This window comes from Mesoplodon bidens, assembly GCF_964165515.1.
Source record: "Mesoplodon bidens genome assembly, chromosome: 4".
NCBI lineage: Eukaryota > Metazoa > Chordata > Mammalia > Artiodactyla > Ziphiidae > Mesoplodon > Mesoplodon bidens.
The window spans coordinates 173,879,789-174,012,881 of record NC_138160.1 but is presented as its reverse complement, the minus strand read 5'-3'; the positions used below and the strand labels follow the sequence as shown (position 1 = coordinate 174,012,881).

Sequence of the window (133,093 nt, the reverse complement as noted above, 5' to 3'; positions counted from 1 at the left end):
TTCTTCTCTTTCCAGGCTCATAAGATTTCATTCCTGGTGTCAACTGGGAAAAAAAAAAACCCACCATACAAAAACAGTGAGTTTCAGTTTTATTTAGGGACCCTTACTGAGGACTATAGCCTGGGAGATAGCCTCTCAGACAGCTCTGAGGAACTTCTCAGAAGAGGTAGGGGAGGAACTAGTATATATGTGAAATTTTTGACTGGGAAATATAGTCACGCATACATCTTTTTTAAAAAAACTTATTTATTTATTTATTTGGCTGCACCAGGTCTTAGTTGTGGCATGCGGGATATTTAGTTTCATCATGTGGGCTCTTAGCTGTGGCATTTGAACTCTTAGTTGCGGCATGCATGTGGGATCTAGTTCCTTGACCAGGGATTGAACCCGGGCCCCCTGCATTGGGAGTGGGGGAGTCTTAACTACTGGACAACCAGGGAAGTTCTCAAGTTAAAAATTTTAGTGCTTTTCTATGTATGGGAAGATACAAGAATCCGGGGTCATTGAAATTCTTCCTTAGATCTGCATCTTAACTGTCTAGGAGCCATATATCCAAGACACAGAATTCTTCACCCTGTTTTTCTCCATACTGAATTCTCCTCAGTGCACACTGTTGGTGGGCGACTGCAGTGGGTTGTGACTTAACCCTTTTTTTTATAAGTGGATGTTGGGCAAGACTCTTTGTTCTTTTATGTTTACATTGGCCTCCTGAGGAAAGGTTTGTCCATGTGACTTATTTGGTTAATGAACTGTTGGTAGAAGTATACGTGTCATTTCTGGGCAGAAGACTCTAAGGGCCAGAGTGGTGGTTCTGGATGGTGGAGGATCCCTCAGCCTAAGTCCTTGAAAGAGGCAAAATGGAGCAGACCCCCGATCTAAGATGGACATGTAGTATGAGCAATGAGAAATCAACTTTTCTGTGTTGAGCCACTGATATTTTGGGTTGTTATTGCAGGATAACCTAGCACACCTTGACTAATGCATTCTAAATCCTTTCTGAAACAAAACAGTACAAACTAGAAAGCCAGGAGATTATTTCCCTTGAGATTGTGAGCCCTGAGAATACAGAATTTATTCTTGAACAATGGATGGCAGGTCAAAGTATCCTCAAATCCAAGCACATCTTTTTCTGAGCCCCATTCCTACTAAAGGGAAGCCGAGCAAACTTGCTCTTTAATGGTGACAGTCTTTCTGGATTTAATTTAGTCTTCGGGGTAATTCCTCAGTCTTTCAATTTTTCTTCCTTTCCCCCTTCTTATCCTGTAGCAGACACTGGGTTGCCTGCAGCATTATCTCTATTCCCTGCTTCTTTGCCTACAGAATTGTGACGGTTTGGGTTCCACCCTTGGAGAAGGTACCTGTTATCGTGGTTCAGGGATAAATCCTGACTTGTCTAAGCCAATTATGGCAGAGCCATCTTCCCGCCCTTGGTGGGTTGGGGCTGAGAATGTGACCAAGTTCTGACTATGGAGAGAGACAGGGGAGGTATTTGCCTTGGGGCTTGTTTTTGTTTTGTTTTGTTTTGTTTTTTGCGGTATGCGGGCCTCTCACTGCCGTGGCCTCAGGCTCCGGACGCGCAGGCTCATCGGCCATGGCTCACTGGGCCCAGCCACTCCGTGGCACGTGGGATCCTCCTGGACCGGGGCACGAACCCACGTCCCCTGCATCGGCAGGCGGACTCCCAACCACTGCGCCACCACTGGGCTTGTTTTTAAAAAGAGACACAGGTTAAGAAACTGATTTTGTTATCCAAACATTCTCCCAAAGGAAAATCCAGGCTCAGATGATTTCACTGGTCAATTTTATTAAAGTAGAAATAAACCCCAATCTCATACAAACACTTGCAGAAAATAGAGTAGTGAGGAACACTGAAGAAACTCTTTTTCTGAGGCCAGCATTACCTAGGACAGAAACCTATGAAGTCATTACAAAAAGAAAATTGCAGACCAATAGCCCTCATGAATACAGACTTAAATATCCTTATAAAATATTAGCAAATCAAATCCAACATTATATAAAAATATAACACATTATGACCAAGTAGGATTTATCTCAGGGATGCAGGGTTGTTTTAATATTTGAAAATCAGTCAGTGCATGCTTCTCTCACTCTGCATCCTTGCCAGCCCTGGAGATTACAGATCTATAAGCTCTTATTCAAAATCCTCACATATGTTTCAGAATGCAGAATTTTTTGGATTTTAGGAAATTCTATGACACTCCCAGCAGGCTCTGAATCAGTATTTCCTAATCAAACTCATTAATGGTTTTGTAGCAGAATATAAGAAATATTCTCACCAAGCAAGATGAGTCAATGCTGCAAAGAGCCTCACATTAGCTCAGGTTAAGTCTTGCTGCTAAATGAACTGGCCTCAAACTTACCATCTTTCTGGTTTCCAGGACTTTATGAATTTTGGATTGGGGATAAGGGATTGTGGACACAAATCGTTCTTTAATTTTAGCCCATCCTGCTGCTGCTTTACTTTGCATTTATCTGACCATTTGTTAGGTTGAACCCCTATTCGTAAGCTTTAGACCATTTACATATCCTGTTTTCTTATTGGTCTGTTAGAAATTGTAGGTACTTTTGACTTAGGGCTTTTGAATTTTTGTCTTTCATGTATTTTATAAATATTTCCTCGGCCTATCATTTGTTTATATATTTTATCTTCTACTAGGAAAACTAAAAATTTGCGTGCAGTCAAATGTATCTTTTTTTTTTTTTTTTTTGGCTTTTTGGTTTCCAGACTTAGGGAGGATTTTCCACGCCCAAGTATTATAAATATGCTTGTTTTTTTCTTCTGCTATCTGGTTTTATATTTAAATATTTAGTATGAAATCTTTAACACGTCAGAAAAGTATTTTGGTGTTTTGTGTTATTTCAGAGCAAGGTTTCTAAACCATGGCACTACTGACATTTGGAGTCAGTTCTTTGGTGTGGGGGACTATTCTGTGCATTGTAGGATGCTTAGCAGCATCTCTGGCCTCTACTCACTACATGCAATAGCACCCCCCAGTTGTGACAACCAAAATGTCACCAGACATTGCCAAATGTCTGTTGGAGGTAAAGTCCCCCCTAGTTGAGAAAGACTGGGTTGGAGCCCAGCTTTTGTTTCTTTTCCCCATAATCATGGCCAACAATGTCAGCACCAGTCATCAAATTAATCACCTCTTTTTCCATCCAACATATATCTGCAGCTATTTCTGAATTCTTCTTGTCCTTTTCTTGGCCAGTTCCACTCCACTACCATTCTTCTATTCACAGTATTCTGGGATCTACTCAGGCATTTGTTCTTCCAATTGAACTTTAAAATTATTTAAACCAGCTCTAATCGCACGGTACAGCTAGACTCTCTTAACACAGTCTTAAGAAGTAGTGGGCATACTTGTCTTGATCTGGATTTTAGTGGAAACGACTTTGATATTTCCTTTTAGTTTGCTTTATATTTTTGGTTTTTGATAAATAGTATTTTCATATTTAAGTATTTTACTTCTATTCCTATTTGACTTATGATTTTATTAGGGATAGAGATCTATCCATCAATTCTATCTAGTGAGTGTTTATGGATTTTGGTAATCATATGATTTTTCTTCTTAATTTGCAAGAAAATGAACGATCCTTTTTATTTCCTGGACTAAACCCTGTATTAGTTTCCTGATACTGCTATAAAAAATGACCACAAATTTAGTGGCTTAAATCAACACACGGTTATTATATTAGTTTCTAAGAAGTGTAGGCTGGTATTGCATTTGCCCTCAATCTTCTCTGCATTTCTAGTCTTGCTTCCACCCTTTCTGCTCAGCCTAAACTGCTCTTGCTTAAAGGCACCAGAGACCTAAATTCCGGGGCCTCCGTTCCTCTATCTTCTGAGTCCTCTCACCATAATTTGATGCTGTTGACCACACTGTTTCACCTGAAACCCTGTCCTTTTTTTCCTTTGTTACCCTAATGATTCCCAGGTTTGCCCATCTTTCTGGCCACCCCCTTTCAGCCTCCTTTGTTGTTTTCTCCCATTCATTCACTCATTCTTTCATTGCCACAAACTCCCAATCTGTCATGTGTGTGATACCTTGTGTTGGAATCTCTAAGATCCTCTTCTCAAAGGTCAGCCCCTTTATTCATTCCTAAGGTTTTCAATATCATCTGTATCCTGTGACATCCAGATTTTACATCCAGCTTAGATTACTCTTTTTAGCTTTAAACTCATAAAACGCCAGCTGCTTATATGACATCTCCACTTGGATATCTTGGAGGCATTTCAAATTTAACATGTTTAAAACGGATCTGACATGCCCCTTCCTTTCTGCCTGCCTGCAGCTCTCCCCATCCTCACCCACTCCAGTGCACTGACCTTCACATGTCCTTCTGCCTCCTCTCCCTAACCCATCTCTCATCCAACACTTACTTGTTCATGCCTACTACACGCCAGGCACTCCATCCAGTGTTAGCAATATAACCAACATTCTAGTGTGGGGAACAGGCAACAAAAAGTAATTACATAGGGCTTCCCTGGTGGCGCAGTGGTTGGGAGTCCGCCTGCCGGTGCAGGGGAGGTGGGTTCGTGCCGCGGTCCGGGAGAATCCCGCGTGCCGCGGAGCGGCTGGGTCCATGAGCCATGGCCGCTGGGCCTGCGCGTCCGGAGCCTGTGCTCCGCAACTGGAGAGGCCACAACAGTGAGAGGCCCACGTACCGCAAAAAAACCACCCCCAAAACCCAAGTAATTACATAAATAAATAAGTTAATCACAGAGTGCAGAAACACTGTGAAGGAAATGAATAGAGGAATTTGATAGAGAAAGACCTGAAGAAGGAGCTAGTGAGGATGAGCATTTGGGGAGAGAGCTCCAGGCAGAGGAGACACCATCTGCAAAGGCCTACAGGTGGAAAAGAGCAGAAAGGAGGTCAGTGTGGCTGGGGAGTAAAAAAGGGGGAGGAAAAGTAATGAGGTGCTGGAGAGGTACACAGCATCACATCATGCAGGACCCTGAAGACCACAGCAAAGAAAGGACTTAACTTGAAGTGCAGTGAGAGCCACCGAGGATTTAAAGCAGGGGAGTTACATGATATGATTTGCAGTTTTGAAAGATGACTCTGGATAATGGTTATGGGGTTTCTTTATGGGGTGATGAAAATGTTCTAAACTTAGAATGTGATGGTTGGACAACTCTGTGAATATACTAAAAAAAAATTGTATGGTATGTGAATTATATCTCAGAAAAGCTGTTGGCAGGAAAAAAAATCATTCTGACTGTGGTGAGGGTGACCAGACAAATGCCAAGAGTATAGCCAGGGAGATCAAATGCATTCATCAGATGACAGAGGGATGATGGCCATGGGTACAAGGCAGGGTGTGGTGAATGTCATATGGGGTGGGGGGAGGAAGGAGGATTCCTTATGAAACTATTCCCAGCACAGAAGCAAGAATAATCTTTGAAGGATATAAATTGGATCGTGCCACTGTGCACCTTGACCATTCAGTGGTTTCCTTCTGCAGGTAGAAGCAACCCCTCCCTGCCCATCTGGCCTTGGGGCTGCCACTCCTGCCTTGGAGTCTCCCAGCCTCAAAGCCTCCCCTCTGCCAAATCATTCTCTTCTAACCAGGCCCTGTCACCTGTCAAATCCCAGTTTAAGTGCCACTTTCCAGAAACTTTCTCATCCCCCAAATTACATTAGGGGCTCCTGCACAGCACTTGCCAAAATCTGTAGTCATGGACTGAATTGCATATTTCTTAATTTTTTGTTCATCTCCCCCTCTAGATTGGAAGTTCCTAGGGTAGGGATATTTTCTCCTGTGATCATGCCTCTAGGTCTCATCCCAGAGCATGGCGTAGGAATTGTACTGGAACATTTGTTGGGTGAGTGAATTCATGAATAGAATGCATATGTGAAAGCTAGTAAGCAGTGGGTGAAGGAAGCTTCCGAAAGGAGAATGAAATTAAAAAGACTCAAAAATGTAAGGGGCAACCCACAGAGTGAGAAAAAATATTTGTAAATCATATATCTGATAGGGGATTAATATCCAGAGTATATAAAGAACCCCTAAAACTCAACAACAAAAAAACAAACAACCCAATTCAAATATAGACAAAGGACATGAATAGACATTCTCCAAATGAGATATGCAAATGGCCAATAAGCACATGAAAAAAAATGCTCAGTGTCTCTAATCATTAGGGAAATGCAAATCAAAACTACAGTGAGATACTGTTTCACACTTTTTAGGACAGCTACTGTCAAAAAACAAAAACAAAGCCAGAAAATAGCAAGTGTTGGTGAGGATGAGGAAAGACTTGGAAGCAGCGTGAATTGCTGGGAGGAATGTAAAATAGTTAAGGTACATATCTAGGAATGGAATTGCTGAATCATATGGTAATTCTATGTTTAACTTTTTGAAGAACTGCCAAAATGTTTTCCTTACAGGCTGAAAGAATGGAAAGCAGGAAATCAAACAGATAGTTGCACACCAAAGTTCAAAGCAGCACTATTTACAATAGCTAAAAGGTGGAACCAACCCATTAATGAATTAATGGGTAAGCAAAATGTATTATATACATACAACAGAATGTTATTCAGCTTTAAAAGGAAGGAAACTGAGGACATGGATAGACCTTGAAAACATTATGTTACGTTACACATTATGTTATGTTACACAAAAGGATAATTATTGTATGATTCCACTTATATCAGGTACTAGAATAGGCAAATTCCTAGAGACAGATAGTAGAATAGAGGTTACCAGGGTCTGGGGGAGCAGGACTGGGGAGTTAAGTGTTTAAATGGTACAGAGTTTCAGTTGGAGAAGATGAAAAAGTTCTAGAGATGGAGAGTGGAAATATTCGCGCAACATTGTAAATGTACTTAATACCACTGAACTGTACGCTTAAAAATGGTTAAAATGGGGCTTCCCTGGTGGCGCAGTGGTTAAGAATCTGCCTGCCAGTGCAGGGGACACGGGTTCGATCCCTGCTCTGGGAAGATCCCACATGCCGCGGAGCAACTAAGCCCGTGTGCCACAACTACTGAGGCCCACGCACCTAGAGCCCATGCTCCTCAACAAGAAAAGCCACTGCAATGAGAAGCCCGCGCACCTCAACAGAGTAGCCCCTGCTCAACGCAACTAGAGAAAGCCCACGCACAGCAACGAAGACCCAACAGATCCAAAAATAAATAAAACATTTTAAAAGGTAAGTAATGACACTAGTCATCAGTACATTTTGAACACATGGTCGAAGGATTCAACCACAGTGAGTGTCCCAGCTGAAGCTTTGGGAAATCAGGGCCAATACCCTGAAGGTTGAAAACCAATGGTTGTCACATTCTGCCTAAAGGAGATGTGCTGAGAGAACCGAAGAGGGTGTGTTAGGATCCCCTTTCCAGGTCACCCCAGCAGCTGACCTCACTCCATCAGGAGCGCCAGCCCCTCCCCTCAGCCGCGTCGCCAGGCTGGCTGTTGGGACGCCTTTGTTTTTCTATCTCACTTCGGAAAAGTACGTATCAGAATTCACACTGAGCGGTTTAAATGGTTTCGGAGCCCTCACCAGGTGTCAGAGGAGCTCTTATTTAAGACAACCATGATTATGCAGCTGAAAGGGCCGAGCCATGCTGCACCGGGTTGGGATGGGCTTGGGACTCTGTACCCAGGTTCTAACCACTGAGCCACCGTCGCTGTGCTTCCAGTCTCCAGCTTCAAAGTGGGGTTCCTCGGTCCTCAGCACGATCTGGAGGCAGCTGATGCCGCAGTGCTAGGAGGTTGGGAGGAAACGCACATTCAAACGTTCTCAATCCTTACTACTCGGAAAATTTTAAAGTTTTATAGCTACAAGTAATGTGTTCAGCATTAAAACAATTTAAAATACAGAGGAGAGTGAGTTCCCTGGCAGTCCAGGGCTTAAGAACCCACACTTCCACTGCAGGGCACAGGGGCCCAATCCCTGGATGGGGAACTAAGATCCCGAGAGTGGTGTGTGGCCAAAAAAAAAAAAAAAAAGAAAGAAAGAAAAAGAAGAGAAAATAGAGAAGAAAAAAATTTTTTTTATATATGTATAAGATTATACATATATCTTTTCCATATATGTATAATTTTTCTTTATGTATGTGTGTAATTATATTATATTTCCAGGAGGTTGAACCATACCGTATTATTACTTCATAATAATGCATAATAATTATTGTTTCATTTTTTTTTTTTTTTTCTTTTTGCAGTATGCGGGCCTCTCACTGTTGTGGCCTCTCCCGTTGCGGAGCACAGGCTCCGGATGCGCAGGCCCAGCGGCCATGGCTCACGGGCCCAGCCGCTCCGCGGCATATGGGATCCTCCCAGACCGGGGCACGAACCCGTATCCCCTGCATCGGCAGGCGGACTCTCAACCACTGCGCCACCAGGGAGGCCCTTGTTTCCTATTTTTCTCAATGAATATTGTAAACATCTTTCCAAAAATATAATTCTAGTCACCATTTTTAAAAGCTGCAAAGTATTGTATTATATAGATCAGTTTTTCTCAACTTTTTTTTCCTATGATTGTCACCCAAAGGAACCTTTTTAGACAATTTGTTTCCTAATTCCCACGTGAAATGTTAATAGCATAGATATACTGTATATCTTTTTAGGTACCATGGCCAAAAACCAATGTAATAGCCTAGATGTATTCATTCTTCTCCCCACAATCAAGAACCAATTTTGCCCCCTTGGGAGGCTATATTGACCCCAGTGACAATGTATGATAAAGTTGTACTATAATTTATTCAATACACCATTAGACATTTAAGTTGCTTTTAAAATTTACCTATTTCACGCTGTGATGAACATTCTTACAAATTTAAATCTGTGCAAAAGTAGATGTGGAATGTATGGGTCCAAGGTAATGCATATTTTTAAGACCTTGAATATACATTGCTAGTAGCCCTCTAGTGTACCGATTTACAGTCCAATGGGCATGGCACTTCCCTGCATTCTTTCCAGCTCTATTATGACTCTTTTTAGTGGTCATTACTTTTTTTGTGTCAGAGCCACGTGGCTTGTTGGATCTTTGTTCCCTAGTTGTGGTGTGCAGGCTTAGCTGCCCCGTGGCTTGGGGGATCTTAGTTCCCTGACCAGGGATCAAACCCGCGTCCCCTGCATTGGAAGGTGGATTCTTTACCACTGGACCACGAGGGATGTCCCGAGGTCATCAATTTTAAGACACCCCATGTTTTCTGTACCACTTATAAAAAAATTCCGCCAATTAAACTAGGACGCGCCACTGGTTCTTAAGGCACATCTCTATTTTGAGAGGTTAAACTGAAAAAAATGTGCTTCAGAATTGGTGAAAAAGATAATGAATAAATGTGCTTCATCTCTGTATAGGAAAGGGCTTGCTAAGCTTAAAGACAAACTCAAAGTATCCATGGCTTTGACTTCACCAAAATGAAATCCTCTGTATGTCTAAACATTAAAAACAACAACAATTAAAAGGTAATCAAACAGAAAAATGTTTGGGGCAATTATGGCCAAGGCAATAGTCTTAATAAAGACCAAAAGAGCACTGGAGAAAGAAGATGAACTGACAATTTATATGAGGGAATCAGCATTAATTGTATATAATTTATTCTATTTTACTAATAATCAAACATGCAAATTAGAGATATGGTTTTTCTCAGTATTAAATTAGCAAAGATTAGAGGAAAGGAAAATTTCAACGCCAGCAAAACAAAGGGATACGGAACCCTCACGTGCTGCTGAGAGTGTTGTCAAGTGCGATAACCTTTTACTCTAAGTAGCCCTAAAAATATTCAGATTCTTTCGTTGAATAATTTTACTCCTAGAAATCTATCCTGAGGAAATTATCTAATATTTCTATGATGATTATACATTACATCTACTTATTATGGAAGAAAATCCTAGAAAACCTTAGGAAAAATAAACATCTTAGGGACTTCCCTGGCGGTCCGGTGGTTAGGACTCTGCGCTTTCACTGCTGAGGGCACGGGTTTGATCCCTGGTCAGGGAACTAAGATCCCGCAAGCCAGGCTGCCAAAAAACAAACGAACAAACAAACAAATCTTAGAAGTGTAGCCGTGTTGTTAAAGGGCGAAAACATGATATACTGTGTATCTTTTTAGGGTTTTTTTGGCCATGCAGCTTGCGGGATCTCAGTTCCAGGACCAGGGATTCAACTCAGGCCACGGCAGCGAAAGCGCCAAGTCCTAACCACTGGACCACAAGGGAATTCCCGAAAACATGATTTTATAATGCACTACCAAGGGGATCAGGGTTTTTCCCTCATCTAATCAGAAACTAGTGTTCTTAGGTCATTTATTTTTTTTTGCCCTCGCCCTGCAGTTTCCGGAATCCTAGTTCCCTGAACAGGGATGGAACTCAGGCCCTCGGCGTGGTGTCCCAACCACTGGACCTCCAGGGAACTCCCTTCTTAGGTCATTTAATTAGACCAGAGCTCTCAAATGCTGTAACCTATTAAGAAACCTTGAGAGATATCTTTGTGATGTCCTGGAGAGATAGCACCCAAGAGCAAAAACTGTTTTTGCTTTTGAATCACTCAGAGATAGACCTTCAATCTGGAAGACTTGGGAATTCCCACATCTTGGTGACTTCAGCCAAAATGCCCTCTATTTCCTCTAGCTCTTTTTGCAATTGAGGGCAAGGAGCATCATTCACCATGCTTGTCCCGTCTGAGTCCCCTTCACACCCAGCAACAGAGTTTTCCTTTTCAAGCAGGTCCTATTGCGCCCTGCTGAAGACCTGCCAAAGCCTTCTCGTGTGCTTTGAGTTATCACACTTGCCAAGGCCTAAATGGCCTTTCAGGATCGGGCCTGGCCTACCTCTGGGACCTTATCTTGGATCATCTTCTCCCTGTTCCATTGATGTCCTCTCCAGTTTTCTCAAACCTGTTAAAACCGGATACAACTTCCAAACAATTGTAGGGGCGAAAACGTGCTTTACTTGCATCTTCCCGTGGTGGCACTCAGAGAGGCCTTCGCTGTGGTACCCCTGTGTTTATTGCATGTGTCCACCAGGCCGAGGTGGGGAGGACAGCCGGCATCAGACAAGGGGAGGACTGGAAGGCTATGGGAATGGTCCCAGTTTCCGCAGTGCTGCCGGAAATCACGAACATCACTAGTCTCGGGCCATATGCACACGTGGGGTGACCCTGGAGTCTTGCCGAACTGAACGCCTCCACCTGGGGAATGGACATAACGGTATCTACTTAGCTTTGGGAGAATTAAGGGGGCACCTGCTTGGGAGAGCGAAGTCCGGCGTGCACCGGCGGCTCACCCTGCGCTCACGAGGCGCGACGGGACGCGCATCCGGCGCCCACGTCTCGTGCGAGCGCCCAGCCGGCCGACCCCGGGGCGAGGCAGCGGGGGTCGCAGGGTGGGAGTTCGTTAGGGCAAAAGCGGGGTGCGGGACTGGGGTCCGGGCCCCAGGCCCAACGGCGTTAGGTAAGGGGCAGTGGCGGCACGAAGGACTTGGACATGCTCACGGCGCCGCGGGGGTGGCTTCGGGTGCAGGAAGTATGCAGTCCCGCAGCCCCCAGTTTGTCACGGGATGGCTCTAGGGAGAAAAGGAGTATAGGCGGCGCGAGGGAGGGGAGCGCTTGTACTTTCAGGTCTGCTAGGACTGCGGATAATAGGCTAGGGACACCTCATCACAACCCAGAGCCCGGTACGGTTCCCGTATGGAACTAATTGCCGCCATACCCTTCCCCCTTCTGGCGGGTAAGTCGAGCGAACGGTTTGAAGGAAGACGCATGCGCGTGAAACTCAAACCGCTAAGGCTCGCATAATCGCGGTAAGGCGCAGGCGCAAAAAAGCCCGGCGGGTTTAAGGAGGGGGCGGGACTGACCCAAATACGCATGCGTATAATAATTTACTGGCGGGAGGTGGGCCGGCTCATGATATCACGCATGCGCCCGAGCTCCGTGTGACGCAAGGGGGCGGTGCGGGAACCTAGCTGCGCGTGCGCAGAGCTTGTTCAAAGGGCCTTATTTAGGTTGCGCAGGCGCCCGCTAGCCATTTCTTCTCAGCCGCGCCGAAGTTGTGTGTGCTGGTGAGTGTTTGGTGTTCCGTATTTACCACCTAGCGGCCCCCGACGATGCCAGTTTTGCGAGGATTGCTTGTCCCAAGGTCTCTGTAGAGGCTGCGGGGGCTTTAGCAAGGTGCGGGCTGCCGTTAGACACCAGGAGTGGTTCGCCGAGTCGTGGCAGGGCCGCTGAGGCCTGCAGGCCGCGCCGACTCTATTGTGTGAGATGTCGGAGGAGGCGGAGCGGAAGCGGTCGCCGCCATTTCCTTGCCTCCACGCTGGCGCTAGGCCGGATGCCCCCTCGGCTTGGGGCACTGGTACCTGGTGCGCAGAGCGGCTTCGGGGACCCGGCCGGTGGCCAACTGGGCGTTCGGTGTTGGAGTCGCCTGGGTCGGAACGTCCGCACGGGCTCGACCTTTACGGAGGCGCCGCCGGCCGGCAGGGCGTTTCGAGATCGGAGGGCTGTTTAATTTTTAACATTTCTCCGTTCTGATCTTCATCCCCGTCTTGCAGGCTGTTTCGACGCCAGGACCCCCTAAGACGATGATGTTGGGCACCGAAGGCGGCGAGGGATTCGTGGTGAAGGTCCGGGGCTTGCCTTGGTCTTGCTCGGCCGACGAAGTGCAGCGGTTTTTTTCTGGTGAGTCTGAAGCGGAGGCGGGAGTTCAGCCCGGGCTGCAGGGCGGGCGGGGAGGCGGCGGCGGCTGGGTGGGGGGTGGGGGGTGGGGGTGGGCCGAGCCCAGGGCGCCCCCTGGTGGGGCGCGGGCGGCAGCGGTTCCCGCTGTCCCGCTCGCGCCCGGCCGGCCGCTGTTACGCAATGGAAATTGCGAAAGCCCCGCCCGCCCGGCCCTCTTCGGGGAATGCGGCCTCTCTGGCGGATTTTTTTTTCTTTACTTTAAGTACTAGTCATTCTGTGGATGTCTTTTAGAAAGGATAAATGGGGTTAGATGGGATTTCCCCTTCAATCTTGAGAACTTTGCCCAGCAGCTGAACAAATACAACACCTTTCCAGTTTTGGCGTTTATTTGAAAAGTGGCATTCTGCTTTGGAAAGATAAAATGTCATTTCTTAATTTCAGAGAATTTTCCTAATCAAGATTTTGTAACTGAAGAGCTCTTTCTCATAGTTCTTGATCTGGCTCACTTTACAGTTGAGGACACTGAAGCCCAGGAAAGTTTTCTTGCCTGTGTAGTTTTTTACCCAGTGTGTAGGTTTCCTGAATGACGTCTGCCAAATGTCGTTGTTCTCATTATTAGTGTAAGATTAGATTGAAAGACATATTTGGGAGAAATTTACAGGTTTTGGAAGGATATTTGTAGTATTGACTTACTATCTGAATTTAGCGTGTGTAACGGAAAACGACCTGTAAAACAAGAACCAAGTACACTGGAAGCCACCTTGCAGTGGGCAAGACTGGGTTTGGCTTCAGCTGTGCAACTTGGAGCATTTTAGCTTGGTAACATTGATCCCCTTTCAGGTGAGTATTGGCCCTGCAATTCGGATTCGAGCAAGAAATTGTAATGTTGCTGCTAGTAAGGTAAAACTGTCAAATACCCCAAATCAAAACTCCAAACCACGTTTATTCAGGAAATGTCATAAAATCACAAGGTCCAGACTTAAAAGTTTACTGAGGAGTTATAAAAAGGGTGTTTAATGGACACTTGAGTAGTGAGGACTTGGAGATAACTTCATTAAGAAAGTGCTTTGAATATTGGATTTTCTTGATGGATTGGGAATATATTTAGGGAATAAGAAAGTTTGGTCATGAGAAGAAAACTGCTTAATTACTGAAAGAGACACCCTAGGAGTTAGTAATACCTTGCTTATTTTAGGCTTTGCAAATGCTCTGCTTTGTAGTGGGGGTGTGTATAGGCATTTCATCACCCAGAGGTGGTTTTTAGTTTTAAATTCTGTATTAACGGTTGTTTTCTTTCCAGACTGCAAAATTCAAAATGGGGCTCAAGGTATTCGTTTCATCTACACCAGAGAAGGCAGACCGAGTGGCGAGGCTTTTGTTGAACTTGAATCAGAAGATGAAGTCAAATTGGCCCTGAAAAAAGACAGAGAAACTATGGGACACAGATATGTTGAAGGTTTGATTTACATTGCCCTAGTAACAGTAAATAAAACATTAAACAAATAGAAATCTATCTTACCCCTTCTGAATTTTAGGTATTTGACCGCATGGAAATGGTCATCTAAGAGTTTATGGCAGCTCTACCTAGATTATCTAAAGACCCAGGAAGTCTGAACTTGGTTTTCTAACTTTCCAAAGTTGACTAATTCTAAGCACCTCTTTCAGTATTCAAGTCAAACAACGTTGAAATGGATTGGGTGTTGAAGCATACTGGTCCAAATAGTCCTGACACGGCCAATGATGGCTTTGTGCGGCTTAGAGGACTCCCCTTTGGATGTAGCAAGGAAGAAATTGTTCAGTTCTTCTCAGGTATGTAGTCCTGTTTGTTGCTGAGCAGTGAGTTCTGGCTAGCCTCTGGCAACGTGATTGAATAGACCTTAAGTTGAGTAGCTTAGATATTTAAACAGGTTGTGAGTATATGAAGATGAATTAATATTTTCTTTTTCCTGGAGACCTTCAAATAATTTAAGCCCATCTTAAAGGTGGATTGATCAAGTACTTCCAAAATGCTAACTGCCTATATTTAGTATTGTAGTTCAGAGTAGATCTTTGAGGATTGTCCTCAACAACTTAACTACTTTTCTCACATTGCTGTACAGCTAAGTACTTCAAGTTAAAGGTAAGATCCCTTAACATTAGATTAGTATGTTAGGTTGTTGTAATTTATGGCAAGTGTCTATATTGTAAGAGACACTGGGTCATGGGACCAGAAATTCTCTAATGATCTCATTCTGTTTATACAAAAAAAGCTTACGGAAACAATTGGTTTAGCTAGGGAATTAAACTTACTGAAAGTCAATCTAATACAAGTGTAGGTTGAATGTAGTCTTAGTATCTGAAGTACAGAAAGTGTTTTGAAATTGTTTTGGGCCTAAAGTATTTGAATGTTTAGCAGAATGTTAGAGCATATGTTTTAAATATTGTTGCTTAATATTCATGTTGTGATAAACTGGAATTAAGAACAAGAAATCCTTTCATGGTTTAGTGTAGTATGTGTTAAAATCTTGACTTAACTAGATACATATCAAGTCCTAATATTTTGCCAGAATTTTTGCAATCAAGTCTGTTTTTATTGTTTTTGTCTAAATTGGTGAGAATTGAATGCTATCTGTCAACATCGTTAAATATGAACATAATTTCATATCTTCTAGGAAAGTGCTTTAAGTCCTTTTTGTAAGCTTGGGAATGTTTCCACGGAAAGGATTTTTCATAGACGGAATTTCCAGAAGTGAATCTTACTACTGTTAGAGCATAAGAGTGCATGATTGTGCTGTGTTAGATCAGTTGTTTGTTGAAAGCTTAGATTGTATGTTTGTCAATTATATGACTAAACTATGTTTCAATTTGTATATTAAATGTTTAAATATGTAATTTCTTAAAACTGAAGTTCCACTAACTTTAAAACATTGCAATATGAAATGAGGTAAAAGGTGTATCTTGAATTTAGTAAAACTGTTGTCTTTAATGCTTGAAAATTTGTTAAATTCTTGTATAATTTTCAACATTAAGTTGCATAGATAAATAAGTGTTCTTAATTGTTGAATTCTTAATGCATCCTGTGTTCAGCAAGTTTTTTCTTACATACCATGTCATGGGGTGTGTTAAGAATTGAGTTAATAGTTATAATGGAACTTCATATTACTGCAATGAATTTTTAAAGAGTACTTGTTGAAAGCATACCGTTCACCTAAAGTTAAAATTCTGGTGTATTTAAAGCTATAAGAAGAATCATTTCTGGGCTTGTGATGTTAATATTGCCCCCCTACTGGGGTTATTTGTCCTTGGGTTGAAGGGTTGGAAATCGTGCCAAATGGGATAACATTGCCGGTGGACTTCCAGGGGAGGAGTACGGGGGAGGCCTTCGTGCAGTTTGCTTCACAGGAAATAGCTGAAAAGGCTCTAAAGAAACACAAGGAAAGAATAGGGCACAGGTGGGGATGGATGGTTGGTTGGATTTGTCACTTTTCTTATGGTAAACAATTAAATCCATATTCTCTCTGCTTAGAATCAAGGAAGAAAATCTGATTCCTAGTCCCAATTACGTGATATTTTGCTACAATTTTCAAAGTTCTCCTATGTCACAGTCCCATAGTGCTTTCAGATTAAATTATAGGTTTGAAATTGTCCCCAGTTAATTTGGTCTACTTTACAATTTTGTAGGATTCCTAATTAACCCCAGTCACTGGAGTTGAGAGACTATGGTTTTAAAAATGTTAATGCAAACCTGGCTTTAGCTGTAATAACTCCACCTAGTAAATTAATATTACCATAAGAAAATGTGATACTTTCTGATCTTGTTTTTAAAGTTGAAATGCAACAAACTTTCTTGCTGTATAAATGTTTTCTGCATATGTATTAATAAGCATAGCTTTCAAGAAATTGTCACAAAAGGTTTTATTCTCTTTGCTTGTGACTATTTTTCATTGAAGCATGCGCTTACCTATGCTGATTCCTACTAAAAGCATAGGCTGGGGTATTTATTGGCAGAAGGAAATGTGCAGTGTGGGCTAGACTGTTGGTGGAGGCTGGCTTTTTAGCTCACTTGCTATACATGATGCCAATGGATTTAAGACATGAAATGTTGAAAGTTGAGTGGAATTCTTTCCCTCCTAAGACATTTATTTACAGTACTCCTCTCTACCCCTAAGGTTGGGCTTTCTGCCTCAGAGGAGTGAATTTTTTTTTTCTATAAAGTTTACATTAAATCTTAAAATTGAGTGAATTTCTGGTCATTGCCTATACAAATATAAGAAATCTGGCTTTAAATATTAGTCAGTTTCATGGCTATGACTACATTGTTTTCTTGTGTAACTGAATACCTGTATGAAATGAACTAATGTTTTCTCTCCCTTCCCCACTCCCTTTCCTCTTGAACAATGCTTTAGGTATATCGAAATCTTTAAGAGCAGTCGAGCTGAAGTTAGAACTCACTATGATCCACCACGAAAACTTATGGCCATGCAGCGGCCAGGTCCCTATGACAGACCTGGGGCTGGCAGAGGGTATAACAGCATTGGAAGAGGAGCTGGCTTTGAAAGGATGAGGCGTGGTGCTTATGGTGGAGGTATGTGTACTGCGCAGGTGTCACGAGGTCTGTTCTTTATGTGACTTATCATTTAGTGATTGTACTTCTTGCCTTTCAGGTTATGGAGGCTATGATGATTATAATGGCTATAATGATGGCTATGGATTTGGGTCAGATAGATTTGGAAGAGGTAAGGTAAGAATTGAATTTCTCATCTGAGGGATACTTAACTCTTGTTCATCTAGACCTCAATTATTGTTTTTCAGGAATGTCAGATCACAGATACGGGGATGGTGGCTCTACTTTCCAGAGCACAACAGGACACTGTGTACACATGCGGGGATTACCTTACAGAGCTACTGAGAACGACATTTATAATGTAAGTGTAGGATAAATTCATAAGTTGTATGTCTCAGTATAACAGTAAAAACATGGTTCTTATTCTACTTAAGTGAAGCAGCATGTTAAAGTTTTGCTTCCTGTAACAGTATTTGACTTGATTCATTCTCTGAAATACCTTATATTTAGTTTTTTTCACCACTCAACCCTGTGAGAGTACATATTGAAATTGGTCCCGATGGCAGAGTAACTGGTGAAGCAGATGTCGAGTTTGCAACTCATGAAGATGCTGTGGCAGCTATGTCAAAAGACAAAGCAAATATGCGTAAGTGTGATTTAAGGATCTTCAGGTCTCTTACAGGTAGTTGTGTGACTAATGATTATGATAAAGGAATAGTAAGGATGAGAAAAATTTGTAATCCAATAATAGGGTTCTATGGGATGTTTAAAAAGTGCGTGGGTTTTTAAAGTTAGTATGATTAAAAATTTTGTGATAACACTAAGGTATATGCTTAATTGACAAACTTAAAGCAATTTAGGTGAATGTTTAAGACTGCTTTTTGAAACTTGCATAAAGTAAATCACCTGAGAGAAGCAGCTAGAATTTTTTTTTTTTTTACTAAAAGTATTTATAGTTCACAGATCTACTTAAAAGAACTAAAAGTGCTTATCTTTTTCTTTCACCAACAAACATTTTCAACTTTTTTTTTCTCATTTCAGAACACAGATATGTAGAACTCTTCTTGAATTCTACAGCAGGAGCAAGCGGTGGTGCTTACGGTAGCCAAATGCTAGGAGGCATGGGTTTGTGTAAATATCACTTTAGTGTCTTTTTTTTAAGCTAACCTTGTATGCCTTTTCTCTCATTTCAGAACACAGATATGTAGAACTCTTCTTGAATTCTACAGCAGGAGCAAGCGGTGGTGCTTATGGTAGCCAAATGATGGGAGGCATGGGCTTGTGTAAATATCGTTAGTTTTTTTAAAAACCAAAACATTTATATCTGTATAAGTTAATTATATACGTTAAGTTAATTTATATATAAGGAGTTTAGCATAATTTAGGCAAAGAAAAGTTTTGATTTGAATAGTATGTGTGCCTTAAATCGTTGTTACATAAAACTGTTAGATAACAAATTAGTTTGAAGTACTTTGGGGGAGGGAACTACAGAAAGAAACTAGTTGAATTGTCTATAAGTATGAAGTATAAATCTAAAAGTAATATTTAGCAAAAAGCACAGGATCAAAATTTTGGGGCATAATCAGGTGTTCAGTGATACCTGTGTATTGACCTACCCTTAATATATCGAATTATGGGGGAAATCCCACTAAATCCAATTAAGCATTTTCATAAGGTCTTGTCAAAATGCCTCTGCTTACGGAAACGTGGATTCAGTCCTGCTGATGTGTATTCTGTTGGCCTTGTGTTTTATAAGTGTTTGACTAGCTCAAATGATGGATAGAGAGGTGTAGTCTGGTCATAGACAATAGGCAGAAGGAGGGCACAGAGGGTTATATATAGTGATGTAAGATCAAGGCTGGAAAATAATAGATTTAGAATTACAAGCCCGGTACCACCAGGTACCACATTACACAAGGAACAAGGTTCTAATGTTCTCTTAACTTAACAGCAAACCAGTCCAGTTATGGCGGCCCAGCCAGCCAGCAGCTGAGTGGTGGTTATGGAGGCGGCTATGGTGGCCAGAGCAGCATGAGTGGATATGGTAAGTGTGTTTTTTCATATACTTGAATAAGTTTCAGGCAGGTTTCTTTAGTTGGGAATATTCAGGCTCCTTTTTGGAGAAATGGGGTTATTAAATGTATGCTCTTGATCCTAATTGTTCAAATAGCTTAACTTTCAGAATCATTGGGAGGGGGAAGTATTCTATGAATGCAAAATAGTCATTAGTGCAACTTTGTGTCGAGCCAGAAAACATCTGCCTCCATTTGTTAAAACATTAAGTAAAATTGTTCACTTTTTCTATCTTTTTGTTAGCAATAAATCCATTTTAGATGGAGGGAGAATTTTAAATAATAGAATGGTGGTTGGGTTTAGGACCGTATTTACTAGTCAGTTAACCTAGGATTGGTTTTATTAACTAATTTTTTCAATTGGTCTAAAGAATGGTGATTTTGGTATTATAGTCTTACCCTACAAAATCCTTTTGCAGACCAAGTTTTACAGGAAAACTCCAGTGATTTTCAATCAAACATTGCATAGGTAAATATTTTCTCAAAAAGTATAATTTAAATTCCCAATAGCAAATACTGATATGTTGTAGTAACACTTTCTATAGCAGTCAATGGCTCTGATTTAACTACATGGAGGCTGCCATTTTGGGCACAGTGAGTTGCCTTTAGTCCAACTTCCGTCGTCTCACTTCCTGCCCGCCATGAATAGGAAAAGCAAGAGATTGCCCCTGTGCTCCCTATTCATATATGCCATTCGATGGACACATTGTGAATGTTTATGGTAAATTTTTTTTAAATGCTTTGTTTAGCTTTAAAAACAACACGAAGTAATTTTGCAATTTTTGAAAAACACTAGTTTTCCTTTAAACTTAATTTTCCACGTTGATCCTGAAGCATCCAATTAAATGGTAGCACAAGAGTCTGGCAAGTTGGTACTGCAGAGAAAAGGGGTTAATTGAGATTTGTTTGGAGTCGGGAGTCCCTTTTCCCAAACATGCTTCTCGCCACTTGGACAGCAGCCATTTGTACTCGTATACTTTTTAAACTTTTTCTTGGAATGCTATATTTTAGTTGACTGATAATCTGATACTTATCCTGACTTGTCAAATTGATCTCTTTGCAGGCAGCCAAGGAGCAGTGAACAGCAGCTACTACAGTAGTGGAAGCCGAGCATCTATGGGAGTGAACGGAATGGGAGGGATGTCTAGCATGTCCAGTATGAGTGGTGGATGGGGAATGTAATTGATCCTGATCACTGACTCTTGGTCAACATTTTTTAAAAGAAAAACAAAACTTTTAACAGTTTTGCAATACAAACTTGTGATTTATGCTTACTCTAAGTGGAAACCAGGATTGTTTTAAAGACTTAAGGTTCAGTATTTTTGAACACAAACATTCATTTAGGATGTAACTAGGTTGAGTAATCTGTTACTGTTAATTTTCAGCTTTTCTCAAGTTAGTTATATTGTAGGATGTACTTAAGCAGTAGGTGTATTTAGGTTAAAGCAGTTGAATTACGTTAAATGTTGCTTACACCACATTACATTGAACACTGCTTGGATGCGTTGTTGAAAGACATGCTTTTTTGTAAAACTATAGGAGCTGTGTCTACAATTAAAAGTGAAACATTTGGCATGTTTGTTAATTCTAGTTTCATTTAATAACCTCTATGGCACGTAAGTTTAAGCTTTTTTTTAAGTTAATGGGGAAAATTTGAGACGCAATACCAATACTTTAGGATTTTGGTCTTGGTGTTTGTATGAAATTCTGAGGCCTTGATTTAAATCTTTTCATTGTATTGTGATTTTCCTTTTAGGTGTATTGCGCTAAGTGAAACTTGTTGAATAAATCTTCCTTTTAAAAACTGCACTTTGTCTTATCTGTGCTTCAGTGTCATGTGGACTGTTTCTTGGTGATCTATTCCTGCCTGGGGCGTAGGTGAACAGTGGCCCACGTCTCTGGCTGTGGCAGACAGGCTCGGCAGTTGTGGCCGTTTTGTAGATGTCTTCAGACCTCTCTTCCCTCCAGTGCAACTGAAGGTAAACGTAGCTCTGGGGCCCTGTGGAAGAGCTTGTATGTCTGGCCTGGCTGCACAGGATCTGATCTGAATTGCCTTTGACTTGCTAAGCACTTGCACAAAGCCAAGGGGGAGGCAGAAGTCTCCTCACTGCATGCGATGCATGTCCATGGAAGCCTTTGAGCATGGCTGAGGGAAGTGCCGGAGGCAGGGGGTGGCTGACTAGAGCCGCCCCTTCCTAGTCTGATGGCACCTTTTGAATTTTGCTTAGATGTGGTATCTTCTAGAAGGAGCTAGCTCATAGAGAACTTCCACATTGAGGTTTCAACCTTTATTTTTGCCTCATTCCTCAAGATCAAAACTAAAGTGTGACATTATTCCATTTATTTACAAAGCTTCTGAAGTAGAATACAAAGTTGTACTTTAGGAGAACAAATGATTCGTTTGTATCAGTAATTGAAACTATTATTGTAGGTAAGAACTCAATGACATTTGCTAGGAAAGTAGTAAGCAGTTCTTAAAAGTGTAGTTTTAGGATTCCCTTCAGATACATAACACTGGTTTGGGAATTGCCACTCATTCATCATCCCTCTAACAGAAGAAGTTCGCTGTATTGAGGTTAGAATTAAGAATCGGAGCTGTGAATGTAGGCTTGTGCTGTTTGAAGCCACGTGTGTACATTTTTACTTGCTGTGACTGCTGAAGGTTTCCTCTTGGATGAGGTGAGTATGGTGAGTGTACTCTGAAAAATTGCTTGGAATGATAGTCGTTATTTACAGACTGTAGATGGCAGCACTGCGCGAAGGTATGCGTGAAGGGCCCTGCAGTGTGCCCTGCCACAGGCTCTTGGAAGGCTGGGTGCATACCTTCAGTTGGGTTGGGGATACAGGAGTGTTGTACTTGATAATGTTCTGGGGAGGCACTGTTGAGCATTGGTGTTCAGCTACTGCCCCTGAGATCTTTACTGAGTTACTCCATGTCTGGGGAATTGGACACAGGAGGGTTCCTTCCCCTGGTCCTCTAGTTTTTCGCAAGGAACATCTTTGTTGAAAAACATGCCTTATTGGAGGAGGAAAAGGGACTAGAATTAGAAACTTGAAAGAACCTAGAAACATTGTGGTTCTTTGGAACCTTGTGAAAATCTGTAGTTTGAAATGAATGCAGCTTTGGAGCTGGGCACACAGTTTTGGAGGCTGGCCATACAGATCCGTGTTTTTCTGTAAGATGTTACGAAAAACTCGAGCAAACTTTTTGGCCAGCCCAAATATATAAGGGAACAGCTTTTGGGCTTTGGTGACAGGTACTTTCTCTGTGCTTGTTGGACTTAATGGCCCAACTTGTCCTTGGCTCAACTGGGCAGAGCAGCCTGCACCCCAGAACACAACAGGCTCAGGTCTTCACCTCGAATGCAGCCGCCCTCACCAAGGGCCTCTAGTCCTGAAATGGGGGTTGCTCTGGGCATCCTGTGAAGCTGACACAGCTCCTTCATTTTCTGCACCAGCATGAAAAATAAACGATTTTATTGCAGGGCTAATGATGGGTATTCACGAGTGTGAAACAGCCAATTTCTTGACTCTATGAAAAATGATTTTACTACAGGGCTAATGATGGATATTCATTCACAAGAGTGTGAAACAGCAAATTTCTTGACTATGAAAAATAAATGATTTTATTGCAGGGCTAATGATGGATATTTACAAGGGTGTGAAATCGATTTCTTGACTCTGAACCAGGGAAGGCATGCTGGGGCAGCGGGAGGGAAAGGAATTGATTACTCACTACACTAGTGGGTCTGCTGCAAAATAGGTTAATTCTTTGGAAACTGAAAAATGACAATAGCAAAATCATGAAGTTATATCTGAACCAAAGCCAGTGGTGTCAAAGGAGAAGAATTTCAATCCAGAGGAGCTGAATCCATACAATTTGGAAAGCAGAGGCGTGCAGCTTCTGGTCCCGCGTGTTGTGTTCCAGAGTGCCCGCAGCCCAGGCGAGGATCTTGTTCTCTTGGGAAACTAACCTCCCAAGCCCCTGGCCACCTCGAGACCCAGAGAGTTCGGCACTGCTCTGAGGCTGCCCATGCCCATGAAGACAGGCTGGCAACTGGTCCAGAAAGGAGGCCCTGCTGATGCCCCCACCTTAGGAGCCGGTGGAGGAGGAGCAGCGCTGAAGGAGCAGCGTGTGGCAGCTGTCGCACACACGTACTGGCTTAGGGTAGGAGGGCAGGGCCAGCTCATTACTGGAGCATGTGTTGCAGAAGATGTGGCCACAGTTTCGGCAGTGGTGCTAGAGGATGGAAAAGAACTCACGCTCAGAACATGCTGAGCTGCCTGGGTCTGCCCACCCGCTCTAGTTCATCGACCTTTAAAAAAGTTTGATGCTTTAAAACCCCTCCCTCATGTATCAGTGAGGCTTGTACCAATTCGGAATGGGTTCTTGCAGACCTCTTGTTTCTACATTTATGTTCCTGTAAAATCCACGGAGTTCTGGAGGGGTGAGTTAAGGTTCTTTTCCTTTGTGTTTTATTGGACTTGACACCTCTTAACTCACTGAGTTGGTAGTCCGTGGTACTTAAAGAGCCCGGGTTCACTCTCTGCAATTGCTACATTCCATGGTGGTGACCCAAGGTTTCTTTAGCCAGCCCCTCATGAGAAGGGCATCTTGCTTTTGTAAACAGGGCTGCTATTTGAACCTTGGGCACATGGCAGACGCCAAGACAAGGACCTGTGTGTCGTTCTATAGATCACTTCTGCCAACTGCCCCCCACTCCCCCAGTCAGGCTAGACAATGGACCTTGAACTGGGCCATTCAGTGTGGGGAGCCTTAGTAAAGGCTCTATTTTGTGTGAGATCTATATCCTACCCCTGTCCTGCCCAACTGGTCAGTAAAGGCCCTGTCAACCCTGGACCAAAGACTGGGCCCAAAAGGCCTAGACCTTCTGTTCCCGGAACCTGAAGGCAGGCTACACAGGCATTCACTGGGGGCAAGTGCCCTGCCCAGATTGCCAGTTACCTTTTGGTGCCACCTGGATGCCTGTCCTGAGACTTAAATTGCCCATAGGTTCCCCAGAGATTCTGTTTTTGCCTAACTTAGATTTTGGTCCTATTGCTTCCAGAGAATTTTCAGTTGATATACACACGTAGACCATTTCTGCAAACAAGCAGCCCCAACTCCCAAATGATTGAGAGGACTGTGATGGAGACAAGGCCTGTAACTTACCGGCTGGGGTCCCTGAAAGGGGGCAGGCTGGAAGGTCGTCTGCATGGGCCAGCAGACCAGTGAGCATGAACACAATGCAGTGGGCCTAGTCCCACAGGCCAGAACCAGAGGAAGGAGAGCCCAGGCAGGGCACGAACTCAGCCCCTGGGTGAGTGAGTGGAGGGCTACCCCACATACCTTTCTCCGGGAAATGGAAAACTCCTTTTCACACTGCTTACAGTGCGTGGCTTCGTCGTCTTTCAGCCAAGTATGGCCCTGAGGAGGAAAGAACACCACAGAATCCCACTTCACGGCCTGGTTCCTGATGAACCTTTAGCCGTGTTCATCCTTCAGCCCAGCATCTGTTGTCCCTTCCTAAGAGCACCTGGTCTGCTTTTGCGGGACTGCCTCTTCTCCACTAGAAGGGGCCTCACAGGACCGTCCCCCCACCCTGACCACAGCTGGAGCTCATGTGCTGCAGCCTGCCTGCCCTCTGGCTTCCTCGTCTCCACAGGTTGCCCCCAGTCCTCAAGCCAGATTCTCCAGCTTTCCGTTAACCTGAGGCTCGCCCACCCCCTTTCCATAAATGCCCTGTGGCTGAGGTAACCAGAATCAGGATCTGGTTAGCTCCAACCCTGGCTGAGGCATTATCCACGGTGCCTCCTGAACTGGCAGGAGGAGGAAGGGCCAACCCTGTCAGCCAGACTAGAAAATCTGTGACAACGGTCCCCACCGTGAGACAGGAGGCAACGTGCTGTGGAGACAGGAAGCCCTTCTCCACACACACTGACCCCCAGTCCTCAGGGCATCGTGGGAGGCAGATGCCTGCATTCTGCCCAGGAGCCAACTGAGGCTTAGAGAGATGCCTTTTTGGAGGTCTTCTAAGGGAAAGCTAGGATATGCGATTTATTCCGCCTCAGGGACTGAGGCGGCCAGGGGTCAAGGGCCCTGTGTACTTTCATGGCTCCTTGGCTTTTGTTGGCCATCACTTTCCTGATGACACAGATCTTATGGTTGGGAGCTGCAGCACCGCACCCAGGGCTTTCAGCCTTGCGTTCACTAGTCCATGCAGCTCGAGTCCCATTTTATGATTTTTATCCTCCCTCTGGCACTGTCAGCTGACGTTTTGTGCACACTTTCGTGCAGTGCAGGGGATACAAAGATAAAGAGCTCACAGCAATGACATCCAAGGAACTTTCAGTCTACAAGGGAGGGTGCAGTAAACCGATGTGAACTGCAAGTCCAGGCTGCTGTCAGTTGCTGTGACAATTTGCTGCTTCTGACCCGAGGTGCCCTGGTAGAGACATTAGGATCTCGGCTCTAGCATCCGCTGGAGGGTGCCTTGTGAAGAGGGTGTTTGTGCTCTGCCGCCACAGCAGAGCTGAGGCTGAAGGCTAGGAGCTCCTGCACCCTCCTCTCCACTCTCTCAGCCCCAGCAGGCCAGCTTGGTACTGCACGGGGTCACCGGGACCACATGTTCCTGCTCTCCTTAAGCTGTGTGTGCCACTCTGCCCTCCCCAAAACGGTCCAGAAACTTGGCCCAGCTCAGGGCTTAGGTGGTTCCCAGAAATGGCACAGGGCACCTTAGTGGGCCAGTGTGGCCTCTGGCCCCTCACTTGGAGGGAAAGGTCTTACTCTCACTATTAAAAAAAAAAAATACCTGGATCTCTTTCTGCCACTTTTCATTTCCTTCATTAGGGTACCTATGATCTAGGCCTAATGTCAAACTATAGCTGACAGCAGAGAAACCAGAACCAGAGAACCTTGGTTCCAGCTTGGGCCCTGCCACTTGCAGCATCGTCATCTCAGCCAAGTTACAAGGCTCTGAGCAGCATTTTCTTATCTATAAATAAGTGACAATAACCACCAATCAACCACACATTCTCACCTGATTTTTGTGAGAAAACCTAAGAGCACGCTAGGATATTAGCACGAGCTGACTAATAGCTACGAGTAGTGATTCTTATGTTAATAACATTAATAATCCAGTACCTTCAGTGCCTTATTTACTTCTTTGATGTCTTCCATCTTCAGCTTTGACCTTAAAAAAAAAAAAGAGAGCGAGAAAGAGAGAGATTCATAGCCTCACTAGAGGGGCTTTCAAACTCGAAGTAAACCCACAGAACCTTTTTGGCTTTGTGAAGTCAACAAGACTTGTAAGAGAGGAGTGTGATAACGCGAGTTCTTGTAAAATTATTTCTTTCCACCTTTTTATAATCCCAGAGTCATCTCACTATTGGCTCAAGTCTGGCGCAGTCTGCAGCTGAGCCTGTGGACTGAATCTGGCCTAAGAACAAACTGTTGAATTGGCAAGGATTTAAAAAGACTTTGAAATAGCTGCAAGCATTTAAAAATTGAGAATTATCTCATGAAAGCCCATGTTTCTGGCTTCTCTGGGCAACTATTCCTGAGTGTGACACGTGCTTTAAGTCGGGGTGGGGGAGGGGGGCGCGCCCGTATCAGGCGTGGGCTCCCCCATGGCAGGAACCTGAATCTGTAGGCCTCTCACCAGCCCCTTTCCCGCTGCCTGCTCTGTCTAGAAAGGCCAGGCTCAGGGGGCATGATTGTTTGTTCTTGTTCCATTCTTTTAAAAAATACTTATTTATTTATTTGGTTGCACTGGATCTTAGTTGCGGCATGTGGGCTCCTTAGTTGCAGCTTGCGGGGTCCTTAGTTGTGGCATGCGAACTCTTAGTTGCGGCATGCATACCGGATCTAGTTCCCTGACCAGGGATTGAACCCAGGCTCCCGGCATTGCGAGTCCTAACAACTGTGCCACCAGGGAAGTCCCCTTGTTCCATTCTTGTTAGTGCAAGAATAATTCCTTAGTTCTCCACATAAAAGACAGGACTGAACATTGTCTAAACTGGAAGAATTAAACCAGATAAAACGAAACATATGTATTTGTCAAAGCCTTTTTAAAAAAGCTGAGATTAGCCTAAACTGTCACTGGATTAGCCTAATCTAAGTGCCAGAGAGGCAGGCCTCTGAGACACAGGCTAGACTTCTAGGGAAGGATTAGGAAACCAAACATCAAGGCCTTTAAAAGAAAAAACCCTGTGGCCTTCAGGAATGCTTGGAGGTGCTCCTTCCGTCCCGACTGGCTGCAGAAATAGGCCAGTGGGCTGACAGGGCCAGAGGCTGTCTGGGATGGACGAGGTCAAGATGGCAGCCTCAACATATAAGAACTTTCCTGGGAAATACAATTCGAAAAGAATCCAGATGTTCCTGAGATAAACTGGGCAGCTGTGCCTGTAGTTGGTGGAGGCATGTGAGAACAGGCTTCTCTGTCATCTGGTGTTGGCTTGCAAAAAGAAGGGAGGAGGGGAGAAAGCACTAGCCTTGCCGTGGTATGTATCCCTGACATGGCAACACCTACACAACCGGCTGTGAAGGACATTCTGAAGCTGGGTCAGGCAGCAGTGCTGGGAGGCTGCCAAGTGCAGGGGTGCGTTTTCAAGACCAGAGCCTGTCCGCTTTTCTGAGGCCTGTGGCCTACTAGGAGTGTGTCTCTGACTCTGTTTGCTGTCTGTCCAACATGAAGAGGACAGGCAGGAGAAAAAGTGGGGCTAGCCACCTGAGAAGCGGGGAGGGCACCCCGAGGACACCTCCCTCTCCATCTGTCTAAACACCACTGCAAATCCAAGAAGCCAGCACCACGCCAGCCTCCATATCTGGTTCTCATTAGTCTCAGGGACGCCCTCAGACCTGGCCTGTGCTCTGAGTGTGGGGTTGACACCTGGCCTTGCCCACTCTCCAGGAGCTCTCCCCACGGTGGGGGTAGCAACGGCACAGGGCACTCGGCCTGAGAGGTGGCAGGCAGCCCTCAGGGCACAAGGGACCAGCAGCCCTGAGCTGATCTAGAAAGATATGGTGAGTGGGAGAGGATGGCGAATGGGCAGCATCTTCATGTCAAACTATTGAAAAGACCACATTCCCACCAGAGTCATAACATTTTCCTTTCTTGTTTTTCTTCATACTTTTGTGGGCCAGCTCAGAGCACTGCTTGAAACCTTCCAACTTCCCAGACAGAAAAATCCTAAGGTTGTGCACATGTGTGGACTACTTTAGTGTGTTTCTGGTTTATCCTCACGTTAGTTCCTATCTCTGGACCTTTTCTGGTCACAGTGTCTTCTGCACTGGGCCTGAGCCCGGGCTGTGCTGCTCACTGTGCCTGCATCAGGACTCAGGTGGGAGCAGTGAGTCAACCTGGGGTCTCTGTGTGAGTGATGGGGAAAGAGGAACTTTCGTTTCTCTGACGGACAGCTCTGCTGGGTGCCACACTGCCCCCGTGGGGGCCAGACCCACCTGTGAGGTAAGTGACAGACAGAGCTGGGAGGTAGAGACTGATTCCTGATGACTTTTTTTTGCTTAAGCAAGCCAGTGTGAGTTGGGTATCTGTCACTGGCAACCAAGAGTCCTCACTCGAAGAGAAAAAGCTACACACTGGGTTTAAAAATGCAATCATCACACCAACGGGCAAGTTCCACAATCTGCAGTGTGACCTATCAGACTGTCCAGAGCAACCTGGCAGGACTGGCACACCAGGGAGGGCAGCTGTCCAGTCGAAGGGGAGACAGAACCAGCAGGGTCTGCACTCCTTCAGCATCACCCATTGGAGACAGACAGACTCTGCTAGATGTGAGTATCCAGTCTCAAGAGAGGTTCAGTGGTCACCATACTTGCACTGTGGCAGGCTTACATTCTCAAGCCATAGTCCTCCCTCTGGAGCTAAACACATAACCCTCTCATCACCCATCTTGTTCCCTTGGGACACAGATACTAAGTTTGTGAACATGAGGGTTCCAAGTCACTAGCAAAGGATATTCTTGATGAATCAATTAACCCAAACCAGTGTTGTGTCCCTGGGGCCTGACTTCCTGGGTTTGGTGGGGGTGGGGGTGGGGGGTGTCACCCTTGAATAGCTGGCAGGCCTCCTTGACTGGCCTTCCCTCCTCTGACAAGAGGACACAGGTTTGGGACTTGAGTGATGCAGTGGGCAGGCTGGTGTGACTCTCCAGGGGGAGGGAGGCCTAGTGGCCCTAATGGAGGCGGCAGACAAGGGGAGTGGGGTTCTTACTGGCTGAGATGCAGACCCATTTCCTGGAGGGCTTGTTCCTGCTCGTCACAAACCTTCTGTAACTCTGTCTTCTCATCCTGGAGCTCCCGCAGCTCCTAAAGTGAACAAACCAGGTGCCTGACACAGACTTGAAAGTCTTTTTTTTTTTTTTAAGGTTTAGTAATCATAGTGACAAGCAGGTTGGAATGTTTTTCTTTTTTTTTTTTTCTGTTGTGTTTTTTCTTTTCTGGCCACTCCGCGAGGCATGGAGGATCTTCATTCCCTGACCAGGGATCGAACCTGTGGCCCCTGCAGTGGAAGTGCCAAGTCTTAACCACTGGACCGCTAGGGAAGTCCCTGGAATGATTTTCAAGAGCAAGAAACAGTTTTGTTGTATTAACCTTGTTCGAGACAGGGTTATTTCATAGGTTCCCTCATGTTTCACCAGAACGGGCAACTGGAAGGTGAGCACTTCAGGAGTGGCTCTGCAGTGCAGACAGTGACGTGGGGCGAGAAACGTTCAAAACAGACCCTCACAGTGCAAAAAAGGCTTTGTCTATCTGAGTTTCTATGAAAAGACAGATTTGCATCAGGGCAAGCTAGTTTAGGAATAAACTTTTTCGGAAAGGGCTGGTCAACATTTCTTGAGAATGAATGAGCAAGGCTGATGAAGGCCAAGATCTGGGATCTCTTTCATGGCCCCGAGAGTGGCAAGCCCTTCTGGAGGCCCCGAGCCATGGAGTGAAACTCGCTGGGGATGATGCTGATGACTGTTTGTAGTCTGGGGCCAGCACACCTTGAGGACACAGGCTGGCAAGGGCAGAGACAAAGACCCAGAAAAGTAACTTGGGTTTTCAGGGCTGACCCCGGGGCAGCAGCAGGGCTTAGGCCTGAGGGGTGGCAGTTCCCCCTTAGCCGGTCCTGGGCCCTGTGCTCCAGGGCCTATTAACACAGGCTCACGAGGGCATGCTGAGGCTTCCCAGTGATGTTAGACACATTGTTTTGTTTCTTTTGCAGGGGTGTGTCATTCAAATCTTAGAAAGTATTTTGAAGTAAAGGGAGCATGTTCCATCATGCGGCAGAACTTTCTAGAAGTCCTCTCCTCCCACCTCTGAGCCGGAGTGGCTCTTGAGGAAGCTCTCCCCTCCCTAGCAATCCCCACCCTGGGCCTAGCAGGCTCTCTCACGAGGGGCTCTAGGTACTTTCCAATGGAAATCAAAGGGCATTTCTCTCAGATTGCAGTGGTACCCAGTACCGTGCTCCACAAGACAAAATGTAGGTCTGGAAGGGTCCCTGCTGCAGGGGTCTTCCTCCAGGGATGGTGCGGCGCAGGACGGCCGCCTGACGCCTCTGCTCAAGCCCTCCTCCCTCCGCTATCACACCTCAGCCACACAGCCCTTCCTTCCACTGCGACAGACCCTCACACGTCCTGGCGGCTCTGCATGGCTGGCCCTTGTTCAGCATTCAGTTGTCTGCTTAACTGTCGCTCTCTTCCCAGGCCACCCGCCACGCCAGTGTGGGGACCTTTTCCTGTTTTACGCTCTTCACTGTCCTCATTACCAAGTCTCTCTGGTTTGCTCCCTGGATTATGATGCATCTTTGCCTTTTCCTCCTAGGGCCGATGTGGGAACAGTCTCCCAGGCCTGGAGCCGGCTGGCACACGGCGGGGACCGGCCCTGCAGCTGCGGATTCACGAGTCATGCGTGTGGCTCACCTGCCCACCGGGAAACTCTTAAGCAGGAGTTTCTGCAGATGCTAGAAGCTCTTTTTCTCCCCAAGACAGTCTGCCTTACCTTTTTTTTTTTTTTTCTTTTTTTTTGCGGTACGCGGGCCTCTCACTGTTGTGGCCTCTCCCGTTGAAGGGCACAAGCTCCGGACACGCAGGCTCAGCGGCCATGGCTCACGGGCCCAGCCGCTCCGCGGCACGTGGGATCCTCCCGGACCGGGGCACGAACCCGTGTCCCCTGCATCGGCAGGCGGACTCCCAACCACTGTGCCACCAGGGAAGCCCTGCCTTACCTTTTTTAATCCTTCTACTTGCTGTAGCTCTGCTCGGAGTAGAGAGGAAGTGTCTTTCTCATGCTGTAATTCTCGCTGAAGAGCCTGTCTTTGCTCTTTTTCCGATTTCAACTCTTTCTCTAGACTTGAGCTGTTTTCGCAAAATGAACTTGAGTTAGTCTCACTGAGAGATTTGCATGGAGGTCCACAATCCACAACCCAGGTCACCACTCAAGAAACGGGGGGGATTCACAGGAATCTGAATTGCCACGTGAGCATCTAGACCTTTCAACGAAGCATGGAAATAAGGCTCCCTCTCCCACAGGGCCATCTGCACCGCCATAGGAAAGACCAGGGACATGTCATGGAAAGCAGGCACAGGCACACACTTGACAGTTATGCGAATGGAGAGGGAGGAAAAGAGCTCTAACACTTGGGGTCACACACACAGAACCCTCTACTGAGATGGAGACCTGAGGAAAAGAGACGTTTATTCTGCAACATGTATCCTGCTTTTTCCAACCCAGAGCCAGCTGACAGTGGAGGATATTGGGGGGTTGGGGGCAAAGAGAAAGCTACAGAGGGGTAGGAAGTGAACCGCAGCTGAATCCTGACACCCTTCTCACCAGCTGAGTAGCCCTGGGGACTATAGTGAACCCCCTGCAATCGTTTTTCTCATCCGTGAAACAGGGAATAGACATCTCTTCTCTCATCTGAATCCTAGCCTTGCAGGGGCCACCTCTGAAGTGGACACGGGGACACTGTCTGCCCCAGTTGGGAGATGGCCTTCCCAGTCCTTCCCACACCGCTCAGCCACCTGCTGCCGCCAGGGCTCCTACCACTGCTCGAGCAGCTGGGAGAGCTGCTGCTGCAGAGCGCTGCTCCTCCCGCCGAGCTCCTGCTGCAGCCTGTGGCTCCGCTCCTCGGCCCCCTGCCTCGCCCTCTCTGAGTGCTGTAACCTAGACCAAATGAACCAAGTCTTTGTAAGGAAAGGATCATTCCTCACATTTACCATATAATTTTTGCATGTTCTTGCTGGCTTTCTTTTACATTTAAAAATTAATATATGGTAAAATTGACTCCTTTTTGTGAATAGTTCCTGGACTTTTAGCATAGGCATAAGTTCATATAACCATTACCACAATCCATTCTACCAGGTGATACAGAATAGTTCCATCACTCCACAAAACACCTTGGCACTGGCCCTCTGAGTCACACCTTCTCTCCACCCCTAATGTCATATACATGAAATTATACTTCATATAACCTTTTGAGACTGGCTTCTTTTAGCATATCTTTGCGATCAATCCAAGTTTTTGTGTGTATCAGTGGTCATTCCTTTTTATGGCTGAGTAGAATTTCATTGCATTGATGTACCAGTTTATCCATTCATTTGATGAAAGATATCTGAGCTGCTTTTAGTTTTTGGCAATTATGAACAGAGCTGCAATAAGCATTTGTGTACAGGTTTTTGGGTGAACATGAGTTTTCATTTCTTTTGGGCAAACAGCCAGGAGTGGGATTATTGGGTCATATGGTAAGAGTATGTTTGGCTTTTTAAGAAACTGTTTTCCAAAGTGGTTGTACCATTCTGCATTCCCACTGGTAATGTATGACTGTTCCAGTTGCTTTGTAGCCTCTCCAGCACCTGGTACTGTCATTATAAAAATATGTAGCTGTTCTAATAGGTGTGCAGTGGCATCTCATTGTGATTTTAACACGCACTTCCCTAATGGCTAATGATGCTGAACATCTTTTTTTTTTTTTTAACTCAAGTATTGTTGATTTACAATATTGTGTTAGTTTCAGGTGTACAGTAATTTGGTTATACAATACATATATATGTATACATCTATATTCTTTTTTTTCCAATTCTTTTCCATTATAGGTTATTACAAGATATTGAATACAGTTCCCTGGGCTACACAGTAAACCTCTGGTGTTTATCTAGTTTATATATAGTGACGTGTATCTGTTCATCCCAACCTCCCAATTTATTCCTCCTCCCCTTCCCCTTTGGTAACCATAAGTCTGTTTTCTAAGTCTGTGAGTCTCTTTCTGTGCTGTAAATAAGTTCATTTGTATCATGTTTAGATTCCACATGTAAGTAATATCATGTATTTGTCTTTCTCTGCCTGACTCACTTACACTTAGTATGATAATCTCTAGGTTCATCCATGTTGCTGCAAATGGCCTTATTTCATTCTTTTTTATGGCTGAGTAATATTCCATTGTGTGTGTGTGTGTGTGTGTGTGTGTGTGTGTGTGTGTGTGTGTGTGTGTGTGTGTGTGTGTGTGTGTGTGTGTGTGTGTGTGTGTGTGTGTGTGTGTGTGTGTGTGTGTGTGTGTGTGTGTGTGTGTGTGTGTGTGTGTATCTCACATCTTCTTTATCCATTCATTTACTGATGGACATTTAGGTTGCTTCCATGTCTCGGCTACTGTAAATAGTAGTATTGCTATCAACATTGGGGTGCACATATCTTTTGAAATTAGAGCTTTCATCTTTTCTGGATATATGCCCAGAAGTGGGACTGCTGGGTCATATGGCAACTCTATTTTTAGTTTTTTAAGGAACCATCATATTGTTTTCCATAATGGCTGCACCAATTTATGTTCCCACCAACAGTGTACGAGGGTTCCCATTTCTTCACACCCGCTCCTGCATTTATTTGTAGACTTTTGATGATGGCCATTCTGACCGGTGTGAGGTAATACTTCATTGTAGTTTCAATTTGCATTTCTCTAATAATTAGTCATGTTGAGCATCTTTACATGTGCCTATTGGCCAACTGTATGTCTTCTTTGGAGACATGCTTATTTAGGTGTTCTGCCCATTTTATTTTGTATTGTATTGTATTTATTTATTTATGGCTGTGTTGGGTATTTGTAGCTGCACACGGGCTTTCTCTAGTTGCGGTGAGTGGGGGCTACTCTTTGTTGCGGTGTGCGGCCTTCTCATCATGGTGGCTTCTCTTGTTGCGGAGCATGGGCTCTAGGTGCGTGGGCTTCAGTAGTTGTGGCACATGGGCTCAGTAGTTGTGGCCCCCAGGCTCTAGAGTGCAGGCTCAGCAGTTGTGGCGCACGGGCTTAGTTGCTCTGCAGCATGTGGGATCTTCCCAGACCAGGGATCAAACCCATATCCCTTGTATTGGCAGGCAGATTCTTAACTACCAGGGAAGTCCCTTCTGCCCATTTTTTGATTGTGTTGTTTCTCTGTTATTGAGTCATTTGAGGTGTTAGTATGTTTTGGAAATTAAGCCCTTGTCAGTTGCATCATTTTGCAAATATTTTCTCCCAGTGTGTAGGTTGTCCTTTCATTTTTTTATGGTTTCCTTTGCTGTGCAAAAGTTTGTAAGTTTGATTAGGTCCCATTTGTTAATTTTTGCTTTTATTTCTTTTGCCTCGGGAGACTGACCTAAGAAACCATTGCTACAATTTATGTCAGAGAATGTTTTGCCTATGTTCTAAGAGTTTTATGATGTCACGTCTTATATTTAAATCTTTAAGCCATTTTGAGTTATTTCTGTGTATGATGTGAGGGAGTGTTCTAACTTCAATGATTTACATGAGGCTGTCCAGCTTTCCCAACACCACTTGCTGAAGAGACTTTGTTTTCTCCATTGTACATCCTTGCCTCCTCTGTCAAAGATTAATTGATGTAGGTGTGTGGATTTATTTCTGGGCTCTCTATTCCAATGATCCATATGTCTGTTTTTGTGCCAATACCATGCTGTTTTGACTACTATAGCTTTGTAGTATCATTTGAAGTCTGGAAGGGTTATGCCTCCAGCTTTGTTCTTTTTCCTCAGGATTGCTTTGGCAATTCAGGGTCTTCTGTGGTTCCACATAAATTTTAGGATTATATGTTGTAGTTTTGTGAAAAATGTCATGGGTAATTTGATAGTGATCACATTAAATCTGTAGATTGCTTTGGGTAGTATGGTCATTTTAACTATATAAATTCTTCCAACCCAAGAGCACAGGATATCTTTATATTTCTTTGAATCATCTTCGATTTTCAATTTCTTTTATCAATGTTTTGTAGTTCTCTGCATATAAGTTTTTCACCTCCTTGGTTAGGTTTATTCCTAGGGTTTTTTTTTTTTTTTTGCAGTATGCGGGCCTCCCACTGCTGTGGCCCCTCCCGCTGCAGAGCACAGGCTCTAGACGTGCAGGCTCAGTGGCCATGGCTCATGGGCCCGGCCGCTCCGCAGCACGTGGGATCCTCCCGGACCGGGGTGCGAACACGTGTTCCCTGCATTGGCAGGCGGACCCCCAACCACCGTGCCACCAGGGAAGCCCCCTTTTTTTTTTTTTTTGATGCAATTTTCAACAGCATTTTTTTTTTTTTTTTTTACTTCCTCTTTCTGACATTTCATTGTTAGGGTAAAGAAATACAACAGGTTTCTGTATATTAATCTTGTATCCTGCCACCTTGACAATCTTTTCATGTGCTTATTTGCCATCCATATGTCCTGTTTGGTGAAGGGTCTGTTTAAGTCTTCGGTCCATTTAAAAATTTTATTTATTTAAGGCTGCACTGAATTTTAGTTGTGACATGCAGGATCTTTTAGCTGCGGAATGCGGGCTCATAGTTGTGGCATTCAGGCTTCTTAGTTGCGGCATGCATGTGGGATCTAGTTGCCCAATCGATCCCTGGATCCCCAGTTCAATTCCTGGATTGAAACCAGGCCCCCTGCATTGGGATCGTGGAGTCTCACCCGCTGGACCACCAGGGAAGTCCTTCGTCCATTTTAGATTGGATTGTTTATGGAGTTCTGAGAGTTCTTTATATATTCTGGGTATAAGTCCTTTGTCAGATATGTGATTCTCAAATTTTCTCCAAATCTATAACTTGTCTTTTTATTCTCTTAAGTGTGTCTTCCACAGAACAAAGTTTTAAATTTTGATAAAGTCCAATTTATCAAGTTTTCTCTTATGGATCGTGCTTTTATGTCATGTCTAAGAGCTCTCTGTCTAACCCAAGGCCACAAAGATTTTCTCCTATTTTTTCTTCTCAAAGTTTACAGTTTTAAGTTTTACATGTAGATTTATGATCCATTTTGAGTTCACTTTTGTATAAAGGTGTGAGGTCTAAATTGAGGTTCATCTTTTGGTGTATGGATATCCAATTGTTCCAATATCATTCATTGAAAAGATTATCCTTTCTCCATTGAACTACCTTGGCACCTTTGTAAAAAAAATCAGCCACCTGTATTTGTGTGAGTCTATTTTTTTTTTTTTTTTTTTTTTTTTTTTGTGGTACGCGGGCCTCTCACTGTTGTGGCCTCTCCCATTGCAGAGCACAGGCTCCGGACGCACAGGCTCAGTGGCCACGGCCCAAGGGCCCAGCCGCTCTGCGGCATGTGGGATCCTCCAGGACCGGGGCACGAACCCGTGTCCCCTGCATCGGCAGGCAGACTCTCAACCACTGTGCCACCAGGGAAGCCCTGTGCGAGTCTATTTTTTGACCCTATTCTGATCCCCTACTGACCTGACATTTACTTATTTATTTTTAAAATTTTTATTTTTTGATGCGGCATGCGGGATCTTACTTCCTCAACCAGGGATTGAACCCGTACCCACTGCAGTGGAAGCACAGAGTCTTAACCACTGGACCACCAGGGAAGTCTCTGACCTGATATTTGTTTATCTATTTAAATTTATTTATTTATTTTTTTAAAATTTATTTATTTATTTATTCTTTTGGCTGTGTTTGGTCTTCATTGCTGTGCGCAGGCTTTCTCTAGTTGTGGGGAGCAGGGGCTACTCTCTGTTGCAGTGAGCGGGCTTCTCATTGTTGTGGCTACTCACATTGCGGAGCACAGGCTCTAGGCGCACAGGCTCAGTAGTTGTGGCTTGCGGGCTCTAGAGTGCAGGCTCAGTAGTTGTGGCACATGGGCTTAGTTGCTCCACGGCATGTGGGATCTTCCTGGGCCAGGGCTCGAACCTGTGTCCCCTGCATTGGCAGGCGGATTCTTAACCACTGCGCCACCAGGGAAGTCCTAACCTGATATTTAAATCTGAGCTCACTGGATAGTTCTAATCCCCTGAGAGGACAATGTGATGTAGCCCTAAGGTTGATTAAATGAATACATGCTTAGGCAAAGCTGGGGAATCCAGTCCCCTTGCTGGGCAAGACTACAGACCTGAAGGACAGTCATCCTAACTTTTGAGAGACTCTGAGTAAGTCCCCAGGCCCAGATAATACCCAGCACCTTCTAGGGAATATCTGCCGAGGGAAGTGTTTACCTTTCTTCCATTTGTTTCATGCTGGACATAACTTGATTGGTTTTTTCTTCAAAAGATGTGATGGCTTCATTCTTCTGTTGTAAACTGCTCTCCGCATTCTGTAAAAGCAAGGAAAGAGGGTTATTTTCTGCTTCTCCCTCACCCCACTGCCTGCTCTGGATTACAAGTGGGTTCAACTATTCTTGTACTTTTTTTATAATACTTTCAAGAGCGTTTCATTAATTGCTGCTCCTCCCCAGAGTCCTGGAAGATAAACTGGGCCAAGGCTCCCATGTCATCAACATAAAGAAAGGCAGAGGGGGAATTTCCTGGAGTTCCAGTGGTTAGGATTCAGTGTTTTCACTGCTGTGGTGAAGGTTCAATCCCTGGTTGGGGAATTAAGATTCTGCAAGCCAGCCGGCCAAAAAAAGAAAAAAAGAAAAAAAAAAAAAGGCAGAGAGGGAGATACTGAAGCCTTCTGTTTGAACAGTCCAGGCCCCTTTTTGAAAAGGAACTTCAGAGTCAGATCTGATTCAATGTTACTGAGTCTTCTCATGTGTCAGGTACATCCATGAGTTCACCTGACTCTTGCAGAGTTCTCATGGTGGGCGTTGTTAGCCCTCACTTCTCTGAGCAAGAGAGGGAGGCTCAGAAAAAGAAAGCACCTGGGAAAAGGTTAGAACACAAATATGGTGCAGCTGGGTTCTTACTCACAACCATGTGACTTTATGAGTCCAGGCTTTTAACCATGGCAGATGCTGAGTGAGTAGAAGGCAGCAAAAGAGCAACATGTTTCTGTGTGCCTACAAGAGACACTCTTAAAATACAAGGATACAGAGAGGCTGAAGACAGAAAGAAGTCCTGATAAATTCTTAAGAATATATAGACTGTAGTGTCTGGCTTTAAAGTAATAAAACTAGACATAAGGAACAAAAGAATAGCTAAACACCTCGTAACTGGAAATGGAATAGCATATTACTAAAAACTATTGAGGTTAAAAAAAAAAAAGAATAAAAAAAACCAGAAGAGAGATTATGAAATACTTAGAGCTGAAAGACAATGAAAACACTCTGCAATATTTTACTATATTGAAGATGCACCCTAATTTTATATACCACTATGAAGGAAAAGACTGCTACTTGAAACATGTCATGCCATTGACTATAAGATGCATCTTGATTTCAGAGATGACAAATGTGAAAAACATGCTTTTTAGGTGAAATACTTCTGTCAAAATTTGAGGGCCATAGCTAAAGCAGTACTTTAAATAAAATGTTTAATGAAATTAAAAAAGATAAAACAGATGAGCTAAGCATGCATTTCAGAAGTTGAAAATGAGCCACAGAGCAAACCCAAAGAAATAAGAAAGAAAATAATAAAAGTGAGGGTAGAAATCAATGAAAAAGAAATCATAACAATACATAATAAAGAATATTAGAAAAAAAGCTGGTTCTCTGAAAAGATTATGAGAACAGACACACCTCTGGCAAGACTGGATAAGGAAGAAAGACAAAAAATGCAAAAAGAAAATGCTGAATAAAAGAGATTTAAAAATTCTGCAAAAGAATGTTATAAACAACTATGAACTAAAACATTTGAAAACCTAAACAAAATAAGATACATTTTGGAAAAAAATATAAAAATGTACCAAAATTGGTCTGAGAAGAAATGGAAAATATGAATAAGCCAGTAAACATTCAATAAAGAGAAATGGTAGTCATAGTCTCCCTGCCCAAAAAGCCCAGCCCAGATGAATCCTACAACATGGGTGGGTTCTCAAAACTTTTGGAGAAGAGACACTTTCTATCTTATAAGCGTTATTTCAGAGAAAGAGAACAGGAAACCTTATTTTTTTTTTTTTTTTTTCTTTTTGCGGTATGCGGGCCTCTCACTGTTGCGGCCTCTCCCGTTGCGGAGCACAGGCTCCGGACGCGCAGGCCCAGCGGCCATGGCTCACGGGCCCAGATGCTCCGCGGCATATGGGATCCTCCCAGACCGGGGCACGAACCCGCATCCCCTGCATCGGCAGGCGGACTCTCAACCACTGCGCCACCAGGGAGGCCCAGGAAACCTTATTTTATAGTACCAGTCCAACCATGATTCTGAAGCCAAATAAGGCTAGTAAAAGGAAAGAAAGAGGTCTGTCTCATATATAAACACACAGATTATATATAACATATTAGCTAACTGAGTCAAGAGTATATTTAAATATATCACAATCAAGCAGGAATCCAGGAGCGTAAATGTATAAATTGCCACATAAATAAGGGAGAAAAAGAACAGGACTATCACAACAGATGAAATGCAAAGAAGCCCAAAACATTTAATAAGGTTCAATATTTATTTACGAGAAAACCTCTGAGCAAACAAGAAATAGAAAAGAACTTCCTTAACTAAGTAAAGATTATACATCAACCATCTATTATTATTATTATTCTCTCTTTTTTTTTTTGGCAATACGCGGGCCTCTCACTGCCGTGGCCTCTCCCATTGCGGAGCACAGGCTCCGGACGCGCAGGCTCAGCGGCCATGGCTCACGGGCCCAGCCGCTCCGCGGCATGTGGGATCTTCCCGGACCGGGGCACAAACCCACGTCCCCTGCATCGGCAGGCGGACTCTCAACCACTGCGCCACCAGGGAAGCCCCCGTAAGCATTATTCTTGATGAAGAAATTTTTACACACATTACTTTTAAGATCAGGACCACAAGTCTGCTTACTATTCCTACTACTGTTTAATGTAGTCATGGAGGTCCTGGCCAATGCTAAAAGAAACGAAAAAGAATGAGGAGTACAAAACCTGAGAGTGAAGAAATTAAACTGTCTTTATTTGCCTATGATATGATCAATTACATCTAAAACCAACAGGATTAATAGACAAACTATTAGAACTCGGTGGTGAGCAAGGCTGTCAAACACAAGATCAACCTATAAAGCACAAAAGCACTTCTCTACATCAGCAAGACCTCACTAGGGGATGCAGCCAAAATATGGCACCCAGCACACTAGCAACAAGAACTAGACAGCATTGAGGAGTTCACCTAGAGAAAACGCAACTCTTAGGGAATAAAAAGGACAAAAAGAGAGTAAACTATAAATTCAATGCAATTTCCATTTAAGAAATTCAGCTAGATTTTTTTAAAGAGGAAATTTATACCTTATTCTAAAATTTTTATCAAGAATCAGACTATACGACAAAGCTACAGTAACCAAAACAGCATGATACTGGCACAAAAACAGCACATAGATCAATGGAACAGGATAGAAAGCCCAGAAATAAACCCAGGCACTTATGGTCAATTAACCTACAGCAAAGGAGGAAAGAATATACAATGGAGAACAGACAGTCTCTTCAGTAAGTGGTGCTGGGAAAAGTGCACAGCTACATGTAAAAGAATGAAATTAGAACATTTTCTAACACCATATACAGAAATAAACTTGAAATGGATTAAAGACCTAAATGTAATACTGGATACTATAAGACTCCTAGAGGAAAACATAGGCGGAGCGCTCTTTGACATAAATCAGAGCAATATTTTTTTGGATCTGTCTCCTAGAGAAATGGAAACAAAAGGAAAAATAAACAAATGGGACCTAATTAAACTTATAAGCTTTTGCACAGTAAAGGAAACCATAAACAAAATGAAAAGACAACCTGTGCAATGGGAGAAAACATTTGCAAATGATGTGACTGACAAGGGATTAATTTTGAAAATATACAAACAGCTTATACAGCTCAATATCAAAAAAAACAAACAACCCGGGCTTCCCTGGTGGCGCAGTGGTTGAGAGTCCGCCTCCCGATGCAGGGGACACGGGTTCGTGCCCCGGTCTGGGAGGATCCCACATGCCGTGGAGCAGCTGGGCCCGTGAGCCATGGCTGCTGAGCCTGCGCGTCCGGAGCCTGTGCTCCGCAACGGGAGAGGCCACAACAGTGAGAGGCCCGCGTACCGCAAAAAAACCCCAAACAAACAACCCAATCAAAAAAGGGGCAGAAGACCTAAACAGACATTTCTCCAAAGAAAACATACCGTTGGCCAATAGGCACATGACAAGATGCTCAACTTGCCTAATTAGTAGAGAAAGGCAAATAAAAACTACAATGAGGTATCACCTCACACCAGTCAGAATGGTAATCATCAAAAAGTCTGCAAATAATAAAGCCTACACTGTTGGTGGGAATGTAAATTGGGGCAGCCACTGTGGAAGACAGTATGGAGGTTCCTTAAAAAACTAAAAATGGAATTACCATATGATCCAGCAGTCCCACTCCTGGGCATATATCCGGAAAAGACGAAAGCTCTAATTCAAAAAGATACATGCACCTCAATGTTCACAGCAATACTATTTACAATAACCGAGACATGGAAGCAACCTAAATGTCCATCAACAGATGAATGGATAGGGGCTTCCCTGGTGGCACAGTGGTTAAGAATCCGCCTGCATTGGCAGGGGACATGGGTTCGAGCCCTGGTCCAGGAAGATCCCACATGCTGCGGAGCAACTAAGCCCATTCGCCACAAATACTGAGCCTGAGCTCTAGAGCTTGCGTGCCACAACTACTGAGCCTGTGTGCCTCAACTACTGAAGCCCGCGTGCCTACAGCCCATGCTCCGCAACAAGAGAAGCCACTGCAATGGGAAGCCTGTGCACCGCAACGAAGAGTAGCCCCCACTCGCCTCAAACAGAGAAAGCCCACGCATGGAAACAAAGACCCAACATGGCCAAAAATAAAAATAAAAAATAAATAAATTTATATAAAAAAACAGATGAAGGATAAAGAAAATATGGTATTATATACATTGGAATATTATTCAGCCATAAGAAAGAAATAATGCCATTTGCAGCAATATGGATGGACCTAGAGATTATCATACTAAAGTGAAGTCAGACAGACAAAGACAAATATCATATATCACACACAGAATCTAAAAAAATGATAAAATGAACTTATTTACAACACAGAAACAGACTCACAGACTTAGAAAAGAAACTTACGGTTACCAAAGGGGAAAGGGGTGAGGAGAGATAAATCAGAAATTTGGGATTAACAGATACACACCACTATATATAAAATAGATAAATAAGGACCTACTGTATAGCACAGGGAACTATATTCAGTATTTTGTAATAACCTATAATAGAAAAGAATCTGAAAAAGAATCACTTTGCTGTACACCTGAAACTAACACAACACTGTAAATTAATTATACTTCAATTAAAAAAAAAAGGATAAACGTTTACAAATAGATAAGTCAATCAAAAAAAGAAGAGGGAAAAAAGGGGGAAAGGTGGGCAGGCTTGACCTACGTTATGGGTCGAGTGTGTCCGTCCCAAATCCATTATGTTTAAGTCCTAACCCCCCGTACCACCCAGGATCTTATTTGGAAAACGGGTCACTCACTGCAGACATAATTAGTTAAGATGAGGTCACACTGGAGTAGGGTGGGCTCCTAATCCAATATGACTGGTGTCCTTATACAAAGGGGAAATGTGGACACAGGCATGCACACACAGGGAGAAAGCTGTGAAGATGAGGGCAGAGATGGAGGTGATAACTTCTCCAAGTGAAGGAAACCCAAATATTGCCAGCAACCACCAGAATCTAGGAGAGACGGATGGGACTGACTTCCTCACAGAAATGAGGCCTAGAGGCCTAGAGGCAAGAGGATGGGAGTAGGGGTGGGGGATAAAAGGAAATAAGAAAACAGGAAGGGTGTCTTATTATAGTGCCCCAAACAGAGGGATATGACTGACTCAACCTTCTGCATCTGAAGCCCAGAGGGAGAAAAGGGTATGAAGCCAGAATTCCAGCAGCACCAGAGACGGACTTGTGTGTGGTGCTTCCCCAGGGAAGCCAACGTATGCTGTGCTGACTCAGCAGCCAGGGGTTTGGCGCTGTCAAGCAGATGTTGTGACCCTTGTTGGTTATGGCAAACATTTAGTCAAACTGTCGCTTGCCCAAACTTGGAAGATGGAATCCACGCAACTGTGCCAGGGCTCCAGAATGCTAGGATGTGCAGTGGGGCTTGCCATGTGAACAGGTGCTATAAGCAAGGGGTTTGCAGGGAGAGATGGACAGGGATACAGAGGCCAAAGGTAGGGGCCTCACAGGTTAGAAAAGTCAACTGCTTCTGGACTCAGAAGGAAGAGAGAGGACTGAAGAGTGAGCCATATGGCCCTGTGACATCCTGCAGCGAAGATCAGAGTAGGCTGCTCTCCTCATGCCTCAAGCTGTTGTTCCAGATGACTGGTCACTGACATGAGAAAGACTGACAGAGCAAAGAAACGGAGCAGGTGTGGGAACTGTGTTTACTCGTAACAAACTACGGTCACTGACACACGGATCAAGTGGATGCAAGCAGACCAGAGGCTGTAACAGAGGGAACTGGATTGTCCAAGAAGCCACCAGTCTGGTCTGAAAAATATCTGACTGTTGGATCCCTTATACAACCTCCAGGCCAGTAGACTGACACTGGCAAGAAGCTGGCCGTCAAAGCTGTGTAGCCCACTCCACGAGAGCCCACTTCCCATCAGCCACTGAAGATGGTGGCCTCAGGGGCCACGGAGGTCAGCAGACATGCTCTCTAGAAGGCAGAAGCGGTAGCCAGACATGCTAAGAAATGGAGTCCTCAGTACCCCGGGCAGCCTTCACGGTTCCTGCCCATAGGACACAATGACCACCAAGGGCCAGGGACTGCCAGGTGTGTCCCTTGTTTCCTCTTTCCCAATAGGCATTTCATCATGGTTATCCTGTTTCTGCTCTACCAGTTCGTCCTGGGCAGGACAGGCTAACGTGACTGACAGATAGTCTTCTAGTTGGAACACAGGCCCTGTGGGCTTGAGGGAGAGTGCTGCCCATCACCCAGGGTTGTGGACTCTGAGGAAGCAGGGCTTGTCGGTAGCTCTGTGGGGTCGACTGTGGTAGTGACGACTACATCTCCCCACACCTGCTTTCCCCTTCACCTGGCCTGCAGTCCAGAAACAACAGCCCCAGGCTCCCCCTGCAGCCAAGCCTGGCCATGCTGACTAGCCCTTTCCTATGTGATCGGAAGAAATGGCGGGTGCAGCTGCTCTCTCACTGTTTGAGGTACAAATCCCTGGCTCTGGACTTTTGCTCTTCTCCCCACTTCTGCTGGCAAGAATGGTGACAACTCAAGTGGCCTTGAGAGCTGGAGCTGCCACTAGTCTGAATCCCTGAATGACCGTGGGGAGCAAAACTGCTGGTCTGCAATGTTTTAAGCTATTATAGTAGTTTAGTTTCCCCTAACGTGTATTAACAATACGTCTATATGCCGACCAAAACCAGAAGAAAACATGAAAAAATTAAAATAGATAATTTGTTGGGAGGGTAAAACTATTTTCTTCCTTTTCTCTTTTTGCTTCAATTTTCATTGTTGCAATTACAAAAATATGAATTACGTAATAATTAAAAAAAAGACGGACAAAATAGCACAGTTTATTTGTACCGTCTGCTCTCACATTATCTTTGACATAGATGTTACTACCAGTAAGACTGAAACCACTCTATGGAAAAGGAAGTGGGGCTGTTTCGGCAATAAAATAGGAAAGAGAACTTCAAAAAAGGAAAAGTTTTGAGGACACAGAATGGTATCCTTCTGGGTAGCTTCTGGGCAAGAAAGTGTTGCAGTGTTTAGATGCTGTCTTTCAACCTCTGGCGTGACCGGTTCTTTCTGGGCTAGCTCCCCTTGACCACTCTGAAATGACGAGGGAGGTGATCTTGGAGACTCAGCAAGATTAACTTATTGGCAAAGCTTGAAAAGGCAATACTAACTAATATCCTTAGTCCACTTCTCCATTTCTTGGGGCAAACAATTAGTACCTGAAGTAGACAGAAACAGACAGCTGGGGGACAGTGAATGTATGACAGGCAAAGTTCAGGTTTAGATTCAAGAGACACAGTTCAGTTTTCAGCTCTATTTATTAGCTGTGCCACCAGGGACATGTGACTTAGACATTTGATTTTGCCTTGTCACTTATATTTCCCCCCATTTTATAAACTTTTGTCAGGGATTGCCGGGAGACTCAAATAAAATAAATGCAATAACATGTAAGATGGCCTAGGACCAGATTTGCAAATACTAGGCCCTCACAGATGTGTCTATTCTCTCCTTCTGCGGAAAGAATGACCCAAGACTGGAAAGGCAGCACGTGACAAGCTCTACCACTGTAGACAAGCAGCAGGAAACCGGGTTGTGATGTGGACATAAAGCCAAGTCCCACCTGAACTTTGTGAAACATCTGTAAGTTAATTGCTTTGACTTCCTCCAGCTGCTGGCGCAGGGCAACCAGAGTGTCCTGCTTCTCGTGGGTGTCCTTTTCTAGTAACTTCATTGCGATTTCCATCTCGGTTTTCATTCCAATTTGTAGCTCCAGTTCTTTTTCTAGTTCCTTAAAAGGATATTAATAAGGAAAATATTATTAAAGTAGATCACAGAAATGAACTTAACTGATGTTGTATCTTGGGCAGTGCTGAAAATACACGGAAGGTCAGAATAGGTTAGGGAGATGTAGACAAGTCTGTCTGGAGCGTAACTAGATTAAGTTTTTCCCCTTTCCTCATTTTACAACGAACACTGGCTCTGCATCAAGTCAACAGAAAGCGGGTAGGTGGCAATGAGGAATACTGCACGAGTGCTTTTTTTCACATGTTAAAAACTTCACTTGCATAAAAACTCACTTGTTTTTAAGAGCAGGTTGAAGCATGGGTGTGCAAAGTGCTGACAGAAGTAACACAGAGGGAATAAACTGAGGAATCTTTCTGGTAACTCTCAGGCTCGCAAACTCACCAAACGGGCTCTCTTCTCCTCCTTCAGCTGCTTCCACACATCATTGTACATTTCATCCAGACCTTGCCGAGTCTGCTTGTAAGTCTCCAGCTCAACTTTTGTATCCTGTTTTGTTATCTGTGATCAAACAAGAGCACCAGAGGAATGGTTTGCTTACAGAAGCAAGCTAACTACAAAGTATTTAAAAATATAACATACATATTTTTTTAAACAGTAGCATAATTTCTATTTTTTTAAGCATAATAGAGAAAGGCTAAAATTTTAAAGGTATTTTGAAATATCTTTGAACATGAAGGATGAGAGCAAGCCAATAGATTTTTGAAAAGGTAGGTGCAGAAAACAATTTAACTTTCTTTAAAAGAGAATAGTCGTTCTGAGTGGGAAAGGTCCCCATTCAGTGCTTATCTAGCACATTTTTAGCACCGGGTGAATTTCGAGGTGAATCAGATATGGTCTCTACTCTCAAGTCATCAGGTGAGACGCCACCAATTCTACACAACAGTAAGCGGATGCTATAATGGAGGGAGGTGCAAAGAGCTATGGAAACACAGGAGAAGAAGGGTCCAGGCCTACCGATGGGTGCCAGAGGCAGCATCCCAGGGGACCGGGCTCATAAGAGAAGCTGAAGAGGGAATAGGGACTGTCACTCGCAAAGGTCCAGAGGCAAGGGACCAGTGCACTTGGGAAACCCAAGTGGTCCAGGTGGCCTGAGAGTGACACGGAAGGGCCCTGCGGCAGGATGTTCTGGTGTCAAACAAGGCATCTTTGCACGTTCTGAGCTTGAGGTCTCTGATGGACATGTCTGAGTGAGGAACGTGCCGCCCAACTGCAAGGGCTACTTCTCACCTCTACGCTTTTTTCGCTTTTCTCACGAATTAATTCATTTTGTTCTCTTAATTGTTGCTGTTCTTCTTGAAGTGAACAAATTCGGTCTGTTGCAGCTGAAAGCTGATTAAGAAAGGTTTTTAGATTTCTTAACATCAAAATGAATCTTACTGTTCAAATTAAAAGCTAACATGTGGCATCTTCACAATTGACAATGTATTTTCACATATGTGATGTTTTATTTTTTATCCTTGTTTTGAATAGGTAATACATTCACATGGTTCAAAATTCCAAAGATATAAAAACATAAACAGTAAAATCTCTCTTACCCCTGCCCCTAGCCATCTCTGCCCTCCCTATTCTTCTTTTACAAAAATGATAGCACACTACTTCACGTGGGCAAAGATTTATGGATACAAAATATTAGAAACAGCTTAAATGTCCAATACTAGACATGGTTGAACAAATCACAGTAAAAGCATAAAACAGAAATATGTAGTTTTTAAAATACTTACAAAGGCTTTTAATGACTTGAGAACATACTTATGGTATAATAAAAATAAAAAAGCAGGTTATACAGTATGTTCTCACGTCCAGTTTAAAGAAAAAGACTTAACTATGTTAAAAATCCTTAAGAAGAAAAACAAAAGCAAACAAACAAAAAAAGCTTAAGAAAAGATGGGGACTCTATATACAGCTGTCACTTAGCCAAGGGATTATGGGCTTTCCCCCCCCTGATTCTTCATTCTTTTTAGTTTTTCTAGCCAATGAGCAAAAGGATATCTTATCACTAGAGAGAGAATTAAAGAATCTGGGAGAGGAATCACAACCAAACCATTAAGATGTGCCTGAGGAAAACATCTTCCTTGCCCTGAACGAGTTAATGTAGTTTAGGGAAAAGTGTATAGGAGCAGGTGCCTTCGTGTACCTGCTGAGGAGAGGTTAGCAGGAGACATGAGTTAATACCCCAACCAACCTGTCCTTTCCCAGCCTCTGAGCCAGCCTGGAGAGAGAAGGTGAGGCTGGAGAAGGAGAAAGAAGCCAGACATTTGCCCTCGATACTTGGCTGTGCTCTTTAGCATCATTCACCAACAGGGGGCCCTGAAGCACTGAACTCCTCACCTCCTCTTGATCAACAGCATCTAGGTCCACCCAGACTCAGAACCCAGAACTGGGCTTTCTAAACATAACTGCTGTGCCCAAGTAAGAAACTTTAAGGCTTGAAAGGAGGTGCTATTTGCTGCAATGGAAGAAGCAGGCAAAAACCATAAGCTAATTCCCATCCTACTCTCTGAAGACATAGAGAGCACACCCTGAAGTGAGAGATATACTTTTCTCTGAAGTACATTTTCTATTACATCTGTTTGCCTTTGAAGGAAAAATAAGCCAGTTGTTCAGTTTCAAAAGCTAAACTAGACTTTCATTCAAAGCATGCCACCTCCCCTCAGAATGGGAGAAAATATTTACAGATGAAGCAACTGACCAGGGATTAATCTCCAAAATATACAAACAGCTCATGCCGCTCAATAGCAAAAATATAACCCAGTTGAAAAATGGGCAGAAGATCTAAATAGACATTGCTCCAAAGAAGACATACAGATGGCCAAAAAGCACACGAAAAGATGGTCAACATCACTAATTATTAGAGAAATGCAAAACTACAATGAGGTATCACCTTACACCGGTCAGAATGGCCATCATGAAAAAATCTACAAACAGGGCTTCCCTGGTGGCGCAGTGGTGGAGAGTCCGCCTGCCGATGCAGGGGACACGGGTTCCTGACCTGGTTCGGGAAGATCCCACATGCCGCGGAGCGGCTGGGCCCGTGAGCCATGGCCGCTGAGCCTGCGCGTCCGGAGCCTGTGCTCCACAGTGGGAGAGGCCACAACAGTGAGAGGCCCGCGTAATGCAAAAAAAAAAAAAAAAAAAAAAATCTACAAACAATAACTGCTGGAGAGGGTGTGGAGAAAAGGCAACCCTCCTATACTGCCTGTGGGAATGTAAATTGGTACAGCCACTATGGAGAACAGTATGGAGGGTCCTTAAAAAAGTAAAAACAGAGCTATCATATGATCCAGCAATCCCACTCCTGGACATATATCCGGAGAAAACCATAATTCTAAAAGATGTATGTACCCCAATGTTCATTGAAGCATTACTTACAGTAGCCAGGACATGGAAGCAACCTAAATGTCCATCAACAGAGGAATGGATAAAGAAGATGTAGTACATATACACAGTGGAATATTACTCAGCCATAAAAAGAATGAAATAATGCCATGGATTGACCTAGAGATTGTCAGACTGAGTGAAGTAAGTCAGACAGAGAAAGACAAATATCATACAATATTGCTTATACGTAGAATCTAAAAAAGGGTATAAATAAACTTATCTACAAAACAGAAATAGAGTTACAGATGTAGAAAACAAACTTACGGTTACCAGGGGGTAAAGGGCGGGGAGGGATAAATTGGAAGATTGGGATTGACATATACAAACTACTATATGTAAAACAGATAACTAGTAAGGACCTTCTGTATAGCACAGGGAACTCTACTCATTACTATGTAATGGCCTATATGGGAAAAGAATCTAAAAAAGAGTGGAGATATGTATATGTATAGCTGATTCGCTTTGTTGTACACCTGAAACTAACACAACATTATAAATCAACTATACTCCAATAAGAATTATAAAAAAAACAACAACCACAAAGCATGCCACCTCATCTGGGAGAACAAAGAGTGAATCCGCTTGTTCTAAAATCAACTAAGGGGACTTCCCTGGTGGTGCAGTGCTTAAGAATCCGCCTGTCAATGCAGGGGACACAGGTTCGAGCCCTGGTCCAGGAAGATCCCACATGCTGCGGAGCAACTAAGCCCATGAGCCACACCTACTGAGCCCGCGCACCACAACTACTGGAGCCCGCACGCCTACAGCCCGTGCTCCACAACAAGAGAAGCCACCACAATGAGAAGCCCCTGCATCACAACGAAGAGTAGCCCCCGCTCGCCGCAACTAGAGAAAGCCCGTGTGCAGCAACGATGACCTAACACAGCTAAAAATAAATAAATAAAATAAAATAAAATAAAAAATAAAATCAACTAAGGTCTCCTTGAGTGCCTCCACATGCTAAGTGTCGGGCAAGGCACATTTATGTGGTATTAACCTAATTTAATCTTTACAATACTATTGTAAGTGTGTTGAATTATCACCCAATTCAGAGATGAGGAAAGTGAGGCCCAAAGGCCCTCTCCACCCCCCAGGTGAATTCGAGTCCTTCAGCTCTCAGTGTGATGAAGTCTCTCCCATGATGCCCATCTTTGAGTTTCTTTCTCCTGTTACAAATCTGAGCTGCTCTCCTGAAAGCTGTTTAGGCCTGGCCCCTCAGGAGGGCGCAGGAAGTGTAAAGTGAGCCTTGAACTGGGTATTCCATTACGAAGGGGTGCTCTGCGACTCTCCTTTCGGCTGTAACCTGCCTCCACAGCGTTGGGGGGGGTCACTCTCTGGCCCCCCTCACAGCCCTCTTCCTTCCCAGTGAGACTTGGTGGGGAGGGTCGAGCAGCCAGGGACCGCTACCTGTGGAAAGCCTCAGAAAGGCTGAGCAACCCCCCTCCTGCTAACAGGAGACAAGATGGGTCCACCAAGGAGACTGCCGGGCAGCTGGCAGCAAGCTTTCTTCCTCGGCCTCAGCCCTCCTTCTTCCTGTCCTTTCATTCTCTCTCTTCCTAGTGAGAAAGCAGAGAAAGACCACACTGTGGGGAGACTGGTTCCAAGCTCCTGAGAGGCCGAGACACGGAAGGGGGGGGCAAGGGTACTTTTACCCCATAAAAGAGCCTGTGCCTTCTGGGCAGCCGGGAGACACACTACATTATAGGAAAGGTGGGAAAAGAGGAAGAGGATAGCACGTTCACAAAAGGAGTGGGGCTTTTCCAACTAGGACTTGTCTTCTACTGGACCACTGTGAGGTGATAAAACCTAAGTCACTTAGAACTGGCTCATGATCCGTTGCACTGGCTCATGGGAGCCCCGGCCAGGGCAGAACACGGACATTCTGAGGATGTGAAATTCTGAGAATGTCTGTCCCGTGTGCAGCTCAACCCAAGGTTAGCACTTCCCATTCCTACCGGTGAGAAGCTCTGGTCAGATATACCAACCGTACCATTTCTCTTCTTGGGTCATTCTGCTTTAAGAATTTCAATAAGTTACAAACCTCTTCTTGAAGCTTTGAATTAGTCTTTTCCAACCCTTCTATCTTGGTTTGAAGATCCCCAACTGTGCAGCTGTATAAAAGAAAATATTAAGTAAATGTGAACTTATAAAAGCTGACTGTTTTCCCCATCTGTAAACAATGAGAATAGAGATTCCTAGATTTCCTATATGAAATGGAGAGTCAAAGGGTCTCCAATTAACTCATAGATGAGAATTCTAAATATATATGTATGCAGTGTGTGTGTGTGTGTGTGTGTGTGTGTGTGTATTTTTTTTACTGAAAAGTTTTTAATGTTTTCTCCAAATATGCTACCCATTTCTTGTTTAGCCAACTGGAAAGAAAACACCATTTCCCCCAACTCAATATATGGGAACCAAAACGCACTGGCAGTCATATATCTAAAGTAATATTCATAACAAGATATTGGTACTTTTGGGTAGTAGGATCAAAGGTGATTTTTAAATCTTTTTTATACTTTGTCCCATTTTTCACATATTCTTTAAGTATATGCACGACTTTCATACCGAAAAATACGTAAAAAGCTAATGTAGACTTGACAGACAACAATAATAACCACAACAATAATAGTAGTAGTTTTCTTTTTGGACAATGTGTCAGGCCCTGTTTGTTCTAAACACTTTAAATGCATCAACTCCCCACAATTCTGTGATGCAAATCTTACTGTTAATCTGTTTTACAGATGAGGAAACCATAACTTTATATTGAGAAACTCACTTAACTTCATACCCCTATGAACCCAGGTGGTCTGGCTCCAGAGCCTGCACTTTCAGGCAACAGACCCTACTGCCAAAAACTGGGGCTTTTTGCCGGTGAGGGGGGGTACCAAGAAACAAACCTGACAAGGCTAATGAGCCAAGGTTCAAGAATTGGGTGGGAGGGCTTCCCTGGTGGCGCAGTGGTTGAGAGTCCGCCTGCCAATGCAGGGGACACGGGTTCGTGCCCCGGTCCGGGAAGATCCCACATGCCTCAGAGCGGCTGGGCCCGTGAGCCATGGCTGCTGAGCCTGCGCGTCCGGAGCCTGTGCTCCGCAGCGGGAGAGGCCACAACAGTGAGAGGCCCGCGTACCGCAAAAAAAAAAAAAAAAAAAAAAAAGAATTGGGTGGGAGAAAAATAAAAACACAAATTGACACAAAATGAAAAAGTCAACAAAACAAAACATATGGAAGGAATTACAAGTTTTAAGAGTATGCCATTTTCAATTCTGTACCAACTACATAACTCAGAAAATACCAATAAAATTTCTATTTTTCCTTAGAAAACATAAATTACCAAAAAAGATATATCCTCATGAGGAGAAAAGCTAGATGAATTAACAGTTAAGGAAAAACTGAAAAGCTGGCAAAGTATTGCCTCCATACAGGCTTTGAGCTTCAAATTTTCAAGGAGCAAATAATGCTCACGAACTAGAAGGTGTTCTCAGGCACAGAAACAAGGCAAAGCTTCCTGATTCATTTTGTGAAGCTGCATAACCCTGATACCATGCCAGAGGGGAAACTATGGAACAACTATGTTAGGTTACATGTTATGAGAATGACTAAATTATTAAAGCTATGATCAAGTAGAGTTTATCCTTACGAAGAAATCCATTAATAAACTGTATTACATCAATAGATTAAGGGATAAAAGTCATGATTAACTTAATGGATGCTAAAAGGCATTTGATAAAATTCAACATCCATTCCTTATAATGGCTCTCAATAAACTAAGCATGGATTAAGAATCTCACTCTCAAAATAATAGCCAGCGTCACACCTCAGGAAAGCTCAGAGCAGCACTACCCTAGGTATGTTCTTCAAACACACTAGCTCCTTTGCCTGTTTCGTTGGCTTTGGGGGCCAGAGAGGCTGCTCCCGCAGAGAACTGCTAATGTGCACAGCGTACTCTCTAAAGAGGGTTCAGAGAGAGAATTATATTTCCCAAACACGTCAGGCTGAGAATCTCCATCCATTCTCCATCAATACCCGTAACAACTAGTGTTTCAAGAAACACAGGAGCAGCTTTCCAATTAAAATGAAAATTCAAGATAAAGATACCTGCTATCACTATTGAATTGCTCTCAAAGGTCTAGCCCAGTGGTTTTCAACCCCTTTCTCCTGCCCAGAACGTTGGAGGGATGTGTGTTGATTCCCAGCAGCAATAATGCTTCCCATGCAGTGATTTCCAACTAAGTTGCGGTGGGCTAAGGGGTGGAGAGGTTTCATTTATTACTCTCTAATTTGCATAACTACACAGAACAAAAGATCAAAGGATTCCCCAAAGCTCTTTATCAAGAAATCATACTTCTACAGTCTGTACACATGAGCACTGAACCTTTTTTCTTGGTGTGGAAAAAAGTTAGACATAAATATATGGCAACCCAAAAAGGTTCCATGAGGCAGTTATCGGGCACTGAGAATGAACTGCAACACTGGAAAAAGGAGGGAGTCCTACCTTAGGTGCCGGTTAAGTTCTTCCACATAATTTTTTTGATCAAGGACATCAGTAATTCTTTCATGCCTTTTAAAAAGAACATAAAAAGAGAGAAATTCTTTTTACTCAGGGTTAATACTTTGTAATTGCCCCCCAAACTTCCAGTCACCTTGTAGGAGTACCAATGTTATCAGGAAACCAAGAGATGGTCAGAGCTTAGTAATGTCTGCACGGTCCTAAGTGAACTAGCAAGGTGGGCTAGGAAGACATGGGACACACTGGAAACAGGCTGCCTGGAGAGGAGCCTCCCTGCAGACGCTCCTCCCACCTCTCCCCTAGCATTTGAGAAAGCCACTGGCATGCAAGGTAGAAACACCAAAAGCCAGATGTAAATGGCTCTCCAGTTAGGAGATGAAGCAGCCCTTGTTATACGGAAGGAAAAGAAGCTGCCTCAGAAAAGAAGACCACAAGACTCTTCAAAACACAAAGCTGATCAGTCTGGGTTAAAAAAAAAGACTCTGGGAACTCTTTGGCGGTCCAGTGGTTAGGACGCTGCACTTTCACTGCCAGGGGGGTAGGTTCAATCCCTGGTCAGGGAACTAAGATCCTGCAAGCTGTGCAGCATGGCCAAAAAAAAAAAAAAAAAGCAAAAACACAACACAACAAAACAAAACAAAACTTCATATATCTTTATGCAAAAAAGACTTTATCATTTTAAAGTTAGGCTCCCCCCATCAATTTCTTTACGTACATATGTACATAAATGGGATCATGTGGCCCAGGTTCATGCCACAGGTGCTGGATTTGCTGGTCAGTGCAGTCATTTTTTTTCTTTTACCTTTCTGCCCTTTACATAGCTCTCCCAGGTAACACATACTGATAGCTTGTTGAGTATCCTATGTGTATCTAATCATAATATCTATCTATATTTTTACATATAGTATATGCAATTAAAATATAAAATATATATTAGAGAATTTGGAGGTTTTAAAAAATGGGATATATATACTTCTCAGTATTATACTTTTCTCACTCAATAATACCTGGGGAAATTCCTCTGAATCTACTATACAGTAGGTCAAATTTGTTTTTCTTTCATGTCTGTATAATACACAGTGTGGAATACTTCAGATGTTCTGCAATTCATTCAATTGCAGATGTCCCTAGGTATCCACGGGGGACTAGTTCCAGAACCTCTGTGGATACCAAAATCTGCAGATGCTCAAGTCCCTTATACAAATGGCATAGCACAGCTGACCCTCTATATCTGTGGGTTCCACATCTTCAGGTTGAAAGACTGACTGTATTCCCTTAATAGTGGATAATCAGTTTATTTCCAGTTCTTTTTGACATTAAGAATGTATTTTAAATTTCAAGTGAGTAAATCCTTGTACTGTGGGTGCATGAAGCATTAATGGGATTCCCGCTGGTCCCTTCCTTGGTAAGGTGCACTGCCAAGGCACTGAGAAGGAAGAGTTCTCATTACAAAGACGTGTGAAAGACAGGTAACAGATGTACGTGGTAAAATATTCAAACACAGCGCCAGGGTTTACAGTGAAACTCCCTCCCATGCCTGTCTCCTGACCTCTTCTCCACAGGTGGCTGTGTTTTCAGGTCGATGTGCCTCTCTAGAAATGATCCATGTATATGGAAGTACAACATATAAATATGGGCGTATGTCTTTTTTGTTACAACATAAGTGGTAGCATGTTATATATATTGTTTGCTTTTTTTTGTTTTGTTTTCTTTTTTTTTTCCAGGATAACTTCTTTTAATGCTCTTGTTAACAAGGATGAGGTAGAACTACAATGTGGCATGAAAAGACACCCAAGACACAGTAGGATCAAAGAATAAGTCTAGTGGCAACTTAACTATATAATACTACCTTTCCATTTACATCCAAACCATAAAGCAAATTACACTACCAACAAACATATACCTGCAAGGCAGTAAAGAAAGGCTTGGAAGGAGTCATGCATGAGTAGCTTCCTCTGAAGAAGCAGGGGGAGTGGGACTGAGATGGAGACGAGGGGATAGTGTTCATGGGGAAATCTGCCTTGTACTCTCTGTTCTTCCACAGATCCTAATTCCTTCAACAATGGGAATAGGAATGTATTACCACTGTAATTAAGAATAGCTAAATAAAAAATAAACATTCAAACAACACAAAAACAAAAGTAACATTCTTTGTCAACGGTTACATGAAAAGACGCAACATCACTAACCATCAGGGGAATGCAAATCAAAAACCACAATATGCTACCAGGTTGTACCGTTAGAATGGCTATCACCGAAAAGACAAGAAGGAAGAAGTGTAGGCCAGGATGCAGAGAAAAGGGAACACTTGTGCACTACTGGTGGGAATGTAAATTGGTGCAGCCACTATGGAGAACAGTAGGGCAATTCCTCAAAAAATTAAAAAATAGAATTACTAAATGATCCAGCAATTCCACTTCTGGGTATTTATCCAAAGAAAATGAAAACTAACTTGAAAATGTATATGCGCCCCCATGTTCACGGCAGCATTATTTATAACAGCCAAGATAAGGAAACAACCCAACTGTCCATCAATGGATGTGGTATATTCATATAATAAAATACTATTCACCCATAAAAAAGAAGGAAATCCTACCATTTCTGACAACATGAGTGGACTTTGAGGGCATTATGCTAAGTGAAGTAAGTAAAACAGTGAAAGACAAATACCTTAAGATCTTACTTATATGTGGAATCTAAAATAAACACAAAACTAAACCCACAGATACAAGGACTGGTGGTTGCCAGAGGTGGGGGGGTGGGGGAGTGGGTGAATGGGGCCATAAGGCACAAACTTCCAGTTATAAAATAAGTAAGTCCTGGGGATGTAATGTACAGCACGGTGACTGTAGTTAATAATACTGTATTGCATATTTGAAAGTTGCTAAGGGAGTGGATCCTAGAAATTCTTATCACAAGAAAAGAAATTTTTTGTAACTATGTATGGTGATGGATGTTAACTAGACTTATTGTGGTGATCATTTTGCAATATACACAAATATCAGATCATTATGTTGTCTACTTGAAACTAATATAATGTTATATGTCATTATACCTCAATTTTAAAAAAGGAGCATTCTTTGCCAGAATTTCATTAAAAACGTGAAGAACAGCATACAATACAGAACTTACTCTTTGCCACCATCAAGATCCTGCACATCCTTAATGTAGAGAGAAAAATCGATCACTCCAACCTGATCGAAATAAAATGTACCAGTTTAAGTGAAAAATAACTTTTCGCACTTTCCACAAACCTTAGTCTTTAAAATTCAGGGTATTTACCTTCCTATCTCAGGATAAAACAATAGGATTGTTAGGATAACCTGACAATCAGTTAGGTTAACCAGCTTAAAGCAGCAATCAGTCAAACAAACAAACCAAAAGAAAAATAACCCCATTACCTTCTAGAAGAAAAACTTACAAAAAATCAGAATTTAAGGGAATAGTCTGAAGTTTTACCACCTAGTTATGATTTGTTTCTTGCACTTATTCAACAATCAAATTGTTGACAAAGATCAACAAAGTTCTTTGGGTACAAAGTAATAAAAAAAAAAGAGACCTGGATCTCTAAAGTGGTGACCTTAACTGATAACTCTGACTTCTTCCCCCAAACTGGGGTGAAAAGGTCCAGTCAGTATTTCAGGGAAAATTCTCTGCTGCTGTGGGGAACTAGGGGCTCCAAGACCCCTCAAAATCTCAAAGTCAGGGGCTTTGTCCAGAAATAAAGCACTTCAGAGAGAGTGAATGAGAGCCCTAGTCTGCCACCATCTACTCTAGTGTTAAGTGCAGCCATTCCTTTGAAATATAGGAAAATTGGGTCCATCAATAGAGAAATATTTAAATCAGTCACGTTATAGCCATATTGCAGAACCCTATGCAACCATAACAAAGAATGCAGAGAATGAATATGTAATGAAATGAAGAAAGCTCCAGGATAAAATTTTAACTCAAAGAATACTACGTACGGCATTAACTCCTTATAGTAACCTCCCTTATGTTAAAACCAAAGCTATACATGATGTTTTCTGCAACTCCTTTGTTGCGCCTCCCACCAATCTATATTCCTGACACTTGAACCTGGGTGGCCAGTAAGGCCTGTCTTTATGAGCAGAAAGCAGCAGAAAGGATGCTGTGACTTCTGCAGCTAGGTTCACAAAGGCAGTACTAGCTTCCTCCTGGCTCTCTCCCTTGGGCATATACCTTTGAAGTTCTGAGCTTCCATGGGAAAAGTCTGGCTAACCTTGAGGCACCATGCTGGAGACCATGTGGATAGAGCACGTGTAGACAGAGATGCCCAAGAAGCCCCTGCTGCTCCAGCCTCAATTCTCTGAGCCTTCTCAGCCCAGAAAACAGAGAGTGAGAGTGCATATGCCTTCAGCCACTCCAGCCCCAGCCACCAACTACCCGTGATCACAGGCGTGCTTAAGAGTCACCTCAAATATGAGGGACTGTAATCATTTATGTGGCTGTTAATTTGTTACACTGCAACAGAAAACCAGAAAAGATTTAATTAAAAACAAAACCTATGTATACATAAATGCATAGGAAAAGTAGAAACAGTCCCTCAAATTTTTACCATTGTCTGTGGGGACAAGACTGGGACTGAATGGGGAGAGGAGAAGGGGAGCTTGAATTTCACTTTTCACTTTACATTCTTCTGTAATTGCTTAACTTTTTTACAACAAGCATGCATTTCTTTTGTGATACAAAAATAATTTAAAAAGAAAGATATATTTGACTGGAAAAAAAGCAACAACAGAAGGAATGAGAAAGAATACCCAAAGTAGAAACTAATGGACTAGGAAACAAAGCTCTCCTCTCAAAGCAGAAGTGATGTGTAAAAGCAAGGCCTGGTTCTTCGAGCTCAACACAGTAGACAAATCTCTACCAAGTATTACAATTTAGAAAAGTGAGATTTTAAAAAGCTGTAAGAAAATACTCTCATGCAACTAACAGGTCTGAATGAAACAAATGATTTCTGGAAAACTATAAATGACTAAAAATTTTTCTAAGACTTAGGAAACCAATAAATTGACCAAAGCTATGCAAAAAATTCAAGTGGTCAAAGCATCAGGACCATAAAGCTTTTGCATAAAGCTGAAACTGTCATACCAGCAAGTTTTAACAAACCTTTAAAGAAAAATAATTCCTGCTCTAATACACTGTTGTGGAAAACAAGAAAGAAAAGAATATCATCCAGTTTATTTTATGAGGTTATACAATCCTGACACTGAAAAGTGACAAAGACAGTAGAGAAAAGGAAAATTCAGACCAGTGTCACTTTTAAGGAGAAATACAAAATTTCCAAATAAACCACAGACATATTAAATCTAGGAGTATCCTAAAAGAATAACGCACGATGACCAAGTAAGGTTTATTTTATGATATCACAATAGGAAACCTAAGAATCAATTCAATTATAATTATGGGTTAAAAATGGATATGACATCTCAAGGGCTTCCCTGGTGGCGCAGTGGTTGAGAGTCCGCCTGCCGATGCAGGGGACACGGGTTCGTGCCCTGGTTCGGGAAGATCCCACATGCTGTGGAGCGGCTGGGCCCGTGAGCCATGGCCGCTGAGCCTGGCGTCCAGAGCCTGTGCTCCACAAGGGGAGAGGCCACAACAGTGAGAGGCCCACATACAGCCAAAAAAAAAAAAAAAAAAAAAAAAAAATGGATATGACATCTCAATAGATGCCAAAAAAGGTATTTGACAGCATTCAATATTCATTTTTAAATAAAAAATATAAAGTAAGTTAGAATAGAACAGTGCTTTCTAAACATGAGAAAGAGGATCCCTCAGGGTGCAATAGCAAATACTCATACTTTATGGTGACATACAAGAGGTATTAAAGATAAGAATAGGCCAGGGGGCTCAATCACATCTATTATTTAATAAAAATTCTAATTAAATTTTTATTTTGGAATCTGACAAAATGATGTTCAAGGTCACCTGGCAGAATGGACAGCCTCAACTATATCTGAGAAAGAAGTACAACAAAGTAGGCAGGAGGTGAACTGCCAGAGCATAAAACACACTATGTGGCTTTGGTAATTAAAAGACTACGTTAGGGCTTCCCTGGTGGCGCAGTGGTTGAGAGTCCGCCTGCCAATGCAGGGGACACGGGTTCGCGCCCCGGTCCGGGAAGATCCCACATGCCGCGGAGCGGCTGGGCCCGTGAGCCATGGCCGCTGAGCCTGTGCTCTGCAACGGGAGAGGCCACAACAGTGAGAGGCCCATGTACCGGAAAAAAAAAAAAAAAAAAAGACTACGTTACTGGCTTAGAAATAAAAAGATCCAGAGACTAAATAGAGAGTCTAGAAATAAGCCTCAGAGCATAATGGATATTTCAACACATGATAAAGGTGGAATTTCAAATTAGGAAATAATCTTTGATACATGATATTGAGAAAACTGTACTAGTACTGTTGTAGTAGTTCACTACTGTACTTATATAAGAAATCTAGACTTCTACTTCACACTATGTCACAACGAATAACAGGCAGATCAGTTAAATGTAAAAAATATACATGTGATTTAAAAAATTAGGTTAATTTTTAGACGTTGAAGGACCTTCTAAGCACAATACCTTAGAAGGTATAAAGGAAAAGTCCATTAAATATGACTGCCAAAAAAAAAAAAAAAAAAAAAGTCTACAGGGAAAACAAGCCCCAAGACAGCAGAAAAAAAAATTTATAACAAATATTCTGACAAATGGTAAATATCCTTAATCAATAATAAAGGAGTGGAAAAAGGTGGAAAACTCAAAAAAATGGGCAAAGAATATGAACAGGTGAACCACCAATGGCAAATAAAACATGAAAAAAATACTTTATCTTCCTAGTTCTCAAAAATATAAATTTGAGATGAAGAGTTATTTTTCTCTCAGATTAAAAAAGACCAAGAATGCTCACATGTCATCACAACACTCATGCAGAATGTGTACACTCTGACACAGCAATCTCAAAACTTATCCTAAGAAAATAAACAGACAAGAGTAAAAAGAAGTATGAGGATGTTTATAACACTATTGTTATAACATGGAAACAACTTACATTAATAAGTATTGGTTAAATAAATTATGGTACATTCACAAAATGGATTACTATGCAGTTGTTTAAAATGGTTTATATCTCTTGACATCAAGAGCTATGTGGAACATATTATTAAATAAAAAAATTGCAAAATGGTGTGCTTGGAATAATCATATTTTGGTTTAATGAAAAAAGAGAACTCCAAACATCTGTCTCTGAAATATAAATACACACATACACCTTTCTTCATGTGCTTCAAGGATGTATCCTGAAATGTAACACTGAATTAGCTCTTTCTGTGTAATGGGATTATAAGTGATATTTCAAAAAAACTCCTTTGTATGTTTTGAAAAATATTTAACAGGCAAAAACAAGAAAACTACTAGGAAAAAAAAGACAAAGAAAAGAGAAAGAGGAGAGGTTACAATAAAAAAAGCTGACCTGGTCGCGGAGGGATTGGGAAAGCTTTAGATTCATGTCCAAACATGTAGTGGGAAGAAGCCTGGGCCACTGCCCAGTTACAGATGCCCTGAAGAGGTGGAGGTGAGGGTGGGGCAGGATGTCCTGATTTACAGTCCCTGCCACCGCGAGTTTAGGCCTCAGCCCTGGTCAAGAGGGCTGTCCCACCCCATGGGGCACTCTGCATCTTACTGCCTACTTTCATTTGTGCTCCATTTTACCATCTGACTCCCCAAATCTCTCCCGAGTCTATTTTCCCACTCCCCATGCAGCCTGGGGCTTCCAGACTTGTCTGCTCAATGTTTTTGCTTTCCCTATTCTTGGCTGCTTCTAACTCATGAACTGGATGGTTGCTAGCTTGATCTTTTTCAATCCCAGGCCTGATCATTTCAGTGTACTGCTTAAATACCTCCAAAGGTTTTTAAGTTCCAAAGTTTCAGGGACAAAAACTAAAGCCTCTAACATGGCACTGATGGCCTAACAACTGGGCCAGCCTCCACTTCGTTTCACTCATCGAGCATCCTGTGTTCTAGCCATGGAGAACTGTTTCCCGTTCCCAAACATGCCGTGCCCTCTGTGTGTGCCTCTGTGCCTTTGCCCAGGCTATTTTTCACCCTACCCCAAGACCTTCGCCAGCTGCTCTCCACTCCGGTCCAGCACAGCACCTTGCACAGCCCTGTGCCAGATGCCTCTTCCTTAGGTTCAGCATATGTCTGCAGATCCTGTGTAAAATCTCTGGCCCACACAAGGCATTCGATCTGGAGTCAAAATTCCCATTTTACCTGAGAATCCAAGTCTTCTCCTTTTAAACAGAGGTTGGCATCAAGCACATTGAGTCCCACCAGCAGACCAACAATCACCATCCCTTCTTCCTCCATCATTAATGCCTCAGGCTCATAGAACTCACTGAAAGAGATTGATACAACAGGGACACCTTCACCACCCTTCTCTTGGACCTACTCTGCCTTTTCACCTCTTAGCTCATGGCCTGGCTGCCCACTTCATCAGGAGCCAGAGGCCCCCTTGTGTGAATTCCCTTCTCCCTTCTATTTCCTCTCTCACTTTAGGTGCTGCTATCCCTCTGGCCTCTCCTCTCTTCCTGTGGATTAAAATGGACTCCTCCCACCTCTGGTCTAGGGTCAACGCCTCTGTTTGGACCCTGGAGCCCAGTCCTCCTCATCTCTTGGCTCCTGTGTTCCTGAACGTAACTCTGCCCCTCTTGGCCACCCTGGCTCCTTCTTTCGTGTTGCTTTGAACTACTTCTACACTTACATTCATGTCAACATAAAGTGGAATCCCACAGCCTCCCCCACCACCCATCCAAGGATAAAACTCTTCCCTCTTCCCTGTGTCCCATGGAACAACACTGGCTGCTTTTACTTCCTTACCTCCAAGTCACCTCAGCCATCACAGTGAGGCTCCATCCATTACTGCTCTGGTCACCAGCGATTAGCTAATTTACCATCGTGTGTGTGAGTACATGAGAACTTATTATCCTAAGAATTAGTTGTTTAGAACAAAATCTGTACCTCAGAGTTACTCAGTATAACGGTACTCAAAGAAGAGTACAAAGTACATGAACTATTTGAAACCAGTATTTATCATGAAAAGATATGTTCAATAATAAGCCATGACTTGAAAACAATGGAAAATTTTGGGAGACTGTAAAAGACATTTTTATTTCAGTTAGATAAGAGAATTATCTCTGGAGAGATTTGTTCCTTGTAAATGATCATATCCTGGAGAAAGTTCCTCTTATAATGGCTACTTTTGTTTATAGAGTTATAAATATAAAAAATGAACCCAGTCATAAATTTCAGAGATAGACAGTTCGTCTTTACTGATGCCAAGAGATATAAACGTTTACAAACTGAATGTGGAATCCTAAAACAGGTAATCTAGATATGTTCCCTTACAAAAAGCAGGGTTTTATACTTTAAAATTGCCCACTGAATCTAGTTCAAGTCATTTTCCCCCTATTATCATCCAGTCAAATACCATTTTGTTGAAACTTAATGGAGTACGCTGTCAGGGTGCCTAATCTTAGGTATTTTTGAAGAACTATCTTCGAAATGACTTCTCAAAATGAAAATATACATCTTCATTCATAGAGACTTTCAGAAATCAGTGCTCAAAAAATAAAATACTGCTATTTTAAAACTAAGCCACAGAATAGTTACACTTAATAATAATTTGAATAAAAACTGTACATTATACATTCTTGTTTTAATTCCGAATGATCTACAGAACTGTGTTCTAATTACGAAGCAAAAGCTAAGCAAAGATAGGTGATGAAATACCTTAAGAGATGTTTATTGTCTATAAGCACTTTCAGATAATCTGCCAGTTTCTTCTGCATGAGTGCAAGATAAAGCCAAGCTCGGCCCCTTCCCACAGCTGTCCTGGAATTCAAACAGAGAATCAAACTATTATGACATAACAATAATAACAACAAAAAACAAAGGGAAAAGAACCAACTTAGCCAAGGAGAAACACATGTTCACGCACACACATGCTTGTGAATGCAGAGAACGCTGTAATAGAGCTGCCCTGGGGGCTGGGGGAGCGCACTGTCTGGTAAGGCTGAGGAAATGGCTCACTGCATTCTTTTGGGTACTGTTTGAAGTCTGTATCATGGGCATGTATTCTGCATCCCCCCCCCAAAAAAAATAGGAAAAAAAATTTAAGCCACAAACATCTGATTTCTGGAACAAATACAATTAGATAAAACTTTTCATGTATTCATAAAATTTCACAGGGAGTCAGGAAATACCAGGTTAGATTGCATAATGGATAAATTTTCTTTCAAAAGACGAATATAGAACGTAGTTATTAAAGGGTTGAAGTCTCACAAGATTTCTAGGGCATTAGCTCAAAGGTACAATTTTATTTCTCATGTGGTAAAATACACATAACATAAAGTTTACCACCTTACCCATTTTTAACTGTACTGTTCAGTACTGTTAGGTACATTCATGTTGTTGTGCAACCAATCTCAAAGGTGTGATTTTGAAAAGATCTGTTTTAAACATTATAAGAAAAAGAAAGGCCTCCCAATTGTGGACCTAACATTATTTAAGGAAAAAAAGATCCTGTTCTAAGCAGAGTAACTGCATTTGTAACACCCAAGAGAGTACTAGAGGTACTGCTGTAATCAATATCAGCCTCAAAGGGTCAGAGGGCGCCCAACTTAATCAATACAAGACTGGATTCCCCCCTTCTCCCTTCAGTAAATGATGTAAAGCCAGAGTAAAAAAGAAAGAAAATAGAGTAGGAAAAAAAAGATATCTGATGTTGGCATGATAGGAAAAATGGACACCGACATGTGCTGCTTGGTGGGAGTGCAAACTGGTACAATTTTTCTAGCTGGCAATTTAATGACAGCAGGTTATCAAAATTCTACATCTAGTAACATAAGGCAATAATTTAGGAGGTACACAAAGACGTATGTTTGGGGGTGGTCACCACTGCACTGTTTGGAAAATGAGAATTTGAAGACAACCACAAAGAGCAAAGTGGGAGGAGCTATACAAAAATGATGTGGATGACTATTATGGCAAAAGGTTTAAAATCTAATATTAAATGGGAAAAAAAGCCACAGAACAGTATGTACAGTTTAATACTTGATTTTTTTCCCCAGTTTCCCACCTCTGTACAATATACTGCTCTTAGTTTAGGTTCACTTCCAAAACATTTTTATGCATATGAAAATAAATATAAATTCTATTTTTCTCTCCTTTTTACAAAAAAAATTAGTATGCTATGTATGCTGTTCTGCAACTTGCTTATTTCACTGAGTATCTGTCATTTTGAAATTCTTTCCAGACACAGGGAATTTTTCGTTCATTTTTCCATAGCTTTAGAGCATTTCAGTATTGGACTGCCCTATAATTTATTTAGCTGGTTTTTATCTAGGCTGTTTCTAATCTTCCGCTGTTACAAATAATGCTGCAACAGGTATTTCTGTACATGTGTCATTTTCATGTACGAGATAAAACTCCTAGAAGTGGAATTGCTGGGTCAAAGGGTAGATGTATTGGTGGTTTTTGTGGATAGTGCCAAACTGTCTTCCATGAGAAACCGTGCAATAATGAAGCCACTGGGGGAGGTGGAGGGGAATAAAATCTTATTTATTTGTCTGTCCGACTATGCACTGAAAGGATCTAGGATACTGACCACGATATTAATTGTAGTTTTTTTTTCTGAGTAGTAAGCTAACAGAAGCGCCTTTTTTGTTTCTTAATTAAAAGTTATGTCATAAGAAAAAAAGGGTTGTTTTTTTGGTTATTTTGTTTTTTTAGAATTTATTTATTTAATTTATTTATTTTGGGCTGTGTTAGGTCCTTGTTGCTGCACGCGGGCTTTCTCTAGTTGCGGTGAAGGGGGGTTACTCTTGGTTGCGGTGCGTGTGCTTCTCACTGCGGTGGCTTCTCTTGTTGCAGAGCACAGGCTCTAGGCATGTGCGCTTCAGTAGCTGTGGCGCATGGGCTCTAGAGCACAGGCTCAGTAGTTGTGGCGCACAGGCTTCGTTGCTCTGCGGCATGTGGGATCTTCCCAGATCAGGGATCGAACCCGTGTCCCCTGCATTGGCAGGCAGATTCTTAACCACTGTGCCACAACTGCTGAGCCTGCGCTCTAGAACCTGCGAGCCACAATTACTGAAGCCTACGTGCCTAGAGCCCGTGCTCTGCAACAAGAGAAGCCACTGCAGTGAGAAGTGTGCACACTGCAATGAAGACCCAATGCCGCCAAAAACAAACAAACAAACAAACAAACAAACAAATAAATCAAAAAGAAGAACGGAAGAAACAAGGCAGAAGACGTAGGAGGCTCATGAGGGGGTCACCAAATAAATATATGAAAGGTTGTCGCCTGCTAAAGGTTTTCACCTTAGGTGGTATAGGCCCAGAGGGATGAACCAGGGACAGAGACAGAAGGCTTAAGTCCGATGAATGCATAGGGCTCAGCAACGATGGAGTTTAGTGGGATTTAGAGGGTTTCAGAGACCAGCAGACCTGTGTTTTCTTCCTGGTTCCACCACTCCCTTGTCGAGGGACCTTGAGCAAGTTACTTAACTACTGTGAGTCTCAGTTTCTGCACTTGTAGTTGGGGACACCAACAGCTTAGTCCCTAGGGATTTGTGGAGGATAAAACGAGCTAATGAAATGTCCTTAGCACAGTGCCTGGCACACGGCAGGCCCTTAGTTAATGGTGGTGGCTATTATTATTATCTAAAAATGGAATCAGCTGGCTCTGCAGGAGAAGGTCAAACAGAGGCTAGATAGTTGAGTCCCCTGTGAAAGACTCTGCCGGGAGAACTTTTGCATTGGCCTAAGGATCTCCAGGGCCCCTTCTCAATGCAGATTCCACGATACACCTTTTCATGTTCCATTCAGTTTTTGATTTTGAGCCTATACGTAGGGATCCCAAGGGCAAACCCAGATAAGGCAAATGATTCATTAGTGCCAGCCTTTCCAGAAATGTGTCTTGTCCTGGAATCTAAAATCTGTTCCAAACTGTATTATTCAGAAAACTGCCCAGGTGCATCTGTGAGTCCTTTTTTTTTTAAAAAACATCTTTATTGGAGTATAGTTGCTTTTTAACGGTGTGTTATTTTCTGCCTTATAATAGAGTGAATCAGCTATACATATACATATATCCCCATATCTCCTCCCTCTTGCGTCTCCCTCCCACCCTCCCTATCCCACCCCTCTAGGTGGTCACAAAGCACCCAGGTGCATCTGAAGCAGCAATTCCAGGAGTGTAACAACTCTTTTTCCTCCTGTAACTGCTCTTTGGGTGACAACACCTTTTCACTATTTGACCTTGTATGACACACAGAAATCACCGTCCCCATTTTAGAGAAAAGGAAACTGAGGCTCAGAGAGGGGCAAATTTTCTCAAGCTTATGTGGAGAATGAGCAGCAGAGCTGGGATTAAAGTCTAAGTAGAGTGTAGCTTTTGCTACAATTTGTTCTAAATTAGAAAACACTTTATCAGCAAGGAATAGAGAAATTGATAAATACAAGGAAGTTTTCTTAAAACATCACATTGATGTAACTACTTCTCACTCACTTTAATTCTGGCAGATTTCTGACACTAGTGGCTATATCTGATGCTTCTGGACAAAGTTTCTCCACCAGCTCCAAAGGACCAAAGAAAGATTTATTTTGGCCAATAAAACTCTTCTTAACTAAAAGGGAAAACAGAAGTGTTATTCATAAGAACAGGTTGCAAAATGTCTTCAGGGTCCCACAGTCTCTCTCCCAAAAGCCAAATGAATGCTGTGGAGCTGCACTGCTTACTCCTTCTGATTCAGTCTTGGGGACTGGAAGAGGCCAGGTACCAAATGAGGTCTCCCTTCCTCTAATGAAAGGGTTTCTCTGATATACCCACTAGGCTCTTTCTTTCAAGTATTTATTGACCATGAAATAAAACAAATGCTCAAATGATCACCTGTGAAATCCTTGCCCTTTCTCCCTCCTATGCCAAAGTCAATTCTTGATTTCAAATCATCACCACCATCCCTCATCTGAACTGCTGCAATAATCTCCTAATGGGTTTCCCTGCTCCTAATACCGTCACCTCCCCACCTTTCTAATCTGTCCTCCACATAGCTGGAAGTTCTTTTACAAATGTAAGTTAGATCTTGTTTTTCCCTTGCTGAAAATCTTCTAAATACTCTTAGAATAAAATCCAGCTCCTCACCTGACCTATAAAGGCCTAACGTGATCCAGCCCATCCCAACTGCCCTGACCTCACCTCCTCCTTCCCAGCATGCCTCAGTTACTTGGTGTCTTCCTGAAACCAAGGTTGGTCCCACTCAGGACTTCGCACCTGTTTTGTTCTGTCTTTCTAGGAAGGCTCTTGCCCCAAACATTTGCAAGGTTGACTCCTTCTTCTCTTTTAGGTCTCAGCTCACATTTCACCTCCCCAGAAAGACCTTCGCCTCTCACCCTAGTTGAAAGGTTTTTCCCTTGATTCTCTATCATTTAACCTATTTTGCATCCCTGAATTTGTAGCATTTTGTAATTATGTTTGCTTCTGAGTTTGTTGTCTGTCTCCTCTTCTAGAACTGTGCTGTCCAAGGTAGTCACTAGCCACAAGTGCTACTGAAATGTAGCCAGTGCAATTGAGATGTGCTGTAAGTATAAAACACACGGTGGATCTTGAAGCCTCAGTGTAAAAAAGAATGCAAAATATCTCATTAGTAAGGTTTATACTGATTATATGTGTCAAAATGATAATATTTTGGCTATATTGGGATAAATTACTAAAAGTAATTTCATCTGTTTCTTTTCCGTTTTTTTAAACGTGTCTACTAGAACATTACAAATACACATGTGGCTTGCACGGCATTTCTATTGGACAGCGCTTCTCTAGAATGTCGCGTCTTGTGGGTAGGGACCTTGTTTCTCTTGTGCACTGTTTGTCTTGTGTGCACAAGAACAACACCAGCACCCAGAACAACGTTTGGCATTGATGATGCTGGGAAACAGCTAGCCCGAATTTTTCAAGCCCCCGAACCCGCCCTCAGGCTCACCTTTCAGCCCATGTTTGAGGCAGTGCTCCATCACTACAAAGAACTGCTGCAAGGGGGCATGGTCTGCATCCAGACTGCGGCCCAGGCTCAGGGCGGACTGGAGCAAGACCTTGATGCTGAGTTTCATCATGTGCATCAGGTTGACACGCTCCTCCATCATCTGGCACTTGGAAACTGGAGGACAGAAGCGGGGACAGCTTCGTTAGTGGACTGAGTGTCGCCCAGGGTGAGGAGGCTGGACGCGGAACAATGGAGGGAAGACCGGCCAGGCAGTCTGCTCGGAACGCGGACGTGCGGGTTAACCGGGGATCGCAGCCAGCCGGGCCCTGACCCCGGGAGGTCACAGCCGCCTGTGGGCGGCGGGGGACGTGGGTCAGACTCTAGAGGACTCTCCCAGGTAGCTCAGCGCGTTGCTACGGCGACGACCCTACCAAGACTCACCGCGAATGGTTTCTCCCACAGCCCCATTCCATTTTTGACTAATGGAAGGGCGCAAACTCCAGGAAGCCCTGCCCCAAGCAAGAAGGCTTGCTGGGAAAGTGCTCCTCCCCCTCTCGTTCCTATTGGAGGAGTCCAGCTCGAGGCCACGCCCATGGAGCTCACGGGCGCCATTTTGACTTTTCAGCCGTCCGGACGGAGGTAGTGGCTTCCGGGGTTGATTGTGTTGGTCCGCACACCGGCCACAGGGCTTTCTGAGCCGGTTGTTTTGCCTGATAGTGCCAGCCGGAGCCTTCGGGGAAGCATCAGTTCCTCAGTAATGGACTCAAATTTTCGTTGTTACCCATCTTTCGTCCACAATTAGTGGACAATTACGAGTTTTACACTTCTTTTGTAAATAAAACCGTTAGAATAAAATGAACTCAGCTGCTTTTCAACTCCATTAACCTTGTCACTTTGAGAGTAAAAGTTTGTAGTCAATATCAGATATCCATGACAAATTCTTACCAAGTGTCATCGCAAGCCCAGGAAACTGTCACTCGAGAAATTAATAATATAGACCCCAAACTATAACCTACTCCCGGAAGGAAAAATATCCCGGGCCAACGCGCCCCTCCCTCCGCACCTGCGCCATCGTTCGGTCTTTTAAATGGATTGGGCGTGGGGTGGGGTGGGGATCTTATTGTTTTAGTTTGCAGTTGTTCATTACAGGTGTTAAGCAGCTTTTCATGTTTGTCTCCTATTATTCCTTCTATGAATTGCCTGTTAAATCTTTTAACTTTCTTTATTTGTTTGCCTTTGTTTTATTGGTCCGTATATTCTGGATATTAATCCTTTGTCTACCTGCTTTATTTCATGGGCAGTAAATAATATGGACATATAAATAGTTAAAAGAGCATATATATGTGTAGGTAAATCGAAAAGAATGATATTATGACTGTGAATTTATAATACAGGTATTAAGTAAATATGGTTGAGACTAGAGACAGCCTGGGACTGAAAATTCTAAATTCTCATCAAAACCCAAGAGGACAGCTGCTGGGAAAGAAAAATCGGTCTAAACCTTTCATCATGGTGTGGAAAAAGAAAAGTGGACTTTAAGTAAAGCATTTGGGTGGGAGTGGTATAATTATTTTTAAATTTTGAGAGAATCTTATGTATTACATTTATAAATTTGAAAAGTTTAATGAAATGGATGACAGGCAAAGGGAATAGAAATTGTAAAACCCCAACAAGAAGAGGGAGAAATCCTGAATAGACCAATAACCACAGAAGCAATTTGTAAAGATCTATTCGTAAAGAAGATACCAATCCCCGGTCTAAAAAGGAAGTCTAGTGTTGTTCGAATGGGAATACGTACGCAGGAAGTCCTACGGAGGGCTAGGCAGGCCCAGATATTTTAAGGAAGTCGATTTCTAGATCCTCAAGTTTCACAGGCACTCTTTCTTCTTCCACTCTACAGAAGAACCACAATTCACTCCTTGTCCCATATCTTCCTCTTTTTAAAAAAAATAAACGTATTTATTTATTCATTTATTTAATTTTTGGCTGCATTGGGTCTTCGCTGCTGCACGCGGGTTTTCTCTAGTTGCTGAGAGTGGGGGCTACTCTTTGTTGCGGTGCGCAGGCTTCTCATTGCGGTGGCTTCTCTTGTTGCGGAGCATGGGCTCTAGGCACGCGGGCTTCAGTACTTGTGGCTCATGGGCTCTAGAGCACAGGCTCAGTAGTTGTGGCGCATGGGCTTAGTTGCTTCACGGCATGTGGGATCTTCCCGGACCAGGGCGCAAACCCGTGTCCCCTGCAGTGGCAGGCGGATTCTTAACCACTGCACCACCAGGGAAGCCCCCATATCTTCCTCTTGATGCACTGACCTGGGGTGCAGAAAGTCTCACACCAAATGGAGGTGAAACCTCCTTTGATGATTAATCAAGTCACCCAAAACAGGAAGAGCTTCCAGTCTCTCATTGCTTTGTTGAACTTAAACTTGGTCTTGGGAGAGAGGGTTGGTCTCCAGCCCCCTGCTGGGTATCCTGAATTTAGAGAGTTAAAAAAAAAATTTCCCCCACAAATATGAATATATATAATTGTTTTCAGTCAGTCTCAATACTCATCCCTTGGATGTGCCATTAACTTGATGGACACGTTCAGTAAATTAAATGAGCCAAACTGCAGCTCCAAGTTTTTGATGAAAATGGATTTCAAGTACATGTAAACTAACTTTTAATTAATTAATTAATTAATTAATTAATTTTGGCCATATGGGACTTAGTTCCCTGACTAGGGATCAAACCCGTGTCCCCTGCAGTGGAAGTATGCAGTCCCAACCACTGGACAGCCAGGGAATTCCCTAAACTAACTCTTTTTGTCAAAAAATATTGTATTGGCAAGGTGTAATGAAATAAGCAATGTTTAGATATCCCCAACCATTTTGAGTGTTCTGAGTTAGACAAAGTGAAAGAATTATAAGGCATAATTATCATCTGATAAGTCTTGATAAAGCCTTTTTTGGGAACTTCCCAGAGGTAGAGAAATTTCTTTAATGTGACTAGGTTGCATCCTTTTGCAAGTAAGGTGATTTTCATTTGAACAAAATGAATATTTCAACGAAAATGGTCAAAATTTTGACATTAGATCAATGTGAGTTGGGGCATATAACTTAGAAGGAGTTCAAAGATTGAACAACATTACTATAACAAAACTGTCCATTTCATACTTGAGTCACTTTGCTGTACAGCAGAAATTAACACAACATTGTAAATCAACTATACTTCAATAAAACTTAAAAAAAATGTTTGGTAGAATTTACCAATGGGGAAAAAAAAAACCTGTCCATTTCTATTTCTTATTTATATGAGTCAGATTTCTCAAGGATCACATCTATAAAAAATCAAAAAATAGGAATAAAATTGATTCTGAGTCCTATCACATTTTATCAGTAAATATATATTTATTCATCTACAAGTACATGCTAATGAAAAAACCAACACCAGCTCATGAAGAGAAGTAATTCCAAGAAAAATTTACGTATAATTACTTATAAAATTATATTTATATTCCTTTAATTAACTTAGCATTACTAATAATTCTAATGGTAATTTGTTCCAGAAGAAAAAGAAATTTTTAAAAATTAATTAATTTTATTTATTTATTTTTGGCTGCACTGGGTCTTTGTTGCTGAGCACAGGCTTTCTCTAGTTGTGGCGAGAGGGGGCTACTCTTCGTTGCGGTGTGTGAGCTTCTCATTGTGGTGGCTTCTCTTGTTGCAGAGCATGGGGTCTAGGCGCGTGGGCTTCAGTAGTTGTGGCTCGTGGGCTCTAGAGTGCAGGCTCAGTAGTTGTGGTGCATGGGCTTAGTTGCTCGTGGCACGTGGGATATTCCCGGACCAGGGCTTGAACTCGTGTCCCCTGCATTGGCAGGCGGAGTCTTAACCATTGCACCACCAGGGAAGCCCAAGAAAAAAATATTTTATACACTCAGCTTTAGTCACAAGAAAAGTTTATTACATTTTAATTAATTTACGTATTTTTTTCTGAGATGTATGATAGGATGACCAATAAAAAAAATTTAAACATATGTAAGTGGATTGGAAATTCAAGTCCAAGGAATAAAGGGGAAAAATGTAAAAATTTCAAATATTAGTTAACTTGTTATTTATTTTTAAGATGGATGGTAGTGTTATCAAATCATTAAGGTATTTATATACCACTTGATACACTTAAAAGAATGATAGCATGGTTTTATTTTAAAAAGTCAATTTTACAATAAACCAGAAAATGTATTCTAAACTTTAAAATTATGATGAAGAATTTTATGTATCAACTTTAAAAGCCGAAGATTTTTTTTTAAGGGGTCATGTGAACAAACAACGTGAAGACTAGTGCTTAAGGCAGTGGCTCCTACCATCGTTCCCGGGAACACAGCAGTGTTCTGCAGTCATCTCATCCATGCCCTGGTTGGGTTAGTCACCTATTCCCACTTGAGCTCAATGTAGGCTCATGGAAAATTGGAGCTGGAAGGATCTTTAAGCTGTTTCATCTCTCAGTTTTATTAGCTTTGTGACCTTGGCTAAGCTGTTCACATCTCTAAGCTTTGTTAATAATAGTTCAACACAACACACAGAATGTCACAAAATTCTACACTTATTGAATTGCCAAGTAAATGGTCTGATCAGCGATCTCGACCTTGACTGTTGTAGAGGGGCTGGGCCTGTAACATAAAAGAGTGACCCAGTGAGAGGACAAGCTGGAGAGAACGTGCAGCCACCTTCTTGCTGGAGGAATGCTGATTGATCACATGTGCCAGATGGGAGTTTTCAGGAGAAGCTGGTGATCTGGATTTTTATGGAAAACCTGGTAATTGGCTAAAAAAATTTTAAATGCTTCTAAAAGCATTTAAGTATAAACTATGCAGGATAGAAAAAAATGCAACTACCAGCCACAAACATCTCAAAGGGCTGCTCTATACCTTTGGTGTAGAGAATAAGTATTCACTTCAGGGAGTGGATTCTACAGATGTTTTTTTGTTTTTTGATCGGGTTCTGAATTATACAGAATTAACTAGATTCTTTATAAATTTGAGTTTTAGTTTTGATTAGCCCTTTGGTGTCTTGAAAGATCTTATAATACAGTATGGTGTTACCCTGTACTGACAATGAAGAAAACCACTTTACAGTTTCCTAATTTTCCAGAATTTTCACTTATCTCAATGGCTAGCTTAAGGAGTTCAGCAATGTGAAATGAAACAGTCATTGTACTTCATTTCGGAAGGAGCAATATCACTTGTGCAGAAGTGCTCTGACACATGGAAAAAAAAATGTGCCATGGAAGACAACAGAGAAAGGTATAACACATATCACCTACCTAATGCCAAATATATATCTAAATACTTTTAAAATTAAAGAATGACTTCTTCAGTGTGTTTTGTTATTCATCCTTTAGGACAGGGGTCCCTATCCACCGGGCCACGGACCGGTACTGGTCTGTGGCCTGTTAGGAAGTGGGCCACACAGCAGGAGGTGAGTGGCGGGTGAGTGAGCGAAGTTTCACCTGTATTTACAGCCGCTCCCCATCACTCGCGTTACCACCTGAGCTCCGCCTCCTGTCAGATCAGCGGCGGCATTGGATTCTCATAGGAGCACGAACCCTACTGTGAACTGTGTATGCGAGGGATCTAGGTTGTGTGCTCCTTATGAGAATCTAATGCCTGATGATCTGAGGCAGTGATGCTAGTGCTGGGGAGTGGCTGCAAATACAGATTATCATTAGCAGAGAGGTTTGACTGCACAGAGACCATAATCAATTGCTTGCAGACTCATATCAAAACCCTATCAGTGAGTGGCAAGTGAAGACAAGCTCAGGGCTCCCACTGATTCTGCATTATCGTGAGTTGTATAATTATTTCACTGTATATTACAATGTAATAATAATAGAAATAAAGTGCCCAATAAATGTAATGTGCTTGAATCATCCGGAAACCATTCCCCCCACCAAGTCTGTGGAAAAATTGTCTTCCATGAAACTGGTCCCTGGTGCCAAAAAGGTTGGGGACCACTGCTTTAGGAGGAGGCATTACTTTAAAAAGCATGATGTAGAACTCTGTGTGTGTATACTGTGGTTTGTGTGAAAACTGTGTGTATAGAGATCAAAGCACATGTTACAGGCACAGACACTCTGAAATACAGTAGGATTGGGGACAGTTTCTGGGAAGGAGGACTTATTCTACACTGAGTGTCCTTTAGTACAGTTTGATTTTTGTTTTTGTTTTACCATGTGTATTACCTTTAGAAAAAATACCAAAAAACCAAACAAGATAACTCCAGAGAATGCAATCATTGTGGCAAGTTGTGTTACCAGACCCCACGTGGGATAAGATTTTAAAACAAGTATTCAAAGCGTTCCACGTTCCATGACATTCCACAGCTTTTTCCTTAAACCTGTATCACCAAAAAAATTTTATCTGGCAAGAGTGCTGCTCACATTCAGTCTCCGCTCCTTCACCACTCCCTCTGAATAATCTCTGTTCTCACTGCTTTTGTAAGCAGATAAGCAGATCAATGGAAAAGAGATGAAATGAGCCAGCCCTGACTGGAGTGGTGGCCGCCATCTTCTCCTGACCTGCTTTTCTGAGGCCTCTGCAGTGCATGCTACCCAGGGTTCAGTTCCTTTTCCCCATCCCCACTCCTGTCCTACCTGATGGCTTCAAATCTGTGTTACTCTCGGAGACCAGCCACATAGCTCATCCCAGGTGTTCCCCACACTTCTGCCCTCAGTAAGCCATGTTTACAATTTTCGCCAGATTTGAGTGGCAGTTATTTACTTAATATTTTCTTTAAATTGACTAATTAAAAATCCATATGTATATATTACAGCATTTTACTTAGAAAATTATTTAAAGGCATCAAGGCATTGAGGTGATGTGACTAAGAGCACAGGCTTGAGAGGCAGCCTGGCTTGGTTCAAGTCCTGGCTCTGCCATTTCTAAGTAACTTTGTCAAATTACTTCTCTTTAATGCAGTTTCCCTCTTTATAAATAGGGGATAATAACGGTACCTACCACGTGGGGCAGGCTATGTGGGAGGAGGCATGAAGTCAACCTCTCCCTCCCATGGCCTTAAGTGACAGCAATTTCCTGCAGGGTTAGTCCCTATCTGGTTGGGTGGGTGAGAGGCTGCTGCCCAGTGCCTGCCTAATGTGCTGTGGCGCTGCCAGCCCGGGGCAGGCCAGTGCATACCTGGCCCCACCCTGAAAGTCAGACAGCATAACTCCAACCCTCCCTGCGGCAGCACTGGTCGTGCAGTGTGGTCAGGGAGGGGTGGGGAGAAGCCCCAGGGTAGTTCAAGTGGACCAGCGCAGCCGAGAAGCTGTCCCAGGAAGACAGTGGAAGATGGGACCACACAAAAGCCCGGCTCCAAGGCCCCCACACATGCTCCTTTGTCCCATCAGACTTCACTTAATACAAATTCAAAGATAAAATTCGTAAGAATTTCTATCATGGGGCACTTCTGAGTACCTGGCCCTGCACAATCACACTGATTAAAGCCTGCATTGATTGCACATCATGAAGCCAGTTCAGCGATCACCTAGGATTATTGTGAAGATTAAATGAACTAATGTATGTACAGACCTAAGACTAATATCTGGCACCTAGGAAGCACAATATAAGTGCTAGGTATTATTTATAGCATTACCATAAATAGAAAACAAGTATTTTTCAAATATGCATTTGTTCAACAAATATTTATTATTCTGTGCTAGGCACAGTTCTAGGCACTGGCACATTTTACTTATCACCAAACAGTTAACATGTATTATTTGCTTACTAAGAAGCCTCCAGAAGACCCCATGCCTTGACTCTCAGGACTGACCACCAATGGTGGGCATACAGTCAAACACCCATTGATGTGTGTAAAGGTAGCGAGCTAGTGGCAACTAGATTCCTGAGTCAAACAGGCTCCTTCGTTACCTTCTAGTCCTACTTTCTATCGCCAAAGAAATATTGTTTTCTATCTCAAGTCAGATTTTAAACTTTACTCATTAATCTTTCTTAACCAATGAAACTGTCACAATTCACTATCCTGGTGCCAGCGCTGACTTGTACATCAAATATACATTGGACAGGATGGAATGAAGAAACCTCAAAGGCAGGGACTTCCCTGGTGGTCCAGTGGTAAAGAATCCGCCTTCCAATGCAGGGGACGCTGGTTGGATCCCTGGCTGGGGAACTAAGATCCCACATGCTGCGGGGCAACTAAGCCCGCACGCTTCAATGAGAGAGCCCTCATACAGCAAACCACAAAGCCCAGGCGCCCTGGTGCCTGCGCGCCACAACTAGAGAGAATCGTGTGCGCCTCAATGAAGATCCCAAGTGCTGCAACTAAGACCTGACGCAGCCAAAAAAAAAAAATAAAATAAATATTAAAAAAGAGTACTTGTGAAAAAAAAAAAAGGAACCTCAAAGGCACACTATAATGCTTCTTAGAGAGCACGCCACAGTCTTTAGTGAACTCTGCCCCACAGCACTTCGTGTGATGAAAATCTTCTCACTGCACAATCCAATACAGTAGCCACTAGCCACGTGTAGACTACTGAGCACTTCAAATGTGGCTGTTGTGACTGAGGAACTGAATTTTTAACATTTAAACATCACATGTGGGTAGTGGCTACTGTATTGGTTGGCACAGCTCTAAATATTTGGCTTTACAGGGCTAAGTCACACTCTAAATATCATAATCATTTAATGTTTCCATTCTTACTCACTTTCTGAAACTCTGTTATAGATGACAAAGGCTTAAAAGGACTATAAGAGATCATTGGGTGAACCACAAAATTCCTATTTAACAGGCTGGGATATGTGATGACTTTTCTGCATGACACAGCTAGTTGGCTGTAGAGCTCACCTGGAACCCTCAACCCCTTAATTCCGCCTTGGTGCTTTGACTCCCCGGTGAGTCGGGATGCGCCGTCAACAACTGGAGGTGTGAGCCAGGATGGCATTTTGAGATTTAAAGCAGAGAACAGTACTGTTTCATTTCTTAAGTAAGTCCTTTAAAAATTAATAAGGACTACCTAAGCTTAAACTCGTACATTTTAAAGTGTAAAGTTCACCAGTGAGAATAAGAATGCTGCCTGGGGAACACAACTAGAAGTGAAGTCGCCCCAATCTCAGGCCACCCACGCCCACGTATTTATCTCGGCATGGACACACGGTATAAAGAAAACAGACGAGTAGTTAGGCGAGTTAACAGGATGCTTTTTTAACAACCTGTCTAACAGGATGAGTCGGTTAAGCACCCTTGCCAGCCTCGGTCCCACCAACAGTCCCACAGAAAGCTCGTGGGTCGCGCCCAGCCGGAGCCTACCTGCGCGCGCCGCGCCGTCCGCGCCGCCGTCCGCGCCGCCCAGCCCAGCGGCCGCGCGCAGCGCGCTTCCGCAGCTCGCCGACAGGTTGCCAGTGGCCTTCCGCGCCAGGGTCAGGATGGGCGCCGACCAGCCTTCCGCCGCCGCACGCGGCTTCGCCACCCTCCGCAGTTCGCCTGGGCCCGGCAGCTGGCTCCGGTCCACGATCTCAAACTCTTCTCCCGGCTCCGGCCCCGGCTCCTGCCCCGCCCGGCACCGGTCTTCCCCGTCGGCCATCTTGGTCTTGTCACGTGGCCCCGGCAGGCAGCGGGCTCGGCGCGGGCGGGCGCTTTGCCCTTGCTGCTAGTTTTTCGTGTTCGCGACGGGCCTTCCTCTTTATCGCCCTCCTTTCTTTTCTATCATTTTAAAAAAGCTCGGGAAAGTGCAAATCATAAGAAGCACCCACGTTCTCATCACCTGGGAGGACTTGTTTTCGTGGATGTTATTCTTGGGCTTTCTCCTTTTGTTGTGGTGCATCCAACCTGGCTTGGGCACAGCCCACATGGCCGTAGTTTTTTTTGTGACACTATTTCCTCTTTTTCATTTTCATTTCATACTTTACTTCTACTTAGTGATTTTTCTGCAGCAGTTTTCAGAACAAGCCCTAAAAGAGCGGGTGAGGAAACTGTGGGACAGGTGAGGCAGGAAAACAGGACTTTTTTTTTTAATAGCTAAAATCGACAACTTGGCAGGAAAGAGCACCCTGTGGTGGACTGGGAATCAGAAGATCCGGACTCTGCTATTAATTAGTTAAATGGTGATAATAATAATAAAACCAATTAAATAAGGAGCACATGGCAGACGAGAATAATAATAATGATGACTATCTGTTACTCAACTTTGTGGCTTGGGCCAGACGCTCGCAGCAACTAGAGAAAGCCTGCGCGCAGCAGTGAGGACCCAACACAGCCAAAAAAAAAAAAAAAAAAAAATTTAAGTTGCAGATTTTAGAAATCAAAAAAATTTTACATTAAAATTTGGATATTGGCCTTCTCTTGAGACATAAATCTTTTGCAACTCAGTATATTCTCTGATGGCAAAAAACTGGTGGATTGGATGTTGGCTGCCCTTTTTAAAATTTTTTTAATTAAAAAAATTTTTTATCAGTGTAGTTGATTTACAATGTGTTAGTTTCAAGTGTACAACGAAGTGATTTCGTTATACATATATGTATTCTTTTTCAGATTCTTTTCCAATTTAGGTTATTACAGAGTATTGAGTAGACTTCCCGATGCTATACAGTAGGTGCTTTTTGATTATCTATTTTATATATAGCATTGTGTATATATGTTAATCCCAACCTACTAATTTATTCCCACCCCCCCTTACCCTTTGGTAACCATACGGTTTTTTTGTTTTGTTTTGTTTTTTTAAATTTATTTTGGCTGCGTTGTGTCTTTGTTGCTGCATGTGGGCTTTCTCTAGTTGCAGCGAGTGGAGGATACTCTTCGTTGTGGTGTGTGGGCTTCACATTGCGGTGGCTTCTCTTGTTGCGGAGCACCTCTCGGCACACAGGGCTTCAGTGGTCACAGCACGCCGGCTCAGTAGTTGTGGCTCATGGGCTTAGTTGCTCCGTGGCATATGGGATCTTCCTGGCCCAGGGGTCGAACCTGTGTCCCCTGCATTGGCAGGCAGAGTCTTAACCATTGCACCACCAGGGAAGTCCCCATAAGTTTGTTTTCTGAGTCTGTGAGTCTGTTTCTATTTTGTAAATAAGTTCATTTGTATCACTTTTTTAGATTTCACATATAAGTGATATCATATGATATTTGTCTTTGTCTTACTTCAATTAGTATGATAATCTCTAGGTCCATCCATGTTGCTGCAAATGGCATTATTTTATTTTTATGGCTGAGTAATATTCTATTGTATATATGTACCACATCTTCTTTATCCATTCATCTGTTGATGGACATTTAGGTTGCTTCTATGTCTTGGCTGTTGTAAGTAGTGCTGCAATGAACATTGGGGTACATGTATCTTTTTGAAGTATGGTTTTCTCCAGGTATATGCCCAGGAGTGTGATTGCTGGATAATATGGTATTGGGTTGGCCAAAAAGTGCCTTCGGTTTTTAAGTAAAAATAAAAGACACTTTTTCATTTTCACCAAGAACTTTATTGAACAACATACTCACCCGTTTGTTCCACTACCCTCTGCCATTTTTCAGGCAACTTTGTAATTCCATCTTCCCAAAACTTTTATCTTTTTGAGCAAAGAACTGTTCCAGGTACCGTTTACAGTCTTCCAGGGAATTGAAATTTTTTCCATTAAGAGAATTTTGTAAAGACCGAAATAAATGTAAATCCGAAGGTGCAATTTCTGGTGAATACAGCAGAGGAATCAGAACTTCCCAGCCAAAATGTGACAGTTTTTGCCTGGTCATCAAAGAAACGTGTGGTCTTCCGTTATCCTGATGGAAGATTATGAGTTTTCTGTTGACTGATCCTGGATGCTTTTCGTCGAGTGCTGCTTTCCGTTGGTCTAATTGGGAGCAGTACTTGGAATTAATCGTTTGGTTTTCCAGAAGGAGCTTATAATAGAGGACTCCCTTCCAATCCCACCATATAAAAAACATCACTGGGCTTCCCTGGTTGAGAGTCCGCCTGCCGATGCAGGGGACACGGGTTCGTGCCCCGGTCCGGGAGGATCCCACATGCCGCGGAGCGGCTGGGCCCGTGAGCCATGGCCGCTGAGCCTGCGCGTCCGGAGCCTGTGCTCCGAAACGGGAGAAGCCACAACAGTGAGAGGCCCGCGTGCCGCAAAAAAAAAAAAAAAAAAAAAAAAAGCCACACAAAAAAACACGTCACCTTCTTTGGATGAAGACCGGCCTTTGGTGTGGTTGGTGGTAGTTTATTTCACTTGCCCCACGATCTCTTCCAATCCACATTATTGTACAGTATCCACTTTTCATCGCCCTTCACAATTTGTTTTAAAAAACAGAACTTTTCCATTATGTTTAAGTAGAGAATCGCATCCGCAATCGCGGAAATATGGTCAAGAAGGTTTTTTTCGCTTAACTTCTGTGGAACCCAAACATCAAAGCGATTAACATAACCAAGCTGGTGCAAATGATTTTCAGTGCTTGATTTGGATATTTTGAGTAGGTAGGCTATCTCCCGTGTGGTATAATGTTGATCTCAATTAATGTCTCGATTTGATTGCTATCAACTTCACCTGGTCTACCTGACCGTGGAGCATCGTCCAGTGAGAAATCTCCATCATGAAACTTCGCAAACCACTTTTGACATGTTCGATTGTTTGGAATGAAGTTAAAGACAACTAAGTGCTACTAGAGCCATCTTACAGAAAAAACCGAAAGAACATTTTGGCCAACCCAATAGCTCTACTTTTAGTTTTTTAAGGAACCTCCATGCTGTTCTCCGTAGTGGCTGTACCAATTTACATTCCCACCAACAGTGTAGGAGGGGGTTCTCTTTTCTCCACACTCTCTCCAGCATTTACTGTTTGTAGATGGCTGCCCTTTTAGAAGCCAGGTTCTTCTGGCATCTTGGTCTAGCTCCTTTAACTAGTTTTTATGATCTGTCTGGTCCCTGGAGGCCAGTTATTTTCTGTGGGGAGAGTGGGGTGGGGAGTGACTGAGGAATTTGTGGGCTTGCTGTTTGAATTTTCACAATGTTTGAGGGGATGCTACTAGTCTTTACTGGAATAGGGTAGACGGGGTATTAGGTAGTCTGGAAGAACTGTCTGGATCCTTCATTACTTTCCAGTGTCAATCATGTAGGTGAAAAGCTTGTTTATAATGATCAGAGGCTGGAACCTAATTCCATTTTGCATAAAAACGTAAACTTTTTTGGGGGAGTAGTTTTAATATTCTGTCGGGCTAGGTTATGCTGCAGTAACAAATAACCCCCAAATCTTCGTGGTTTAACATAACAGAAGTCTTTTTCTTATGGAGATATTGAATATAGTTTGCTGTGCTATACAGTAAATCATTGTTATTTATCTGTTTTATACATAGCAGTGTGTATCTGTTAATCCCATACTCCTAATTTATCCCTCCTCCCCTGCTTCTCCTGTGGTAACCATAAGTTTGTTTTATATGTCTGTGAGTCTGTATTTGTTTGTACATAAGTTCATTTGTACTATTTTTTAGATTCCACATATAAGTGGTATCATATAATATTTGTCTTTGTCTGACTTACTTCACTTAGTATGATAATCTCTAGGTCCATCCATGTTGCTGCAAATGGCAATATTTCACTCATTTTTATGGCTGAGTAATATTCTATTTCATATATATATATATATATATATATATATATATATATCACATCTTCTTTACCCATTCATCTGTTGATGGACACTTAGGTTGCTTCCATGACTTGCCTATTGTAAACAGTCCTGCTATGAATATGGGGTACACGTATCTTGTCAAATTAGAGTTTTTGTCTGTTCTGGATATATGCCCAGAAGAGCACTTTAACAGATGTCTTCTGTGTGGTTGGACCTAGTCCTTTTCTCCTCTCTTCTCAGACTTGTTTCTCGTGTCTTGGATTTCATTGTTCTGCTGCCTCCTGCTGAGTGTGATTCCTTCTTCTGCCCATTGCCATCACTCTCACTTAAAAAAAAGTCTTTTGGAGGATTCTCAGACTCCATCTCTCAAATCAGGCCCTGCCCGTCTATGCCCAGTACCACTGCCTGAATGGATTCTTGCCTGGTTTGTAGTCAGTCTCCAGGACACCTCCTTGTGCCTTGCAGCTTTACTTCCTCCATCTGTTCTAGACACCTCAGCCAAGCACTTCCAAGACCCCGGGCTGATCCTTTCACCTTCCTGCTTTCAAATCTCCCTTTGCTTCCCTGTGGCAGGAGGCTTTGTCTTATCTATGTGCTGCAGTTGCAGATTGCTCATTTTCTCCTTGGTGTGGACTAGAGATTGAGTTTTGCAGCATCCCAGGATGTTTGGGTGACTTGATTGAGACCAAAGTGGTAGCCAAAGAGATGGATCCTTGTGGCTTCATTGGGACTGTGAGTTGGCCTATCAGTAGGGAGCACTTTACTAATTTTGTCTCATATGTATATATTTTGTACACTTTGATTTGCATTTCATAATCTAGGAGAGTTTCACTATCTGGACATAATTGGTACCCTGGAGCCAAGAATGGCCAATTAAGGTCAAATCATTTTTCTGAACAATGCAATATGAAGCACACACCATTGGCTATGGTCTTCTGCCATAAATGTTTACCTACAAACAAAACAAGCTTTTAGAACAGCACTGTCTGATAGAACCCTTGGATGTAAATGTTCTAGATCTGTGCTGTTCTGTACGGTGGCCAGGAGCCACAGGTGGCCACTGAGCACTTGCAATGAAGCTCGTGTGACTGGGTTTTAGGAAACCTAGGGGAGAAAGGAAGAAGGGAGACAGCACCTGTAGTAAACAGTGAGACACTCCTAGAAGGCACAGCATCCCCTGGACCAGGTGGAATGGGCAACCCTGATGAGACTGGAACTACCTGCTGGAAAGACTTCTTTTTGTCAGTTGGGAACATTTGAATATGGATTGCATATTAGATATTATGGAATTCTTGTTAATTTTGTTCAGTGTGATAATGGGTTGTGGGTATGCCCGAAAACGCCTTTATTTTTTAGAACTGATTTAGAGTATCAAGTGGTAACACCTCATGACGACTGTAATTAACTTTAAAATACTTCAGCACAAGAAAATATTTGGTGCAAACATGGCAAGATCTTGACAGTTTTGAAATCTAGGTAATGAGTATAGGAGAGTTATTATGTATTCTACTTTTCTGAATGTCTGACTTTTTATAATAAAAAATAAAAAGATATATTAAAAAGTGAATCCATATGAAATAGAAGCCAGTGTTTCATCCAGACTGAAAAATCCTAGGGAGTTCCCTGGTGGTCCAGTGGTTAGGACTCAGCACTTTCACTGCCGTGGAGCCGGGTTCAATCCCTGGTTGGGGAACTAAGATCCCGCAAGCTGTACAGTGTGGCCACAAAACAAAAGGACTGAAAAATCCTCACAAAAGCCTTGATTGAGGTTTTATTTTGAATAATGAAAACAAAAATAAGTTACCTTTATCATATATTTATCAAAATTTGGAATGTGTTTGCAACCATGTGCTATTTTTATAATGAGTAAAGAATGAATAAGTGCTCATTTTTTTTGCACAATTTTTCTGAAGAAAATCACATTATATAGCTTTATTCATTTCACATCTGACTCACAGTGGAGTCAGAAAGAGGGTCCAAAAATATTTAGGCTTCATATTTTTTCTCAAGGCCTCTTTAATCCTGCGATAGATAAACCATACCTTATTTTGGCTACCTTTTCATTTTATTTGTATCTCTTTTCATGTAGCCAGTACTCAAGCTAGTTGGCCCAAAGTGGAAAAGTAATTATCCCATTCACCATGCTATTGTCCTTCTAGATATTTTTGTGGGATGTCTCATATGAAAAAACAAGCTATTTTGCAATATTATTACTCTATGTTTGAGCCCATCTAAGCTCACTCTTCCCTTTTAATATGTTCTAAATTTACTATTTTTTTCAACCATTCTGTTTTGAAGCTCCTGTTGGATCAGCAGCATTGGTTTTCTTTTCTGCCGATCTTATGTGTCAGTGGCTTTGTGTGGGGTTGGGTGGGACTTGAGCATCACTTTTGTTTACTCTGTGAAATCTTGCATCGTGTGCAGATTTACAGCTTCACTGTACAATTGATTTGCATTGTAGACATCTGATACTCAGCTAGAGACTGGCTAGCCATTGGCCCAGTACATGAGTTATGATGCTTTGGGGTTCAGCAGGAAATGAGCTTTGAGTAGGGATGGATTTTATAAGTGGTAATATATTTTTATAAGTGATAATATTAATATACTCATTAGTGAATATTTTAACATTATCAAGACTTCTGCTTCTCTGAATGGCCTTGTAACTGCAGGGACTTGGGTAAAATATCCTCAGGTGATGAGTTTAGAACTGTAGAACTTGTTGCGATGGTTGGTTATAACTGAATGAGATGTAGGTGCTGTTGCTGAGATGGCATCAAAGTATGGCAGTTGAAAGGGTAACCAACTGAAAGGAAAACTCAGTATTCCTACGCACAGTACTTCTGACACTAACTGCCCAGAGTTAGTGCAGATCCCACAGGGTAAGGGCTCAGTCCTACGGGACTGTTCCCTCAATTCAGATGCCAATCTAGGTCTCCAGTGAACTGAGTCCCCCTAAGACTGATATCATCATTAATGTACAAACTCAGGTTGTCTCTCCAGGGCAAGATAAGCTTACAGACCCCCAAGCCATGGACCACCTGGCTAGAGAATTTCAAACTGGAGACATCCTGACCTCTGAAATTACGATTAAGAAATGTCACAAGATGATGATTAATCCCAGCTTCTTTGTCTTCCCCTTCAAAAACACCCCCAACTCAAAGATCAGGTTGGAGTGGATCTGAGGCTTGTCTCCCACTCCCTTGCTTGATGCCCTGCAAATAAACCCTAACTTTGCTGCAAACACCTGCTGTCGGAGTTTGGCTTTCTGTGCTCTGGGCATAAGAGCCCTTGCTTAGTGACACAGGTACTTCTGACTGACCAGCTATAAATAGGCAGTTCCCACAACCCCCTCCTCAGGTTTCATAACTTGCTAGAATGACGGAACTGAGGAAAATGCCTAACTTAACTATTACTGTTTATGGTAAAGATATAACTCAGAAACAGCCAAATGGAAGAGATGCATAGGGCAAGGTATGTGGGAAGGGGTTTGGAGCTTCCATGCCCTCTCTGGGTGCATTACCCTGTCAGCACCTTGATGTGAACCCTATTATTTAGGGTTTTAATGAAGGTTCAATTACATGATTGATTATTGACCATAGGTGATTGAACTCAATCTCTAGCTCCTTCCCCCTCCCAGGAGGCGGTGGGGGTGGGGTGGGCATGAAAGTTCCAACTCTCTAATCACAGGGTTGGTTCTTCTGGCAACCAGCCCTTATCCTCTAAGGCTCACCTCATTAGCATGAACTCAGGTATGTTTGAAAGGGGCTTATTAGGAATAACAAAAGATGCTCCCATCTCTCTTTCATTCAGGAGATTACAAGAGTTTTAAGAGCTCTGTGCTGGGAACCAGGAGCAGAGATCAAATCTAACTTTCTTATTATGTATCACAGTTATTTTATGAAAATAATCTTGTATTAATTAAAAATAGATAGCTCACTTATAAAAAAGTTAACCTGAGCATTTGCATAATGAATTTGCATAATGTGTCCCTAAGGGAGAGAGCCCTCCTTATGTCAGTGAGTGACCTGTCCTTTCCCTGCTTGGCACCTTGCAGTCACCATGGAACAGTGGAGAGAATCTTGAGTGCAGCCCAGCTCATGCTTTCAGAGGAAATACCAAGGGCCAGAAAGGTGGGCTTTAAAGCCCCTGCCAGGTACTTCAAAAACAATGGACTTTCTGTTTTGTTAACATTTTTCCATAACAGATCATATAAATTTACCTAGTACTCTCCCCTGCCCCACATTTTATTATGAAAAAATTTAAACATAGAGTACGTATAACACCATTTCTATGTATTTATCCCTGTGTCCATCCATTAATCCAGCTTATTTTTTGATGTACTTCAAAGGAGATTCCAGATCCTAATACTTAAAAAACCTTTTTATCTAGAAATAATTTCAATCTTAAGAAAAGTTGCAAAGAATAAAGATAGCACAGAGTACAACTGTATATCCTTTACCCAGATTCACCTGTGGTTAACATTTCACTCTATATGCGGTATCATTTGCATGTGCTGTCTCTCTATCTGTATTTATATACGTACATTTTTACCCTGAACTTTTTTGAGGGTATATTACATACATTATGACCTGTTACACTTAAATCCTTCAGGATATATTTCTTAAGAACTGGGATATTCTCTTACATAACCATGGTAAAGTTATCATATTTAACACTGAACATTTATATCAATTCCTAACTTAAAAAAATGATTGTACAGGGACTTCCCTGGTGGTCCAGTGGTTAAGAGTCCACCTTCCAATGCAGGGGGCGCGGGTTCGATCCCTGGTTGGGGAACTAAGATCCCACATGCTGCGTGGCAACAAAGCACTTGCATGGCAATGAAGAGTCCGTGTGCAGCAACAAAAAAAGATCCCACATGCCGGCAACCTGATGTAGCCAAATTAATTAATTAATTAAAAAAATTGATCACACAACATAGTATGGATGTTATTGAATGAAAGTTTGTGTGCCCGATGCACAGTGAGGCCAAACAAACGAGTTTGCAGCAGAGAAAGGTTTATTGCAGGGCTGAGCAAGGAGAATGGGTGACTCAAACTCCTCGGAGTGTTTCAGCAAAGCATTTTTTTAAATTAATTTATTTTATTTTATTTATTTATTTTTGGCTGCGCTGGGTCTTTGTTGCTGAGCGCAGGCTTCTTCTAGTTGCAGCGAGCGGGGGCTACTCTTCCTTGCGGTGCACGGGCTTCTCATTGCGGTGGCTTCTCTTGTTGCAGAGCATGGGCCCTAGGTGCACGGGCTTCAGTAGTTGTGGCTCCCAGGCTCTAGAGCGCAGCCTTAGTAGTTGTGGCGCATGGTCTTAGTTGCTCCGCGGCATGTGGGATCTTCCCTGACCAGGGCTCGAGTCAGTGACCCCTGCATTGGCAGGCGGATTCTTAGCCACTGCGCCACCAGGGAAGTCCTCAGCAAAGCATTTTTAAAGGCAAGGTGAGGGAGGGGCATCCAAGGGTATGTGATCATATCGTGTACAATCCTCTGATTGGTTGATGTAACAAGGTGGTTAATGTTATCAATCCTTAGGCTCCTGAAGTTCTGGGGACTGCTATGTGCTCATGATCATTAAGTAATTAATTGCTTCCATTCCCTGGTGGCTTTAACATCTGAAAAACTAAGGAAATATTCATCATGTGCATCAGATACTATTATCTGGGTACTTCAGAGAGGAGCTAAAGCAGAGGATATGGGGGAGGGGTCTGTCCCCATAAGTTCCAGCTCAGTTACATGGAGGTATCTTCATTTATTTTATCAATTCCCTGTTGTTGGATATGTGTATAGTTTCCTAATTTTCAATATTTAAATACCACTCTATCTTTGTGTACTTATCTCCTAGATAACTTTCTGGGAATGGAATTTTGGGTCAAAATATTAACATTAAAAAAAATCTTGATTTGCAGTAGATTGTCAAATGAAGATTGTACACTTCTACCAAGGAGTTATGAAAATGTTCACTTTCCTCCATCTTTCCGATACTAGATATTTATCAACCTTTAGAAAAGTGGGCCAATTTGATAAATGAGAAAGATGTCTCATTTTAAGTTGCATTTCTTTGATTATTAAGTCTAGATGCACTGTTAATTGCATCCCCAATATCAATTCCCTCTTCTTTTTTGCTAATTGAATGCTGATTTTGTTAGTAGGCTAAGCCCTACACGGGATGCTCATGTTTATTACCTCCCTGGTAGCCAGGGGTGCCATGCGGCATAGTTCTGACCACCGAGCTGTAACTAATGTATTGGGGCTTTTGGGAAGTCTTTTGCTTTTTCTGATAAGTGGGAAAACCTATAACATTTACCATGTCTGTCTATGTATTCATCAGCTGATGATCCACTTCCTTTTTCTTTCCTGCCTTGAATGTAGACATGATGCCTGGAGCTATGGCAGCTATTTTGGCATCATAATGTGACAAGCATGAGGGAATAGTCAAGTAAATAACTCTATTTGTTTAAGCCACAGTAAATGTCTTCCTTGCAGCTGCAAGTATTTCTAAGTGATGTATAACTAGTGAACCTGAACTTCATTTTGTGTGCTAGTTGCACAGTTTGTTTACTGCTGTATGATAATCCTTGGTTTGCCTGTCTGGCTCCTCTCTATAGTGGGAGCTCCTTGAGAAAAGGGACCACCTGACAATAACACTCACTTCTGTATGGCAGAGCAGACACAAATTGAGTGCTTATGAAGTGTGTCTTGAAGGAATGAATGATATCATTTAATTCCATATGCAAATTATCTTTATTTATTTATTTATTTATTTTTTGCGGTACGCGGGCCTCTCACTGTTGTGGCCTCTCCCGTTGCGGAGCACAGGCTCCAGACGCGCAGGCTCAGCGGCCACGGCTCACGGGCCCAGCCGCTCCGCGGCATGCATGTGGGATCTTCCCGGACCGGGGCATGAACCCGTGTCCCTTGCATCGGCAGGTGGGCTCTCAACCACTGTGCCACCAGGGAAGCCCTATTTTTATTTTTTAAAATTATTATTTTTTATTTATTTGGCTGCAGTGGGTCTTACTTGCAGCATGCAGGATCTTCATTGTGGCATGTGGGATCTTTCGTTGTGGTGTGCAGGCTCTCTAGTTGTGACACATGGGCTCTAGAGCACGCGGGCTTAGTAGTTGCAGTGCATGGGCTTAGTTGCCCTGCAGCATGTGGGATCTTAGTTCCCCGACCAGGGATTGAACCCCTGTCCCCTGCATTGGGAGGCAGATTCTTAACCACTGGACCACCAGGGAAGTCCCCCATATGCAAATTATTTTAAAAATGGATAGTCCAGGGTGGATATTTACTTGTTAGGGTAGATGGCTCCTCCAGGTCATTTCCTGAGCCAGTATTCTCAAACTCTTTGGTCTTTTTACTCCTTTATCAGTATGAGAGATTCTCATTCTCTAAGGCTGTGCCTCCTAATCTTTTTCATATCATGACTCACGTAGAACATGATAATGTTTATTGTACAACACAGCATTGTAAATGGATGGAGGGCTTTTTGCTGCAGAAGTAGCACTTGGGGAGTCTGGCTTCTCCAGACGTCACTGGGTCACCCCTGGGCCAAAAGCATCAGCATCTCTGAACAACTAATTGCCCAATAGCTTCACTAGTCTGGAAGCTCTGCTCTGCTCTAAGGAGAGGTGAAGGCTTTTCTACTTCCCGGTGAGAAATATCACGAATACTTTAAAATTTATGCCGAAGGAAAGACACACACGACTCTGTGACAAATATCAATGTTTGGCTCCATCTAGAGGTCTAAAATGGATTTGGGTTTCTAACGGTCCAGGATTTGACAGTTTGCATCCATCCATCCATTCTTACCCACCCACTTATCTTTATCCATCCTCCCATCCATCCATCCATTCATCCTCCCATCCAGCCTTCAATCCATTCATATCCATTTTTCCATCCATGTAGCCATCACAGTCTACAAGGGCCCTATGTGATCTGATACTTGAAAATCTTTCTGATCCCATTTTGTATCATTATATGTGGATTTGTTAAGTTATACATGATTTTTTTGTTCCGTAAACACATCAAGCTTATTCTTTGCATATGCTTTTCTCCCTCTGCTTGGAATGGTTTTTCTCCCAGGCTTAGCCTTACTGACTTTTGATCATCATCCTTCGTATCCAAGCTCAACTCAACTTTTCAGAGAGACCTTCCCTAATCACCCTAAAATATATACCCCTTCCAGCCTCCAGTCCTTTGTCACTTCACACAGTTTAACTTCCTTCATAATATTAATACTTATGACGTTTTCAGAGATTTTCCTGTTTTTTCGGTATTGTTTTTTTTGGTATTGTTTCCTCCCCTCACTGGAATGTAGCTCCAAGGGAAGCTTATTTCTCTTGTTCACTGCTGTATCCCCAGTGCTCAGAACAAACTACCCCCATATGTTAGTGATTTTAAACAACAAAAGTTATTGTTATTTCACGCTCACATCACACAGCCACCTTGATTGGCAGAGTTGTCCTCTGTTCTTCTCACTTAGAGTTCTCCCAGTTGGCTGAGAGCCCCTGACTCTGGAACTTCCTTTATTACCTCCGCAGGAGGAAGGGAACAGAGAGAAAAGTGACCAAGTGACCTGCTCCTAAAGGCTTCCTCACAGAAGTGACCCATGCTCTCTTGCTCATATTTCATCTGTGAGAGTGGGTGCATGGCCATGCCTAAATTCAGGGGGGTGGGAACAATCCCATCATGCGCCTAGAAGAACCAGAACTGGAGGTGACCAAGACTGATGATTTCCACCTTAGTGAGACAGACAAACAAGAAGTGCCATGAGGGGCTCTGCTAGAAGGGGTAACAGAGCACAATACCTCCTGATCCACAAAGGAGACCCTGGTCACCCTCTTGGGCCGTGGTGAGGAAGTGCCAAAAAGGATGCACAGGGAGCTAATATGGCCTGCGTCTTGAAAGACGAGCAGTTGCTCACCTCCGTCAGAGCTGGGGGTAGGCAGAGGAAGCAGTCAGAGTAAAGCACAGAGGCCTGTAATAGCTCTAAGACCTGCAACTTGTGAAGAATGGGATGTGGGCTTTGACTGATGGAATGGGTAACAGTGGGTCTGGAAAAATGCCTGAGTGCAGACCTTGGAGGATGCTGATGTTATCCTGTGAGTAACAGGGACAGTGATGCTTGTAAAACAGGGGAGTGACTTGTTCAGAATTGTGCTCTAGAAATTAAAGTATGAAATGTCACGCAGCGTGGTTTGAGGGCATATGAGATCAAAGACAGGTAGGCCAGTTGGAAGACCATTCATGGTCATCCAGGTGAGAGATGAGGAGATCTGAAATGAGACAGAAACAGTGGGGATTACACAAAGCGGTCTAATGTCAGAGATGTTTGAGAAGGAGGGTCTAGAGGAATTGGATATTGGTGAGACATGGGTGTGAGGGGGAGGGAGAATTGAAGGATATGCTCAGCTTTCTGACCCAGGTGGTGGATGTGTGGTGGAGTGGGGGAGAAGAAATTTTCAGTGTGGACATCCAGGTGGAGCAGTCCAGAATGGCGTAGGACGTGTGGACCCAGAGCTCAGGAGAGCCTGGCCGAGTGTGTCTCCTGCCATGTGAATAGTAGTGAAGGAATGCTGGTGTTAAATGTTAACTCCAGCTACTTGTGAAGGGGTGGGGCTGTGGGAGATGTGATGAACCCACTTGAGGCCTTTCCATCAAGGTCTCTTTACCTGCGGGATCACAGGACCGGGTTCTCGTTCCTGATCTCCAGTCTCTCTGGGAACCTTGCATGGACCACTACATCCATCTAGCCCTAGATTTGCTCTTCTGTGCCAGAATGATACCTGCAATGTGAGTTTATGGAAAACTCACATGGTGATTTTTTTCTTAAAAAAATTACACATGGTTACATGCCTATATGTTCACTGTAAAAAATCAAGACACGAAAAAGCAGAAGTTCCACTTTTTGTCTCCCCCATCCTTCCCTTCTCCAGCAATAACCACTCTTAAAAGCTTTCTCGGGGCTCCCCTTTCCCCCTTGCCGGGCAAGAGGTGTCTCGCCGCCGCTGGGTGCTGTCTCTATGGCGAGGAGGAGGAGGAGCGCGAGCTCAGCGACACAAGTACATAAATAAAGGATAAAGTACTTTACGAAACAAATCTTCAATCAAGTATAACATTTTGATGCTTGGCAGCTAGACTCCTTGTGCCCTCACTATGCCAGGAGCGACTGTAGATCATAGCCAAAGAATTTGTGAAGTTTGGGCTTGCAACCTGGATGAAGAGATGAAGAAAATTTGTCAAGTTATCCGAAAATATAATTAACATTGCTATGGACACCGAGTTTCCAGGTGTGGTTGCAAGACCCCTTGGAGAATTCAGGAGCAATGCTGACTATCAGTACCAACTATTGCAGTGTAATGTGGACTTGTTAAAGATAATTCAGCTAGGACTGACATTTATGAATGAGCAAGGAGAATACCCTCCTGGAACTTCAACTTGGCAGTTTAATTTTAAATTTAATTTGACTGAGGACATGTATGCCCAAGACTCTATAGAGCTACTAACAACATCTGGTATCCAGTTTAAAAAACATGAGGAGGAAGGAATTGAGACCCAGTACTTTGCAGAACTTCTTATGACATCAGGAGTAGTCCTCTGTGAAGGGGTCAAATGGTTATCGTTTCATAGTGGTTATGACTTTGGCTGCTTAATCAAAATCCTGACCAATTCTAACTTGCCTGAAGAAGAACTTGACTTTTTTGAGATCCTTCGATTGTTTTTTCCTGTTATTTATGATGTGAAGTACCTCATGAAGAGCTGCAAAAATCTCAAAGGTGGTTTACAAGAAGTTGCTGAACAGTTGGAGCTGGAACGGGTAGGACCACAGCATCAGGCAGGATCTGACTCATTGCTCACAGGAATGGCCTTTTTCAAAGTGAGAGAAATGTTCTTTGAAGAGCATATTGATAATGCCAAATATTGTGGTCATTTGTATGGCCTTGGTTCTGGTTCATCCTATGTACAGAATGGCACAGGGAATGCATATGAAGAGGAAGCCAACAAGCAGTCATGATATGAAATAGTTCTTTTATTTTTATTTTATTTGAGCTATACACATGCTTGTATATAGGTTTTATCTCTGGTTGAATCCCTTGAACAATAGACATTACTTTTTTTTCTTTCATAGCTCATTTTATTTTCTGCCTTTCAGTACTAAGTATGACCATTCCTATCTCAGATCTTAATAAATAGAAAAGCATTCAGGTTAAATCTGGCCTTAATATACTTGTTAGTAGGCGTGTGTGACAGAGAGTGGGGAAAGCTATTCAGTACATCATATTGAATACTTTGATAAACGTTACTTACTTGAGCTTGGTTTGTTTTTTCCCTTTCCTAAATTAACTAGCACTGACTGTAATTTATTTCCCTGTTTCATGTCTCCCTTCCATTCTGCAGGAGTTTTAGCTATTTGAGATTGTGGACCATCAATTTTGCACTTTAGAGAGTGATTCTGACTCAAATCCTCTGTTTTATCAGCAGTTTTGGCTTTTCTTGCTCTTAGCTGGAAAAATGACCATCTGCGAACTTTATACAGTATTTACTTGCTTTTGACCCACAGAGTATAGAACATGCATTGTGCAGATGGTTGATTCAGCAAGACTACAAAAAAAAAAAAGACAAGAAAACTACTGAGGAGCTTAGTAACTGCTGTTTCTGTACGTAGTACTTAATCTCCCAAGCACATCTAGTGTCTGTCAGTTTCTAATTGGCATGTGTAGGCTGCTCTGTGACTGACGAATTTTTCAAACCAGCTTTACACCCTTCAGGAAAAATCCTTTGTGATTGGATGTTTAAGTGTCTGCCCGGAAACTGGTATCCAAGATGTTGAAGCTGCGTTTATTTTATGATAGCACACTTTCCTCGATCTACTTCTTTTTATTCCATCGCTATTTACCCTTATTTTTAACTTTTTAAAATTTTATAGCCATACTTAATGATGCTCTTGATTTGTTGACTACACAAATCAATTTCATTAAAATCCAAAGATTGCAAGTCTTTAGGTATATTTTGTACCAGATTAAATTAGAAGACAAAAAATTTGTGCTTTCATATTTGCTACAAAGATAAATAATGAAGAGATTTGGTGCAAAACAACAAAATACAAAAAATAGAAATTTATTAGCTATATACAGTGTAGCTAATAAAATTACCTGAGGAGTGTAATGCTTGTTTATTTTTTTGTGTATATCTTTGCAATCTATTTTATATATATTGACAAAAGAGACTGTGAAATATTTAGCCATGCAGAATATGTGACCAGATCAGAGCATGTATAGGAAGACACTTTGGTAATCATTAACTCTGCACTGAAATGATGGATTACAAGTTATGATGTGTGTTATCTGCACTTCAGTCAGTAGTATTAGCAAATCTCCAAATGTTAGCCACATTGGTTTGTTTCCCTTGTACATTCTTTATTCATGATACTTCAATGCTGTAACTGGGTGTTCCTTTTTAAACAAAACATTTGTGAAACAGAGGGATTATTTGGTTTTAAAGCTTTGTAAATAAAGGCTTCAGAAATGTTTCCTTAAAAAAAAAAGCTTTCTGGGTGTCCATATAGACTGTTTCCTTTGCATTTACTTATATATGTATAGACTGAGATACACAAATAGTTTTGTTTTTGGTGTTTCCTCCCAACATTTTATTATGAAAAATTTCAAGTGTACAGAAAAGTTGAAAGAATTATAGAACCAACACCCTCAAACCACCTAGATTCTGGAATTCACATTTTGCTCTATCACTTTATCACATGTTGATCCATTTATCCTTATTTCCCCATATTCATCCATCAATTCATCTCTTTTTAAAAAGTATATTTTAAAGTAAATTTTTGATATCAGGACCCTTCATTCGTAAACACTTTAGCATACAGTGAATTGCACCAATCTAGAGTTTCCATTCTGAAAGTTTTGACAAATGAATATACTCATGTAACCTAAACCTGTATCAAGAACATTATCATCACCTTCATGCCCCTTTCTGGTCAATCTCTGTCCCCACACTCCAGGGGCAGGCAACCATTCTCTCCTCCTCCTTCTTATTAGTATAGATCAGTTTTTGTTTTTAGGCTGTGTTGGGTCTTTGTTGCTCTGCGCAGGCTTTCTCTAGTTGCACTGAACGAGGGCTACTCTTAGTTGCAGTGTGCAAACTTCTCATTGCAGTGGCGATCTTCTTGAACCAGGGATCGAACCTGTGTCCCCTGCATTGGCAGGCAGATTCTTAACCACTGCACCACCAGGGAGGTCCTATAGATCAGTTTTTCCTGTTCTAGAATGTTATGTAAATGGAATCATACAGCATGTATTCTTTTATGTGTGGCTTCTTTGACTCAGCATGATATTTTTGAGATTCATCCATATGAATGAATTAGTAATTACTTTAAAAAACAGCTTTATTGAGGTATAATTGACATACAATAAACTATATATGTTTAAATTGTACAATATAAATTTTGGCATAATGCAAATACCTTTGAAACTATCACCATGATCAAGATAATGCACATCACCCCCACCCCATATTTTCCCCATGCCTCATTACAATCCCTTTCTCCAGTCATTCCTGCATAATCCTCCCAGCCCTGGCTTTCTGTCACTATAGGTAGCTTGCATTTTCTAGAGTTTTATATAAATGGAATCATACATTATGTACACTTTTATGTCTGGCTTTTTTCACTTGGCATAATTATTCTGAGATTTATCTTTGTTGTTGTGTGCATCAACAGTTCCTTCCTTATTATTGCTGAGCAGTTTTCCATTGTATGAATACACCAAAATTTACCTATTCACCCTGTTGATGGACACTTGGATTATTTCCAGTTTTTGCAAATAGACCTGCTATAAGAAATTCCAGTCATTTGGATAATTGTTTCCCTTTACATTGTGTGTCTTTTTTATGGCTGCTTTAAATTTTTTTGTCTTTGATTTTTAGCAGTTTGATTATTATATTTCTGAGCATGGATTTCTTTGGGTTTATCCAGCTTGGGTGTTCACTGAGGTTCCTGAATCTGTAGATTTAGGTCTTTCACCAAATTTGGGAAATTTTCAATCATTATTTTTTCAAATATTTTTTCAGTAGTTCATCCTTTTGCCTCTCCTGTAATTCCAATGACATGGATTTTAGACCACTAGGTATTGTCTTATTGTCTCACAGGTCCCTGAGGCTCTGTTCATTTATATCAATCTTTTTTAGTTTCTGCTCTTCAGATTGGGTAACATCTACTGGTCTGTCATTAAGTTCACTGATTCTTTCCACTTTCTTCTACAGTCTGCTCTTGAGCTCATCCAGTAAACTTTCCTCTCAGTGATTATATTTTTTCGTTATAAAAATTTTCCTTGACTTCTTTTCTTTAAGCTTCTGTTTATCTGCTGAGATAGTCTGCCTTCTATTTGTTTCAAGAGTGCTTGCCCTTACATCTTGGAACCTGGTTATAATAACTGTTTTAAGATCTGATAATTCCAACACCTGGGTCATCATGAATTGGTGTGTTAATTGCCCTTTTTTTGGGAAAATTGATCACAATTTGCTGGTTCTTTGCATATTAAACAATTTTGGATTGTGTCCTGGGTATTTTGAGTATAATATCCTATGACACTCTGAGTATTAGTTAAATCTTGTGGAGATTTTTTTTTCTTAGCAGGCAATTCACTTGGTTAGGTTTAGACTACAAGTTCCAACCTGCCCTCTGTGGGTTCTGATGTCTGTTCAGTTTTCATAGCTGACTTGAGCCCTGGTCACTGACCTAACTTGTAATTCAGTTCTCAAAGCCTTTGGTGTCCTGTTTGGGGTCAGATCCACGCATGTGCACCTTGGGGGGTGAGCCTAGGTGTTCATATAACACTTTAGGGGACCCCTATTCACAATCTCCTCTACACTCTCTCACTCCTAGGAGCCCCCTTCCTTGTCCTCTGGCTAGAATACCAGGACTGTAGTCTCCCTTCTCTGCACACTTTCTGTGAAGAAGTCTGCCTTCATGGTTAAGTGGTGGAAGGAGAGAGAGGAATAAAAAAGCACAGGGCTGCAGCTTCAAGACTGAAATCACTTGGGGTCAGGGCCATGATAGAAAACCAACCAACCAACCTGGGCGTACTCTCCATTCTCTCTTTCCATTAGGGGTTCCGTTCCTGCTTCTCAGACAAGAAAGGGAGGGCTTTTCTTGGAGCAATTTCTGTTGGTGCCCAGTATCCAGTTCCAGGATTTGTGCTGCCTTTGAATCCAGACCAGGAGCTATGGAGGCCAAGAACCCCAGGCAATCCACCTCCAGATCGTTTGTACTTGAGTTCTGGATTCTTCCATCTGTCCATCACCACTTATTTTTCAGACCCTCAGAGAGCCGCCCCACAGATTGTATCCAGAGTTTTTAGCTTCATTCAGTGGGAGAGACAGAGAGGGCTGTGCTGGCTCTATCTTACTTGGAATCAGAATCTCTTAATTGTTTTAAAGAAGATTTAAGAAACATTTGAAGTTGCATTATAATTTTTCCTGGTGGGAAGCTTTGTTTGAATAAACTGCCATTACTAGTATCAAAATATTTCAGAGTAAGTTTAAGTTCTGTAATAAATTCAACTGCAATTATAATGGAATTGCATTAAATTTATAGATTAATATGAAGGAGACGTTGGTGTGTTTCTTCATTTCTTCAGATGATCTTTTATGTCTTTTAAAAGAGTGTTTAAATTTCCTTCATAGTGGTCTTGTACATACTTGTGCCACTTGGTTAATTTATAAATAATTTTTATATCCACATATATCTTTGCCATTGTGTGTGATATCTTATTTACATTAACTTTGTGTTGGTTTAAGCTAGTGTGAACAAATGTAATTAATTTGTATATTTTTATAAGAAATATCTGTATTTAGATTTCATAAATTTATAATTGAAAAAGTAGATCCACATACCTGAGTTATTTCAAACGTCTGTTAAAGCTTTCTAATAGGTACATCCATAGGTTACATGCTTATTATTCTACTTACAGGACATTCTGGAAGAGGCAAAACTATGAGAACAGAGAACAGATTAGTGGTTGCCGGAGGTGAGGGGTGGAGGAAGGGTTTAACTAAAAAGGAGATGTATGAGGGACAGTTTTGGGGCAAGAGAACTGTTTTGTATCAGAATTGTGGTGTTGGTTATACTGCTGTGTGCATGTATCAGAACTCACAGAACTGTACACCAAAAGCAGTAAATTTTAATTAACTTCATGTAAATTTAAAAAAGTAAAAAAGACTCCACAACTGAATAAGTTTAATAAATGCTGAACTTAACAACTTAAAAAAAAGTTTTCTGATATTGGAATTGAGTATCAGTTGTTCAGTTTGAACTTAAAGTTAATTAAAGTGAAATAAAACTAAAAAATTCAGTTCCCCAGTTATACTAGCCACATTTCAAGGGCCCATAACCACAAGTGGCTAGTGGCTACTGTATTAGAAATGCAGTTCTAGAACGAGTATAAAGAGAAGAACCAGTTCTGCCTTGCAAATTTGGAAGGACTCACCTATAAAATAGGTGGTTTTTTTTGGTCTAGTCTTGAGTTGGAGGAAGTCTTTGATGACCATTTTAATTAAAAAATAATTACCAATTTATTCAAATTATCTTTCCTCTTGTGCAGTTTTGGTATCTTAAATTTTGTCTCTGGATTTATCCATTTTGTTTAGGTTTAAAAATTATTAGCATTTTATAAGTTATAAATATCTGTTCCTTTACTAATCTTTCCTATTATCTTTTAATCTACAATTATCTCTATTGTATTCCCCCTCTCATTTCTTTGGATTTTGTCTATTGTTCTTTTCCCAACTTTTTGAGTGGAATGCTCATCTCATTTATTTTTAACATTACTTGTTTCCCAATAAATGTATCTATATATATATATTTTCCTTCAAGTACTGTGTTAGTTGAGTCCCACAAATTTTAACATCCCTATGGTTCAGTTTTTTTTTTTTTTTTTTTTTTTCCGGTACGCGGGCCTCTCACCGCTGTGGCCTCTCCCGTTGCGGAGCACAGGCTCCGGACGCGCAGGCTCAGCGGCCATGGCTCACGGGCCCAGCCGCTCTGCGGCATGTAGGATCTTCCAGGACCGGGGCACGAACCCATGTCCCCTGCATTGGCAGGCGGACTCTCAACCCCTGTGCCATCAGGGAAGCCCCATATGGTTCAGTTTTAAATATTTCTTAGTTTGCTTTCTGCTAAGAGTTATTTAGTAATACATTATTTACTTTCTTTCTTTCTTTGTTTTTCCTTTTCTTTTTTCCCTCCCAGCTCCCCTCCTCCTCCTTCCCTCTCTCCCTTCCTTCTTCTCTCTCTTTCCTTCTTTCCATTTCCATTAGGGTTGGAGAACACAGTTGGTATGATATTGAATTTTTAGAATTATTAAAGTGTCCTTTACGGTGCAATCATATGTTTACTTCTTATAAATGTTCTTAATGTGCTTGAAAATGATAAGATTCTGTTTCTTGTGGCTATAGACACATACACACATATACATTTAAAAAGCATTGTGCAGGTCTTTCATATCTCTGCTTATTTTTTTTATCTGCTGGGTTTATTGGTTTCTGAGAGAGGTGTGTTAAAATTATGGATTCTATTACTTCCTACCATTCTCTCAGTTTCTGAGAATGTATGTTAACATTATTGACTTATTATTTCTCTTAAAAATTCTTCCAGTTGTGGCTTTCCATAACTCAAGATTCTAAGTTTTGGGCCAAATATGCCTGTGTGGATATATTTTTTTCTATTAGGGTAAATGTATATGTAATTTTGCTAGTTATTGTCAGTTTCTGCTCCACAGGGTTATAAAATGTGGGCTTCCTACCCAAAGTATATAAGAGTGACAGTTTCCCAAAAACCTTGCCAATAGGGTGTATGGTTAAGTTTTTAGATTTTTGTTACCGTGATGGTTGAGAAATTATATCTTAATGCAGTTTTAACTTGCACTCCTCCTGTTGTAAGCTGAGTTGAGTTTTTTTCATAGATTTGAATGGCATTTCCATTTCTTTTTCTGTGATCTGTCTCTCCATTTCTTTTGTCCATTTCTATATTGGTTGTTGATTTTTTTCTTTCCAACATTTAGAAGATCCTCATATATTAACCATAATAATCCCTTGTATTATAAGTTTCAATTTTTTTTCTCATTTATCTTTTCACTTTGTGGTGGTTTTTGCCATGCAATTCATACTTTAACGTAATCAAATATATACGTCTTGTCCTTATTGGTTTTGGATTTTGAGTCATATTTAGGAAATCAGAATTTTGTTTCAGATGGGAATCATTGTGTGAGAAAACCTCTGAGGACCTTTGCCTGAAATGATTTCTTTTTTTATTACTCTGTCGTATTGGAGTAAAATTTGCCTGGATATTTGTCTAGGTTCAAGTTTCTTTTACTTAGAAAAATTTGACTTGCTCATTTTGTGTCATTCAGTGTTCTACTGAAAAGTCTGATGTCAGTCAGATTCTTATTCAGTAATAGGTGAACTGTTCTTTTGTTTAGAAGTTTTCAAATATTCTCATTGTCTTTGATCTGCTTAAGTGTCATTATACTGTATCTAGCATGGTGTTTTTCCTTACATCTCCTCTGTGTCACCCTGTGACTTTTTCAATTCAAGAACTTCCATCTTGCTTTGATTCTGAGAAATTTATATCCATTTTTGTTTTCAGGAATTTCTTCTGATTCCTTCTTATCTTTCTTTTGTGGGTCTGTTATCATCTAAATATTGACATTTCTACCTCTATCCTCTAAATCTCTTTCTGTTCCTTTTAATATTTTCTAACCCATTACCCTTTCCAGCTTCCTTCTGGGAGAACTCCTTCATCTGATATTCCACATGACCAATTCTCTTTTCAGTACTACCTCTTGTATTATTTACACCATCTATTGTGATCTTGATCTCTACTATTACATTTTTGATACCTAATTTTCCACTTATTTTTTATAGTACTTTTTGTTCTCATTTCCTGTTGCTAATATAGTCCCCTGAAGTTTCCTTAAGCTTATTTAAAGTCTCTGTTTGTCCTCTCTAACACTTTTGCTTCAGATGATGTGTGTTATCCGTCTCTCTTTCTCTCTCTAGTACATGTTGGTGCCTTTTGAGCTGATTGTACTCCTTGCATGTCTAGCGATTTTGAGGGTATCGGACATTTAAGCTGCCCATGAGATTGAAGAAGGGATGTCTGAAGGTGAGGTTCTAGACTGGTGATTAAGGAGTGAAAGGGGATGGGCCCCAAGATGGACTCTGAGATACCACAGAACCACCACTGGTCACTCCTTGTTTGCTGCCACCACCAGGCATCTCCTCAGCTCTGAATTTTACCTTTGAATCCCTGCGTTTAAAGGCAGCACCAAGAAGAGGCAGTTTCTATAGGTTGTAATCTTCTAGCCATGGGGACTGGAGTGGAAAAGTGGAGGAGCGATGCCCTGTGAGCCTACACCTCTCTTCATCAACTTTTTTTCCTAGCAATATGTTTCTTATTGTGATAAAATATACACAAGGGCTTCCCTGGTGGTGCAGTGGTTGAGAGTCCGCCTGCCGATGCAGGGGATACGGGTTCGTGCCCCGGTCTGGGAGGATCCCACATGCCGCGGAGCGGCTGGGCCCGTGAGCCATGGCCGCTGAGCCTGCGCGTCCGGAGCCTGTGCTCCGCAACGGGAGGGGCCACAACAGTGGGAGGCCCGCGTACCATAAAAAAAATATATATATATATATATATATATATATATATATATATATATATACACAATATTTTATAATGTGATAACAGCTATCATTTTAACCATTTGTAAGCATAGAATTCAGTGGCCTTAAATAATTAAATACATTCACAATGTTGTATGTCCAGCACCAGTATCTATACCACAAATTTTTTCAGCATCGCCAACATAAACTCTGTACCCATTAAACACTAGCTTCCCTTTCCCCCTCCCGACAGCTGCTGATAACCTCTGTTCCACTTGGTACATGTGGCATCAGATAATATTTGTCCTTCTGTGTCTGGCGTATTTCACTAAGCATGTTTTCAAGATCCATCCATGTCAAAATTTAACTAAATTGATTGTGGCAATCATTTTGCAATATATATGTATTTCAAGCCATTATGTTATACGCCTTAAACTAATACAATGTTATATATCAATAATGTTTCAGTACTGCTGGAAAATTTTCATTCCTTTTTATGGTGGAATAGTATTTCTCCATCAGCTTTTATCTCAGCAGAGTTTTACACTGCCCTGACACCACCTCACGATCTGCAGCACCTATAGTCCAGGCAGTTACCACAGGTTTCTAGGGAGGACGTGGTGTCCCAAGGAAATGGGTGGGTTGGGGGCTGGGGGATGAAGTAAACAGCTCTCTCCAACCTGCCTTCTCACTGCAACTTCTGGCTTTACTTAAGTTTTTGTCTTTTCAGAGCTTTCTCAGAGATTGTTTTGGGGGAGGTGGATGGTTAGTTCCTGGTATTCATGCTTCCTTCCCCATTCTTGGGAGCACGTCTGCAGCTTTGGCTTGCCAAGTTGGCAGGAAGCAGGGCCATTGTGGCCTCTGGATTTTTTATCTTTAAAATTCCAATTTTATTTTATTTTTAAAATTTCAGTTTTATTGAGATATAATTGACATACTGCATTGTATACGTTTAAGGTATACAGTGTGAGAACTTGACTTAACATATATTGCAAAATAATAAGTTTACTTAACATCCATCATCTCATAGACAGTTTTTTTTTTTAAATAAATAAATTTATTAAAAAAAAAAACGACCTAATCAGATCTAACAAGTGGTCTTAAACCCTGAAATTATCAAGACTATTTGAAATACACTTATGCACATTATTGCTAACAGTGAACCTCAAATCCAAGTACATGTGGCTACATTGTCATCACAATTACAAGATTTTTAAAAACAAGGATCCAGAATATGAAAACAAATCTCTACAATTTTTTTAGTGACGTTTAAAGGCAAGAAACAACAGCAAAGCAAATTCCAAGTGAATCACATATTTAAACGTAAAAAAAAATAAAATAAAAATGCTAGAAGGAAACATGGGAATTAAAAAAAATAATCTATGTAGGAAAGGCTTTCCAAATATGACAATGAAAGACAGATAAATTTGACCAAACAAAAATAAAACAATTCTTGCATAGCCAAAAAAAAAAAATCTTAAACATAGAAAAAGGTGACATACTATATTGATGGGATTATGGAGAAATAGGCATTTTCATGCTACTGCTGGTAGTTGTACAAATCGATAGAACTTTGCTGGGAAGCAATTTGGCAGTATCTAATAAAATTACTAATTTACATACCCTTTGACCCTGTAACTCTTCCAGGAATTTTCTTACAAATATATTCACAATGTACAAAATGACCACTTAGAAACTACTTAAATACCCATTAACCTAGGACTGGTTAAATAAATTAAGGTACATATATACACTGCAATTCTATGAAGTGTATTCTATGAAAAGGTTCTGAGCTGGGTATGAAATGGTGTGATTTCCAAGACACACTGTTAGGAGAAGAAGACAAGATACAGAACAGTGTCCGTGGTATGCTACCATCTGTATGAAAAATCTGGGAAGGGGATAGCATAAAGAGATAAAATATAAGATTCCTTATATATTATAAACTAATCTGAAAAAAATACATAAAACTCTGATATACATTTTGTCACTGGGTAAATAAATTTTTTTTCTTGTGATGAAAACTTTAGGATCTACTCTCTTATCAGCTTTCAAATAGACTATACAGCAGTGTAAACTATAGTCATCATGTTGTATATTTCATCCCCAGTGGATTTTGAATTATAGTTTGAAAGGCCTTTCTTCCATCTAGTGGACACTTTTAATCTGGAAGCTCGTATCCTGCTTTTCTGGGAATGATTTCAGATTATATCTTTGATAATCCTGCCTGCTTAGTTTTCTTGGATTTCTGTTTCTGGAACTTATATTATTCTTTTATTTTATGTCTTTGGGGTTTTCTTAAAATCCATCCCCCTGCCCCACCATCTCAAGATTCTAAACACTCCTATATTTTGCTTTAGTACTATTATAGTTTTATACTTTATATCTATATATTGATCTGTCTGGAATTTATTTTTGTGTCTGATACGATACAAGATATAAACTTCTCCCCCAAATGTTAGCCATTTATTCAAACACATTTATTCAAAACATTTATTCAATAGTCCATCTTTCTTCCACTTACTTGAAATGCAAAATATTGATATTTTGTATGTTGAGATTATAGCTCTCTATTTTATTCTTTTATTAATTCTTCACTTAAGATTTAAAGTTCAAGATTCTCTTGAACTTTCTAGGCAGGCAATCACATCTTTTGCAAAATATTGTCAGTTTTTTTTTCTTTTCCAACATTTATATCTTTGTCTTTTGCTGATTGAATACTTCAGGCTATGGCATTTGTTTCTTGCTATAGGTTTGTGGGGAGACATTTTTTAATTTTATGAAGTTAAACAAGCTTCTTTCTATTCTTCAACTTTAAAATAAAATCAGGAATGGGATCAACCAGTATAAAATGCCTTACAGACACATGTATCCCCCGCTTTACGCCACTTCACTTTTACAAAGACTTGCATTACAAAGACCTGTTTTTGCTTTGAACTGAAAGAAATCTGAAGAGGATTTTTGCTTTTACAAAACAGGCAAGAAGCGAAAATAGCATTCAGCATTTGTTTTGCAGCCAGACGAGCTGGTATAGAGGCAGCCGCTTCCCTGAGCATAGAGCGGCCCCACCAAGCTCCTTCCTTGGGAAAGATACTCAGCACCTCAGCATGGAGCTGCTGAAGCTGTGAACCATGTCTGTGAGCATCTGTGCTTTATCTCGACTTATTCTGTGCATCCTTTAGCAAGATGTATCCTAAGGTAATAGCTTCCTAGCTTTATTGCCCCCTTTTTTTTGTTTTAGGAAAGGTTTCATAGGAACGCTCTACTTTTGGAGAGTAGGAGAAACCTGTGTTTATCAAGATAGTAATGAAATTTTTCTCACTGATCTGTTAATGTGGTAAGAAGAGATTTTTTACTCTTGAACCATTCTTATATTCCTTTTTAAAAAAATTTATTTATTTTTGGCTGCGTTGGGTCTTTGTTGCTGTGCACGGGCTTTCTCTACTTGAGGCGAGTGGGGGCTACTCTTCGTTGTGGTCCGCGGGCTTCTCACTGTGGTGGCTTCTCTTGTTGCGGAGCACAGGCTCTAGGTGCACAAGCTTCAGTGGTTGTGGCATGCGGGCTCAGTAGTTGTGGCGCACGGGCTTAGTTGATCCACAGCATGTGGGATCTTCCCGGACCAGGGCTTGAACCCATGTCCCCTGCATTGGCAGGTGGATTCTTAACCACTGTGCCACCGGGGAAGCCCCATCCTTATATTCTTGAAATAAGTTCCACTTGGTTATTACTATTATTCTTTTAATAGAATGCTGGATTCTATTTACTAATATTTTATTTAGAAATTTTGCATTTGGTTTGTAAGGAGATTTTTTTTCTTCCTTTCCCTTTCTTCCTTCCTTCCCTCCTTCCTTCTTCTCTTTCTTTTCTTCCCTCTGTCCATCTTTCTTCCTTTTAAAAAACATCCTTGTTTGTCTAGTTTTGGTGTCATGATTATGGCAGCCTCCAAGAATATTGTGGTCAGGGAAGGCAAATTTATACCCCAAATATGTGTCTGTCTCTGTTAGGACAAATCGCTGTCCCCTCCATGATAGAAGTGCCCAGTGTAATCACCTGGAGTGGGCTGAGTGGTCTCCCTGGGAAGTGGTGCCATCATTGCATCTGCCTTTGTCAGGGTAGGCACTCAGCAGTGGCTGTGGCCAGAGAAGTCTCTATGAAGGAAAGTCTACACAAGAGCCTCCACCTTGCTTCCATGGCCACTTTGTACCTAGACCTAATGAACAAGCACTGGGCGGCTGGGGAAAAGGCTGACTGACATCCATAGAAGGGTTATGAGAACATTCTCTTCAGGGGATGGCTGCCGTCTTCTAGGTAGTCTGCTTCATTCCAAATCCCTGACCAGCTGGCCAATCTGTTAGCCACTGCCCATGAACCACTGTAGACCCATATCATAGGCCATCTTTCCTTCCATACAACATGGCCCACCAGATGCCTTGTCTGAAATTCTGCCTTTGGGAAGATCTCCCCTCCCTACTGTCTTTCAGGGTTTTCCCTGAGTGGCTGTCCACTTCAGGCTGGTGCTGGCATATTGTACTTTTTTCCTCTTCATTTTATGGTCACAGGGAGCCCCCATGAGATCATGGAATAGCTGCAGGCATGGCAGCAAAGCAGTAGGGGCAGGTCCTGTGGGATGTGACCCATAGGTAGTTTATGTGGGCCTTCTGGAGCCACTCAGACCTGTCTAGTATGTACCACTTCCATGTTATAATGGAATGCTTCTGGGAACACCCAATTTTATGATTTGGTGGGTCAGATAGCACCCAGTTCCTAATGGGCAGTTTGGTAAAATTATTTCATAAAGAGGTTATATTTTTAATTAGATTTATCATTCGCTGGTATTTCTTGTATAGTTTGTCTTCTCCTATCTTGAGGTCATTATTCTGATTTAATTTTCATGTTCATGAGACTATTCTTGAGTTATTTCCTCAGAAAGGGCATATTTATGGTGGACTTTATGAGAAATATTTTGGAAGTGTGTGATTATCTTTGGCAAGTATCCTGTTCTTTCTTCCTGGAAACTCCTAAGATTTTCTTCTGACAATCATAGTTCAAAAATTTTACAGGAAATGTCTATACTTATGACTTTAAAAATTAACTCTGCTTGGTACTTAGCTTGGCATTTTCAATCAAAAAATTCAAGCCTTTTTTTCAGATAAGGGAAGTTTTCATGTTTTTTTTTTTTACAGCTTTATTGGAGTATAATTGCTTTACAATGGTGTGTTAGTTTCTGCTTTATAACAAAGTGAATCAGTTATACATATACATATGTTCCCATATCTCTTCCCTCTTGTGTCTCCCTCCCTCCACCCTCCCTATCCCACCCCTCTAGGTGGTCACAAAACACCGAGCTGATCTCCCTGTGCTATCGGCTGCTTCCCACTAGCTATCTATTTTACGTTTGGTAGTGTATATATGTCCATGCCACTCCCTCGCTTTGTCACAGCTTACCCTTCCCCTTCCCCATATCCTCAAGTCCATTCTCTAGTAGGTCTGTGTCTTTATTCCCGTCTTACCCCTAGGTTCTTCATGACATTTTTTTTCTTAGATTCCATATATATGTGTTAGCATATGGTATTTGTCTTTCTCTTTCTGACTTACTTCACTCTGTATGACAGACTCTAGGTCCATCCACCTCACTACAAATAACTCAATTTCGTTTCTTTTTATGGCTGAGTAATATTCCATTGTACCTATGTGCCACATCTTCTTTATCCATTCATCCGATGATGGACACTGAGGTTGCTTCCATCTCCTGGCTATTGTAAATAGAGCTGCAATGAACATTTTGGTCCATGACTCTTTTTGAATTATGGTTTTCTCAGGGTATAAGCCCAGTAGTGGGATTGCTGGGTCATGTGGTAGTTCTACTTGTAGTTCTTTAAGGAACCTCCATACTGTTCTCCATAGTGGCTATACCAATTCACATTCCCACCAGCAGTGCAGGAGTGTTCCCTTTTATCCACACCCTCTCCAGCATTTATTGTTTCTAGATTTTTTGATGATGGCCATTCTGACTGATGTGAGATGATATCTCATTGTAGTTTTGATTTGCATTTCTCTAATGATTAGTGATGTTGAGCATTCTTTCATGTGTTTGTTAGTAATCTGTATATCTTCTTTGGAGAAATGTCTATTTAGGTCTTCTGCCCATTTCTGGATTGGGTTGTTTGTTTTTTTGCTATTGAGCTGCATGAGCTGCTTGTAAATTTTGGAGATTAATCCTTTGTCAGTTGCTTCATTTGCAAATATTTTCTCCCATTCTGAGGGTTGTCTTTTGGTCTTGTTTATGGTTTCCTTTGCTGTGGAAAAGCTTTGAAGTTTCATTAGGTCCCACTTGTTTATTTTTGTTTTTATTTCCATTTCTCTAGGAAGTGGGTCAAAAAGGATCTTGCTATGATTTATGTCATAGAGTGTTCTGCCTATGTTTTCCTCTAAGAGTTTGATAGTTTCTGGCCTTACATTTAGGTCTTTAATCCATTTTGAGCTTTCTTTTGTGTATGGTGTTAGGGAGTGTTCTAATCTCATACTTTTACATGTAGCTGTCCAGTTTTCCTAGCACCACTTATTGAAGAGGCTGTCCTTTCTCCACTGTACATTCCTGCCTCCTTTATCAAAGATAAGGTGACCAGATGTGCGTGGGTTGGGCGTTTATGTATTTACTTAACAAACATTTTTGAGCACCTCCTCTTTGCCCAAATTCAGGCACTTGGGTTATATCATGAACAATACCTTCATGGAACTTACATTTTAGTGGGAAGAGACAGATGATAAGTAAAGAAGTAGATTCCATAATATATTCAATATTTGAAGATGATGAGTACTAAGGAAGAAAGAGACAAGTAGGGTAAGGTAAGGAGGGTTGGGAGTGGTGATATAGGGATGATCTGCAATTTAAAATGGGGTGTTCAGGGTAGGCCTCTTGAGAAGGTGAGAGTTAATAAAACAAGATGAGGGAATGAGCCTTGCAGGACCTGGGGGAAGAACATTCTACGAGGCAGCTAGTGCAAAGGCCCTAAGAAGGGAGTGTACCTTGTGTGTTGGGTGAAGAGCAAGGATGCTGGTGTGACTGATACAGAGTGGGTATGGGGGTTCTGATGGGTAACAGAACCTGTAGGGTCTTGTAGGCCACAGTAAAGACTTTGCATTTACTCTGGCTAAAATGAGAAGCCATTGTAGTGTTTTGAGAGAGAAGAATAACTTGATATGACTTATTATAAAAGGGGGAGGAGATTAGGGGTGTGATGGAGTGGGAGGTTGGGGTTAGCAGATGTAAGCTATTATATATAGAATGGATAAACAACAAGGTCCTACTGTATAGCACAGAGAACTATATTCAGTATCCTATGATAAACAATAATGGAAAAGAATATAAAAAAAGAATGCATATATGTGTATAACTGAGTCACTTTGCTGTACAGCAGAAATTAACACAACATTGTAAATCAACTACACTTCAGTAAAAAAAACTTTGTAGTATAGTTTCATAAAAAAATCAGAGGATCTCTCTGGCTAACATATTAGGCATAGACTGTACAGGTATAGATTGTATAGGTATAGATTGTAAAGGTAGAAGCAGGAGACCTAATAGGAGGTGCTTCTTTAACGATAGGTGATAGTGGCTGGGATCAGGGTGGTAGCTGTGGAGGTTGGTAGCAGTGGACTCTAAAGGTTAGTAGAATTGCCACCAGCTGAAATGAGGAATGCTATGAGAGTAAATCAATAATTAAAAAGAAAATAAATTTATTTATTTTATTTTTGGCTGCGTTGGGTCTTTGTTGCTGTGTGCGGGCTTCCTCTAGTTGCAGCGTGCGGGGGTTACTCTTTGCTGCAGTGCATGTGCTTCTCATTACGGTGGCTTCTCTTGTCGTGGAGCATGGGCTCTAGGCATGCAGGCTTCAGTAGTTGTGGCACGTGGGCTCAGTAGTTGTGGCTTGTGGGCTCCAGAGTGCAGGCTCAGTAGTTGTGGCACATGGGCTTAGTTGTTCAAAGGCATGTGGGATCGTCCTGGACCAGGGCTCGACCCTATGTTCCCTGTGTTGGCAGGTGGATTCTTAACCACAGCGCCACCAGGGAAGCCCAAGAATTTGGTTTTGAATATGTTAAGTTTGAGAAGTCTAACATCCCAAGTGGAGATGTTGAGTAGGTAGTTGGATATTTGAGTCTAGAATCCAGGAGACAAATTTGGCTGAATCTACAAATTTGGGAGTTATTGGCATAGAGATAGTATTTAAAGCTATAAAACTGGATGAGGTAACTTTATTGGTCAGGATAGGCTAGGCTTCTGCCTTGGTAACAAATAGCTCCCAAATCCCAGTGGCTGACACACAGATGTTTATTGCTCAATGATATGAAGCTTGATGCAGGTCTGTGCTCATTTCCAGGACACCTGTCTTATAGAGTGACTCAGTGATCAGGCTGCTTTGGTTTTTTGGTCCCACACATCAACCTGAGGATTTCTCTATATAGCTGCAGCAGGAGAAAAGACAGCTGGAGAGTTGTATGCCAGGCTTTGCTGGGAAGTGACCCATCTCTTCTGCTCAGTCTATTGGCCAGAACCAGTCCCATATGGTCTTCTAGTTGCTGGGAAGGCATGGGAGGATATGTAAATGTCCCCAGGGAAGGCAAGTAGATAGAGGGAAAAGAAGGTCATGGAGAGGAAGAGGAAGCAGCAAAGGAGACAGAGAAGAAATGTTCAGGGGGTGGAAGGAGTTCCAGGAGATGGTATCCTGGAACCCAAGGATGAAAATGTTACAAGGAGGAGGGGGTGACCAAGATGGGACAGTCAGATGAGGACAGGCCATTGGATCTAGGTGGAAATGATATGTAACCTTGAGGAGAGAAATTTATTACTGTGGTGTGCAAAAGCCTGGTTGAAGTGAGTTAAAGAGAGATGGTGGGTGGGGAGGAGTTTGAGACAAGTATAGACAAGAAATGGGACAGATGTTGGCAGTGGAAGTAAGTTCAAGACCAGGGTGTTTTGGGGACTTCCCTGGTGGTCCAGTGGTTAAGGATCCTTGCTTCCACTGCAGTGGGTGTGGGTTCGATCCCTGGTCGGGGAACTAAGATCCCTCATGCTGTGCTGCGTGGCCAAAAAAAAACCCCCCAAAACAAAACAAAACAAACAAAAAAGACTAGGGTGTTTTTGCTGGTTCTTTTCAGCTGGGAGAGGTAACAGCATTTTTATATACTGTTGAAGAAGATCTAGTAGAATGAAAGAATGAGAACTGATGATGTAGCAGAGAGAGAGCAATGTTGTTGGAACAGGGCACTTGAATAGGTAAGGAGGGACTGGCTGTGGGTGGCAGCCTGGACAGTCCATCTCAGGGAGTGGGTGGAAGGTAGAAAAGGTGGACAGACTCTGGTGGAAGGAGGCTGGCAAAGGCAGAATATTGGGGGTTTGGCAAGAGAGGGGAAAGTGTGAAACCGTCTCTGGAGACTGGGGATTGGGCAGACCAGGGAAGTGCAGCGTGACCTGGGCAGGACAAATTGCCTCTTGAGGTTCACGGTCTGGAATTGGAGTGAAGCCCGTCAGGTCCATGTGGCTTGTGATTTTCCCAGCCATCTTCTGCTGGAGAGTTGGATTTAACATGGTTAAGGTTTCATCAAAAGAGTTCAAGGAAGTGAGGAGGGGCAGGAGTTTGGGATGCGTTCAAGGGAGTGATAATCATGATAATGTTAGCTCTTCTTTTCGACCTTTGGATCATGAATTATGTTGCCAGCAGCATCCATTTTATTTTTCATTACCTCTACTGAATTTTATAATTTGAATATATGTATATATGTTATGTATGTATGTATATAGAATAAAAACTGTATTAAAAATAAAATGTAAAGTATACAAATATATAAAAATGTATAAATAAAGTTAAAATTGTAATAAAAATCTAAAAAATAATTGTAATGAGAACTCTTAAGGAGAGTCAAGGAGATATCACAAAGAAACTATGAAAAAACAAAGATTTTGGAATATATCTATTCCAAATTTATATCTAATTTCTGTGTCTATCTCTATCTACCTATATAGACGTAACTATCTTCTTAAGGGTTCTCATTACAGTGTTTCTCGTGTTTCTCTCAAAGCTATTTTGTGTTTCCTCTCTGAAGTCGGCCTCTCCTGGAGCCACCTGCTCTGATGGTGGGCCTCTGTCCCCTTCCCTCAAGCCACTGGGTCCTTTGTATCAGTGCTCTCGCTGTGGTCCTGGACCAGGATATTAGCATCACTTGGGAGCTTGTTGGGAATGCAGATGCTCAGGATCCACTGGAGACCCCCTGAATTAAATCTCTGGGAGCGGGGCCCAGGAATGTGCATATTTACTAGCTCCCAGGGATTCTGTTGAGAACTGCTGCTTATATCCCTGTGGCCTTTACTCTCCTACTCATGTGAGGGATGTGGGCCCCTCCAGACCTGCACTGGTGAGGATCGGGGGCTCTCACTGGGGAGCTGGCATGACGCATGGAAGCAAGTCCTTCCTTCTCTAGGGGTGTGGGGACAAGAGAATGGTGAGTGAGCTGGCCAACAAAGGTCTGGCTCCCCATTTCTCCACTTCTCCATGTGTATGTTTTGGGTTGAGTTGGCACCCAGCCAGCCCTGTGCATGTTAATTACTGTTCTTACCTCACTGTTCTCACTGTGATCCTTGAGGGCTTTCTCAGGCCTCTTCCTGGCCCAACAAAGGTAGGACACTGAGGTCTCAGACCCAGATATAGCACAAAATCAGCTGAGTTTCGAAATGGATTTAAAGAACTTACGGGCTTCCCTGGTGGCACAGTGGTTAAGAATCCACCTGCCAATGTAGGGGACATGGGTTCGAGCCCTGGTCCGGGAAGACCCCACATGCTGCAGAGCAACTAAGCCCATGCGCCACAGCTCCTGAGCCTGCTCTCTAGAGCTCACGAGCCACAACTACTGAGCCGCCTGCCACAACTACTGAAACCCAGGTGCCTAGAGCTCATGCTCCACAACAAGAGAAGCCACCGCAATGAGAAGCCCCCGCACTGCAAAGAAGAGTAACCCCCACTCGCTGCAACTAGAGAAAGCCCACGCGCAACAACGAAGACCCAATGCAGCCAAAATAAATAGATAAAATAAAATAAGTTAAAAAAAAGAAAAGAACTTACAACCGAGGAAAGACTAATTTAAAAATCAAGTTTTTTTTTTATTTGCTTAGGCTAATCCTGAAGAACTCTTGTCTAAACATTTTTCTGTGTGAAGAACTGAGTGGGGAAGATTGCAGGTTGATGTAGGAGCTGAGAGATAAGTCCACTGCCTGGGAGCCTGGTGGGACTGTATGTGGGCTGTGAGTGTGTGCAAGAAGTGCCATGAACCTGGAAAGCCTGCTGGCTGCAGGGTCCCAGCACTCCAGCACCCCAAGGGCTGGGGACAGGGAGAGGAGTTGAACAGCCTGGATCTCTTGAGAGAGAACCTCAGGGACGTTCTCAGTGGTGACAAAACACGAAGAGTGCTTCCCCAGCAGGTGGCCGTGGCTGGGGGTGAGCTTCAGTGGATGCAGTGGGCACAGATACCAGTCCATCTTGTGCTGCCTTGGAGGATGCTGGTGGAGCTGGGGCCAGGCATCCATCTCCTTGAAGCCGGGGCTCCACCTGAGGAAAGGGGGACAGGGTGGGGTGAATCTGCCTGAAATGTCTGAGTGACCTTAGATGGGACTGAGTTTTCCTTCAGGGGACTAGATGAGGTGTACAGAAACTGGAATCAGAAATTCAGATTGCATTATGAAAAATAGAGAGTTAGGTTTTGAACATGTAACTTTGAGACTGAGAATTTGTGCTTGTTATATTTATACTTGAATGTGAAAATATCGTGCATACAATTGGTGCCCAGTAGGTGCTAGTTAATGTCTTTTCACTTATGCACAGAGCCTAGATATGTGCCCACACATCGATGGAAAGGGTAATAGAGCAGAGAAAATGCCCAGGTGATGCTGTAATACTATTTTTTTAAAATAAATTTATTTATTTTATTATTTTGGCTGCGTTGGGTCTTTTGTTGCTGTGCACAGGCTTTCTCTAGTTGCAGTGAGTGGGGGCCACTCTTGGTTGTGGTGCTTGGGCTTCCCATTGCGATGGCTTCTCTTGTTGCAGAGCACGGGCTCTAGGCATGCGGGCTTCAGTAGTTGTGACACGTGGGCTCAGTAGTTGTGGCTCATGGGCTCTGGAGCACAGACTCAGTAGTTGTGGCGCACGGGCTTAGTTGTTCTGCGGCATGTGGGATCTTCCTGGACCAGGGCTCGAACCCGTGTCCCCTGCATTGGCAGGCAGATTCTTAACCACTGGACCACCAGGGAAGCCCCTGTCATACTATTTTCATTCCGAAATTTGTTTGCCTTTTAGCACATTTTGGATCATACCGTGTAGGTGATTTTTATAACTTAGAGGTAATCATTAGTACAGATGATTAAATTCCTAGTTGATCAGAAGACCTAGGTCTGAATCCTGGGCTCACCACTCACTAGGTGTGGAACCTTGAGCAAGTACTTTATCTCCAAGACGCTTCCTTGTCAATGGAGATAATGCCTGATTCACGAAGCTGGTGGACAGCAATGAGTGTCTCTCTTTTTTTTTTTTTTTTTTTGTAGTACGCGGGTCTCTCACTGTTGTGGCCTCTCCCATAGTGGAGCACAGGCTCTGGATGTGGCAGGCCCAGCGGCCATGGCTCACGGGCCCAGCCACTCCGCAGCATGTGGGATCTTCCTGGACCGGGCCATGAACCCGTGTCCCCTGCATTGGGAGGCGGACTCTCAACCACTGCGCCACCAGGGAAGCCCGCAATGAATGTCTCTTGAGGGCTTATACCTACCTACCTGGAGCTGTGCTAGGCAATTTAATAGGAGTTTTTTTAAACAGTAGAGCAACTAGCATAGGACCAGGCACATATGTAGAAGACAGTGAAAGAGTAATTCTGTTCTCCCATGTACACACACAGCACACACACCACATGCACACACACCACATACACACAACACGTGCACCCCAGCAATACACACTGCAGGCACACATACCACAAACATGCATACTATAGACACGGTGCATGTGCATACACAGACACTACATACATGCATGCACACACAGACACCTAGACATACAATACATGCACACACACCACACATGTGCAACACATGCACACATGCCACAACCTCACATATACCACATACCACCCACCCACACACTTGTATCACATGCACACACAATACGCATCATACATATGACCTATGTGAACACACACACGCACATACTCCACCACATACACGTACATACACTCCATACACTCCATGCCTACACACAAATGTGGTAAACAGGAATTGCAATAATTAGAGATACCACCAAGTGGCATCATGACACTTTTAATCAGGCATTTTTACTTGTCTGTTTTTATATAGTTGTGATTATACTCTCTTATTAGTTCTCAAATGTGGCCAAAACTATTTTCCTAATAACACTAAGATGTCATTTGCCTTTTTTCACTGTTTCTCCCAGGAGTATACAGTGGAATTTTCCAGAGACTCCATTTTGTGTGACATTGCAACAGATTGAAGGCTGAGGCAGATCTGAGAATCCAGCTGTCTTCTACTAAGCCAGACATTAAAGAGGTTTGTAAATGTAAAATAATGCCACCCTTCTCACTACATTTTTAGAAGACAGTTATTTTTCATAAAAGTGTTATTTATATTAACATGTACCGGGTTTATTATTGATATTTTAAAATAAATAAATAAATATTTCAAAATCTCCTCAGTTTTACTAATACAGTTAAAGTCAATAGATGTAACTCACATAAACAAGTTATTTAGGGGGTCTGAAATATATGTTTTTTAAGAGTATAAATGTATCCTGAGGCAAAAACATTTGACAGTCACTGTTCTATATGTAATCACACCTCCATAGATACATTTCAAGGTTTTTCTTTTATTATAAATTTATAAAGTACCAACACATTACAGAGAAAGGGAAAATCACTTTTAAAAATACATATTTCATTTTTTATTACCAATCAAAAATAAATTCCATATATTGTCTAGCAAATATTATTATCGTTTTGTGACAAAAGACACAAGGGTTGTAACAACAAAACTCCCTGAGAATCAAACTTATAACAATGCCAAAATAAATCACAAAAATACACAAATTAAGATTGTATGCAAAATTAATATGAGTTATTTGCTGTGATGGCTGTGACTTGCCTACCCATTTGGAGGCCACTTGGGAAGGTCTCCTGTTCATGGGAAGACACAGGGGTGGACTGGTTCCAGGGTATGGCCAAGAGATGAGAAACAATTGCTATTGATGTTTTGCCATGTTTTGACCCAGTGTTTCTGCACATATTTCTGCACAGCTGAGGTGTTCTGGATATAAGCTCAGAGTCCCAGGTTGCATCAGCCATGTCCCATCTTGTTGACGTTGACATGTGCATGTGGCGGCTCGGAGCCTTCACCTGCTCAAGCTGCAGCCCAGGATCCTAGGCGGGCCATGCCCCTCAGTATTTTAATGGCCTTCAATGGGTCTTACTTGAATAACCCTAGTTGCCTCTAGGTTGTTACCTGTGCATTCTGGCTAAGGCGTGTCCCCAGGTGATTTTACCTGCATGCAGCAGCCCTCAGGCCCCCTGCCTTTGTCCCTCTTGGCCTCTGTGGGGTGTGGAGGGTGTCTCCCATCCTGTGAGGGGGCCATGGCCTTGTGGTGTGCTGTTCCTGCTCCTCTGACCTCTGCTCACTCTGCCCTCCCGGGTCAGGGTCCCTGCCGTGACCTGCTGCTCCACTGATGGTATTTTCAGGCTCTTTGTGGGCCCCATGGTGTCCACTTCTTTAGCACCTGTGGCAGGGCCAGCTCCCAGGACCTTCCCATGCATCTCTCTCCTATGACAGAGCTGGGAAAAGCCTGCCTGGCCCACGTTCACATCTCAGAGGGTATAGATTGCTGGAACTGCAGAGTTACATAAGACTCTTGGCAAGCCAAGGTGGGAAGGAGCTTCCTTGAACAGAGCAGCCAGTGAAGGGGGACTCCACCCTGCCTCCCCAGGGCCCATGGGACTCCAGGCAGGGCTGCCCAGGAGGGTTCAGGGCCAACCTCCTGCTATTGATACTTCTGCTCGCCAGCACATACCGTTGTTCCCTCTGCTCACCTGCCTTCTTCAGACTCCTTCCTTACCATGCAGCAGACATGTTTCAATGTGACTGTGAGCCCAGTTGAAGTTCTTTCCTATGATTCGTCTGGGCCCTCAGAAAAATCTAGAGATGTGCCCAGACGCTGAGCCCCACGAAAAGTGTTCCAGACTCTTCACAAGAGCACCGAGCTTTGTCTGCCCAGAGCCGCTGAGTGTTGGGGGCTGTCCAGCTCCACAGATGGGCCTATCTGTCCCTCAGCTTCAGCCGGATACCATATCCAACTCCACACATATACATTTTAAAATTGAGGTATAGTTCAGTCAAATGCACAGATCTTAAGTGTATAGATAGATGATTTTTGACAAATATTTATATATGTGTAGCCAACTCCCCAATCAAGATATAGAACATTGTCATCACTCTAGAAAAATTCCCATCAGCTCCTTTCCAGTGTATGCATCTCCCCCCTGCCCCCGTCCTGCTCCCCAAGCAACCACTATTCTGATTTCTATGCCAAAAGATTAGCTTTTATTTTTTTCCTGGTTTGAACTTCATATTAATGTATCATAAAGTATGTACTCTTTTGGATCTGGCTCCTTTAGCTCAAAACACTGGTTTTAAGGTTCTTCCTTGTTTTTGCTTGCATCAGTAAACCATTCCTTTTTAAAATTGTCAAGTAGTATTCCACCGTATGAATATACCACAATTTGTTTATCCATTTTCTTGTTGATGAGCATTTGAGTTGTTTTCAATTTTTTCTATTATGAATAAAGTTGCAATCAACATTCTCGTACAGGATTTGTGTGGACACGTTTTCATTTCCCTTGGGTCAATACCTAGGGGTGGAATTGCTGGGTCATAAGGTAAGAGAATGTTTAACAGTATAAGAAGATGTCAAACTTTTCCACAATACTTGTATCAATTTATACATCTTTTTAATGTGAACATCTTAGTGTGTGTGTAGTAATATCTTATAGTTTTAATTTGCACATATGTTCAATTTTATATATATATATATTACTTATTAGTGTATTTAAACTCTGCCTTATTGTAAGAAGGATTTAAGGCAGTTAATTTGCTTTCTATATTTTTTCTATAATATGCTGCCTTATATCATAATGTATTTTCAAAGTATTTAAAAAATGATTGTGTACTTTTTAGAACAGTTTGTACCTCTTAATTCCCTGTAATGCTCCTCCCCCCTTCCCTCTTCCCAATGGTAACCACTAGCTTGTTCTCTATATCTGTGAGTCTACTTCTTTTTTGTCATATTCACTAGTTTATTGTATTTTTTAGATTCCACATATAAGTGATACCATACAGTATTTGTCTTTCTCTGTCTGACTTATTTCACCTAACATAAGAACGTCCAAGTCCATCCATTTTGCTGCAAATGGTAAAATTTCATTCCTTTTTAACAGCTGAGTAGTATTCCATTGTATATATATGCCACATCTTCTTGATCCGTTCATCTGTTGATGGACACTTAGGTTGCTTCCATATCTTTGCAATTGTAAATAATGCTGCTATGAACATTGTGGTGCATGTATCTTTTTGAATTCGTGGTTTTTTTTCATATATATACCCAGGAGTATAATTGCTGGGTCATATGGTATTTCCATTTTTAGTTTCTTGAGAAATTTCCATACTGTTTTTCACAGTGGCTGCACCACTTTACACTCCCACCAACAGTGTACAAGGGTTCTCTTTTCTCCACATCCTTGTCGACATTTGTTATCTTTGGTCTTTTTGATGATAGCCATTCTGACAGGTGTGAGGTGATATATCATTGTGGTTTTGATTTACATTTCCCTGATGATTAGCGATGTTGAGCATCTTTTCATGTGTCTGTTGGCCATCTGCATTTCCTCTTTGGAAAAATGTCTATTCAGTTCTTCTGTCCATTTTAAAATCAGTTTTTTTTTTTTGATGTTGAGTTTTATGAGCTGTTGTATTAGGGGTTAATATGTTGGATATTAACCCCATATCGGTCATATCATTTGCAAATATTTTTTCCCATTCATTAGGTTATATTTTCATTTTGTTGATGGTTTCCTTTGCTGTGCAAAATCTTTTAAGTTTAATTGGGTCCCATTTGTTTATTTTTGCTTTTATTTCCTTTGCTTTAGGAGACAGATCCAAAAAATATTCCTACAATTTATGTCAAAAAGTGTTCTGCCTATGTTTTCTTCTAGGAATTTTATAGTATTTGGCCTTATATTTAAGTCTTTAATCCATCGTGAGTTCACTTTTTATATGGTGTTAGAGAATGTTCTAATTTTATTCGTTTACATGTGGCTGTCCAGTTTTTCCAGCACCACTTATTTTTTTAAGATTTATTTATTTATTATATAATATATATATATATATATATATATATATATATATATATTTGTCTGCGTTGGGTCTTTGTTGCTGCACGCAGGCTTTCTCTAGTTGTGGTGAGCAGGGCCTACGCTTCTTTGCAGTGTGCGGGCTTCTTATTGTGGTGGCTTCTCTTGTTGCAGAGCATGGGCTCTAGGTGCGTGGGCTTCAGTAGTTGTGGCGTGTGGGCTCAGTAGTTGAGTCTCACAGGCTCTAGAGCGCAGGCTCAGTAGTTGTGATGCACAGGCTTAGTTGCTCCACAGCATGTGGGATCTTCCCAGACCAGGGCTCAAACCCGTGTCCCCTGCATTGGCAGGTGGATTGTTAACCACTGTGCCGCCAGGGAAGTCCCTATTTTTTTTTTGATAAATTTATTTATTTATTTAAGCTGCGTTGGGTCTTTGTTGCTGCGTGCGGGCTTTTTCTTGTTGTGGCGAGCGGGGGCTACTCTTCATTGCGGTGCGTGGGCTTCTCATTGCAGTGGCTTCTCTTGTTGCGTAGCACAGGCTCTAGGTGTGCAGGCTTCAGTAGTTGTGGCTCACGGTCTCTAGAGCACAGGCTCAGTAGTTGTGGTGCACGGGCTTAGTTGCTCTGCAGCATGTGGGATCTTCCCGGACCAGGGCTTGAACCCATGTCTCCTGCATTGGCAGGCAGATTCTTAACCATGGTGCCACCAAGGAAGTCCTGAGCACCATTTATTGAAGAGACTGTCTTTTCTCCATTGTATATTTTTGCCTTCTTTGTTGTAGAGTAATTGACCATAAGTGTGTGGATTTATTTCTGGACTCTCTATTCTGTTCCATTGATCTATGGGTCTGTTTTTGTGCCAGTACCATTTTGTTTTGCTTACTGTAGTGTTGTAGTATAGTCTGAAGTCAGGAAGTGTGACTCCTCCAGCTCTGTTCTTCTTTCTCAAGATGTTTTGGTTATTTGGGGTTTATTGTGCTTCCAAACAAATTTTAAAATTATTTGTTCTAGTTTTGTGAAAAATGCCATTGGTATATTGATAGGAATTGTATTGAATTTGTGGATTGCCTTGTGTAGTATGATCATTTTAACAATATTAATCCTTCTAATCCAAGAATATGGTTTATCTTTCCATCTGTTTGTGTCAATTTATTTAATCAGTGTCTTATACGTTTCCGAGTACAGGTCCTTTACCTCCTTAGGTAGGTCTATTCTTAGGTATTCCCAGGGATGCAGGGATTTTTTAATATCCACAAGTCAATTAATGTGATACACCACATTAACAAATTGAAGAATAAAAACCATATGATCATCACAATAGATGCAGAAAAAGTTTTTGATTTTGACAAAATTCAAAGTCCATTTATGATAAAAACTCTCCAGAAAGTGAGCATAGAGGAAACACACCTCAACATAATAAAGGCCACAGATAACAAACCCACAGCTAACATCATACTCAGTGGTGAAAAGCTGAAAGCATTTCCTCTAAGATCAGGAATAGGACAACGATGCCTATTCTCACCACTTTTATTCGACATAGATTTGGAAGTCCTAGCCACAGCAATCAGAGAAGAAAAAGAAATAAAAGGAATCTAAATGGGAAAGGAAGAAGCAAAACTGTCACTCTTTGCAGATGACGTGATACGGTACATAGAAAATCGTAAAGGTGCCACCAGAAAACTACTAGAGCTCATCAATAAATTTGGTAAAGTTGCAGGTTACAAAATTAATACACAGAAATTTGTTGCATTTCTATACACTAACAACGAACTATCAGAAAGAGAAATTAAGGAAACAATCCCATTTACCATTGCATCAAAAAGAACAAAGTTATTGTGCATTTTTAAATGGTTGCATAATAATCCAGAATGTGAGTGAATAGTATATATTCTTTTGGCTGTTTTAGGCAGTATGCATGGAGGTTAGAACAATGGGCCCTGGAAACAGCAGTCTGGGTTAGAAGAGAAAGTGACTCAATCTCTCTGAGCCTCTACAGAGAGCATGTAATGAGCATAGAATAAGAAAATGCATGTGAAAACCTTAGTGGAGTAATGTGCAGTAAATTCTTCTTTCTGTTATAAACCACATTACCCTTGTGCACAAAGCTTTTTTCCTTATTTAAGATTACTCCTTTAGGATCAATATTCCAAAGTGAAATTACTGGGTCAGTAGATGTGAGCATTTTTAAGAATCTTGATATCTATGCCCAAATTGCTCTCTAAAAGGAACCCATTTACCCTCCCACCAGCAGCATTTGAGAGTGTCATCATCACCACAACATTCCTAGAAGTGGTGACTTTTTACCATAGTGGAATGTTCTATCTACAGTGGGAGAAGTCATGTTAATAGGCAGTGACTCAGGAATTAATCCCTACATCTGCTGCAGTGACACCTGACACCTGTTCAGTGTCAGTTAGCTATTGCCACAGTTATGCTGCTTAACAAAACATCCCCACATGTCAATGACATACAGTAATAAGTATTTCCTACTAATTAGTTTGCACATTGGCTTGTGTGCCTCCGTTTCATTCTTCCTGGGACTCTCACCCTCCTCCTGGGACTAACAGGGACATACTCATCGCAGGCGCCTGAGAGAGGGCACACCTGACCACTCAAACACATTTCAAATTTTTGCTTGTGTCGTAGCTGCTAATATCTCATTGGCTGAGCTCAAAGTCAAGTGGTGGGAAAGTGGATCTCACTCACAAGGAGACTGTGGCAAGGGTGTGGATGCAGGGAGGATGAAGAACTGGGGCCAGTAGCTCAATTTACCACCCCCTGCTTCCTGCTGTTGTAAGTTAGAAGAAACTTCTTTATTGGATTTAAAAGGATAGAGGAGAGATTTCTTTTAAGCTTAATGTGTTGATATGTTAGTAATATATATAATATATATTAGTTATTTTAGAAGTTTTTCATACTTCAGCAATTCAACACTCTCTTTCAGAGAACCTGTCAGGATACAACTTTTCCTGTACAGTTCCTGATCATATATGATCTCTCTTCCATCCCAGGCAGCTCTCCACCTAGCATGATCTGGTTTACTGAAAAGGGTATGTGATAACTTAAATGAATATCTTAGAGGTATTCCCCACCTTACTTCTGGCCTTGAGTGAGTTCAAAGACAAAATTTATAAACACGTTCATTAGCTTAAAAGAGCAAACCTGGTTTACTAGTCCAATGATTTAGTAAATCAGAGCAATTTATTGAAAATCAAAAATTGAGTTATTTTTACAGAGTATGGCAGTTAGAATTGGATGCTTTGTAAAAGATTTGTTCTTGCAGTTGGTCAGTATCATATGAACTTTGAGAATGATTTCACTTCTTTCCCTCCCATTAACCCTGCAACCAGTTCCCTACCACAGTGAGCTCATTTGAGATTTTAATTCCAGATTGAAATTTAACTTTTTGTTAAACCTAGTGCACCAACTCTAAGTATTTACTTTACTTCCCCCTCCACTATTTATTGGATTCTATATCTTCCACTTCCTTTGATTCTTTGGGGCAAGCTTTAAATAGTATGAACTGACACATGCTTGAAGATGTCTTTATTTAGCATCCCCACTTGAATGCTAGTTTGGCTGGGTATTAGATTCTAGGTTAAAAATGATTTTTCCTTCAGATTATTAGAGAAATTGCCCTACCATCTTCTAGCATTCAGGGTTGATAATGGAGATGTTTAATGTCAAGCAGATTTTCATTCTATTGGGATAACCTATTTTCTCTCTTTGGAAGCTAGGAGGATTTTCCTTCCACCCTTGGTGTTCCAAAATATTACCACAATATGTCTAGATTTTTGAAATTCTATTTTACTTTTCATTCACTCTGCTTAGCACTAAATGAACGCTGTTAGTCTGAAGATCGATGTCTTTCTTCAGCTGTTGAATTGTCACCCATCATCCCATTATTTCTTTGAGTATTTCTTCACTTCCATTTTACCTGTTCTTTCCTTTTGGTACTCCTGTTACACACATACTGCAATTTCTGGGTCTACTATTCATATCTCATGACTTTTAACTCATATTTTCTATTTCTTTGTCCTTCAAACTTAGCTTTAGGAGAATTCCTTGGTTTGATCTTCATGTCACTAGTTTCTTCTGAGCTGTGGTATTCTGGTAACACCCTATTTTTTTTTTAAAGGTATAATTCAGTTTGCCTATTTTTCAAAATTTATTTATTTTATTTTTTTATTTTTGGCTGCATTGGGTCTTCGTTGCTGTGTGTGGGCTTTCTCTAGTTGCAGAGAGCAGGGGCTACTCTTTGTTGCGGTGCATGGGCTTCTCATTGCGGTGGCTTCTCTCGTTGCAGAGCATGGGCTCTAAGCACATAGGCTTCAGTACTTGTAGCATGCGGGCTCAGTAGTTGTGGCTCGCAGGCTTTAATTTTTTTTTTTTCTGCGGTATGCGGGCCTCTCACTGTTGTGGCCTCTCCCGTTGTGGAGCACAGGCTCCGGACGCGCAGGCTTAGGGGCCATGGCTCACGGGTCCAGCCGCTCTGAGGCATGTGGGATCTTCCCGGATCAGGCTCAAACCCATGTCAGCTGCATTGGCAGGTGGATTCTTTTTTTTTTTTTTTTAACATCTTTATTGGAGTATAATTGCTCTACAATGGTGTGTTCTGCTTTATAACAGTGAATCAGCCATACATATACATATATCCCCATATCTCCTCCCACTTGTGTCTCCCTCCGACCCTCCCTATCCCACCCCTCTAGGTGGTCACAAAGCACCAAGCTGATCTCCCTGTGCTATGTGGCTGCTTCCACTTAGCTATCGATTCTACATTTGGTAGTGTATATATGTCCATGCCACTCTCTGGCTTCGTCCTAGCTTATGCTTCCCCCTCCCTGTGTCCTCAAGTCCATTCTCTACGTCTGCGTCTTTATTCCTGTACTGCCCCTAGGTTCCTCAGAATCATTTTTTTTCAGATTCCATATATATATGTTAGCATACGGTATTTATTTTTCTCTTTCTGACTTCACTCTGTATGACAGACTCTAGGTCCATCCACCTCACTACAAATAACTCAATTTCGTTTCTTTTTATGACTGAGTAATATTCCATTGTATATATGTGCCATATCTTCTTTATCCATTCATCTGCTGATGGACACTTAGGGTGCTTTCATGTCCTGGCTATTGTAAATAGAGCTGCAATGAACATTGTGGTACATGACTCTTTTTGAATTATGGTCTTCTCAAGGTATATTCCCGGTAGTGGGATTGCTGGGTCGTATGGTAGTTCTATTTTTAGTTTTTTAAGGAACCTTCATACTGTTCTCCATAGTGGCTATATCAATTTACTTTCTCACCAACAGTGCAAGAGGGTTCCCTTTTCTCCACACCCTCTCCAGCATTTATTGCTTGTAGATTTTTTTTTTTCTTTTTGCTGTATGCAGGCCTCTTACTGTTGTGGCCTCTCTCGTTGTGGAGCACAGGCTCTGGACGCACAGGCTCAGTGGCCATGGCTCACGGGCCCAGCTGCTCCACGGCATGTGGGATCTTCCTGGACCGGGGCACGAATCCGTGTCCCCTGCATCAGCAGGCGGACTCTCAACCACTGTGCCACCAGGGAAGCCCTGTTTGTAGATGATGGCCATTCTGACCAGTGTGGGGTGATACCTCATTGTAGTTTTGATTTTCATTTCTCTAATGATTAGTGATGTTGAACATCCTTTTACGTGTTTGTTGGCAATCTATATATCTTCTTTGGAGAAATGTCTATTTAGGTCTTCTGCCCATTTTTGGATTGGGTTGTTTGTTTATTTGATAATGAGCTGCATGAGCTGCTTGTAAATTTTGGAGATTAATCCTTTGTCAGTTGCTTCACTTGCAAATACTTTCTCCCATTCTGAGGGTTGTCTTTTGGTCTTGTTTATGGTTTCCTTTGCTGTGCAAAAGCTTTTAAGTTTCATTAGGTCCCATTTGTTTATTTTTGTTTTTATTTCCATTTCTCTAGGAGGTGGGTCAAAAAGGATCGGCAGGCGGATTCTTAACCACTTCACCACCAGGGAAGTCCCAACACCCTATTTTTGAACTTCATCTTCAGTTTTTACTATTTGCAATTAATTTTTATGGGTAGAATATCCTCTCTTATCTTCCTGAAGACAGAAATTATAGTTATTATAATGTCTTTACTTTCCCTATTGACTGGTTGTAGTTCTTCTATGTTATATTTGATATCTTTTTATGATGGTGTTGATTTTTCTCAAATGTTTGGAGATTCTTGGTTACCATTATATATTTCTTTTTCCTTTCCTTTTCTCCCCCCCCCGACTTTTTTTTTGCTTCTTTTAATTAAACAAGTCTTTTCTGTCATTTATGGGATTTTGATTAGGAGGAGGTCAAATGGGGGTGCTTGGTCCTCCATCTGGGTCTGATCTGCATTTTTAGCAAAACAACTAAGTTTGGAAGGTTGAAACTAACGACACTAGGGCTGAGAGATTTCTTAATGTAAATATATTTCAGCAGAGTTAATGAAAACTTGGAGTGCTTACAAAGTTGGATATATTACATGTGTGACAAATTATATATAAACCAGATTTCATTTCCTGTTTTTTTTTTAATCAGCAAAGGAAAAATGGCAAGAAAACCAAATCTCCTATATTTTAGCTACACATTTTAAGGGATAATACATATTTAAACATTTTCAGCATTTGCTGCTAAAATGAATAAAACTTTACAATAAAATCCCTCCAAAGCATAAGTTCTAGCCAGCGATTAGCCCCTCATTTGAATGCTGTCCAGGTTTTGCCTCAGAGGGCCTGCCGGCCTCAGGCTGCTGCTGTTAGCAACCACAGAGCCATTTCTCTCACTTGTCTCTCATCACTATGGAGATTCTCGTTAAATAAAGTGAACAGTCCTAATCATGTGCACTGGCCCTTATTTGGCATTTTATCTGTGGCTGTCAGTCTCTACAAAACAACTGCCATCTAACCAATAAATACTTGTTGAATGCCTACTATGTGCTTGGACTGAGAGACACAAAGATCAATAGGACAAAATGCTTTCCCTCAAGGGAAGAAAATGCAAAATGTGTAGATTCCATGGATCATCAGCAAGTGCAGCCCAACTTGACACATTTTTGTGGTTCCTGAATTTAAAAATGTTTTGTTGTATAGGTATAATCCTTTAAAAATAATGTTTAATTTTCAAATGGGAGATACCTTACAGGGTTCAAAAATCAAAATGACATGAAAAGTTATCGCCATCCACTCTTTCCTCATCTTCCTCCCCCTCTAGTTAACCATTTTTATTAGATTCTTGTTTCTACTTCTAATGTTTCTTTATGCACAATATATGGATACGTATTTTAATTTTCCCTTCCTAACAAGGGTGACATGCAATATACTTAGCAAAATACCCTGCAGATCTTTTCATATCAGTCCATGGAGATCTCCCTTGTTGTTTTTCACAGCTCTTAGTAGTCCCCTTGGTGGATGTATCATAGTACATTAACCAGCCCCCTACTGAGGGCCACTTGGGATGTTTCCAATCTTTTGCAATTACAGTGAACACCCCAATGAATAATCTTGTGTCTGTTATTTGTGTGTGTGCAGGGGTAATTGCAGAACTGATTTCCAGCAGTGGGACTGGTGCATTAAAATGTACTTGCGTCTATACTCTGGCAGGTTTTGCCAGCTGTCCGGTCAGAGCTGTCCCTTTACATCTTTGCCTCTCCCAGCAATGTCTGACAGCACCTCTTTCTCCTGGGTGAGAATATTTCTAATCCTTTCTTTTCATCTAGTACCAAATAATACCTTTTCCTCTTTTCTTTGCAGTGTTGTCTTTGTTCTCCAGTATTGTCCAGGTTTCTTTTAGCACAAGTTTCTTACAGCTGCTCGTAAGTAAACAATGTGTTATATTTGCTTTGTGGTACGCCAGATGAGGAATTGTTGAACCCAGAATATTTAGGGGATGATGTGGAGTTCAGGGTGGCTGGGGTCCATGTTCAAGCTGCTGAGAAGTGAGAAGGAAGCTCAGGGACAGATTGAGGAGAACTTGGGCTGCCAGACACCAAAAGCTTTGGATTTTTCCTGCAAGCAACAGGCAGTCACTGAAGGTTTCACAGTAGAGGGAGGAGATGGTTAGAGCCATGTCAAGGCAGATTTTAATTCCAGTGGCCTCAGGATGGGGGAAGAGACTAAAGCCTGCAATTCTTAATTCTTACATGTACCTGCTGTGGTTTGCTATGGTAAGAAATGTGTAATATTGCGATTTAGCAGTTGTCTGTTACATCACATGCAGGGGTTTCGGGGAGAATTCATTAGTCAGGAGGGGTAATTTCTCTCTTATGCTTTCTGACTGGAAGGGGCAAGGGGCCACTTTCCCACTTGGCCCCTCAAGGGTTGGCCTCATCATTGTCATTCAATGCATAAGAATCGAAACACTGAGTCCCTTTAAGCTCACAGAGCAGCTGGTGCCTTTGAACCAGGATTTCTTATCCGCTATTCTTTTGATATTATTTCCCATCCTCCAGGGAGAGGCGGTCCTCCTGATGGGGCAATCCAGTTCCAGACATAAGAAGAGAGGGTGTCAGACCGGAGAAAAGAAGGCCAGCTTCCCAAGGTTTCGCTCAGCTGTTTTCTATCCACCGAGTGGCCTTGCCACACACTGTCGCCTGCTCCGTGAGTGTGCGAGAAGCCGCGATGCTGTGTGCGGTTTCCATGGCAGTGGGCTGCGGAGGCCCGCGGGGACCGGCCAGGTAGCTGGTTCGTTCCGCTCGAAGCTGGCTCACCTGCTTTGCTGTTGGTAGCCGCCCTCTTCGCTCCTCTTATTTCCTGGAGCTTTAGAATTTCTTTTGTTACTCCCTTTATAAGTCTGGTCTCTGTGTGAGAGAACCTTAAAGTTCTGAGCTTATAAAAAGTGCGACTTTAAGCGACTGAATGGGAGGAATTCAGAATGCGAGGGTAGAAAAGCACGGGAGATAGCACGTCTCTCTGAGTGGAGGCTGGAACTCCGAGGTGAGGCCTATTCTGAGGGCTGAGCTTCCAGCAAAGGGTGGCAGGAGGACGCATTCCACAGCAGAAAGACAGGGTCGCCCCCAAAGGGCCATGGGATTCTCTTCACAGATGTCATTGGCACGTGGGCTGTTAGAATTAAGAGTCTGGCCATAGGATGGCCATAGGATCTCTTCATTTAATTAACTTCAGGGAATTCCCTGGCAGTCCAGTGGTTAGGACCCCGTGCTTCCACTGCAGGGGGCCTGGGTGAGATCTCTGGTCAGGGAACTGGGATCCTGCAGGCCCCGCAGCAAGGCGCGGCAAGGCAAAAAAAAAAAAAAAAAATTAACTTCAGAAGATTGTATGTGTTGCAGTTACTTGCTGACAGAAATGTCAGTTCAATCATTGTCCATAATTTTCCAGTGAGGACACATTATCACAGGATTACTAGGAACTCAGGGTCATGGAAGGGAAAGGAAGGATCTCAAATGGAGAAGGATATGAGAGTCAGTTCCCAGTTCCCCAACGCTTTTTCAGCAAGTGCTTCTGGTTTCCATGTCGGCACGCTGCAGTTGCTGTGTTTTCAGCCCTGTGGTGTCTGGGACCAGCCAGCTCTGCAGGCATGGGACCCTGTGGGCTCTGCCCAGCAATGACACCAGGCTCAGGGCTCTGCGCTCGGGGTAAGTTCTGGTGGACCAGGCTTTATCTGATGAGTTAACGCTGAAAAGAATTCCATGATGGGGATGGAGACAAAGGCTTGAGGTAAGGGACAGGACTTTGGCTTGGGAAATGAAGATAGAGTGTGTTCCATCCCAAACAGTCATGGTGGCACAAACAGCAGGGGCCGCCAGGACATGGAACAGAGCAAAGCTCTTCTCAACTGCTTAAGACCCTAAAGAAGTGGCCCTGAAGCCACATGTTCTCCTTGGACATACTGAAGAATCACTGAACAGAGTGGAACATACTTTAGTATCAAGTGCCACTGGGAAACAAAAAATTAAACTCATTTTAAGCCCGTATATGAGTCAAAGCAATTTATTTAGTTTTCATCAGGGACAAAATATTCTTCATCCTAAATCATCTGCAGTTAGGTCATGAACAGAGACAATGAAATTCCCTTTGGTAACCCCCTAAACTAATTAAACACATTTCTTTGGTTCTGTATCGTGACCAGGAAAAGGAAAATGAGAGAAGGGAAGCGCGAGTCCATTAGTCCATTTGATGACTCCTTGGGTAGACATTTTTTGAGCACTTACTGTCGTGTTTGGCTCTGAAGTAGGAACTGAGTGAAGCCAGCCCAAGCCCTCGCCACCAGGGACTGAGTTTGCTGGGGATTCAGGGAAGTTAGCAACCAGCCAGGTGATAGCCCAAGGCCTGACAACTTGGGCTTAGACCCGTGGAGCAGTTGGGGAGGTGGGAAAGTTGAAGAAAAGTTGCAGAGGTGAGAGAGGGAGGCCCATTCCAGGCACGGAACTGAAGCGCGCAGTGGCTGAAGTAGGAGGTGTGGTGAGAGATGAGCAGGGCTCACTGGCTTAGGAGTGTGGACTCCATGCTGTGCAAGGGAGGTGTCTTTAGACAGGGAAAGTGGGTTTCTCAGAGGCCACTGTGGCTGCTGGGTGGATGGGGAGGGTGAAGCTGTCATGGGGGCAGGGAGTCCAGTGAGATGGCTGCTGCCAGAGACAGAGGGAAAAGAGGTTGGGGTAGGGGTGGAGGGGTGGGCACAGATTCGAAAGAACCACACACTCCCTCACCCCCTCCCTCTGCCCGGCTGGCTGGGTATGTGAGGGGCGGGAGGGAGGAGTCAGGTCACACCCCAGGGCTTCTGACTTGGGGAGCGGCCAGGCAGGCCATGCAGTCCATCAGGATAGGACCGTGGGAGGGCACCTGGGTGGGAGCAGTGGCGGGGCAGAGGGAGCGAGAATAATGAGTTTGAGTTTAATTAATGGTATTAAGCAGTGTATCAGTCAGGGTTCTGCCAGAGAAACAGAATCAGCGAGATATTAAAGAGAGAGAGAGAGAGAGGTCGATTTATTGCAAGGCTTACATGTAGAGCTGCCTAGGCGAGTCTGAAATCTGTAGGGCAGGCTGTGAGGAACGGCAGGCTGCAACCATCAGGGAGGAGCTGACACTGCATCCACAGGCAGAATTTCCTCCTCAGGGAAACTTCAGTTTTACTCTAAAGACTTTCATCCGATTGGTTGAGGCCCATCCAGGTTATCAAGGATAATCCCCTTTACTTAAAGTCACTTGATTGTAGAAGTGAATCATACCTGCAAAATATTTTCACAGCAATATCTCAATTAGTGTTGGGTTGAATAACTGGATACTGCAGCTTAGCCAAGTTGATACATAACACTAACCTTCATAGATGGCAAACCACAGAATAGGGAAATATTCAAGTAGTAGGGAATGGGTAAAGTAAAAAGGGTGTTCCTCCCATCCCAAACTCCTGGAACTTCTCCCCAGAGGAGATCACAGTTAAAAGCTCCTGTATGTCCATCCACAGATGGGAGAGGGGCCTGGGCAGAAAATAGAGGTCTTTAGCATTTGGGTAGGATGTGAAGCCATAGGACTGGGTAGGAGCACCTAAGGAGAGTGTGAAAGTCACAGACACAGGAAGAGAAGGGCAGACTCTGAGGATACCACAGGTGGGGACTTGACAGGCAGGGGACCAAGAGAGGGGGCATCATGGAGCAGAATTCCAATCAGCTTGTGCATGGCGAGCAAGTCCAGAGCAAGTACCCAAGAAACCAGGCTGGGTGAGCAGCAGAAGGACAGACAGAAGACCCCCTGGGAGGATGGTATTATTTGTCTCTGGTCTGGCTGGTAAAGTGGGAGGAAACACCTCACCCTAACCCACCCTTGCAGTGGGGGCCCTGCTAAGAACAGACCCAGGTGTGTTGAAGGAGGAGGGGTCAAATCTTCCTTTCTGTGTTGCTGAGGGCAGAGACCAAGGGTCCTTGGTGTTTTGCTTAAGGTTCACCTTAGTGAGTTCATAGTTGAGTAGAGGTTGTCCTGGAGCTTCATTTGGGGTTTTGTACAGGAATTTGAGGATAAGAGGCTGATACTGCAGGAGAAGAAGAGAGTAGACCCAGACCATGGCAAGAGGAGGTGTGAGGAGGATAGATGGCCAGTGAGCTCTGCTCCGAGGGGCTTTTGCAGACAGTGCAGTTTTTTTGTTTTTTGTTTTTTTTGCCGTACACGGGCCTCTCACCGCTGTGGTCTCTCCCATTGCGGAGCACAGGCTCCGGACGCGCAGGCTCAGCGGCCATGGCTCACGGGCCCAGCTGCTCCGCGGCATGTGGGATCTTCCCGGACCAGGGCACGAACCCGTGTCCCCTGCATTGGCAGATGGACTTGCAACCACTGCGCCACCAGGGAAGCCCGACAATGCAGTTTTGATGCTGCATCCTGTTGTATACAACAGTGGCTCCCCCATTACTCCACCCTCCCCCATTACTCCAAAAGCTGGATGAGCAGGTTAGCACAGACTAACAAAACGTTCACTGAGTGTGCATTGAGGTCTGGGCACTGTGCTGGGCCCCTGTGAGTTTCAGTGATCCTTAGAGGTTACCTGGTTCCTTTCCTGAAAAAGGGTCTTTTCTAGCCTCCCATCACATGGGAGCCCAGAGATGGCAGCCACTGGCTTACATGCTAGTCCATTGTTGTCTCAGAGGGGTTCAAGTAGGAGGGACATTTTCTCCTAGTGACCAGCCTGTTTCCTGGGCCTGGAATTGCCTGTTCTTCTGAGCCCAGAGGAGTAAGTCCATTGTAGCTTCTTATGGACACAGCTCTCTGGTCTGCCATCCTCTCTTTCCCAGGGCTTCTTTCTTGGTCCCCTTGACTGCTCTGAAGACAGGTTTCAGCTTCTCACTGTCTTGGGCACACTTATCTGGTAGTCCTTATGTTCTATGATAAAGAATTTGTCTGTTTTTTGTCTTGGGTTTCTGGGATAAATCTTCTAAACTCTTGAAATTTTCCAAATGACAGGAGCGTCTTTGTTATTAATGGTGGCCCTTGAACCACACCTGAGTTTATGCTAATAAGATGACTCAGGGGACTTCCCTGGTGGCACAGTGGTTACGAATCTGCCTGCCAATGCAGGGGACATGGGTTTGAGCCTTGGTCCAGGAAGATCCCACATGCCGCGGAGCAACTAAGCTCATGCGCCACAACTACTGAGCCCATGTTCTGCAACTACTGAAGCCTGCGCAACTAGAGCCTGTGCTCTGCAACAAGAGAAGCCACCACAATGAGAAGCCTGGGCACTGCAACGAAGAGTAGCCCCTGCTTGCCGCAACTAGAGAAAGCCCGTGTGCAGCAACGAAGACCCAGTGCAGCCAAAATAGAAAACAAATAAACAAACAAACAAAAACTTAAAAAAAAAAGA

General features: G+C 42.4%; 3 protein-coding genes across 19 annotated transcripts; 2 read left to right on the top strand and 1 right to left on the bottom strand.

Moving 5' to 3' along the window:
* The first annotated feature begins 11,961 nt into the window (after window positions 1-11,961).
* On the top strand, window positions 11,962-21,076 carry HNRNPH1 (heterogeneous nuclear ribonucleoprotein H1). Of its 13 annotated transcripts, none has more exons than XM_081231718.1 (14): window positions 11,962-12,042; window positions 12,529-12,655; window positions 13,953-14,108; window positions 14,318-14,461; window positions 15,945-16,083; window positions 17,038-17,216; window positions 17,296-17,367; window positions 17,444-17,556; window positions 17,706-17,841; window positions 18,237-18,296; window positions 18,389-18,478; window positions 19,147-19,239; window positions 19,687-19,736; window positions 20,331-20,458. In XM_081231718.1, the coding sequence occupies exons 2-13, from the start codon at window positions 12,559-12,561 to the stop codon at window positions 19,734-19,736; spliced, it is 1,329 nt and encodes a 442-aa protein (XP_081087844.1). In that variant the 5' UTR covers window positions 11,962-12,042; window positions 12,529-12,558; the 3' UTR covers window positions 20,331-20,458. The 13 variants fall into 13 exon arrangements, with proteins under 13 accessions (XP_081087844.1, XP_081087850.1, XP_081087849.1 ...); XM_081231719.1 differs by having other exon boundaries at window positions 11,963-12,042; window positions 17,423-17,556; window positions 18,389-18,448; XM_081231728.1 differs by having other exon boundaries at window positions 11,963-12,042; window positions 17,423-17,556.
* Window positions 21,077-22,866: 1,790 nt separating this feature from the next.
* RUFY1 (RUN and FYVE domain containing 1) lies at window positions 22,867-78,640 on the bottom strand. Of its 5 annotated transcripts, none has more exons than XM_081231712.1 (18): window positions 78,351-78,640; window positions 69,056-69,229; window positions 67,588-67,705; window positions 63,813-63,914; window positions 62,295-62,418; window positions 57,152-57,213; window positions 54,005-54,070; window positions 51,554-51,623; window positions 47,362-47,463; window positions 46,516-46,632; window positions 45,950-46,117; window positions 37,729-37,826; window positions 32,316-32,435; window positions 31,498-31,627; window positions 29,500-29,594; window positions 26,412-26,460; window positions 24,618-24,695; window positions 22,867-23,507 (listed from the first exon to the last, which is right to left on the bottom strand). In XM_081231712.1, exons 1-18 carry the CDS (start codon window positions 78,622-78,624, stop codon window positions 23,361-23,363), a joined length of 2,094 nt encoding a protein of 697 aa, XP_081087838.1. In that variant the 5' UTR covers window positions 78,625-78,640; the 3' UTR covers window positions 22,867-23,360. The 5 variants fall into 5 exon arrangements, with proteins under 5 accessions (XP_081087838.1, XP_081087839.1, XP_081087842.1 ...); XM_081231713.1 differs by lacking the exon at window positions 78,351-78,640 and adding an exon at window positions 69,497-69,558; XM_081231716.1 differs by lacking the exons at window positions 67,588-67,705; window positions 78,351-78,640 and adding an exon at window positions 69,497-69,564.
* A 14,019-nt stretch (window positions 78,641-92,659) lies between these two features.
* On the top strand, window positions 92,660-94,531 carry LOC308617059 (CCR4-NOT transcription complex subunit 7-like). Its single transcript, XM_081233720.1, is given in 2 exon segments — window positions 92,660-92,914; window positions 92,916-94,531. Coding segments are annotated over 2 exon segments (858 nt in total). The 5' UTR covers window positions 92,660-92,809; the 3' UTR covers window positions 93,669-94,531.
* Window positions 94,532-133,093: the final 38,562 nt, after the last annotated feature.

Excerpts from the sequence above, each read along its gene's own strand:
- HNRNPH1 (XM_081231717.1), top strand. The coding sequence starts at position 12,559 with ATGATGTTGGGCACCGAAGGCGGCGAGGGATTCGTGGTGAAGGTCCGG. Across the intron at positions 14,462-15,944 it reads AATTGTTCAGTTCTTCTCAG|GGTTGGAAATCGTGCCAAAT; the intron begins GTATGTAGTCCT and ends CTTGGGTTGAAG. Across the intron at positions 18,488-19,146 it reads CATGGGCTTGTGTAAATATC|CAAACCAGTCCAGTTATGGC; the intron begins GTTAGTTTTTTT and ends TTAACTTAACAG.
- RUFY1 (XM_081231712.1), bottom strand. The coding sequence starts at position 78,624 with ATGGCCGACGGGGAAGACCGGTGCCGGGCGGGGCAGGAGCCGGGGCCG. Across the intron at positions 69,230-78,350 it reads GGACGGCGCGGCGCGCGCAG|TTTCCAAGTGCCAGATGATG; the intron begins GTAGGCTCCGGC and ends TCTGTCCTCCAG. Across the intron at positions 24,696-26,411 it reads AAGTAAATAAGGCACTGAAG|GGCCATACTTGGCTGAAAGA; the intron begins GTACTGGATTAT and ends TTTCCTCCTCAG.